This window comes from Dreissena polymorpha, chromosome 2 (genome assembly GCF_020536995.1).
Source record: "Dreissena polymorpha isolate Duluth1 chromosome 2, UMN_Dpol_1.0, whole genome shotgun sequence".
Taxonomy (NCBI): domain Eukaryota; kingdom Metazoa; phylum Mollusca; class Bivalvia; order Myida; family Dreissenidae; genus Dreissena; species Dreissena polymorpha.
The window spans coordinates 19,120,928-19,223,326 of record NC_068356.1 but is presented as its reverse complement, the minus strand read 5'-3'; the positions used below and the strand labels follow the sequence as shown (position 1 = coordinate 19,223,326).

The following is a 102,399-nucleotide window of genomic DNA, read 5'->3' as shown; positions in this document are numbered from 1 at the left end:
AGAGCTAAGGTGTTACGGTGGCTCAAGGGACACAATTCGCTACTTTCGGTTTATGGTAAACATCGGTCCGTCTAAAATACGTATATGACTCATATCCGCGGATATGAACGAAAAGTGCGGATATGAACGAATATAGGCAATATGTATGCGTTTTTTGCAGTTTTTTTATGAAAAAATCACTGTTGAATAAAACATTCACAATTTGTGATAAATCTGTTAACATTGCCTCAAAATAGAGCAATGTAATAGACATTATCATGTTTCCAACACTAAATTCATATCCGAGACCATGACGAAGGCTACACACCACCAACAATATTACTCCACAATTGTTTGCACTCTGGACCCAACCGGCCTACTCTTTACGGAGAATCCAAAGATGGACGAAGTGTTACGATTGATTTGTGTGTGTGTTAGTTTACACAATGTTTTGTATACATACAAATGTTATATAATATACTGAATATATAAATATGTTTGATATCTGAATGTATATACTCGTAGGAAATTAGTAATATCGTACGATTAAGACAACAAATGCGACAAAATTACTTAATCTACAAGTATACAATACCTTCATCGTTTGAAAAATAAAACAACAACAATAACAACCAAAAGCACATACATTATAAAAATATTACATGTGTGATACGGTGAAAGTAAATTTGTCAACTTGGGGATTTTCCCGATTTTTTTCCCGCTGGGTCTAACAGTATTTCTATGTAACGATGGCCTATGGGAATCAACATTGCGAATTAACGTGAGGTATACTATACAAATTAAATAACAATTAGGTATGTGAACAATTTGGGTACTATAAAAGTGGCCGAATTGATAACTTTAAACTGAATACATTAGCGCGTCTCTGTGTTGGCAGGCTTAATATTGCCAATTCTTTTTTGTTTTATTTTCGCTTTGCATTAAACGTACATATTTTAACATACTCGATTGGGTTTAGAAATATGTTATAATAATCTTTACGAATATGGATATATATATATATATATATATATATATATATATATATATATATATATATATATATATATATATATATATATATATATATATATATATATATATATATATAATTTCAATATTTAATATGTGCCGTGGGAAAACGTTAATTGGCCAATATTTTCAGCATTTCTGATTATCCAACTTGCTTATATATGCTGTTTAAAAAAAATCTTTATACATAAAGAGATATTCAATATTCTAGTCTTTTCCGCTAAGTACTAATATAGAAATCGCGGGTTCTTAGCTTTAGGATGAATGATTCTATTTTTACTGCGTTCGGATATTACCATATTTTGTGTAAACCAGAGGATTGAAGTATAAAGCGCACCTGTGAGGCCCAGTTTGTACGAGAATTGTTAACATTTATGTTACTTAACTGTTCATTTAAAATGGTATTTAATAAACATTTTCTCGTTTAACCGAGTGAATCTTTAAAAAGTATTTAAAGGGGCATTCTCACGTTTTGGTAAATTGACAACTTAAAAACTATTGTTTCAGAGTCGCAAATTTTTGTTTCAGGTATGATATTTGTGAGGACACAGTAATACTGAACATTTACCGTGCTCCAAAATATCCATGATATGCATCTATTGACGATTTGAAATCCTGGAAATAAAGTTATGTAGAAAGTTCTGTTGTTTTCGTTATATTTTGTGAAACTACGAGGAGTGCATATATAAAGTAAAAATACACCTCCCGATAACATCAGCATGGATGTCCGTGTGGTCGAATCGGAGAACTTTTACTTCAGGACGCCAGAGGTCAGTGGTTCGAATCCAGTTGAGGGTTACATTTTTTAAATTGTATTTTTTACTTGAGATTTTAGGTCCAATGTTTAAATTTATCAATATAAAGCATTTATTGACAAACTTTAATACGTGTCAAAATCTGTGAAAAGTCCCCTTTAAAGGGATCTTTTCGCGGTTTGGTAAATTGACAAAATTGAAAAAAGTTGTTTCAGATTCGCAAATTTTCGTTTAAGTTATGATATTTGTGAGGAAACACTATTACTGAACATTTACCATAGTCCAATATAGCCATTATAAGTATCTTTTGACGATTTGAAAACCTAAAAATTATAAAGCGTTGCAACGCGAAACGATTGAATAATTTGGAGAGTTCTGTTGTTGTCGTTTAAATTTACTAAACTACGAAGATTGCTTATATAAGGTATAAAATACTCTACCTGTGTATATTCGGCGGAATAGCCGAGAGGGCTTGTGCGTTTTTACTTCAGACTAATTCCAGGACTCCGGCGGTCACTGGTTCGAGCCCTGGTACCGGCTACTTTTTTTTTCCTTTTTTAAATGTTATTCTTGATTTTTTACTGGAGCTTTTAAGATCCAATGTTTACATTTATCAATATAAATCATTTAATGAAAAACTTCAAAATATGCCAAAATCTGTGAAAAGGCCCCTTTAATCTATCTGAAGTATCTTTCAATATACAATAAAAATCTTTCCAATTCGCTATACAATGCAAACGTATTTGAAGAGGATTTATCATTAAAAGCCCATTTACAAAACAGTGTGCCCTTTCTATAGTATCACATTGATCATAACCCAAAACTTCCGAACAGTAATTTATGACTGATAGTACATAAAATTCAAACAGATTGAACATTATATTTTTTTGTATTTTGTTATTCTTAATAAAATAATAGTGCATATCAGGATCGTTATCCTTTTTTTCGCACGTGTTCGTAGCTAGAGCGAATGATCCACCGCTGGTAAGCACAACCCCTAAGTCGTTGAAAAATGTAAAGACTTTTACTTCTTGGTAATTATAAAACCATTTGTCGTTTACACCTACCCTCCTACCTTACGAACCATCGTTACTTTAGTGTTTATGCCCCCGGTAGCGTGGCATATAGCAGTCGCGCTCTCCGTTCGTCAGTTCGGCATTCAGTTTCCCGGAGGATATTGACGCAACACTTTCAGATAATGAGCTGAGCCGTTTCACCACTCTTTTGAGTTATTCGCCTCTTTAAAGCGTGATTTTCGAATACCACATTTTTTTCCGAAATACGTTCTGCCGTATTTACCTTAAAAAAATGGTAGTATCGAGGTAAGACATATAAAATTTCCATTTCCGTTAACACATTAATGTTTAATAAGTATACCATCTCCGCAATGTCGCAGAAGACACCCATTTTACGTAGTACTTGTTTTTCGCGTTTCTGAAGATTCGCGTCTTCTGAAAATATCATTATTGATAATGCTTGAACTGTTAATAACGTAACATGTTCACACCTACGAAATACTGTTCTACTAAGCGTGCGTATCAGGCATTAATTTTGATTTGGAGTCATGAAACGTAGAAACCTAAACACGAGTAAATAATTTCGATTGTATGATAGCTACAAATCGGATCAGAACAAGAGAGATCTGTCGCTTTGCCGATGAATAACGATGATGCGCATATTGTTCACATTCTGTTTTAGTGCATCTATTTTACTACGATAAGTTCCCGTTTTGCCAAAGTAAATTTACAAAGGGTAATTTTACTCTTTTTTCAGATGGATTAAACGCATGTAGCGGCATTTACAAACATAATTATACTTTTACAATAAAGTTATTACAGTTGACAACACATAAGAAAAATTAAATAAATATGTATTTGCACCTATCGGTATATTGTAGTTTATCGTAAACATATCAAAGTCACCATATAATAACGCATACCGTATTCAGCAGCTGCGTCAAATATCTATTTGAGCAAATTATCAATAATTTAATCAAATTTTATTAAATTCCTATTCAATAAAATAATGCAAATTTATTATATTCCAATATATTGTGTGTGTATTTTTTATTATCGAGAAAATGACATTATTGATATATTAAAAACCTCCAGAAATAAATGATAATATAGATAGCATTTTGTACATGAACTTCGCCGAAACAAGAAAGAACAAGTCGACGAAATTTCTCATTTGCTTCATACTTTAACTGTGGATTACTGTGGATTGAGAGACAACATTTACTTTTGAAAGTTATTGTGCTAATAACGTTTATAATTTTTATATTTAACATTTGATCTGACTACGGATGTTTGTCACCAGCGACATAATCAAAGCACAATTTGTTGAGGAACAAATTGCAAAGCTACAAATGTGATTAAGTGAAAAAAGATATTTCTGATTGAGGTATTAAACCAAGCCAAGATCATAGATGTGTCAACACTACTAGGGGCACTAAAAACCACGTTTCGCCTAAAAATGGGCGTCTTCCGAATATCACACAATACGTAAGAACCGGACTTATGGTCCTTTTGGAGTGACTATGGCAGAAATTCTTGTCTGATAAGGGGCGTGATAGGGGTGTGGTTCAATCCACTAATGGTCTGCGCATATTCTACAGAGCACCCTCATCAGGCAAAAAACCAAACCAAGTTAAAAGAAAAAGGGCAGAAAAGTCGCACACACCTGTGAAACGATTAGTGCTTGGAACAAATCAGTTACAATGAACGTCCTGTCAGTTAAATCAGACTCAACAAAACATACTATATATTTCACCGACGTTGTTTTTCAATAAAAACATGCACTCGTGTACCGTTAAAATCCACGGTGTTTTATTTTAGCATTTGCATTAATAATATTACTGCTGATAGTCGTGTAATTTTTCTGAATATAGAATACAACGAAAAATATTGATGTTGTTTTAATATCTACTTAGTAAAATATTCTTGCATTTAATGGCTGGAAGTACTTTTATCTTCAGTGTGTGTTGTATGATATGTGCTGTTTTAAACATACTCGTTAGGGCATTACAGTTAAAATAACGCGTTTTTTCTCACTCACCTTCTGCAAAATGTGTAATTTTTTGAAAAACGGACAACATTCTTACGCTTATGTACGTTCAGACCATAGCTTGTTCACGTTTGTTAACAGCATACGGTCCAAGAAGTAGTAGTAGTAGTAGAGCTAGTGGTAGCAGTGATGGCGATGGTGGTAGTAGTAGTAGTAGTAGTAGTAGTAGTAGTAGTAATAGTAGTAGTAGTAGTAGTAGTAGTAATAGTAGTTGTATTAATAGTAGTAGTAGAAGTAGTAGTAGTAGTAGCAGCAGTAGTAGTAGTAGTAGTAGTAGTAGTAGTAGTAGTAGTAGTAGTAGTAGTAGTAGTAGTAGTAGTAGTAGCAGTAGTAGTAGTAGTAATAGTAGTAGTAGTAGAAGTAGTAGTAGTAGTAGTAGTAGAAGTAGTAGTAGTAGTAGTAGTAGTAGTAGTAGTAGTAGTAGTAGTAGTAGTAGTAGTAGTAGCAGCAGAAGCAGTAGCAGTAGCAACAGCAGCAGCAGTAGCAGCAGCAGTTGCAGTTACAGCAGCAGCAGAAGTAATAGAACAATTATGAACAATTATGATTATTGTTTTCAGTTTTAAGTTACATTTACCTGTCAAATTTATATCGAATACACGGCATATACCGTTTATACAAGCGCTCTTGTTTCAATTACTCCAGATAGTTAACAATTTTTTTTTTAAAGGCACTCACGTTGTACAGCACTGTGACTTAATACTGCATGCACATCTATTTTCTAAAGGGATACTATTCTGTTTATGTCTTGCCTATGCGACAATAAGGAATTGCAGTTAAAATGTGTGATGAAAATTAGCGACTCGTTTATCTAAATTAAAAAGTGTTGTTTATATTGATCAAATAATCGCTGTTTTCTTGTTAGTTTTGTGAATTTTATTAATTTTTTTTCGATAAGACGTTCGAAGATATGCATATATGCCTACCTGTTCAAATATTGTTTTGCCTAATGTCGTTCAATTTCGCTTCTTTGTTCTGCGTCATTATTTGCGTAAATGTATTTCAGTGAAATGGTAAAGCTAAATAACGAAATATTAAGCTATTGTTATATAATGTTTTATTCCGTTAATGGAATTCATTCAAACTAAAATCGTAAAACATGTAATATTCACATATCGTTCAAGGATATTCTTCACCTTAAGTTACCCTCTACAGCACACCTACATCTGTTAATTTCTTACAATTTAATATTAATAATTTGTATGCTTCATATTTTACACGTTTTTCTTATCAAAATAATTAGTTTTTTATCTTATTTAAAGTTCTGGTTTGAGCAATTCCTTGCTTTTGGAATTCATATTGATTTATAACTCTTACATGAATTATTAACATTTTATGACAATATCTCAATATGAACTTTAATGTATCGCCAATTTTCATTTTGTCTCAAAGTCCTTGGACGAAAACACTCTTGTGTCTATGTTTCATGATACAAAAACACAATTTTATTAATAACTCGAATAATTGTATTAACAAAATTACTACCTGCGTTGTATGATGTATTTTGAATTTGTTATGAGAAAAATAATATAGATGTTTTTAATTTACATATTTTACCTAAATCTTAATTTATGAATAATTACACGTGAAACAAACATGTGTAGTCATTGTTTGAGAATGTACATTCAACACAATTAAAAAAATGTTTAATCAAAACTGTTTAGTAATTTTCGTATGATCAATTCTATTCCCCGTTTAGATGCTTTGATATGGAGATATTTAAGCCATATTCCTTATAAGAATTGTAATCTGCGGTAGTCAGCAAGTTCAAAGTTGCATACGTTAAGGAATACTCATGCTTTTAGTTTTATTAAAGTTAAAGCATCGATATGCTATGTCTAAAAAAAAACAAAAAAAGTATTCATTAATAATTAAAAAGAAAACACTATATTTTCTAAACGAAGATATCCCTGTTTGCTATGACGACAGTTTAAAAGTGTTTCCTTTTCACGCATTCAAATGGAAATTAAAAAAATTATTGCCTATATGTTTGTAAATTTATTTCACACATATTCCTTCACAACATAGTGCATGCTTTTCTTTCACACTTATTTTGTTTTTCAATTTATATATCACGATATGCATGTACTGTTAAATGGACAATAAAATTGTGTTTTTTTATTCTATAATACCCGTGTGTTTGTATATTTATATTTTTTAACATAGAGAAATATGTGAGTGCGTATGTCTACGAACATTGAAAACTACTTCTCCGTACTGAATCGGCATTTTCATGGAATTTTCGTTAATTACCAATGCATTGTTTAAAATAACATTTAAACATTCATTCAACAATCACGGAAATTGAAATTTCATACAGATTTATGTGAGTTAACCCGAGATTTCTCCCGCATTTTATGACCGTCTTGCGGCTCTTAATGCCCATATATCAATAATTGGCAGGTTCGCAGCGAACATAACCAGGGTAGCCTGAACAGGTTTATTTATATTGCATAAGGGCTGGCAATGTCTGTTTCACAAAAGTAATAGATTATTTTAATCGCAATGAAAGTATATTTTAGCATCGGTCGGTAAATATAAAATAAAGATAATATTTTGAGGTTTTCTGTGACCACGCTTTATTACTTTGACATTATACAATAGCAAATTATGTGGTTTTAATTCCATGGCAAATTATTGTAACGCCACGTGTAAGTAAATGGGCCAAACATAAAAGCAATGAGCAAGTATACATTGTCACGTCTAGATACTGGTATATATTTGATTGTCCAATTCATTTTGTTTGTACCATAAAAACATAACAATTATAAAGTTGGTATTTTCGATTCATTAAAAAGTTTCGTAACCTGCACCACGTACTTAGCCGATAAATAACTCTAAACAATCATGTATTTATAATTCCCAATTGATGTATAAACCAAAAAAGCTGTTTTTATCTGATATATATATATATATATATATATATATATATATATATATATATATATATATATATATATATATATATATATATATATATATATATGTGTGTGTGCGTGTATGTGTTTAAATTGCTATCTGTCGGCGGGGCTTTTGGGTGTGTGGCTGCCGACCAGCTCGTGCCTTGACGGTAAAGTATTATTGACAGGTGGTAATGGGTTCTTCTATTTGGGTACCAGCTCTCTAATCGCATCTCCAAACAATGTAGATAAATATCATAGATACTTTATTACACATCAAATCATGCTTTTAAACATCGATGCATAAATACTGAGTGCAATGATTAAAACATATAAACATATACACACATACATTACACATTATACAGGTCAACAAGTACATATAATACAGGTGCATTGATGTTTCAGGATAGATACAAAAGCATAATTAACGAATAATAGCTTATAGAATAAACTTATCAGACAAGATTTGAACAATCACATGATACAATCAAAGACAAAACATAATGAAAAGCACTAACATGAAACAATGTAGATAAATATCATAGATAATTTATTACATATCAAATCATGTCTGTATACATCAAGATGTAAAATAAATGAAAAACAACAACCCGATTATAATTCATGAGCGATAATAATTATATACAAATGCACCATACGACATATCCATCTAATATATAACAAAAATCCACGTTTATAGTCATGCGACGTGAACATTAATTTGTTACAAATGAGCTTTTATAACGGTTGTTATATTATCGTTATCTTAACGTCATTAAATTCCATTCAATACTGTTCGAGGCATTATCCAAACAAGAAGCAGGGCGATAGGATTAATATATGTATTCATTTTGGAGCAAATAGTCCAAAATATAACACAGGCCTACGTTCATTAAACAACTCTTATTTGTCAAACGCTTTAGATAATTTTATGTGTCAATATATGATTCAGGGCTATTTGTAAAATAAAAAAAATCTATAGCTTTATACAGTTTATATATAAGATAAACATTCTTTTTGGGAAAATAATAATTTATAAACAATAAAGATATATGCATAGATTTACGCTTATACATCAATTTAACAAGACTTTATTTAAAACAAAGTACATTCATTAGACATATTATGCGAAATAAAGTATGTGCTTATCGGAAGATAAATACCATAAAATATATAGAATTTATATATTAATCATACAAATACCGGCTTTACTGGTGCAATTTTGGTATTGGTGTTGTGTAGCCTAACAGCGTTGCTCTGACTTGGCGTTCATATCCGCGAATATGAATTGAGAGTTAATGAAATTAAAAATGCCAATAAAAACGCTTTTAAATTATTTCGATCGTAACATAACACAAAAGCGACGTGTATTTTTGTCGCAGAATGATTTTCATCCATTTTTTTTGGGAAAATCCATCTAATAAGCCGTTATTTGTTCATATCCGTACTTTCCATTCATATCCGCGGATATGAGTCATATACGTATTTTAGTCATACCCGGTAAACATCGAATTGTCGTTTTGTTTATTTATTGTTTGTTTGAAAAAATGTGATTTTCACTAATATAATCTCGTGATAAGGAAGCATTTATGTGAGATGAGATGCTGATTAGAACCACGATTCCTGTGTAACATGGTGCATTACTAGCTCAACTTAACTTGACTTAAGATATTGATTATGATTGAACTTGAAGAATGGAGGATGGAATTAATTAAGCTCATTTGTCTAAAGCAGCATTATAAAGTAATACCGCTAATAATGATGTAGATAAATATATATATTAACAAACGATTTACAACTTTGCAAAAATCTGGCATGATTTATTGATTATTATAATTATTGAAATGTAGCTAAATTGTAAACACACAAAATCTATCCAAGAATTCTGATATAAACTTGATGATGTCATCTGTGTGAATGACTTCATTTTTATTATTTTTATATATTTACCAGATTGTGTTTGGAAAGGTAAATCAAAATGCACATAAGTGTTTTCCCCCAATATCTCTTGATTCATGGGATACATAACCACAGTACAGTCAAGTTACCATTACCAGATCAGTAGCATAATGAAGTTGTTCTGGTGAAAAGCAATACATGTTTTGAGACTTCTTTTACACCAGTTATATTAAATATTTCCTTTGCTTACTGATTCAGCACATAGTCTTATTTTTTAAGGCAGGCAAAATGTATTTGTGATACCTTTTTTGGCCGCATAATTCATGCATTAACGGATCAGTTGTAGCCATAACGGATCACGTAACTGAAACCACTCAGGGGGGCATCTAACACGCTAAGTTACATTGCCAGTTATAAATTACATTCATTTTTTTGTTATTGTTTTCTATACATGTATTTGATCTTGTATCCACACTTTACGCATGATGTTCTTGTGTGAATTATCTGTTGAAAATCCTAAAGAGATCGAAAAGATATGGGCATCTTATAAACCATGTAAATTGTTTGAATCATATCTAATCATCGATATTGAACATGGAACATAAATAAAACATTACGATTGAGATCATTTGTTGTAAGAATCAACATGATTTGCATATTGTAATATAATATATTATCAATATGCATATTATCACGCTTGATCAGTTATTGCCCTAATTCTTTATTTCATTTAAGGTGTTGCAAGATCTTAAACACTTATCAAAACTGAAATGGACTTTTGCAGGCAGAAAGACTACTAAATGGCCTTTAAATTAATGCGTAAACTTCTTACTTTCCAAAAGAGTTAAAGCATGTGGCCACGAAAAATGTTCAACCTCAATTTCGGAACGATGTGGAAGTCAACAAATTCGTAAATACATGTCAGCAAAACATAGCGAAATGTTTGACAAAGAGTAGCTCTGATTATGACTCAATCGATGCGTTTTAAAGAACAGGCCTTGAATATGCTGTTTGCAAAATATCATCTAAAAATGTCAACTATTTATCGCTATATGCTGTCTTGAACATCAAAGTCATCCGCTATGGGTAATGATCCGGTAATGGTATCTTGACTGTATGAGGTTCAGAATAATTTTCATGTAAAGTTTACAGTAAAGGGACTTGGGCACAGATTTTTGTGTTTTTGAAAATGTCATTAAATGTTTGTTCTAACAAATCTATTATTTTTTTAATTGTCTGAACTAATCATGAAAGGACAAAAAAGTTGAATGAAAAGTATTGCCCTCTCCTGGTTTCGTATATGGGACCTCTTGAAGTAAAAGCTAATGCTCCATCACAGTGCCAGACAGTATATTTGAGAACCATTGATGCTTTTTTTATAAATCAATATATTGTCCAAATATTTGATTGCAGATTTGAATTCATGCAACAGTGCAATTATCAAAGTTAATTATGGAGGAAAGTGACAATCCTAGGAAAAAGAACATTAAACTAGAAAAATTAAAAAGGTAATTTGTTCATGCATGTATAAATTGAATGCATATTTTGTTGTTTATATACATTATTTGTATGCCCCCCTTCGAAGAAGAGGGGGTATATGCCCCCCTTCGAAGAAGAGGGGGTATATTGCTTTGCTCATGTCGGTCTGTCGGTCGGTCCGTCCACCAGGTGGTTGTCAGACGACAACTCAAGAACGCTTAGGCCTAGGATCATGAAACTTCATAGGTACATTGATCATGACTCATAGATGACCCCTATTGATTTTGAGGTCACTAGGTCAAAGGTCAAGGTCACTATGACCCGAAATAGTAAAATGGTTTCCGGATGATTATTCAAGAACGCTTATGCCTAGGATCATGAAACTTCATAGGTAGATTGATCATGACTAGCAGATGACCCCTATTGATTTTCAGGTCACTAGGTCAAAGGTCAAGGTCATGGTGACCCAAAATAGTAAAATGGTTTCCGGATGATAATTCAAGAACCCTTATGCCTAGGATCATGAAACTTGATAGGTAGATTGATCATGACTAGCAGATGACCCCTATTGATTTTAAGGTCACTAGGTCAAAGTTCAAGGTCATGGTGACCCGAAATAGTAAAATGGTTTCCGGATGATAACTTAAGAACGCTTATGCCTAGGATCATGAAACTTGATAGGTACATTGATCATGACTGGCAGATGACCCCTATTGATTTTCAGGTCACTAGGTCAAAGGTCAAGGTCACAGTGACCCGAAATAGTAAAATGGTTTCCTGATGATAACTCAGGAAAGCTTATGGCTAGGATCATGAAACTTCATAGGTACATTGATCATGACTGGCAGATTACCCCTATTGATTTTCAGGTGACTAGGTCAAATGTCAAGGTCACAGTGACAAAAAACATATTTACAAAATGGCTGTCACTACAACTTAGAGCCCATATGGGGGGCATGCATGTTTTACAAACAGCCCTTGTTTGTTTTTGTGTTAATGAAGTTAAAAGTTTGTATTTATTGTTGGTTTACCAGGTATGTAAAAATAATACTGTGTACAATAATTATTATAATACTCTTTGAAAACATAAATTAATACACATGATGTAAGTGAGGTCTTATTTGAAAGAAATCATGAATTTATTTTCAATATTCAAAGGCAATTTAAGGTAGCACAGATTCTTCTGTAAACAGTTTGTGCTTGTAGATCACAATTTAATATTGTTATAACGTACTTAAGTAAGGCCAGGTGTATTTTTATGTGAACATTGTGCTAATTTCATGTCTTCTTATGTTGAAAGGTATGTTAAAGTGGGTGTCCTTGATTTCTTTGGACTCGGACAAGAAGACAGCCTAGAAGCACCGAAATGGCAGAACCGTCGAAAGAGATTCTACAAAGGACAAGTGAAAGATGATGGATTGCCAAGTGCCTCAGACTTTGCAGATGCCGCCTACTTTGTGCCGAGGGTGCCAGTGCAACGTGTCCGGGCCTACACAGGTGTGGAGGCTGGGGAGGATGAGCCGGATACCTCCGTGCAACCAGCTGCAGACACGGAGCCCATTATGGGCTTCCCCCGATGCCGCACCAGGAAAGACAGTGTCCTGCAGATGACTTTCAAGGCTATGAATAAATTTGTGGTAAATTTAATGTTTGATTGTATTATGAAAAATTGATTGGATTACATCATAATTCTTTGTATTTTAATCCTGTTTACAAGTATTTGGCATACTTTTTGTATTCGCAGATCATTTGTCCTATAAGACTTGAAATTCCAAAATTTTAAGCTTTTAATTTTTGTCACAATATATATAAACTGATCACTTGATGGTACAAATGGGTATACAATAATGATGATAAAATTAAAGTATTTTTTATTTTTATATATCTATTAGAGTGGTGGGAAGAAATACAGGTCACGTCAAAGGGTATTGGGCCGTGACACCACTGTTGAACACCAAGCATCCATCAAACCAAGTGATGCTGTGGACAGTGCACACATCCAAGTTGCAGGGCCGTCAATTGAAAAAATTGAAAGTCGAGAATTAGAAATGTCCAGGGTAGTGTATTGTTTTCAGAGGACAACATTGGTTGTGTATTTTCTTTTAATGTGAGTAAATGGAAACATCGTATACATACAGATGGTGTGTCCCAGTGTGAAGTGTTGCATCTTGCATGACCAAGCATAAAAGCTTTTTATAATCTGTAGTGACTGTATTTCAGTTGGTGATACATGTTTTTTAATTATTTAATTAATTTACAAAAGTTGGATCAGTAAAACAAATGGTATTTACAGTATCCAAAATTAATTTCTTGTCGGGCTAGTGGTAGATAGGAGCATGTCAATTCTTCTAAAACTGTTTGTTTAATTCAGCCTTGCATTTGACATATTTCTCAAATGTGTTTTCATTTCAAGATGGAGACCGGCCAGTACAGAGTACAGAAGATCCCCTATGTGAGTGGTCAGGCCCGTAGCTATCTGCCACAGGCTCTGCTGAAGGAGATTCCACCAGATCAGGCGCAGTCCAAGAAGGTAAAATTAATTTATTATTTATAAATAAAAAGCATATTTTATGGTAAAGGATCTTTTTTCATTATATATATGTAGATATTAAGTCATCTGCCCCTATTATAAATTACTGTACAAGTACTAAATGTCAATGGTATATGTAAAAGTTTATGTTTTTCAAACACCATGGACAGAATATGAATGTTTTCTAGAGACATGTTGAAAAAGCAGTAATATCCTAGCTTTCTGATGAATTGCAAATAAAATACCACTGAAAGCTTAATTACCTTGCATACATGTATAATTTATCTTAAATTAGTGACATGTAATAAAACTCCTTATATGTAATTATGTTAATATTTTTGTATGTAATTAACTGTGTATTGTAGTAGACCCATAATTGAAAATCTGGCTTATGTTTTATACTATTTTACCATGCGACACAAAGCTTGTTAGCTATAGACAAAGAGGGAAATCAAATAATTTACGTTGCTACAATTATGGGCAGAGCTTAATTTTTTTTAATCGTTCTGAATAATTCTGGAACATTGTACAGTTAAATGCTTTAACTATCATTGTATTTAACAAACATAATAATTATACTTTGTGTACAACGTATTGGAGTAAAAACATAAAATATTATATATTATACAATGCATTATTACATTTACACAAATGTAAGTGTCATGGAACAATTATTTGTTAGTATTTGTTAGCAATCAGGGCTCCCCCAGCACACATTTTTCGTTCTTGATTACTATGAAGAGAGAGTTCTAGCCAAATTGACTTTTCTTCACTAATTTTTTTCACTTGTAGCCATTGGTTAACCCTTCTCCACTCAGAAGCAAAGTGAAAATGGCTATGTGCAAACAGCATAAAACCAAAACAGCGCCTGCGAGTAACTCGCAGTCTGTTCAGGTTGTATGCTGTTTGCTGCTCATCAGTATCTAAAGGTTGGAAAATAAGCCTTTACAATTTGAATCTAGTAAGAACACTTGAATTATCCCTGCTGAAAAAATTTGGAGGGGAAATAGTAATAGTCTCTTTCCATCTATCTGTCCGTCCATCTGTTTGTCCGAAACTTTGTCCAGAGCATAACTCCAAATCTTTTCAATGGATTTACTTTAAACTAAGAATATAAACAGATGGCAACTAGGAGAAGTGCAGTGATGAAGAACCATAACTCTATCTACCTTAATTTTTGAATTATCTCCCTATATATTATTTCAAACTAAATTTTTGTCTGGAGCATAACTCTAAATCTACTGAAGGGATTTACTTTAAACCTAAAATATAAACAGATGGCAAGTAGGAGAAGTGCAGTGACTAAGAACCATAACTCTATCTACCTTAATTCTTGAATTTTCTCCCTTTATTTAATTTCAAAGTAAATTTTTGTCCGGAGCATAACTCTAAATCTGCTGAAGGGATTTACTTGAAACTTGAAATATAAACAGATGGCAAGTAGGAGAAGTGCAGTGACTAAGAACCATAACTCTTTCTACCTTAGTTTTTAAATTATCTCCCTTTATTTAATTTCAAAGTAAATTTTTGTCCGGAGCATAACTACTGAAGGGATTATTGAAACTAGAAATATAAACAGATGGCAACTAGGAGAAGTGCAGTGAGCATTAACCATAACACTTTCGGCCGTAGTTTTTATGCCCCCGGTTGGGTCACATATAGCATTTGAACTGTCTGTCCATCTGTCCGAAAACTTTAACATGACCATTACTTTTGCAATATTGAAGATAGCAACTTGATATTTGGCAGGCATGTGTATCTAACGGAGCTGCACATTTTTAATGGTGAAAGGTCAAGGTCATCCTTCAAGGTCATAGGTAAAAAAAAAACAAATCCAAGGGAAGTAACAAGCTTTAAAGGAAGATAATTTATATTTATCATTTGGCAGGTACAGATCAATTTTACAAGGTAATATTTTTTTAAAGGGATATAATAGAAAAAATAATAATAAATCAAAGCCACGCAGTAGGGGGCATTGTGTTTCTGACTAACACATCTCTTGTTTTTTGCTAGGAAGTGCCCAGGACTGTTTAAATTGAATCCAGACCTAGGAAAAAAATATCAAGGACATTTTTTTGCCAGAAATGAACATACTTTACACATTTTTAATGTCCTTATATGGATTTGATTCTTGTTTGTTTTGTGTGAAAATGCATATTAATATTTGTTTGCTTTCTTTTCTGAATATGCGAAGTGTAAACAATTGTGTGTTTTTCTGGAGTTTATACCAAAGGTCTGTGGTAGCTAATCAAGTGATGTGAAATGTTAGGATGGGATTTGATGCAAAATGCTATCTAACTGTTTTTGTAGTAAAAAACATTCATTTGGTCCATATGAATAGGGAACATGCCAGAAATGTTCAGGTCCAAATCGGGACATTTCCCTTAAAATGTTGGAACATTTGACCAAAAAGCGGGACACCTTACACGATTTATCATGAAAACCTTTACTGCAGTCAGTAATCAGTATATTACTTGTAAAACCTCATTATTTATGGCAAATATTGACAATAAATGTGTTTAAGAATTTCATGAACACAGACGTTCTCCATTTTCCGGAAGTAAACACACCTGTGCACTATGCGGATGAATCCATAACGTGAAATCTGTGGCATGCCTATATTAAAGTTCATGTTTGGACAGAGCCCTTCTCGAAAAAGTGCACTAATTGGCATTTAATGCGCATTAAATGCACATTAAATGCGCATTTAATGCGCATGTTATTGGCACCGTATTTTTTGCTTAACAAGTGCATTTTAATCAGTTAAAAAAAACACTTTTTACTAGTGTGTTTATACATTTAAGTGTATTTTTTTTCCACGAAATAATACACTTAAGTGCGTTTATTATGATAATAAGTGCGCTTAAGTTTATTTTTAAGTGCATTTATACACTTGAGTGTATTTTAAGACATACAAATAATACACTTCATGGTCAAAGTAAATTTTTTAAAGCGCATTAATACACTTGAGTGCATTTCCAGTCATTCAAATAATACACATTACAGAATTAAAAGCAAATTATTTAAGCGCATTAATACACTTGAGTGCATTTCCAGTCATACAAATAATACACTTCATTGAGTATTCAAAGTGAATTTTTGTAAGCGCATTAATACACTTGAGTGCATTTCCACTGATACAAATAATACACCTTACAAAATTGAAAGTGAATTTTTTTAAGCGCATTAATACACTTGAGTGCATTCCCGGTCATACAAATAATACACTTTACAATATTAAAAGTAAATTTTTAAGCGCATTTATACACTTGAGTGCATTTTCAGTCATACAAATGATTCACTTTTTGAAGTGTTGGAAGTGAATTTTTTAAGCGCATTATACGCTCAAGTGTACTTTTCATCACTTCAAATTAATATGCTTAAAAATTAACCAAATTAAAAAAGTCCCAGCATTTTGAAGTCAGCATTCATTCTTTAAATGAAAGGTTAGTGTAAACACATACATAAAAAACAAAAAGTACAATTCAATAGATAAATACACACTTTTATTAGAATGTTAAACCTTAAAAAACAAAAACAAATGTTACATATCTACATAAAAGAGAGGATTCAAACGGGCTATTGCCTATCTGGAATTAACAATTGAAAATATCAAGCTAATACCAGTGATTTTTCTCCCCTCTGATTATCGGTAACTGATTAACAGCCAAATACAGGTGGTTTCCGCTTCAAAAATATTAAAGATTTCCCCTCCTTAAGCTGAAATGTTTTCCCTATCATTTACTAGATTTTTATGTATTACATTAATTCCAAATCCCTTTTTAATATGGATAAAAGCATCACATTCAATTCAATCATATTCTGGATCCTAATATATGATAAATGAACAGTATTCATGAAATTTATATAAATCTATACCTTATTTTTAAGATCTTCCTTTTTTTGTTCATTATTGCGCTAAAACATGCCCTTCTGAGAGCCAGTACGTACAGGTTGTTTTAAATTTCCAAAGAAAATCACTGCATACATTCTGACAATATTTAGCAGCTTAGCCCCTGTCACTATATTTGTTGTTATACACTGTTCCTTACAAAGAATGCATTCATAAACAACCCTTTATAGAGCACTTCACCAGCTGATCAGGTCTGAATACTACTGTCATGGTCTGCGAGGCGCTTCTCGTGCATGATCTCATTTGAGATCAGGTCCTGAAAGATATTTTATAAGTGTTAAATATTGCTGTTATGGTAATCTTGTTCAACAGTTGCTATAAATATCATAAATTTAAATCAAAACATGTTTGTTGGCTTGTTGTTTTTGTTTGTTTATTTTTGCAATTTTAATCTCGTGATCACATGTGACTTAACGCTTTTCATAAATAATTTAAAGAAATTACGTTTGATAGAAAATACTGTTAATAAATGTACTAATATATGTGGTCTCCTTTGGCTGTGTGGACTGGTCAGAAGTGTGACGTCTTTGAATTGCAATAATCTTTATTATATAGTTTTACCTCTCAACAAATCCATCTTTTCTTGGTCAAGGACAAGCTACAGGGCACGGTTTCCCACTCCTGTTCCCCTCAAGTTGGCCTGGTATACATGTCCATACATCAGGTAGTCCCCTTTTTGCTCCCTTTTTTGGCAGGCGATGATGCACATTCTGTCCAATGGATCTTCCGATCAATGTAAATTTCACCTTGGGGTTTAACCTTCAAATATAAAATATTAAAGTTCTGATTAAATATGGGGAAAGAAATCTGTTCATTAATGACAAGAAATAGGTATAAATAAATTTTAAGATGACAATAACCATAAAATACAGCCATAATAATTCAAATGGTGTTTTTTTCCTTAAAATTGCATTACATTTACTCATCCAGTTACATTTCCCAGTGACAATACATAAATATGATAATGATCATAATTAATTTAATTAAAAAGAGATGCAGAAATGAAAATACAAACCTGTTACAGCTGTTCTTCAGCATTCACTTTAACCACCCACTTTGAATCTTCTTTGCAACAAACTTATTGTTGATTTACACATTGTAGTAAACACACATTGTTTTTGCATCACACAATAGTTCATGTGCTGAAAGAATTTCAAGACATTTGACACTAGAATTAATGTTGCTGAATTATACCTATAATTTAGCTCAATTTAAGTTGCTGAAACCAAATTGTTTACAAAAATAACTTCCTGTGCTCCAAATAACTTGCTGTGCTCCAACCAATCAAAAGTGGTTTGTTTTCAAATAGATGGTCCCAGAACCAATCAAAATTCTATAAACACCCCTTTGTTTTGGCTAGATGGAGCACTGATAGGGATTAGTGTTTATGATGCTAATTGATCTCTAATCTGATCCTGATCTTATCTGATATTTATTGAATAATACACAGCACACTTAGCATATTATATTTAATTGTGAATATTTCAATATAACATACTGAATGGTGTTAGGAAATAAATATAATATTATAAATATTATTTAAATTGTCTTTTAAAATGTATGTTAATAGTCAATGTGGTAGACATTAATTGAATTGGGGTTAAATATCAGTGTAAGAAAGTTCGAATACTTGTTTTTTATGTTGTGAAGATATAATTGATTCTGGCAAGCCCACATATTTTTTTTGACACTTTCAATATTTTTAATTATTTACCCACAGCCTGATTTAGTTGTACTTTTCCCTTTAAAAGCTGTTCTACTGATTCACATATTTTATGAGCAGACAAATTGTAATAATAATACCATAAACATTATGTGAAGATAAAAAAGAATTCAGTACAATTCTCCTATTAAACACTATATCTCTGTCCTTCAACTTCAGTTATTTGCTATAGTGTTGCTCTTTTTTATGAAGATGCACTAAAACTACACTTGTACAGAAAGAATATTTTTTTTGCAAATCAGAAGATACACTAATATGCACAAAAAATGCACTTCATTGAAAAAATGCACTTATTGCATAAAAAGATGCACTTTGTCTACAGAAGATACACTTAAAGTACAGTAAAATACACTTAAAGATAATGAAAATACAGAAAAAATGCACTTTAGTGCACTTAATTATGAAAAAAATGCAGAAAAAATACACTTTTCGGTAAAAATGCAGAAAAAATACACTTTTTAAAGCGTATTTTGTTAAAAAGTGTATTTTATTTTAAGAAGGGAGGCATGCGTAATCATTCAACGCGATGTGCTCGCATCGAGCACTGTTTTTATTCAACCAATCATTAACTCTAAATTTAGATTGGTGCAATATGTACACGTTATTTTCTGAAAATCAGTCAAAAACGAAAGTAAATTTATATGAAACATTAATGTGTAGTGGTTTGCGCTCTATTTTTTGATATACAAAACTGGTGTTTTGACAGGTTTTCAATCCTCAGGCTGTACAATACACAGAATACGGCGTAATAGTATCTCTGGACTTGATTTTGGCCATGATATACAAAAGCAGTCTGCTTTTAATTCACTACAATGAATCTCTTGCTAGCAATTTGCGACCCCTATCATAATAACACCATGGTGTGAATACCCGATGAAATCAATAATTTGCTGATAGATTGCTGATTAGGTGTCAAAAACAACACTGGATCATTCAACTAGTAGATATGGTTTGTTAATAGGGGGCAATTAAGGGATAAGCGATGGTAATTTAAGCCAGATGGAGCTTGAATAGCAAATTTTATTGTGACCTTATAGAACCAATGTCTTTTTTACGACTGTCGGGACAAATTGTGTCACATCGGTTTAAAGGGGCCTTTTCACAGATTTTGGCATTTTTTAACTTATTCATTAAATGCTTTATATTGATAATTGTAAACATTGGATCGTAAAAGCTCCAGTAAAAAATCAAGAATAAAATTAAAAAAAGGAAGAGAACATTGCCCGGAGCAGGTTTCGAACCAGTGACCCCTGGAGTCCTGCCAGAGTCCTGAAGTAAAAACGCTTTAGCCTACTGAGCTATTCCGCCGAGTACACATAGTTGAGGTATTTTATACCTTATATAAGAAATCTTCGTAGTTTCACAAAATTTAACGACAAAAACAGAACTCTCCAAATTATTCAATCGTTTCGCGTTGCAACGCTTTATAATTTTTAGGTTTTAAAATCGTCAAAAGATGCATATAATGGCTATATTAGACCATGGTAAATGTTCAATATTACTGTTTCCTCACAAATATCATAACTAAAACGAAAATTTGCGAATCTGAAACAACTTTTTTCAATTTTGTCAATTTACCAAAGCGTGAAAAGTTCCCTTTAACATCGGGACACCGGGATAAACACCCCAAAAGCAGGACTGTCCCGCCAAGATCGGGACGTTTGCAATGTATGGCATAGGGATTAATTTATAAAAAAACACAGTTACCTGGAAAAAATCATTGAAAAAGAATGATTTCATTATTAATACAATGAAATTAAAGAAAAGAAGACAGCTTGTATTACCCTTTCCCACTCAGAAGCAAAGGAAAAATGGCTATGTGCAAACAGCATAAAACCAGAACAGCCTGTGAGTAACTCGCAGTCTGTCCAGATTTTATGCTGTTTGCTGCTCATAAGTATCTAAGGGTGGAAATGAAGCCTTTAAACTTTAATTTAGTAAGAAAGGTCTTTAATTAAATTTTACTTTCTTTGGCACTACAAATGTGTCAAAATGCATTTCTAAGTGGTAAAGGGATAATTCAGTGTTAAAAAATACATCCAATCGGATTTCCTTTTAGAAACTTTCTGAATGACAGTCTAGATGTCAAGACATGAAGAAACATCAAGAGACAGTCTAAAAATATAAATCCTGAATAAGAAACTCTCGTTATGTTTGACATTGTGTTTGTGATATAAGATTATGCATTGCATATGAAATGGTAATTAAAGGGGCACTTATACTAAAGCATCAGATTGTTACTCGTTGCCATTTTACCAGATGTATTATCATTAGAAATTTAAAATCTTCATGTTTTCCCTTGTACACAGTGAATAAATTTCAGATCAAATCAGAATTATTTGATGACTATTTATGCACTGTTTATGCATTTGAGTTGTCTTCAAATGAATACCAAACATGTGAGATCAAGAAAGAATTGTACAAATACGATTTTGAATGTAATGTTTTGTAATTTGATGTCAAATTAAAGATATATGGAAGATGTGTTCTTTGTTTACATTGCTAAATTTATGCTTGTGTCAACAAGTAAAAATGTGTTTGTTTTCTAGCAATGTTTACTTGTAAGGGATGTAACTCTGTTCTTCATGATCTCCAGATAATTTCAATTTTATAAATCTAATATCAAGGGAACAATGAAAATATTATTGCCCAGATCGCAGTTTGTGCAAGTATTTGAATTTGTTTGTGTCTTTCAACATGCCATGTTTCATGATTCTCAAAATCTTGTTGATTCATTATTTTCTGCCAGTTTTGGGCATATACAGTGGAAACCCTCTAAACCGGATCCTCTATATACCGGAATCCTCTCTAAACTGGACAAATTGTCCGGTCCCAATTTTTTCCCTATAAAGCCATGCGTAAAATATCTCCTCAAGACTGGAATCCCTTCATTTCCGAAATCGGTCATTCTTTGGATCAAAATTGGGTCATTCCTTACGTAATTGTACCTCTCTAAACCGATGAGGACCTGTTTATTCTACCTCAGTCCTAAAGTCAAAAACGTGTGAATAGCGGATTAAAGACGCATGAAATTAATAAAGTGGTTGAAAATTTTGCAAACTAAAAATCGCAAAACAATTAAACGAGACTTGGCCTGTGATGTACATATAGGTCAATAGGAGTGATAATACTGATTATAATTACTGATAACAAAATAGGGTTCTTTAGTGTGTTTTGTTTTCGATGTAGAAAGCAATGCTAAATTTTAATAAGCTTACTGCTATTTAATTTTGAATTGTTTATTACAATTGCTAATTAAGTGTCATAAGAAATGGTGATTTGCAGAGTTCTTGAAGCAGTTTCATTTGGATTTTCGACTTAAGATAACAAAGACTAAAAATGTCCAAACCTCCTAAACAAAGGCGCATGGAAATGTCTCTAGAAGACAAAATCAAACAGATCAAAGAGTCAGAGATGTTGCCTAAACCTACACTCAAGATGCTGCACTATTAATGCATGGTATATATACATAAACTATTAAAATTTGCTGAAAGTATGTGTTTTTCCACATTAGGCTATGTAATTGACCTTCTGAAAGTAAAATAGTCAACTTCCCCTCTAAACTGGAATCCTCTCAAAACGGGAATTTCCTCTCGGTCCCAGGGGTGTCCGGTTTAGAGGGTTCCACTGTAAGTTGAATGCTTTTACAATCCTCAGAGCTTTGAAAGATATCTTTCTTTACCCATTCAAGTGTCTGGAACCATAATGGATAATTACTTGGTTTGCCAGTTACAATAGGTAGGTGCAAACATGTTGAAATACTTTTGAATTTACTGGATAAAAGATGAACATAATAAACAAGTGATTGTCTGCCTGATTGGCCATCAAAATGGCCTGTATTGTAAAATGGTTTATTTTGTCATTACAATTTTCTGTGGCTTTCTTCTTGTAGAAAATTTTGGTGAAAATGTCACGACTAAGAATGCCTTTCAGGTTTGGGTGTGAATTATTGGTCCTTCTCTTTAAGGGTGTCCTACAGTATTGATAAAACGAGAAAAAAGAGCTTTGCTTTATTTTATAAAAATGTGTTGATGTGTTTAAGTATACAAAGCTTCAAATAAGTTTTTCTAAAACAGAGTGAACTAATTGAAAGCTAGCCTTCATCAAACAACACACACTACATATTCTCTTTCTAACATGTAAAGGAATTTTTGGCTGCACAGCAAAAAAAGTATAACTTTACATGCCGAAAATGTAATTGGATGAAAGCATGTAATGGCATTAAAAAATGTTTCATAAAACAATTGAATTTTCAACTTGAGAATCTTTCAGCTTTTTTTAGGGGAATTAATGATAATTGTATAGATAACTATGTTTACAGTTATTCTGTCACAAGTGTTAGGTATGCTGTTTCAGTTTTTGATGAGCATCATACAAATTGAAGAAATTAATATTCATTGTCTTTAAAATTGAATTATGATGTTAATACATTTTTTTAATTATTGATTTTAAACTTCTACATTTTGTTTGGACTAAAATACACTTGGATTTGCTTATTGTGGACACTTTCCAAATGACAAGGTCTTGGATTGACCATTTGTTTGAACATAAACGAAATCAAGACTTAGTTATTTGTTAGAAATTTGTTGTAGAAAAGAGTAAAACATACTATTTTGTTTGCAGATCCAATACAGAAGGCTTTATTTGAAAAAAAAATCAATGTTGTGGATTGCATAGACAAAGTTTTAAAACAAACTACTACTATAACTGTTTGTATTAAATTACACTTACACAATTCATGTATTATACATATTGATATAGTTGAAATACATCACCAAAAAGTGGAAGTGATGCATGTGTAGTTCTTAATATGTTTGAAAGTATTCTAATAATAACATGGTACAATTCGCATTATTAGGTAACTCTTCAAAATAATTGCCGCACTGATACATTTCTGTTTAATTTCTGGAAAATAATTTTGTGTAAGGGAGATTAAATGTTTTGGTTTTAGTTAGTTCCCTTTTAAACAACCAAACAACCAAATATTTGATGTGCTTGAAACAAAAATCATTACAATATTTAACATTTTTATGCCCCCCTTCGAAGAAGAGGGGGTATATTGTTTTGCACATGTCGGTCCGTCGGTCCGTCCACCAGATGGTTTCCTGATGATTACTCAAGAACGCCTAGGATCATGTAACTTCATAGGTACATTGATCATGACTGGCAGATGACCCCTATTGATTTTCAGGTCAATGGTCAAAGGTCAAGGTCACAGTGACTTGAAATAGTAAAATTGTTTCCGGATAATAACTCAAGAATGCTTAGGCCTAGGATCATGAAACTTCATAGGTAGAATCGTGACTCGCAGATGACCCCTATTGATTTTCAGACCACTAGGTCAAAGGTCAAGGTCACAGTGACTCGAAATAGTAAAATGGTTTACGGATGATAACTCAAGAATGCTTAGGCCTAGGATCATGAAACTTCATAGGTACATTGATCATGACTTGCAGATGACCCCTATTGATTTTCAGGTCAATAGGTCAAAGGTCAAGGTCACAGTGACAAAAAACGTATTCACGCAATGGCTGCCACTACATCTGACAGCCCATATTCTTCATTCATATTATAAACATCTGACAATATGAGAATGGCTGTTCTGTTATGAAGGTCGTTGAAGATAACCTTATCACTTACATGCCAGTACTTTTCTACGATCTTTTACGACTAAGAAAAAAGATCAATTGACATCTATGCTACCTGTCAATTAAATTCTTATCTAAATCTCGACCAACCAATCAGACATCAATAAATAAGAAGCGCCTGTTGCGAACAACCTGTCAACCATTTTCCCAGACAATTTGAGTGTCAATTTTCTAGTTTTTCAACGAGTTTTGGTTCATTTTCTTCCAAAAATGGTACGTAAATGAAATGTGATTAAAGGCTGTCAATTGGATTCGCTTGACTCATGACAGGTCGTGATGCAGAAAGATAAGTGGAGGCATTGAATTTATAACATTTGTCAATAGAGAATGGAACTTTTGAATGTGCAGAATTACCGAAACCCACTTTATAGAACGTTAAAATATTTAAAAAATGACCCAACTTATTGTTTGTGGAGTACTTTTGATTATAAAGATTGAAAAATGTCATGCCAACAATATTTACATGTAAAATGAATTACATGTATATCACGTTTATGTATAAAAAAGTGGGTTTGGTACCGGCTCTGCGTAACTTAACAAATCATCATGATAAATGGTTGGTACCTGATAATGGGAGTTTCATTATATAGTCTGACTGAATCCTTGTTATAAATGTTAATTTATGTCAGAAAATGAACAAACTGATTTGTTTTGCACTTTCAATAATATGATTGAATAATGTACTGTTAGTAATTATTAACATCACATTTTTTGGAATAACATCTGGGATTTCATTACCCACTCGGTGTCCGAAAGCATGTATAACTTAAAACAAGGCTATTTCGTGTCAAATACATGTGGAAACAATTTTGTGTTAATATTTTTGTAAATAAATCATTACATACCATTGTAGAAGTGTTATTTATTACTAATACACCATAAGATGTAGTAACATGATGGATTTTGCATGCAAGCCTTTGAAGGGATCTTTTCACGGATTGGTAAATTGACAAAATTGAAAAAAGTTGTTTCATATTCGCAAATTTTCGGTTTAGTTATGATATTTGTGAGAAAAAAATATTACTGAACATTTGCCATGATCTAGTATAGCCATTTTATGCATCTTTTGACGATTTAAAAACTTAAAAATTATAAAGCATGGCAACGCGAAACAATTGAATAATTTGGAGAGTTCTGTTGTCGTTTAAATTTACGAATCTATGAAGATTGCTTATATAACGTATAAAATACGCATCTTATGTATGCTTGGCAGGATAGCTCAGTTGGCTAATGTGTTTTTGCTTCAGGATTCCGGGGGTCACTGGTTTGAGCCCTGCTGCGGGCTACTTTTTTTCCTTTTTTAATTTTGATTTTTGATTTTTTACAGGAGCTTTTAAAATTTAATGTTTACATTTAATGACAAACTTCAAAACATGCAAAAATCTGTGAAAAAGCCCCTTTAACTTACCAAAATGCAGGTCATAGATTGTTAATGGTATTTAAAACTTTAAGTTTTTGCATTTGAATAATTAATTAATCAGACAAAACCCTTTACCCAATGTAATAGAGGATGAAAATGACGCTATAACTATAGGCATAGAGGCCACATTGGTGTTAGCTTGTCTAGGTTTTCTAACTGTAAGGCCATGAGATTTAGTGGGCGGAGCGATCATCTTCCAGGCAAGATGATTTAACAAAGGAATTTTTCGGCGCAGCTGTCTTTCCCAGCTTTTCACCTTAGCTGACCTTTGCAAGCGACTAATTAATTTGAATATAAAGTTTCCCACCAATAGGCCTGAAACTTTTCACAGTAGAAAACGTGCAATCTACAAATAGTTTTCACATTTACATTAATATGTTATTCAATCGACTTTCTATTTATGTTTGCTTTTTGGATGTAGATGGAGTATCAAATAATTTTCAAGTAACGACTTCTTAAATTGTCGCTTTGTGAGAGGTTGGAGGAAGCCGGACTGCAACCCCAAACAGAGAAACACCATTTATTTATAAAGAAGGAATGCAGTCATAATACAATTCAATATGCATACTTTAAAAATCAATTATACATAATTATAGTTTAATTTAACTCTAGAAAAACAAGGAATTGAATACAAAATGTACATGGAAACACTTTCTTTTAGAATAAGCAATAATTTACAAGTATTCATTCTTAATTCCAAACCTGGCTTAAATTCAGAATAAATTATTATATTACCATAAGACAGTAAAGTAATTGAAACTTTAAGTAAAACATATTAAATCAAACATAATGTAGTTAAATATGTTTCTTACCTGCAACGCCAAATAGAGAAACACCTTTTATTTATAAAGAAGGAAAGCAGTACAGAATCTGCATTGCCTTTTTTTTTCTCACCTGATTGCTGAGGTGAGCTTTTGTGACCGGTCTTTGTCCGTCGTATGTCCGTCCGTCCGTAAACATTTGCTCGTAAACACTCTAGAGGCCACATTTCTTGTGCCATCTTCATGAAACTTGGTCAGAAGCTTTGTTCCAATGAAATCTCGGCCAAGTTCGAAACTGGATTGTGCCTGGTCAAAAACTAGGTCACTAGGTCAAAAAAAGAAAAACCTTGTAAACACTGTAGAAGTCACATTTCATTCCCAATCTTCGTGTTACTTTGTCAAAATGTTTGTCTTAATGATATCTTGGTTGAGTTCAAAAGTGGTTCCGATCTGGTGAAAAACATGGCTGCCAGTGGGCGGGGCAGTTGCAATTCCTTATTTGGCTATAGAGAAACCTTGTAAACACTCTAGAAGTCACTATTTTTGCCCAATCATCATGAAAGTTGGTCAAAAGATTGGTTCAATTGATGTCTCGGACGAGTTCAAGAATGGTCGAGATCGGTAAAAAAACATGGCCGCCAGTGGGCGGGGCATTTTTCTCTATATGTATATAGTGGCAGTTTTCCCTATTTGGCTATAGAGAAACCTTGTAAACACTCTAGAAGTAACAATTTTTGCCCAATCATCATGAAATCTGGTCAAAACATTGGTTTTATTGATATCTCGGAAGAGTTTGAAAATGGTCAGGATCGGTGAAAAAACATGGCCGCCAGTGGGCGGGGCATTTTTCTCTAAATGAATATAGTGAAAACATGTGAACACAGTACAAGTCACATTTTTGGCCCAATTTTCATGAAATTTGCTCAGATTATTTGTTTGCTTGATAAGAGAGTTGAGTTCAAAAATGGTTCTGGTCAGTTGAATAACATGGCTGCTGGGAGGGGGGCAGTTTTCTCATTATGCCCCCCCCCCCACCCACCCTTTCGAAGAGGAGGGGGCATATTGTTTTGCTAATGTGGGTCCGTCCGTCCACCAGATGGTTTCCAGATGATGACTCAAAAGTGCTTATGCCAAGGATCATGAAACTTCATAGGTACATTGATCATGACTCGCAGATGACCCCTATTGCTTTTCAGGTCACTAGGTCAAAGGTCAAGGTTACAATGACCCGAAATAGTAAAATGGTTTCCGGATGATAACTCAAGAACGCTAATGCCTAGGATCATGAAACTTCATAGATACATTGATCATGACTCGCAGATGACCCCTATTGATTTTCAGGTCACTAGGTCAAAGGTCAAGGTCACAGTGACCCAATACCGTAAAATGGTTTCCGAATGATAACTCTAGAACGCTGATGCCTAGGATCATGAAACTTCATAGATACATTGATCATGACTCGCAGATAACCCCTATTGATTTTCAGGTCACTAGGTCAAAGGTCAAGGTCACAATGACCCGAAATAGTAAAATGGTTTCCAGATGATAACTCAAGAACGCTTATGCCTAGGATCATGAAACTCCATAGGTACATTTATCATGACTCGCAGAGGACCCCTATTGATTTTCAGGTTACAAGGTCAAAGGTCAAGGTCACGGTGACCCGAAATAGTAGAATGGTTTCTGGATGATTACTCAAGAACGCTTATAGCTAGGATCATGAAACTTCAAAGATACATTGATCATGACTCGCAGATGACCCCTATTGATTTTGAGGTCAAAGGTCAAGGTCACAGTGACTCAAAGCAGTAAAATGGTTTCCGTATGATAACTCAAGAACGCTTATGCCTAGGATCATGAAACTTCATAGATACATTGATCATGACTCGCAGATAACCCCTATTGATTTTCAGGTCACTAGGTCAAAGGTCAAGGTCACGATGACCCGAAATAGATAAATGGTTTCCAGATGATAATTCAAGAACGCTTAGGCCTAGGATCATGAAACTTCAAAGGTACATTGATCATGACTCGCAGATGACCCCTATTGATTTTCAGGTTAAAGGTCAAGGTCATGGTGACCCGAAATAGTATAATGGTTTCCAGATAATAACTCAAGAACGCTTATGCCTAGGATCAAGAAACTTCATAGGTACATTTATCATGACTCGAAGATGACCCCTATTGATTATCAGATCACTAGGTCAAAGGTCAAGGTCACGGTGACCTTAAATAGTAAAATGGTTTCTGGATGATAACTCAAGAACGCTTATGCCTAGGATCATGAAACTTCAAAGGTACAATGATCATGACTTGCTGATGACCCCTCTTGATTTTCAGGTCACTAGGTCAAAGGTCAAGGTCACGGTGACCTTAAATAGTAAAATGGTTTCTGGATGATAACACAAGAACGCTTATGCCTAGGATCATGAAACTTCATAGGTACAATGATCATGACTTGCAGATGACCCCTATTGATTTTCAGGTCACTAGGTCAAAGGTCAAGGTCATGGTGACTTGAAATAGTAAAATGGTTTCTGGATGATAACTCAAGAACGCTTATGCCTAGGATCATTAAACTTCATAGGTATATTGATCATGACACGCAGATGACCCATATTGATTATCAGGTCACTAGGTCAAAGGTCAAGGTCACAGTGCCAAAAAATGTATTCACACAATGGCTGTCAAGGTCACGGTGACTCAGCTTAGAAAAATGGTTTCCGGATGATAACTCAAGAATGCTTACGCCTAGGATCATGAAACTTCATAGGTACATTGATCATGACTCGCAGATGAAATAATGATGAAACTTGACCAGGATGTTTGTCTGGACAATATCTAGGTCAAGTTTGACATTTGGTAAAGATTGAATGAACCGACTCCTCTCAGGTGAGCGAACTAGGGCCATCTTGGCCCTCTTGTATACTACATGTAGTTTGGTGTTACCTAGGAATTGTTGCATAATTGGTGTTATTAGGTGGTTATAGAAAACCATTGTTGTCAAATCAAATCAACAATAACCAACACTATTATAAAGGAATCTTGATTAAGAAGTGATACATATTGCATCATTAAGTTGTTTGTTTATTAGCATGGAATGTTGTACCAATATAATGACAAAAGCTAAAGAAGACAAACTTGTTAAAAACAACCAATAATCTGATATCAAATAAGATGCATTATAAAAGTTTTATTAGTTCATATAAATCTTTATTGTCCCCTACCGGTTTCACCGGATTGGACTTATAGTTTGTGCTCTGTGTGTCCGTGAGTCTGTAAGTCTGTCAAACTTTTCTGGATCCTGTGATAACTTTAAAAGTTCTTCATATTTTTTCATGAAACTTGAAACATGGATAGATGGCAATATGGATATAATGCACGTCATTTCATTTTGTTCTATGTCAAAAACTATGGTTGCTGTGGCAACAAATATATATATAAAAAAAAGAAAATCTGACAATTGTTGAGCCGGTAGGGGACATATAGTGCTTGGCAATAGTCTTGTTAAAATGTATTTGTACATGGATCCAACATCAAGCTGTGAAATTGTAATTTTATTCAATTAGCTTTATATGAATTATTAGGAATAAAGGGACAAATCCCTGTGAAAACATGTCCTGGTGACACTGTTAATTAAAAGGTAATTATTCGTTGCTGTGAAAACAGGTTTATGTTGATGGACATATCAACAACCAATTTTTATTTAATTTAATGGTGTATAGCAATATGTAGATTGTAGGCAACAAGATACAAGAAGAAAATAAGGTACCAACAATTTGCAGTGCCCATGGGTCATACATAAGAATCAAGATTTATTAATAATCTAATATAAAAACAGTATAAAAAAATTAAGTTTCAAGCACATAAGCAATTGTATAATGAAATTATAAGAGCTAATTTTACATTGTTTGGGTATTTAATACTGTTACAGAATTGCTAATCCCAGACAATAAAATATGGATACTTTGTAAATTAAAGACCATTGTATTAAAATTTGACAGTTGCATTAAGAATGGTAATTCACTACAGGTACTTCCTCTGGTTAAAACTGTCACCTCAGGCCAGTTGAAAACTGACCTAGATTTTATAATTGTCATTTATATCTCAACAATATATTTTATAATGGTACATAAATTTAGACCTGTAAATCTCTACTGCCAAAATTCCCTATGGCAATGATTGAATTAATTGTTACAAATATGTTCATTGGACTTCTCATATCAGATGGTCATGTTGACACCTGAGCCTCAGGGTACCTGTGAGATAACTTAGTATGTAATGACCTGTGAAATCATTTGGTAGCCATATAGCAATATCTGTTCGTATACATTGTGACATCTGCTGTCCTTGTTCCTCTTTAGGTAAGACATTTTATTTAACTATTATTTTCTGTTAAGTTAAAATAACATTTTACTATAGTTTAAAGTGATCAATGATTATTTCCTATTTGACAATTTTATGGAATTGTAGGAATTTAGACTTTTGGAATGTAATTTGTGCGAATTATCTCATATTTTTATTTGTAAGTTAACTAAAAAAATAAACAATTGAAAATATTTCATTATTTCTGATCATTGATGTAACTTTTTTGATGAAAACTTACATATGTTATTAATAGTTAATTTTTAGATTAATTCCTTTTATGATAAATAAATTGTGCAATAATTTTACAATTTGCCTACATATACAGCACAAAATTGCTCTATCCTGTAGGTGTAAAGAGAACAAAAATGGGCCATTGACTGAAATCTTTACATTCCAAGGGATTCAACCTATGAAAAATATGAATCTGTCCAGCAAATAAACCTACAGTGGGAGAGTGTTACTTTATGACAGGTTTCCATTGGACAGGCTAAGACAAATATTTTCCTACCAGTAGTTCAGGAAATGGTTCTGTCTTCTAAATATGTTGGCTATGAATCCTGCTGAGCAGTGTCCATTCATTGAAAGACATGCCAAAGTGCCTGGAAATATCAATGCTGACTATTCAAATGTGGAGACAATTCCACCCCATCGACTGAGTCCTTCTGATGTTTCAAAGGAAGCTGATGATCGACTTTTGTTAGGACGATCGTATGCCCTGCCCTCTGAGAATGATGATGTTCATGATGCAATCCAAGAAAGTGATAACATGGCAGTTAGAAATGTTCAGCCTGATGTTTCAAAGGAAGCTGATGACCGACTTTTGTTAGGACGATGGTATGCCCTGCCCTCTGAGAATGATGATGTTCATGATGCAATCCAAGAAAGTGATGACATGGCAGTTAGAAATGTTCAGCCTGATGTTTCAAAGGAAGCAAATGACCGACTTTTGTTAGGACGATGGTATGCCCTGCCCTCTGAGAATGATGATGTTCATGATGCAATCCAAGGAAGTGATGACATGGCAGTTAGAAATGTTCAGCGCAAAATTGTTTCAGACGAAACTGGTCCGATGTTTGACAATGGAAGTGTTAATAAACAATCTGAAAGCTCTATTTTCATTGGAAACTCATCAGTTCTTTCTACACCAACATTTAATGCTGCTGGTATTATAAATGATAAAGGACAATTTTTGGATTCTCATAATGCTGTCTTTTCGAATCCCAAGGTAATGGATGTTAAATCAGTTCTCTCCACTTTAGACACAGACACATTGCATGGCAGGGGGCTTCATGGGGATATTTATATCCCGAATCTGCGCTTTGTGTCATCTGTTGTATCCCCTACAGTTCCTTTAGTTGACAGACCGACTTCCAGTTCTGGCCAGGATGAAACAATTCATCTGCCAAGCCTTTCACCTCAAAGTTCACAGCCCCAATACTACCAGCAACAACAGTCGCAACTGGTAACCACAACAAAGAGCCAGCAAGGTGTGTTTGATGAAATACAGGATGTTGGTGATCAAATCCTGGAGGAACACAGGTTGAGGGCTTTAAACAAGTTGCAACTTAGCAAAATTGGTTCTCAAGATTTTGAAAACAAGCAGATTATGCCAAGTTTACTACATTCTGCAAGTTATTTGACTCGAGTCCTTCATTCTGCTTTCGAAAATGAGGCTAATGCTGTGAGCACTTCACCCGTTCAGGTTTTACCTACTTATGTAAATCTTTCAATTATGAGCAGTTTAGTAACAGCTGCCAGTTCTGAATCTACTGATGATATGGATAAAAGGGATTGTAGAGATAAATCAATTAAAATTGATTTTCCTACAAATCAGTCCATTGGGTTGTTAAGTGATGTAACATACAGTATGGACAAAGAAAAACATTTAAATCTCATAGCCATTAACACAAAGCTCAACAGTATTTCAAATGTTAAACATGATAAAAGTGACATTTTACAAACTTTTATGGAAAAGCAATTAACAAATGCCATATTTCAGAAGAAGAACATAGACAGCACAGATGAAAAGGAGTACAATGGTGAGGTGTTGAATTATACTAGTAATAACAGTAATCACACGAAGACACACATGAGGATAAATGCAGGAGAGAGACTGTACGAATGTGGGGTGTGCAGTTATGAATGTAACCGGAATTATAACTTTAAGACACACATGAGGATACATACAGGAGAGAAACCGTACAATGGTGAGGTGTGTGGTTATGCATGTAATCGGAGTAATACCTTGAAGAGTCACCTGAATAGACACATTAGGATACATACTGGAGAGAGAGAATACAAGTGTGGAGAATGTGGTTATGTGTATAACCATAGCAGTGCCTTGAAGAGACACTTGAGGATACATATAGGAGAGAGCAGTGCCTTGAAGGGACACATGGGGATACATACAGGAGAGAGAGAGTACAAGTGTGAGGTGTGTGGTTATGCATGTAATCGGATTTATAACTTGAAGACACACATGAGGATACATACAGGAGAGAGAAAGTACACGTGTGAGGTGTGTGGCAAGGCATTTAACCACAGTAATAACTTGAAGAGACACATGAAGATACATACAGGAGAGGGACTGTACAAGTGTGAGGTGTGTGGTAATACATTCAACCAGAGTTGTAACTTGAAGACACACATGAGAATACATACAGGAGAGAGAGAGTACAAGTGTGAGGTGTGTGGTAAGGCATTCAACCAGAGTGGTCACTTGAAGACACACATGGCTATGCATACAGGAGAGAGAGAATACAAGTGTGAGGTGTGTGGCAAGGCATTTAACCACAGTAGAAACTTTTTTTTTTTTATTATTCAATATAATACATACAATGTATACATGTATATTATCATACAACATAATGGTTGTACAAAGCAATTAAGTTTAGACATGTTATACAAGATATGCTAATATATATTTTTTTAAAAGAGAAAAAAAAGAACAACAGAAGAATAGTTATGAAAAATGATGAGTTGTATAAAGTCGGAAGAAAGCATACTGGACTTGTGTGTTTTGTTGTATATTCACAATGATCTTATAAGATGGAAAAAAATTATATACAAAAATATTTTAGAAATATAAACTAACATTAGAGTGACATGTATATAAGTGGACAAACATTATAAGAATTTAATCCGATTCCATTTTTGTTCAAAGATTTGAAATGTGTCATTACTGAGGGCTATTTCTTTCTCAATCTGGATTTTTAGTTTAAGACTATTGACAAAACAATTAAAATTTGGAACTTGTTTTTTGTACTTCATGTTAAAGATAAAATATTTCATCAATATAAGAATAAAATTCACAATATTATTACAGTCTATTGATTTCAATGAGTAAATTCCGAAACTTACATTTAAGAATGATAGTTTAACGTTTAGTTGCTGTTGTTCAAGAAAAGATACTAATTGATTCCAAATAGGCTGGATGTGTTTGCACTCCCAAAAAAGATGTTCTATAGTTTCGATGTTTTCACCGCAGAAGTCACACAGATTTGAGTTAGATAATTTACATTTAAAGAGATATTTATTTGTAGCTATTATTCTATGGATGTATTTATATTGAAAATTTCTCAGTGTGCTTTCAATAGTTGCTTTATATGGCATGGTAAATATATGTTTCCAATTAGGTTCATGTTCTCCGAAAAGGGCTTGCCATTTATTTTGGGGTTTGGAGTTTTCTGTAGGTTTTTTAATTTGCAGTGTGTAAAATATTTTATTCGGTTTATTTTTTCTTCCAAGTATGTTTTCTACGAATGTTGTTTGAGTACATGGTGTATTATTTGTATTGATTTCAGATTTAATATGCATGGGTATGCTTTTGATTAGTGTGTAGTACTTCAGAAAATTATTTGAAGGTATTCCGTATATGTAGCATATATCATCAAAAGAGTAGAAATCCTTGATTCTGTAGTCATATAATTGGTCGACATATTTAATGCTTCGTTCAAACCAATCTTTATAGAAAAACGTCTTATTGTTTGAAGTTATGTCTTTATTGTTCCATAAAATAGTTTTACTGCTGGTTTTGGTTTCTAGGTTATAAGTGACATCACTCCATGCTGATAGAACATCAGACAGAAATATGTTTTTGTTTGCACTTTCATGTAAGATAGTATTGCTGATGTTACATTCAAAGAGTAAGGAGTCACCATATTGTTTTAGGATTTTCTGGTAGAATAATTTCCAATTACTCGTATTGGTATTATCTAGGTATCTTTTAACCCAGCTGCATTTGATTGCATTCAAGAATGAGTCAATGTTCGTTAATTGAATACCTCCATTTTCTACAGATTGAATTAACTGAGTTCGTTTTATTTTATCAGGCTTACCGTCCCATATGAAATTAAATATTGCTGATTTTATATCGTTAATAACATCATTTGGTGGATTTGGGAGAACTGTTAATACATAAATTAGTTTAGGAAGTGCAAATGTTTTCAATACTGTGTTTTTTCCGATTAGTGTAAGTTTACGGTGATGCCATGATTTTAAGCAGTTTTTGAAATTCTGTAATTTAGGTAGTATGTTTTTAAGAACTGTATCCTTTTCATTATTTGTGAAAGTAATTCCTAACGTTGTGGCTTCATCGGATGTCCAATTAAATTTCATTTCTTTTTTATATACGACATTACTTTGTTTTAATTTACCTACTCGTAGCACAGTACATTTACTTTTGTTTAGTTTAAGACCCGATGTCATTCCGTAGATGGTTAGTGACTCTATTAGGTTATGGAAAGAATCGTAATTGTCGTTTAAGAAATAAGTTGCATCGTCAGCAAATAGGGACTGTTTGATATCTTCATCAGGATCAAGTGATATGCCTTTTATGTGTTTATTTGATTGGATGTGATGTGATAGATACTCGATGCAAATAATGAATAGCGATGATGAGAGTGGACATCCTTGTCGAACCCCTCGTTCGATGTTAAAACTATTTGAAAAGAAGCCATTGTTAATGATTATACTGTTAATATCGGTATAGAATAGTTTAACCCATTGAATGAGACTTTCACCAAAGTTCATATTTTCTAAGCAAGAGAACATAAATGAATGATCGAGTGAATCGAATGCCTTTTCAAAATCTGCAAAGAATATAAGACCAGGATTGTTTGAATTGTTAAAATAGTTTATGCATTCTTGGATAAGGCGAACGTTTTCACCAATGTAACGTCCTTTTATGAAACCAGATTGAGATTTTGAAATGATTGATGGTAATATTTTTTTTATTCTGTTTGCTATACTTTTAGTTGCAATTTTATAATCATTATTTAGTAAACTAATCGGGCGCCAGTTTGATAAGGATTCTAAGTTTTTTCCAGGTTTTGGAATGAGTGATATAATACCTTGTTTTTGTAGCGTAGTTAAGTTTTCGTTGTTAAATGAATAGTTAAGTGAATTAATTAGATGTGTTTTTATATCATTCCAGAATATTTTATAAAATTCGATTGTGATGCCATCAGATCCTGGGCTTTTGTTATTTTGCATATCTTTTAGGGCTAATCCACATTCATATTCATTAAGTAATCCGTCGCACAGTTGTTTTTCCTCTTGGTTTAAAGCGTGATGTGTATTTTTAAAAAGGGTGTTATTTTCAACATTTTTTCGTTTATAGAGTGTTTCGAAAAATAAACGTTGTTCTTCTAGTATTTGAGTCATGTTTGTTATATCTTTGCCATTGACTACTATTTTGTGTACAGTTTTTTGTTCACTTCTACGTTTTTCAATGTTTGCGAAGTATTTTGTATTTTTTTCATTGTGTTCAACATGCTGTGCACGCGCTCTTAGTATTATTCCATTGAGATGTGTATGATAAATTCCGTCTAATATTTGTTTTTTTAATGTTATTTCATTTTCAATGTCGGTGGTATCCTTTGTTTGATGCAATTGTTTTTCAAGTGTTTCAATGGTTTTGATGGTTTCAGTTTCAAGTTTGTGTGTTTCTTTACGTTTAAATGATGTGTATCTAATTGTTGTGTTACGTATATTTCCTTTAATTACTTCCCATAAGGTGTTTGGGTTTGCATCTTTATTATTTTGAACTGTATTTAATATTTCCTGTTTTATTTGTGTTTGATATTGTGTATCCAATAAGATGCTGTTGTTAATTTTAAAGTATCCTGGGCCTCTTTCAGGTTGTATATTGTGCAGTTTAAGTTCAACTATAGAGTGGTCAGTCATAAATCCTGGTTTTATGTTACATGTGTCAATAATGTTGCAAAGAGATTCAGATATTAAAAAATAGTCTAATCTACAAAATATTGTTGGTTTTGTGTTTGAGTGCCACAGTAGAAACTTGAAGAGACACATGAGGATACATACAGGAGAGAGAGACTACACGTGTGAGGTGTGTGGCAAGGCATTTAACCACAGTAATAACTTGAAGAGACACATGAAGATACATACAGGAGAGGGACTGTACAAGTGTGAGGTGTGTGGTAATACATACAACCAGAGTTGTAACTTGAAGACACACATGAGAATACATACAGGAGAGAGAGAGTACAAGTGTGAGGTGTGTGGTAAGGCATTCAACCAGAGTGGTCACTTGAAGACACACATGGCTATACATACAGGAGAGAGAATACAAGTGTGAGGTGTGTGGCAAGGCATTTAACCACAGCAGTCACTTGAAGAGACACATGAGGATACATACAGGAGAGAGAGTAGGAGTGTGATGTGTGTGGTAATACATTCAACCAGAGTGGTACCTTGAAGAGACACATGAGGATACATACAGGAGAGAGAGTAGGAGTGTGATGTGTGTGGTAATACATTCAACCAGAGTGGTACCTTGAAGAGACACATGAGGAAACATACAGGAGAGAGAGTATGAGTGTGATGTGTGTGGTAAGGCATTCAACCAGAGTGTTACCTTGAAGAAACACATGAGGATACATACAGTAGAGAGACTGTACAAGTGTGAGGTTTGTGGCAAGGCATTCAACCAGAGTGGTATCTTGAAGACACACATGGGCATACATACAGGAGAGAGAAAGTACAAGTGTGAGGTGTGCGGTTATAAATGTAACCAGAGTTATACCTTGAAGACACACATGAGAGTACATACAAAAGAAGTATGAGGTGTGTGGTTATGCATATAATCAGATGGGAGCCTTGAAGAGACATATGAGAATTCATGCAGACAAGAGACAGTAAATCATTGAGGTGCATGCTTATGCGTGTTACATGAGTAACACCCTGAAAGACACATGAGGATACACACAGAAGGGAGATGGTACACTTGTTGATTGTGTGGTTATGTATTTCACCAGAGTGGTACCTTGAAGACAAACATGAGGATACATACAGGAGAGAGAGAGTACAAATATGAGGTGTGTGGTTACGCATGTAACCGGATTTATACCTTAAGACACACTTCAGGATACATACAGGAGAAAAAGAGTACAAGTGTGAGGTGTGTGGTTATGCATGTAACCGGATTTATACCTTGAAGACACACTTCAGAATACATACAGGAGAGTACAAGTGTGTTTCCTGAATTACCTCAAGGGACTCCAGTGTAAATTGCCTCAAAATTGTGCTGAAGCCCAGTTTCGAGTGATGTTGATGTACATTCACTGAGTGAATTAATTTTCTTAGTGCAGATGCTAGTACAATTTCAAGTTAGGAGTCCACTGTTTTAAATACTGAGTTTTGAAATGATTAGATGATGACGTAAGAAAAAAAATCTTGATTTTGTGCAAAACTGCTTACAATAGTTGTTTACCAGACAATTGGAACTGCCTTTGTTATTAAGCAGTAATATAGAGTGAATTTTAAGTGCATTTGCTTGATTTTTTTTTTGATAGGAAGCGCCCAGGACTGTTTAAATTGAATCCATCCTAGGAAAAAAAATATCAAGGACTTTTTTGCAAGAAATGAACAAACTTTTCACTTTTTAATGTCCTTGCTTAATATGGATTTGATTCTTGTTTGTTTTGTGTGAAAATGCATATTAATATGTGGTTGCTTTCTTTTCTGAATATGCGAAGTGAAAACAAATTGTGTTTTTCTGGAGTTTATCCTAAAGGTCTGTGGTAGCTGATCAAGTGATGTGAAATGTTAGGATGGGGTTTGATGCAAAATACTATCTAGTGAACTGTTTTTGTAGCAGAAAACATTAATTTGGTCCATATGCATAGGTATTAATTTTAAAAAACACACACAGTAACCTGAAAAAATCTTTGAAAAAGAATGATTTCATTATTAATACAGTGAGATTTAAAAAAAGAAGACAGATATATAATTCAGTATTAAGAAATAAATTCCAATCAGAATTCTTTTTAGAAACGTTCTGTATGAAAGTCTAGATGTTGAGACATCAAGAAACATCAAGAGACCATCTAAATATGTAAGTCCTTAATAAGAAACTCAAGTAATGATTGGCAATGTGTTTGTGTCATAAGATTATGCATGTCATATGACATGGAGATTAGAGGGGCACTCATATTAAAGCATCAGGTTCAAAAGGTATGGTTCAGGTTGTTATTACTTGTTGTAATTGTATCAGAGGTATTACATGTATCATTAGAAATATAAAATCTTCATGTTTTCCCTTGTACACAGTGCATAAATTTCAGATCAAATCAGAATTCTTTGATAACTATTTATGCACTGTTTATGCATTTGAGTTGTCTTTAAATGCATACTGAACATGTGAGGTCTAGAAAGAATTGTACAAATACGATTATGAATGTAATGTTTTGTAATTTGATGTCAAATTAAAGTCATTTAGGAGTTGTTTTCTTAGTTTACATGTCCGAATAATGAATACAAACTTAATTACATGATATATTCCTTATTAATGCACAATTTTACATCGCTCTATTTATGCTTTTGTTCAGAGTCAACAAGTAAAAATGTGTTTGTTTTCTAACAATTTTTTCTTGAAGGGATGTAACTCTGTTCTTCATGATCTCCAGATAATTTCAATTTTATAAATCTAATAACAAGGTAATTAGAAAATGTTATTGCCCAGATCACAGTTTGTGAAAGTACGGGGTATTTAAATTTGTTTGTGTTTTTCAACATGACATGTTTCATCCAAATGATTCACAAAATCTTGTTGACTCATTAATTTCTGCCAGTTTTGGGCATATAAGTTGAATGCTTTCACAATCCTCAGAGCTATGAAAGATATCTTTCTTAACACATTCAAGTGTCTGGAACCATAATGGATAATTACTTGCTTTGCCAGTTACACAAGGAAACTACAAAAATGTGGAAATACATCTTTTCACAGATTTTGGCATTTTTTGAACTTTGTCATTAAATGCTTTATATTGATAAATTAAAAAATTCAATCTAAAAAGCTCCAGTAAAAAACAAGAATCAAATATAAGAAAGAAAAAAAAGTTACCATCAACTGGGCTCGAACCACTGACTGACCCCTGGAGTAAAATGTCAATCACGTAGACCACTCGGCCATGTGCGCTCATACAATGAACGATGAATTTTATACTATATATAAGCAATTTTCGTAGTATCAGAAAATATAACAACAACAACAAAACTTTCCAAATTGTTCAATCGTTTCGTGTTGCAACGCTTTATTATTTTCAGGTTTTTAAATCGTCAAAAGATGCATATAAGGGATATTTTAGAGCATGGTAAATGTTCAGTTTAACTGTTTCCTCACAAATAGCATAACTACAACGAAAAATTGCGAATCTGAAACAATTTTTTTCAATATTGTCAATTTACCAAAACGTGAAAAACCTTGGTTTACGCTAGAGAACCTAGGTACTCATGAGAAACTAGATTTTTCATGAGAACCTAGGTTCTCATTCTGAGAACTTAAGTTCTCTTTTGATATCCAAGGTTTTTTACAAGAACCTAGGTTCTCGACAGCTTTTCGCGTCGTTCTCTCTGATAACCTAGGTTTTCATGAGAACCCAAGATTTCATTTGGGAACCAAAGTTCTCATGAGAACCTAGGTTTTCATTATGAGAACCTAGGTTCTCATTCTAAGAACATAGATTCTCGTGAGAAACCTAGTTTCTTGGGATTATGCGTCGAACCGCTTGCCATTTAACCTCCAGTTGCTTAGTACACGCTGGCTGCATATGTGTAGAATGATAAGAAATAGACTTGAAACAGTGAATGTTACTCCACAAGAACATTTTTTGAACGATGTTCAGACAATGCTAAGTCTGAACACGTTAATAAAAAATTAAACTGTTTATGAAATACATCTTTAATTGTAAATATTTTTTTGAGACTAAAATTTAAACAAATTTAGATCAATATTTACATAATTCATTGTTACAGCATTAAATGAGTTTCAAATATTCAGTTCCCTTGTTTGGGTACAGTTTTCTATTTTAAGTATGTCTGTGATATAGTAAGCAATCATTATGGTATAAATAGAAATTTAATCTCTATTGATAATGGGTAATAATGTCTTATTCAATCGTAAGATATCGACCCACATTGCAAGAAAAACTTATGCACTAAAGACTTTGCAAATATATTTCAATAACTTGAGATATCTGCAAAATCAAGTTCTAAACGGCGTGTTTTCATTCTGTCCAGCCCGTGTGTAATCATATGTGAACCCCATTGATCCTGCGCCCTGAATAATATGTGTCCCGTATTCCAAACGAGCAAGTTTACGCCGTCTGACGCGTAATTCTGGAAACCTAGGTTCTCATGAGAACCAATGGTTCCTAAAAGAAAACCACGGATTTAGTATTGAAGACGCGTAATTCTGAAAACCTAGGTTCTCATGGTTCTCAAATGAAAACCACGGATATGGCAAGAAGTTTGACGCATAATCCCAAGAAACTAGGATTTTCATGAGAACCTAGGTTCTCATTCTGGGAAACTAGGTTCTCATTTGAAAACTTAGGTTCTTGACGCCATATGCAATCTTCAAGCGAAAACCTAGGTTCTCATTCTGAGAAACTAGGTTCTCATGAGAAACCTAGTTTCTTGGGATTATGCGGCAAACCGCTTGCCATACCCCTTTAAGGGTGTCCTTCAGTATTGATAAAAATGAGAAAAAAGAGCTTTGCTCAATGTTATTATAATATGTTGATGTGTTTAAGCATCAAATTAGTTTTTCTGAAACAGAGTGAACTAATTGGAAGCTTGCATCTGTCAAACAACACACTACATATTCTGTTGCTAGCATGTAAAGGAATTTTTGGCTGCACAGCAAAAAAAGTGCCGAAAATGAAAGTGGATGAAAGCATGTAATGACATTAAAAAAATTCATAAAGCAATTGATTTTTCAACTTTTTTAAGGGGAATAAATAATAAATACATAGATAACTATGTTTACAGTCATGTGGTCACCCATGTTAGGTTTGCTGTTTCAGTTTTTGATGAAAATAATTCAAATTAAAGAAATTAATAGTTGATTGTCCTCAAAATTGAATTTCTGTGCTAATACTTTTTATGCCTCCGAATAAAATGATTGGGGGTATATTGTTTTTGGCCTGTCTGTCTGTCATTCTGTCTCCAAACTTTAACCTTGGTTAAACTGTTGCAATAATGAATACCTTTTGCAATATTGAAGAAAGCAACTTGATATTTGGCATGCATGTGTATCTCATGGAGCTGCACATTTTCAGTGGTGAAAGGTCAAGGTCATCCTTCAAGAACAAAGGTCAAATATATGACTTCAAAGTGGCGTCCAAACTTTAACCTTGGTCATAACTTTTGCAATATTGAAGAGAGCAACTTCATAATTTGCTTGCATGTGTATCTCACGGAGCTGCACATTTTGAGTGGTGAAAAGTCAAGGTCAAGGTCATCCTTCAAGGTCAAAGGTCAAATATCATTGTATTTTTCATCATTGTATTTTCTTTCCAAAAAATTTTGAATATTGAAGATAGCAACTTGATATTTGGCATGCATATGTATCTCATGGAGCGGCACATTATTACTGTAGTGGTGAAAGGTCAAGGTCACCCTTCAAGGTCAAAGTTCAAATGTATGGCTTCAAAGCGGAGCAAAAGGGGGCATTGCGTTTCTGACAAACACATCTCTTGTTAATTACCTCTCTTTCTTTCATGTCCATATATTTAATTCTTTTTTAGCATGATTCCAACACTAATTAATTAATTGATCCTTGAAATATAAATAAATGTCACAGGTGCCATGTTTTACAAATATTATTGTACTCTCTATAACAAATGTTTTAATTAAAGAAAACACATTTCGGCGGGGATTTGGCACTTCTGTGACAAGCTCTTGTTTTTGTATTGTTTTTTTATGCCCCCGGATTGAATGATTGGGGGCATATTGTTTTTGGCCTGTCTGTCTGTCTGTCTTTCGGTCTGTCATTCCGTCCCAAAACTTTAACTTGGTTAACGTTTTGCAATAACTTTTGCAATATTGAAGATAGCAACTTGATATTTGGCATGCATGTGTATCTCATGAAGCTATACATTTTGAGTGGTGAAAGGTCAAGGTCAACCTTCAAGGTTAAAAGTAAAAAAATGCAATCCAAGGGAAATAATAAGCTTCAAAAGGGAGATAATTTCTTAACCTGCCAAATGATATATTGAAATTTTATTTCAAAGCGGCGCAATAGGGGGCATTGTGTTTCTGACAAATACAGCTCCTGTTTACTTATATTTTATACATTTATAATTTTAAATTATATTTAATTTAATTTCATAGTAAATATTTTAGCTTTTCAATTTTTAATATCTCCCTTTATCTAATTTTACAATAATATTTTAATTTAAACAATGAAGTATTCACTGTAAAATGAATGGATGAGTTTAAGGAAAAATACAGTAATCAAGAACAGTAATTATTTATAGTCTTCTTTTTTAATTACCTCCCTTTTTTCATTTCCATATATCTTATTCTCTACAGCTTAACTCCAACGCTATATAACTAATTGATCCTTGAAATATAAATAGATGACACAGGTGCTATGTTTTAAAAATATTATTCTACTCTCTAAAACAAATGTCATACAAGCAAACACATTTCGGCAGGGATTTGGCACTACTGTGATGAGCTCTTGTTAAATATAATTTTCTAAGGGACTACAAAGGCGTAAAAATACGTATCTAAGTGGTAAAGGGTTAATGTTACAACTGTCAGAGTAGGCCCTGCAAGCAGATTATGGTTTCATAGCATCAAGTGTATTCATAGGTAAATGTACTTTGAAGAGAGATGGGCGGACTATTAAAGTGGTTATCATATATTAAATTAAAAATACATACTAACAAAACAAGATAGTGTTAGAAACGATATAATATTTTTTCTTTGTTTTTAGCTCACCTGATTGCTCAGGTGAGCTTTTCTGACCGGTCTTTGTCCGTCGTCCGTCCGTCCGTTAACATTTGTTCGTAAACACTCTAGAGGCCACATTTCTTGTCCCATCTACATGAAACTTGGTCAGAAGCTTTGCCCCAATAAAATCTTGGCAGAGTTCGAAACTGGGTTGTGCGGGGTCAAAAACTAGGTCACTAGGTCAAAAAAAAAGAAAAACCTTGTAAACACTGTAGAAGTCACATTTTGTGTTCAATCTTCATGTCACTTTGTCAAAATGTTTGTCTTAATGATATCTTGATTGAGTTTAAAAGTGGTTCCGGTCTGTTAAAAAAACATGGCCGCCAGTGGGCGGGGCAGTTTTCCTTATTTGGCTATAGAGAAACCTTGTAAACACACTAGAAGTCACAATTTTTGCCCAATCATCATGAAAGGTGGTCAAAACATTGATTTAATTGATATCTCGGACGAGTTCGAAAATGGTACAGATTGGTGAAAAAACATGGCCGCCAGTGGGCAGGGCATTTTTCTCTATATGTATATATTGGCAGTTTTCCCTATTTGGCTATAGAGAAACCTCGTAAACATTCTAGAAGTCACAATTTTTGTCCAATCATCATAAAAGTTGGTCAAAACATTGGTTTTATTTATATCTCGGACGAGTTCGAAAATGGTCCAGATCGGGGGAAAAACATGGCCGCCAGTGGGCGGGGCATTTTTCTTTATACAGTCCACTCTCGTTATCTCGAAGTCGGCGGGAACAACAAAAAATATCGAGATAACGAGAGTTCAAGATATCCGATTAGGCGTTTTCAAAGAAAAAATGAGACGAAAATTTACCTTGTTTTTAACATTTAATACCTGCTAAGTTATCTAACTAAAGCCGTCACCGTGTGACATAATACTCTCTTCCTGATATATACGCGTTTTACGAGGCACGAATAATTTTTCTATTTAAATGCTTAAAATGACGTTTTAAGTATAACAGAATTGCATGAACACATGCAGTTATACTTTTTCTAAACTGTCGAGTAAACGACGCTGTATATACGCAAAAATATAACTCAATGCATTTTGGAATGTTGTTTGTAAAAACAATTAGTCTTTCGGCCATTCGGCAGGCTGTGTATTAATTGCAGTTAATTGATGTTCAAGTGACACTTAAAGTGACAGGCCTTAATCAAGATTTAACTGCTAACGACATTACACACGTGTGATCATTGATGCAATTAACGGATCGATTTCCTACCGCACAGTATCGGGAGCAGCCGGGCGAAGCGGGACGGTGAAGTATCAAAGAAAAAGTTATCACCTTTTGCCGACACTGGGAAAGTTATTTGCACTTCGAGATAAACCACAGTAAATACATGTTAAATCGGGAATCGGGGCAAAAATTTTTATCGACATATCGAATTATTCGACATAACGAAAATCGAGATAAGCGATGTTTATTTATATAGATAAAGAAGGAAAAAAAATGGGACATTGAGCTTACTTCGACATATCGAGAATATCGAGATATCCAGTGTCGAGATAACGAGAGTAGACTGTATGTATATAGTGGCAGTTTTCCCTATTTGGCTATAGAGAAACCTTGTAAACACTCTAGAAGTCACAATTTTTGCCCATCATGAAAGTTGGTCAAAATATTGGTTTTATTGATATCTTGGACGAGTTTGACAATGGTTTGGATCGGTGAAAAAACATGGCCGCCATTGGGCGGGGCATTTTTCTCTATATGTATATCGTGAAAACGTTAACACTCTAGAAGTCACATTTTTGGCCCAATTTTCATGAAATTTGCTCAGAACATTTGTTTCTTTGATACAAGAGTTGAGTTCAAAAATGGTTTCAGTCAAACCTTGTGATTGAACACTACGGAAGTCACATTTTTATGCCCGCCCTTCGAAGAAGAGGGGGATATATTGTTTTTCTCATGTCAGTCCGTATGTCTGTGCACCAGATGGTTTAATGATAAGTCAAGAACGCTAAGGCCTAGGATCATGAAACTTCATAGGTACATTGATCATGACTCGCAGATGACCCCTACTGATTTTGAGGTCACTAGGTCAAAGGTCAAGGTCACGGTGACCCGAAATAGTAAAATGGTTTCCAGATGATAACTCAAGAACGCTTGCGCCTAGGATCATGAAACTTGATAGGTACATTGATCATGACTCGCAGATGACCCCTATTGATTTTGAGGTCACTAGCTCAAAGGTCAAGGTCACGTGACCCGAAATAGTAAAATGGTTTCTGGATGATACCTCAAGAACACTTATGCCTAGGATCATGAAATTTCATAGGTACATTGATCGTGACTCACAGATGACCCTATTGATTTTCAGGTCACTAGATCAAAGGTCAAGGTCACTGTGACCCGAAACAGTAAAATTGTTTCCGGATGAAAGCTCAAGAACTCTTATGCCTAAGATCATGAAAGTTCATAGGTACATTGATCATGACTTGCAGATGACCCCTATTGATTTTCAGGTCACTAGGTCAAAGGTCAAGGTGACCCAAAATATTAAAATGGTTTCCGGATGATAACTCAAGAATGTGCATGCTTAGGATCATGAAACTTCATAGGTACATTGATCATGACTTGCAGATGACCCCTATTGATTTTCAGGTCACTAGGTCAAAGGTCAAGGTGACGGTGACTCAACTTAGAAAAATGGTTTCCGGATGATAACTCAAGAACGCTTATTCCTAGGATCATGAAACTTCACAAGTTCATTGAGGTGACCCAAAATAGTAAAATTGTTTTACTCAAGAACGCTTATGCCTAGGATGATGAAACTTCATAGGTACATTGATCATGACTCGCAGATGACCCCTATTGATTTTCAGGTCAAAGGTCAAGGTCACGGTGTTTCAACTCAGAAAAATGGTTTCCAGATGATAACTCAAGAAGGCCTGTGCCTAAGATCATGAAACTTCATAGGTACATTGATCATGACTTGCAGATGACCCGTATTGACTTTCAGGTCACTGGGTCAAGGTCACGGTTACTTGACACAGTAAAATGGTTTTTTGATGATCACTCAAGAAAGCTTACGCCTAGGATCATGAAACAATATAATGGTCAAGTTGATAGAATTTTCTCATTAAATCAATCAGAAATGGAATTTATCATGTAGATGTTTTGAACATCTTATAACTTTGTTATCCATCTGACATGTGTGCATTATAATTATTGCATCTTTTTGTAAGATGTTTGTGGTTTAAAGTTTTTTTTGTTTTGGTAATAAAACACAAAGCACTTAATTGACAATTTCCAGACAGACTAACAGTGGGCTTACCTTGAAACGATGCAAGATGGAATGTAATTTATTTGTTTGTTTTGTAATTTAAAATCTTAACATGTCAACTATGAAAACACTATACAATTAGTATTTTGTTATCAGACTAGGACATTACAGTTCATATGTGCTCTAAAATCTAAAAAGTACACAAGAACAAACACACACCACTCAATTTGATATTAACCCATTGATGCCTAACATTGATTATTAGAGAGAGGAAGGAATGAGTCATGCTGAAGGATACACACATTGATTGTTTATGAAGTTAATGCATGGGATCAGGAATAACATTTTGCTGTAATTTGTTGGTGTGTGAGCTCTGGTCAACAGGCTATGTTTAAAGAGGACATTAACAATGGATATATGCTACTGCTGATAAAGGGTTCTAAAATATACAGCTACATGTACCAAATTTAGGTTTGGAATATAAATTGCTAACTGTTGGCTACATTGATCATGACTCACCAATGACCCATATTGATCTTCTCATCACCAGGTCAAAGGTGACAGTCACAGTGATTCAAAATACAAAAATTGGTTTTCAAATGATAACTCAAAAACACTTCACCTAGGATAAAGACTTCATAGGTACATTGATCATGATTATAAAAATACCCCTTTTGAATTTCAAATCACTACATCATAGATCAACATCACAGTGGCTCAAAACAATAAAATTGTTTCTTGATATTTACTGGCAATACTTATGCCTAGATTCATGATCTTCATAGTTACATTGATCATGACTGGCAGATGACCAACATAATGTTCAAGTCACTAGGTTAAACGTCTTAATAATAATGATGACAGATGACAACTCAAGAAACCAAGGTCAAAAGTCAAAGTCACAATGACTAATATATTCATGTTCACACAATGGCTGCCATTACAACTGACAGCCCATATGCAGGCTGGCATGTTTTACAAACAGCTCAATACATTTGGTAAAAATTCAATGAACACTCTTCTCAGGTGAGCGAACTAGGGCCATCTTGGCCCTCTTGTTTTAAATTAACCGAAACAATGAGTATATTTGAATGTGCTGCACACTTAAAAATTATACTAGTACATGTATTAGAAATGTATAAATATTTTATTTTTAATGGAAACACATTTTTTTGTTGTATGTGAAATGCAGGATATACTGGCGGATAATTTCTATGACATAACACCACCATCATCACCCAGGAGACATGTTGCCAGGAGGGTTGTTAGGGAAGGTGCAGGCTTGGATGAGGCAGACAATGTGTGAGTGTCTGTCCAAACAGCGGTGTTCAAACATTGCATTCCATAAAAAAATGGAACGCTTGGGTCAAGAAAAGAGCTTTTTTGTCAGCTTACCTGTTTATATTAAGGCTCAATATTTGAAACTGTTGTATCTACTTGATGTTGCTAATCAAGCTTTTTCATAAACGATAGTTTCACAATTAACCCTCAATATTTGTTTTACAAACAACTGTTAATCACGTTAAAACAAAGTGTGACGTAATTACGTATTGTTCGTGGGTACACACTGTATACAAAGTTCATTTCGCCTTTAATCGCGATTTATTTCTGTTAAATATTTTCTAATACAGCGCTTGCTAATGTTCGTGAAATACAATTTTACAGCGTGGCGGTCAATATGGCTGCCAGGACAAAAAAACATGACAAATCTAACCGCAGAATTTTCTTTCTACATAAAACATCTCGTTTTATACTGAAATACACATAAATATAAAATAAAACTCTTCTTTATACCATATTTGATTGGTCAAAGCGTTTCACTGACTACTTGTTGATTTCTAATTGGTTTGGTCATAGAATTTCCTTGCTATATGTATTTTAAGATGTATCATTAATTACAACAGTTATTAGCTCGGCATTTTCGGAGGTATTGTCATAGCCAGCTTGTCGCGTTGTGTCGTCCGCCGTCTGCGTCGTGCTAAAACCTTAACATTGGCTTTAAAATCAAAGTGCTTCCACCTACAACTTTACACCTTGATGAGTTCTACACGCCACACCCATTTTGGGGTCAGTAGGTCAAAGGTCACTGTGACCTCTAAAAAAAAAAAAATCTGACAAGCTTTCATTTATTTAAAACTGCACCCATTGCCGAGCGTGGCACCCGTTATGCAGTGCTCTTGTTTAATTTATAAGTATGGATGTAAATTAACTTTAAATATTTTCTTACATTATTAAATCATCTTTTTAATTTCTGACATGCAAACATGATTTTGTCATATTATTAAAACATCTCTTGATAATTTCTGACATACAGTTATGATAATTAAATTTACTTATAAAATCCTATCATATTATTAATATTATTTGTAATTAAATTTCTATCATATTGTTATGTTGTATAACATAATATTAATGTTATAAGAATAAACAATATGCATATGCTGTTACGTTACAAAAGTGTAAATCTATCATAAACATTTTATCTAGTCTCTACATCCCAGATGTTGAAAGCTAAATTGATTGTACCGATTCATTCTGTCATACAATATGTTATGCATACAACTATAAAACTTAACTTTCACACATTTAATAAAAATGCATGTACCAACAGTGACATAAGAGGTATCGAAGACGAAGCAGATGCTTTTGAAATTCCTGACTTTCTTATGATGAGAGAAATCAGGGCAGACATAAAAAGTTCCTTCATTGAAAAAAGAAGACCGGGAATGAGTGTGATAGGTCGTCTGTGTTTGAGAAAGTACAAGGACCAGAGAGGGTCCAAGGCACCTGTGATGCAGGACAAAGTCGTGGATGAATTGTATGATCACAGGTGAGTTAAAACCTTGACAGAGATTGTTCTAATATCTAACCATAAGGTTTGTATGTTTGATGGATTGCTTAATTTGGTTCCTTATCTCTGTTTGTATTTTACTATAAATATTTTCTAACTGCATATAAAACTGGTTAATACAATTTGGGTCTGTATCTTTTCATTGCAATACAAAGAATATATTTGTTTAAGATATTTGCAAAAAGAAATAGCAGTATAGCCATATTTTGTGTTAAAAATGCATGGGTATTTTTTCAGTACATTTATTCTGTTTTTACTCAGGTAGTGGACATGTCAAGTAGTGTTGCTAGCCTAGTTGTTCTTACTGGTTTCAGGCCATTCTTTACCTGCTGGATGACATTTGTGCAGGTGGTTATTTTCATCGTGTCAGTGTCTGTTTATGGGTTTGCACCTGTAGGAATTAATGACAAAGCTGAATCAATGGCGGTGAGTCATGTTAATTTAAAAATAAGCTCCTGTTTCATAGCATTTAATTATTTGTACATATAAAAATACTAATTCACTTCTTAAGTGAAATAAAAATAATTTCTCTCAAGTTTATTTGATCAAATCCTGTGGTACAAAATTTATATTTACCATGCATAGGCATTTGAATTATGGTACATGTCTTGAACCCCATGCTTGTTTACCAGTCCTAGTTATATCTGTATGTTGTGATTTTCTGTAAGTCAGTTTTGAAATGCTATTAATATGCAATTTACTGTTCAATCTTGACCTTAACTGCATTTATTGTTAGCATTTAATTTCAATTTTTCGTTTATTTGGCAATTTATCGAATCAGTATATGCAACTTATGTACAGTTTTTTTACAAGTCTATCAAAAAAAAGACTTTATTTTGCTTGCAATAAAGTCAATGAAGGCTCCTTAATTGCTGGCAATTCTGTAAAAGCCATTTGACCTTAAAGTAATGTGTGTGTTGAATGCTATGCTGTAAAAGCCTCTTGACCATGTACTATAGGTGTTGAATGCTATACTGTAAAAGCCTCTTGACCATTTAATGTAGGTGTTGTATGCTATACTGTAAAAGCCTCTTGACCATATCATGTAGGTGTTGAATGCTATACTGTGAAAGCCTATTGACCATGTACTATAGGTGTGGAATGCTACACTGTGAAAGCCTCTTGACCATGTACTGTAAGTGTTGAAATTATGCTATACTGCCAAAGCCTCTTGACCATGTACTGTAAGTGTTGAATGCTATACTGCCAAAGCCTCTTGACCATGTACTGTAAGTGTTGAATGCTATACTGCCAAAGCCTCTTGACCATGTACTGTATGTGTTGAATGCTATACTGTAAAAGCCTTGACCATGTTCTGTTCGTGTTTAATGCTATACTGTAAAAGCCTCTTGAACATGTTCTGTAAGTGTTGAATGCTATACTGCAAAAGCCTCTTGACCATGTACTGTAGGTGTTGAATGCTATACTGTAAAATCCTTGACCATGTACTGTACTTGTTTTAATTCTATACTGTAAAAGCCTCTTGAACATGTACTGAAAGTGTTGAATGCTATACTGCAAAAGCCTCTTGACCATGTACTGTAGGTGTTGAATACTGAAATGTAAAAGCCTCTTGACCATGTACTGTATGTGTTGAATGCTATGCTGCCAAAGCCTCTTGACCATGTACTGTAGGTGTTGAATACTACACTGTAAAAGTCTCTTGACCATGTACTTTAGGTGTTGAATGCTTTACTGTAAAATCCACTTGACCATGTATTGTAGGTGTTGAATGCTATACTGAATGCTCTACTGTTAAATCCGCTTGACCATGTCTTGTAGGTGTTGAAGCCTAACCTTGCAATTGAGAATTCCAGACAGCTGGAGCCCAGGAATTTGTGGATAGGTCCTAGACAGGTGAGTATCTTGTGGTGAAAGTTTTAAACAAATTGCAACGTATGATGTGAATTGAAAAAGAATATGACATAAATTCTCAACTTCCACTTACATTCCTGCAAATTAATGCAAAGACAAATTTATCTCGACTTTTAACCTAATAATGTGTTTTGAGTTATTGTGTTAGTTCACGGTAAAATCCATTACTCCAACATGCAATTTAGTAGAATATGTCTTCTTTCTGTATTTGAAAATTTCAGGTCAATTTTTGCATGCAGCAACTTCATATTTATATCTATTTATTACAGATTTTGAAAAAACAACAACTTCTGTGTTCAAGGTCTAAATAAACAGTCACTGACAAGGAGCTATAACTTTGACAATGCCTTTTACCCAGGATTATGACTCCTGTTGTACTTATTATAGTCAGAATAAATGTGCTTGTTAGTTGAAATAGTTCTGTCAATCTTACAGTAGTTATTTGATTGAAACTTCACACATGTCTTTGACACTGTCATGGGAGCTGTTCAACCAAGGCCTGTGAATCTGATCTGAAATTCAGCAGAATTATACTCCTTATTTTTCATTTGATATTAAGACAATCACTGTTGCTAAAACTGTGTAGGTTAAGTGTTTATCTAATGAGGGATGGATTTGAGACAGTGAAGTCAAGGTCACTGTTACCAGTAATTGAGAAGAGTTTCCACTTAATAACTTTAGTATGGATGGAGATATTATGCTGTTGTTTAATTTGTGATAGTGTAAATGCCGACCTGGGGTATAATCACATTAGGGCCAGTTTTGTCAAATTCATTGTTACTAAAAAAACAAAATTGCTCAGTTACTTGAAATGTGTTTATAGGTTGCATATTTACAGAAATTGCTTGCACAGTTAATTAAATTACACATAATTAATTGGTAGATATTTTAAAAATCTAGTTATCTTTTTAGGTATGGGCATCATTAGATCTATTGTTATAGTTTATAAATATTCAGCTTTAACTTACATATACTATACAACTTGTACAGATATTGCATGTTAAATGGGTCTTTGTGGTCATTACATCAGGTGACCATCAAAGTCGTGGGACAGCTGTTGTTGCTAGTATCTATCAATAATCTCTCATTTAGATTCACATGAATTTTAACCAAAATAACAGACACACAATAAATGTAATTGATATAATATTACAGTGTAAGCATGCATGTACGACAACAGTTGTCATTACGGTGTATAAATTTGTGTATGCATAAATAATACATAATTCTTTCTCATACTTTGTTAATGAAACATATTAATGTCTGATATAAAGCTAAGGGCACAGAGAATACTGTCACAGTATTAAATTTTTTACTTCAGCAATTCTATGTCGCCATATGATTGTCACAAGCCTTGTTTAAACCAGGCAGCCTTGGTTCATCTGGGTGCAAAGTACTCACCGTGCATGCGTAAGGACGAAGGCATCCTCAAAGGTATCCTCTTAGACCGAGCTGTGGAGAAGGACTCGGCTTGCTGTGTCCGTGATGACGGCTCTGGTTGCTTTCAGGCCTTGGAGGGACAGTGTCCGGTAGTATAAGCGCTTCTGTGATCTTGACACGCCTGTATCTGAGCCTCGTTCTGGGAACACTGGGCTTAACGCATGTGCATAAAGTGTTGTCCCATATTAGCCAGTGCAGTCTGCATAGGCTTTCGGGACAATACTTTCAGCCCAAACTCCATTTTCTTATATTTTTGGGAATGTGGAGTTCTTTTTTTTAGCTCACCTGAGCGATAGCTCTGGGTGAGCTATTGTGATCACTCAGCGTCCGGCCGGCCGTCCGTCTGTAAACAATTTGTAAACATCTTCTTCTACTAAACCATTGAGCCAATTTCAACTAAATTTCATGTGGAGCATCCCTAGGTCATGGGACAAAAATTTGATCACATAACCAAGATGGCCGCCATGACCATATATGGTAAAAAACTTAAAAAATCTTCTTGTCAGAAACCGCTCATCAGATTTTCCAAAAATTTCACAGGGATGACCTTTAAAGGCTCCCCTGAAAAAGTTGTTCAAAGAAATTTTATTCGTCAAAAAACATGGCCGCAGGAGCTCGTTGAACTTTGCATGTTTATTCGTTTTTGCCTATTTTGTGAAAACTTTCAAAAATCTTCCACATTTTTGTCCGATCCTTTCCAAATTTGCACAGTGTCTTTATATCAATGAGGACACAAACCCTACAAAAATGAGCATTATTGGTCCATGAAGTACAGAATTACCTCCCCTTGAATTGAGAAAATGGTGTTTAATGCAATAAAGTCCAAATTTTTCATCCAATTCTTTCCAAACTTGTAAGGATTTAGCATGGTTCAAACAAGGGAAACAACTACGGTTTATGCATGTTCTTTTTATTACAGATTTGCCTCCCTTTAATTCATTCAAAATCTCATTTTACAGCAGAGATTCCAAATCTGACCTGTAAATGAGCCCCATATTTACTGCAGTGCTAGGTTACCTTTTCCCATTTGATCATTCTTAAGTATTGGTCTTGTAATGATGCTACTGCTTCTGCAACTGCTACTGCTACTACTACTACCTACGACTACTACTACTACTACTACTACTACGGCGACGACTACTACTACTACTACTACTACTACTACTACTACTACTACTACTACTACTACTACTACTACTACTACTACTACTACTACCTACTACTACTACTACTACTACTACTACTACTACTACTACTACTACTACTACTACTACTACTACTTCTACTACTACTACTACTACTTCTACTACTAGTACTACTACTACTAGTACCACCACCACCACCACCACCACCTCCACCACCACCACCACCACCACCACCACCACCATTCACAGTGACAAAAAACGTTTTCACACAATGGCTGCTACTACAACTTATAGCCCATATAGGGGGGGCATGCATGTTTACAAACAGCCCTTGTTTCTATGGGATTTTAACCACAACTGTTCATGTTTATCTCCGACACATATTTTTAGGTCACCTGTCATGAAGTGACACGGTGAGCTTATGTGATTGTGTGATGTCCGTTGTGCGTGCCTGCGTGTGTCCGTGCGTCCGTCCGTCAACAATTGTTTGTGTAGACAGTAGAGGTAACAGTTTACATCCAATCTTGATGAAATTTGGTCAAAATGTTTATCTTGATGAAATCCGGTTTTGGGATTGTATTTGGGTCATCTGGGGTCAAAAACAAGGTCACTAGGTCAAATAATAGAACAACCTTCTGTAGACAATAGAGGTCACAGTTTTCATCCAATCTTTATGAAATTTGGTCAGAATGTTTATCTTGATGAAATCTGGGTTGGGATTTTATTTGGGTCATCTGGGGTCAAAAACTAGGTCACTAGGTCAAATAATAGAAAAACCTTGTGTAGACAATAGAGGTTACAGTTTTCATCCAATAATTATGAACTGTGGTCAGAATGTTTATCTTGATGAAATCTGGATTGGGATTGAATTTGGTCATCTAGAGTCAGGAACTAGGTCACTAGGTCAAATCATAGAAAAACATTGTGTAGACAATAGAGGTCATAGTTTCATCTGATCTTAATGAGTCAGGTGAGCGATTCAGGGCCATCATGGCCCTCTTGTTTCAAATGTTATTTGGCATTTTTGTAACTTATTTAGCAGTCATTTATCGAAGATTAAATTTTCTAACCACATTTGCTTATCAGCATTTACACGGAAATTTGAGTTCTTATGAGTAGAAATGAAATCCCAAGGACCCTCAGTCTTACAAAGAGTAATTTCTTCAGTTAGTATTTAAATGATCAATGTGTTAGACCAATGTATGTTATCATGGAAATTAAGTTTAACTGGTGTAATTATGACATTACAATAGGTTTTAACATTTTTTAGAAAAAACTTAGCACATGGAACAAGTGGAGTGCAGCAGATAAAAGGGATGGCAAGTGGAGTTACGGCTCTGTGTGTGGACAAGACCCCAGGTCAGAAAAATGTCTGTGTTAGAGATAAGAATTTGAGGTTTTATATCTTTGAGTTCTGAACAAAGAGCATGTCCTTTTATTTTATTATTTTTGTACATGTGTAATTATTATTAAAACACAACAATAGTCTTCATTCCAAAATGGGTCAAATTAAATATTCGGCAAGTGAAGCTCCGGACAATTAAATATTCAGCAAGTGAAGCTCCTGACAATTAAATATTCAGCAAGTGAAGCTCCTGACAATTAAATATTCAGCAAGTGAAGCTCCTGACAATTAAATATATATCAAGTGAAGCTCCTAACTAAATATTCAGCAAGTGAAGCTCCTGACAATTGAATATTCAGCAAGTGAAGCTCCTGACAATTAAATATTCAGCAAGTGAAGCTCCTGACAATTAAATATTCAGCAAGTGAAGCTCCTGACAATTAAATATTCAGCAAGTGAAGCTCCTGACAATCCTCGACTTTTATGCAGTCTGATCAAGAGCTAAGCTGTTGGCCATAACATATTGCAAAGTTTCATAGACTGATATAGTTGCTCCTGACCAGAATGCACGGATGCGCAGGCTGGGCTGGAGCTACTCTGGGGCATATGACTTTAGGCCCATTTTTACATTATGTGGATCATCATGATGTCTATATTGGTTGTTGCAGATACTGTACAGACCCTGCATCAGTTGATCCGTTTGTGTGGGACAATGATATATCCAAATGGCCAGTAAGTCGTGCATGTGCTATTAATTCAACTGGGAAATCAGAGGTCAAACTCTTCTACAATGAATTGCAAGGCCCCTAGGTTTCCTTTATTTGTTGAATATTATATATATATATATATATGTAGTTGTTTTCTTAGGTTTTCTTAAAGACCTTCCCACCCCTGAAAGAGATAAATCCCTATTAGGTTTCAGGTCTCAAGTGAGCATTTAAGGGCCTTCAGGGGCCTTTATCATAATTAATCCTGTGTAAGTATTTAACTATATATATATATTTAATCAGTACATAAATGTAGTGCTAAGTAAGTTTTTAATGAGGATAGTTGTGTTTTTCGTATAGTGATTTTATGTAAAGTATTTTTTCAAACATAAAATATCTGTCTTTTTGTGTAGCGTTCAGTACGCTGTTCATATAAGCTGTAGAAATTAAATTGTGAAATAATAATAATAAATGTTTTAATAAATTCAGTTATGCAAGAAAAAGTTGGAGGCTCAGAAAGATGACATCCACATGATGTGCAATATAACAGGTCGCCCGTGTTGCCATGGTATCCAGGGGGAGTGCATGATCACCACAAGGGAGCACTGTGACTTTGTGAGGGGATACTTCCACGATGATGCCTTCCTATGCTCTCAGGTAGGTTTTACATATGTAGTTTTCTTTTAAAGTTATGTTTAGTTTTATACAGTCAGAAGCTTGATCGCATGATTTATAATTTACAATATGGCAACATATAAATAATTTTTTTGAAGTGCAAACAACAAAATCTACAACAATTTGCATTTTCATGTAAGCACTGCATTCTGATTAGATAATCAACTCACATGTCATGGTTTTGTATACCCCCAAGAATCCGTGATGTTTGCATATTAAGCTTTTCATGACCATATTACCTTTTCACAAACAAGTGGCAAAAAGATGAAATGAATTCTCAATAACTTCCACTTACATTCCTTCAAATGACATTGACATGAATTTGTGGATTACTTAATAAAATACAGCAATGTTTGCCTTTAATGATATACAATTGGACAACATTGAAACCAACACTAAAAAGAATTGATATGCAGGTCAATAGAACTCCTTTGTGACTACTAGTATTTGAATTTGGTAATTACAGCTTTTATCCTCTTTGTGTTGGATTTTGATACAATTGAGGATATTTTAAGCATAAAGTCATGGTCTTTTGAAAATCATGCATAGTTTTTCTGACAATCCATTCCCTGATGAAATTCAGAAGTTATTATATTAAATTTAAAAAACAATACAGACCTGTTGCTTGTACAAAGATATTTATGTCTAATTTAATATTTGGAGGAGTAATATAATTATATAAAGCTAACTAAAAGTATATGTTTCATTTCTCAATCAGTATAACAGGTTGTCATGGTTATACCTATGACTGTCTAGGTCCAATGTATGAAGGATGTTTGTGGAATGATCCCATTTGGCAACGATGAGAAGCCTGATCAGTTCTACAGGCTCTGGACTTCACTCTTCCTACATGGAGGGTTAGTGAGAATGTACAAGTTTGTGACGTTTGCAAGCCTTCTAAGCATTTATTAAAGAATTGCACCTTAAATGTTTTAGTTTACAGACAACTTTATTGTCAAATACATGTTTTGCTTTTGATGAGTTTTTGTTGAGTTACTGATTCTCAGTAACAGATACCTGTGTCATATCCAGGTTTTTACATAGCTTCTTAGTAGAAATCTTAACTTAAATGCAACTTCATGTAAAATTTTCTTTTTTAAATCCAATCTCTTTTGCTGACAAAAGAGCCTATGGATTCTGGTTAATAGTAATATTTGTTATGCCCCCGGTAGGGTGGCATATAGCAGTTGAACTGTCCGTCAGTCTGTCCGTCCGTCCGTCTGAAAACTTTAACATTGGCCATAACTTTAAAGGGACTGTCAACCACAAATGAAGAAAAAAGAAAAGTTCTAAAATACCGTATTTTTTTCAATTATTAGTTTACATTGATTAAAATATCACGACTGGTATATTACATTACATGAACAAAAGTAGATTGATCATTTTATATATTAGATATATACAATTCACTACACATGCACAATTTGCATTCCGGGTTTTACCACGTGACGATGATGATCAATCTACTGGCGTTATTTAAAGTGAACTGGTAGACATACCCAGTAAAATTTATTACCAAATATACTGAAAATATGAAAACTAAACAACTTTTTTCAAGTAATGTAATATACCATTCGTGATATTTTAATCAATGTAAACTAATAATTGTAAAAAAATACAGAATTTTACATTTCTTCATCGTTGTGGTTGACAGTCCCTTGAACGATATTGAAAATAGCAACTTTATATTTGGCATGCATGTGTATCTCATGGAGCTGCACGTTTTGAGTGGTGAAAGGTCAAGGTTATCCTTCAAGGTCAAAAGTAAAAAAATACAATCCAAGGGCAGTAATAAGCTTTAAAAGGTAAAACCTGCCAAATGATATATTGAAATTTTATTTCAAAGCGGCGCAAAAAGGGGCATTGTGTTTCTGACAAACACATCTCTTGTTTCAATATCTATTGATTTTAAGCCTTTTTTGTCAATTTAAGTATTGACTTTAAGGTGCTTTGAGAATATGGTCCCAATCAATCTCCCTTTTGATACATTAGTTAGTCTCTGGAGAAAACTGTGGTTAATGCATGTGTTTAAAGTATCGTCCCAGATTAGCCAATTCAGTTTATTTCAGGTTTTTCCATCTGGTGATCACAGTGATTTTCCAGATCATCGTATGTCGTGACCTGGAAAAGTTGATAGGCACTAAGAGGATGATATTTGTGTACATGTTTGCTGGCATCTCTGGCAATCTGGCCAGCTGCATCTTTGTGCCATACCATGTGGAGGTAACCTTAGTGTAGCCCTCCAGTATTAACCTTACAGTGACCTTAATACATGAATATATGAGTCACATCAAGTGAAAATAGGTCTAATGCGTTATATGGCCAGTGTAGCTCCAGCCCAGTGCATGATTTACCGTAATTACTCTATGTTTTCGGACACTTAAAAATTATTATTTTTTTTTTCGTATCCGAAAACTTAGATACAAAAATTATTCACAAAATACAGGTGTCCGAAAACTTAGAGTCGACATTGAATTGAAGTGTCTGAAAATAGCTTCAAGTGAATCAACAACTACCGGTAATAGCATGCGCTTGTAAAATACCATGCCATATAGTATAAATTACAGTTATATATGTTTGCACTGCATTTTAAATAATTTTAAATGCTTAATTTATTTGACAGAAAGTTACTACAAGGTTGTACTTTGACCAACGAGTTCAAAGATGTGCATGTGATGTACCGATACTCGCTAGTATGAACCTGTAATTAACGCAATAAAAAAAGGAAAACTATGAATTCTTTGTTTGTTCATTACCGATAGTTGTTGTCTAACACCTTCCATTGTTCGTAAAACTTGCAATAGGGTGCATCACACTTTGAAGCGTTTAGTATTTGTCACAATAATTTTACGGAGAAGGGGTAGAACCATTGCGGTAGATAATTGAACTGTTCATTGGCACTACCCCTGGCAATTGTCATAACGCTTATGGTATCGGGCGAAACCATTGTTTAATACCGGTTTACAAGGTTATTTACCTAATAACGCAAATGTAATGGTCCGTTGCCCTCAGGCATGCACCTGCCATGTTTTATGATGTTAATCTGGTTGTAAAACCCCATGATCGAAGTGTAATTAGATATCGAAAACAGGACCGAAATTTGGTAAAATAGCGCTGTAAAATATACTGTCCGAAAACTTGGAGACATTAATTATGGACGAAAACTCGTGAGTCCAAAAATTAAGAGTCACGAAAAATAATTATTTTTGCTAAAGAAAGGGTTGTCCGAAAACCTAGAGTGTCCGAAAACATAGAGTAATTACGGTACACAGTCTACCCGTGATCTTCCCAGACATAGACACAGCAAGACATTGTGGTCTTCAAAGTGGACATGATAGGTCCCGACCAGCCTGTGGGAATGTGCGAGCTGGTCTTGATCTATGTTGGCCGCATAAGACCAATAATTGTTGCATGACACGGCTCATATTTAAACATTATTTCATTGAATATATTCGTTGCTATAATGAAATTGAGTTACATCCATTAAAGCATAAAGAAATAAATGTACTGTTATTGCATAATTGAAATACTCAATCAAATGTGTTAGCAAAACCTTGTTCAAATTATTTAAATAGGAAGTGTTTAAAGCTCATAATTTATGCTTATAGAGTTTACAAGTAGCACATTCCAAACTATGGATTCACATGGCCCTCCTTTAAACAACATTATATAACGTTTAACAAGTTATATGACAATCACTGAAAATTTGCATTTGACTATGCTGATCATTTCCATGCAGTTGAACATAAAATATATAGAGATAACATATATTTGACGGAATTTTTCGTTGGTGTTAGCTAAATTAAAAAAAAATGCATGATATTTATGCCCTCCTTCGAAGAAAAGGGGGTATATTGTTTTGCACATGTTGGTCCATCGGTCTCCGTCTGTCGGTCCGTCCGTCCACCAGATGGTTTCTGGATGATAACTCAACAACGCTTACGCCTAGGATCATGAAACTTCATAGGTACATTGATCATGACTGGCAAATGACCCTTATTGATTTTTAGGTCACTAGGTCAAAGGTAAAGGTCACAGTGACTCGAAATAGTAAAATGGTTTTAGGATGATAACTCAAGAATGCTTAGGCCTAGGATCATGAAACTTCATAGGTACATTGATCATGACTGGCAGGTGACCCCTATTGATTTTCAGGTCACTAGGTCAAAGGTCAAGGTCACAGTGACTTGAAATAGTAAAATGGTTTCCGAATGATACATGTAACTCAAGAATGCTTATGCCTAGGATCATGAAACTTCATAGGTACATTGATCATGACTGGCAGATGACTACTATTGATTTTCAGGTCACTAGGTCAAAGGTCAAGGTCACAGTGACTCGAAACAGTAAAATGGTTTCTGGATGATAACTCAAGAATGCTTATGCCTAGGATCATGAAACTTCATAGGTACATTGATCATGACTGGCAGATGACCCCTATTGATTTTCAGGTCACTAGGTCAAAGGTCAAGGTCACAGTGACAAAAAAACGTATTCACACAATGGCTGCCACAACAACTGACAGTCCATATGGGGGGCATGCATGTTTTACAAACAGCCCTTGTGTTTAATCTGCAATTTTTGAACAACAACTAAAACCATGTGATATTCAAAAAGTAAAATAAGTTGTTAACCAAACTTAAAAAAATAGATTAAAACTTTTGATTTTATTCCTGACATGAAGGTCAATATTTGCAGGTGGGCCCCACTGGTTCCCAGTTTGGTGTGCTGGCCTGTGAGCTGGTGGAGGTTATTCAGTCGTGGCCCCATCTAGAGCGACCCGGCAGAGAACTCGTCAAGATTCTCATACCTATAGTCCTCCTCTTCATCGTTGGTCTCCTGCCATGGATTGACAACTGGTCCCATTTGTTTGGCTTTCTCTTTGGGTTCCTTTCTGCCTATGCTATCATTCCGTATGCAACTTTTGGAAAGCCAGTTAAAGAAGATCTGAAAAGGAAAATCATTGGAATCATTTTATCCCTTGGAAGCGCCACATTGTTGTTTGTTTTCCTTGTAATCCTGTTTTATGTTCTGCCATTTTATGATTGCCCCGGCTGCCAGTATTTCAACTGCATTCCGATAACGCCTGACTTCTGTAAGAACATGGAGGTGAACCTGGGTCGCTCTGCAACCTACGGCATAGCTGTCTCCTACTAGAATAGAACTTTATGTCCCTTGTGCTACAATCTGTCTTCTTTACTTGTCCATTTCTTATTCAGAAATACTACATTCTCAATATGCATGCAATTTTCTTTGCTATTTACAATGTTTTTTGTTGTTAGCTTAATCAGTTCTTAAGTATATGTGAAATGTTGTATACCTGTGTTAATTTTTGTTATTGAAGCTGCTCATTTATTGTTTACGTGCTTCATATTTTTTTAATATTAAGATGTTTTGTTTTTTACCAATATATAACTCAGGTTGCAAGTGCTATTGTAAAGAGGCTTTCAACAGGTACTTACATGTTTACATGTACACTAGTTACAAAATCAGGGAAACTAGTTAACGAAGTTGTACATAATTATGATCAATATATTTTTAATTGTTTTCATACATTCAGTTCACCCTTATTTTCTTCACATATCTTTTTTATGTTTGCAATTCTTTTGCTTTTGCTTTTTTAGTTAATTATTTTGAACAAATATTTTTTACATTATTTCAATTTTATCATATGGTGCTTGCATACATTTTAGCTCACCCCTGCACAATGTGCTCATGGTGAGTTTTGTGACCGCTTTTTGTCCGCTGTGCATCGTCGGTTGTGTGTTGTCAACATTTACCCCTATAACACTATACAGGCCAAATTTATAGTCCAGTCTTCGTGACACTTGGTCACATCAGAACATATATGCCAATGACATCTTAGACGATTTTGAAAATGGTTTCAGTTGTTTTAAAAACATTGCTTCTAGGGGGCGTGGCATTTTTCCTTATATGGCTATATTAAAACCTTGCTAACACTTTAGAAGTCACATTTATTGTACAGTCTTCATTAAACATAGTCAGAACATAAGTTCTAATGATATCTTGTATGAGTTTGAAAATTGTTCGAACATTGATTCCCTCAGGATATACTGTCCAGATCTAGCCTCAACACGCTTGTTTAACGTTAAAGGTGATTCAAAGTCACTCTGGCCTTGACCTAATTTTGACTAAAATTGTCCAACAGTACAAGGTTAACCTTAAATTACATCACGACATTGTATAAAATCTATACCACTTTCTAAAAAGCCTTGATACTTGATATTTGAGAACTTTTAACAAACCCACATCACCTGAATTCATTTTTACCTTAAAACTGACCTTACTTTTGACATTTACGTAAGACTTATTCATATTAATTTGAATTGAAGAGACTTCCACAGGGGCATTAGTGTTTATTGAAGGCAGCATCTTGTTTGTACCGTTTTGAGCTCACCAATATTGTTTCCAAACTTTGATACATAACACATGTTTTTCTTATGACGGATCTAAATCCACCAAAATCATTAACACTTTTACCTTGAGCTTATCTAGACTTGAAAAATTGGTGCATGTGTGTTGATTTAACGCAGCATCTGGTTTTGTACATGTGATTTGTTCATGTTTAAGTGTACATTATCTAAACCATGTTTGACTATTTGCAAATATGTTATATTAAATATATTTATTTTTTTTTAACTCTGATCTCTAAATCTCTTACCATGAAAAGTGCAAGATGCACTGAATGCATAAATGTTTATGTGGTCATACTCGTACTGACTATGTGTTCATAAGGAGCTTACATGTATCAGTACCATATTTATATTTTAATAGCTGTAGCTTGTAATACTATTTGAGCATTGTTTGTAAAAGAGCTTATCTCGTCATATCAAAATGGCTTCTATTTTACTAATATTTTGTTGTGTTTTTATTATAATTTAAATCATTACTTGAACCCTGTGATTTTTATGACATATTTATTTTATAAATCTGGCACATGTTGTAGACAGTGCATTTTGAACAATGATATTTGAATGAACAAAAAAAATTGTTAAACAGCTAAGATTTTTTGTGAATGATACTTGAATGAACTCATGTACTTATATAGTTGAAATTCCTCTGTTTGTGTTGCACGAATAATAGAATTAAAACATTTTATTTCAAGTTAAATTTACACATCTTTTTTTTTTAGATAGCATGTCTTATTTGCAGATTGATTTTGTGTTATAAAAATAACAAACTAAATAGTGCCTCTATAAAGTTGTATTCAACTTTAAAACACATAAGTTTCAGAGATATAGAGATAAATGACGGATTTAGTATAGTCTTATTATAATTATGTCTGTTTACCATTATTCATTTGTGATAGATATTTTTATAATTTACAATATTCGTAATAACAGTGGTTACAGTTTGAAGTGTCATGCATCCACATTTATAAGCATAATAAGTGTATATGATATGGTATATAAGATTTTTGTATACATATAATTTATTCATTTATTGCTATTTCCAATGTACTTATTCTGTATATACGAGTATGCATGTAACTTTATGTACTGGCTATTTGTTATTTGAAGGTTGTGGTGCATTCTCATAGCTATACACATATTTGCACAATTTATCCTATACTGCATATATTTTGTTATCTACGTACTGTTTCATAATGTATCCATGTTTTTGGTTTGATAGTTGTGCAAATGATGAAACAAAACCTTTATTTGATCTTTCTATATTGATAGTTTCTTGAGGATAATTTCAATGTGCAATTCAGTTCTATTTGTTATAATTGAAAAGGTTCTTTTGTGTCCTCCAAATTGCTAAAATTTGAAATTTGGAAACAAGTATTCATGGTCACTATTAAAAATGTCTAATAATTGTACTTGTTGATGTTAAAAACTCGTTTTATTTAGCCTTTTCTTGGAATTCAGTGTAATTGTATATATGGTCCACTCTGTCTTTCAGCAATCATTATGCCATCACCTCTTTCCAATAAACATGCTTATTACAATCACTAGTCTATGTACAATGTACTTTAACCCATTTAAGTCTAGTGGGCTCTCCCATGCTTCTAAATTGGATCAATTTATTTCTGAAATTAGGGATGTCAAGTATATTTATTTCTATATCTAGAATATTTCTTACAGAAATTCCTTTAATCAAACAGCGCAGACCCTGATGAGATGCCGCATCATGCAGTGTCTCATCTGGGTCTACGCTCTTTGCCAATGCCTTTTTTCTAGACGTTAGGCATGAATGGATTAAACTATTAGCATTCAGTTTGCAATCTGTTTGTTATATAACATAAACTCAAATCAGCAGGGGTCTTTCTTGGGTAAGTGCTTTAAACTAACAAGGTCACATATATTTTGGATAGAACACTTATAGATTGCTTATATGATAAAGGGTTTTAAGTATGTTCAAGGCTTTGGTTAAATGAAAGATATCAGATGGGTTATTATAGGAATGCCCTTTATCCATTTGTTGTTCATCAATCTCTCTGGAACTTCTTATTCAGCTCTGTCTCATATACCTTTTGATGGACTTTCATGAAACTCCTTGGGTGTATAGATCTCTCTTGGAGTGTCTTTTATGCACCGTTATATTGGTTTATTGTTATACCTCGACAAACGAAGTTTAGGGGGGTATATAGGAATGAACTTGTCTGTCGGTCGGTAGGTCGGTCAGTCCGTATTAAGTGTCCGCTCTCTAATTCAAGTAGTTTTCATCCGATCTTCCCCAATCTTGGTCAGAAGTTGTATCTAGATGATGTCTAGGCCAAGTTCGAACATGGGCCTTGCTGGGTCAAAAACTAGGTCACGGGGTCACTTAGTGCATTTTAAAATTTCAGCATGGTGTCAGCTCTCTAATTCAAGTAGTTTTCATCCGGTCTTCACCAAACTTGGTCAGAAGTTGTATCTACATGATGTCTAGGCCAAGTTCGAAAATGGGCCTTGCCGGGTCAAAAACTAGGTCATGGGGTCACTTAGTGCGTTTTAAACATTCAGCATGTTGTCCGCTCTTTAATTCAAGTAGTTTTCATCCAATCTTCACCAAACTTGGTCAGAAGTTGTATCTACATGGTGTCTAGGCCAAGTTCGAACATGGGCCTTGTCGAGTCAAAAACTAGGTCACGGGGTCACTTGGTGCGTTTTAAACATTCAGCATGTTGTCCGCTCTCTAATTCAAGTGGTTTTCATCCGATCTTCACCAAACTTGGTCAGAAGTTTTATCTAGCTGATCTGAAGGCCAAGTTCGAACATGGGCCTTGCCGGGTCAAAAACTAGGTCACGGGGTCACTTAGTGCGTTTTTTAACATTCAGCATGGTGTCCTCTCTCTTATTCAAGTAGTTTTCATCCGATCTTCACTAAACTTGGTCAGAAGTTTTATCTAGATGATCTGAAGGCCAAGTTCGAACATGGGCCATGCCAGATCAAAAACTAGGTCACAGGGTCACTTAGTACGTTTTACACATTGAGCATGGTGTCTGCTCTCAGTTTCAAGTAGTTTAAATCCGATCTTCACCACACTTGGTCAGAAGTTGTAACTAGATGATATGTAGGTCAAGTTCGAACATGGGCCATGCCAGGTCAAAAACTAGGTCACGGGGTCACTTAATGTGTTTTTAACCCCACCATGTCCGCTCTCTAATTCAAGTAGTTTTTATCCAATCTTCACCAAAATTGGTCAGAAGTTTTATCTTGATAATGTCTAGGGCAAGTTTGAATATGGGTCATGCCGGGTCAAAACAAGGTCACGTGGTCACTTAGTGCGTTTTAAACATCACAATGTTGTCCGCTCTCTAATGCAAGTAGTTTTCATCCAATCTTCACCAAACTTGGTCAGAAGTTGAATCTAGATGATGTCTAGGTCAAGTTTGAATATGGGTCATGCCGGGTCAAAAACTAGGTCACAGGGTATCTTGGTGCGTTTTAAACCTCACCATGTTGTCTGCTCTTTAATTCAAGTAGTTTTCATCCAATCCTCACCAAACTTGGTCACAAGTTTTATCTAAATGATCTCTAGGACAAGTTTGAACATGGGCCATTCCGGGCCTAAAACTAGGTCACGGGTCACTCAGTGCTTTTTTTAACATTCAGCATGGTGTTCTCTCTCTAATTCAAGTAGTTTACATCTGATCTTCACCAAACTTGGTCAGAAGTTTTATGGAGATAATCTTAAGGCCAAGTTAGAACATGGGCCTTTCTGGGTTAAAAACTAGGTCAAAGGGTCACTTAATGCGTTTTAAAAATTGAGCATGGTGTCCGCTTTTTTTTGTAAAGACGACATGCAAAATATTATGTGTCAATGCGGCATGTGGGGGTTTTCGCCACGTCTGTGACAAAGCTCTAGTTTCTACTTGTTTGAAGTTTGCTTGCCTGTTTTGTTGACTTGGGTAGTATGTTTTCATCTCGCTTTGTGGTAATCGGCAATACAGGTAGGTGACATGTATGGCCGTGTCCGGAAGTTTGCGTGCTTTTATTTCAGCTCTTATAATTCATAGTTCAAGTGTCGTGAACAAGAATCCTCGAATGTTCTGTGAATATTTTTACTGAAACACTCATTTAATGTTATGTGTGCAGTAAATAGATGTTTTCATGTAAACGCATGGACCAGGTTGCTAAAAACTAGTAACAGTGATTTAATGTACACGGTCGTGCGCTAATGGGTCTGATGACATGTGACCAGCTAGCTCCAGACTTCACACCCTCTGGAGCTACACTTTCCACTAATGAGGCCATTTGTTAAAGCTTTCTTGGCAGTGAAATGATTTTGTCCTTAGGTTACACCCGGCAGTTTGCTCAAGCATTCATTTGTTTAAAAGACTGAAAGTGTTTTATATATTTGCCTTTGACCACATTATGTTAAGCCACTTATTTTGCAATTGTTGTACTCAATAAAATACACGAATATATTTTTCGTGGTGATGACTTCAATTTATATATATCAATATAACGTTAATTATCTTCTATTGTATCAATTGTATGGCATGTCAGCATTCTGTAGACTGGTTTATCATACATGTGTATAACACATATATGTCCGCACATGTATTAACCCTTTCAGTGCTGGAACCAAATTTGGAAGGCCTTTGCAAACAGTTTGGATCCAGATGAGACGCCACAGAACGTGGTGTCTCATCAGGATCCAAACTGTTTGCTATTCTGATAGTATTCTTTTAAACAAAAATGAAGAAAATGGTAATTTTAGAAATTCAGCAGACTACATTTAAGCAGATGACAAATTTCCCAGCATGCAAAGGGTTAAAGGTATGGTTTCTGCACGTATGGCACGCAGTCGCATTTCTATCATTGAAATGCTGTATCGTGTTTAAAAAGCTCCTCTCTCGAATCGCCGGTATCAAGTCGTTTTTATCGTGGTTATTGCAACAATTACTGTCCAGATACCAGCATTATTCTTGCTGGGTAATGGATTAATAACTGCAGCGCCTTGACAACGAAAGTTTCAGCAGTTATATTGCATTATATTAGGCTTATCAAATTATACGGTACAGTTCAATAATAATAATGATGATGACACATTGCTTTAAGGCTGTAACATCTTACTATTGTCGTTACTACTAGTCCTTGATTTCGCGAGGGCATAGTCGTGTTTCTTAACCCTTTGCATGCTGGGAAATTTGTCGTCTGCTGAATTTCTTAAATTAGCATTTTTTTGATTTTTTTTTCAAAAAATATCAGAATAGCAAACAGTTTAGATCTTGATGAGAGGCCACGTTCTGTGACGTCTCATCTGGATCCAACCTGTTTGCAAAGGCCTTCAAAATTCGATTCCAGCACTCAACGAGTTAAATGTTTTGAATAACATCAGGCCAGTGTTCTCTAGAAATAGTTCACATTTTGCGGTAAGTAATCTGCACTCTGCCGTTTTATTGTTACAGAGACAGGTAAACACATTGAGGTTGAGCTTTCAGCCTGTTGTCTTGCAGTTTCGAAAAGATGGCAACACAAATACCTCTCTAAAGATCTATACTTCATTAAATATGTCTGGGCTCGGCGTTGCTCATACAGCTACTACTGGAAGTTCTACGCAGGTGTTGTCGTGGAATAATAATTACCTCGATGCCATTAAGAACGATTTCATTACACATTGACTCAACTTATTGACATTGTAAAAATAAATGCGTCGAATCGAAGTTATTTGGTGGGACGATCAGTGCCGTATTTTTTCTTACATATGCATGAACTCGGCAAGCTGTGATCCTAACGGAAACTTTCACAAGTTTAGAAGATTCGTAGTAATGGTCATCGACAAGGATATGCTTCCCGGAATATAATCAAAGTATATTATTAATTATACACAGTTATGAACAAACACACTTAACAAAAACCTTGTTTGTGATCTCTATCAGTCGTTGGGCCATGGATTTGAAAATCCCAACACAACTTTAAATACATTATATTCGTCCATTATGATTACATATCGTCGATCTTTGAGAGACTTGTGTGCGCAAACACGTAAACCAATTTACAAATAACTGTGCCGAATAAAAACACGCAGAAGAAAATTAACCTGCTAAACAAGATACTAGTGATAATCAACATCAGCGTTATATAAAAAAAACTTACGCAGTAAAATCAACAGAACGATTAATAAATATTTTAAGTTCCCCTTTTCGAGATAGGTCAAGTATGTAAACATTGCGAAAGTTTCATGTTGTTTGTTGTATGTGCTCGCACGTAAAGCAGGCACATGTGTTATTAGACTTCTATGATTCAAAGGAAACAAAAATGAAGATGTTATTAAAATGGAAACACATAGTAATCATGAAGACGTATCCGATGGAAACCACCCCGTTTACCACTTCAATGTAGTTAATTGGAAACACAATATAACACAATAGGTGTATTTAACGGCAATACAATAAAGCTTGAAAATCCCTTCCTACCAAAACATAACTGCAAAAAAAGAATAATGAAACTACGCAAATATTACCAGGAGATCTCTCGCTGACTGTAAATCCAAATAATACAAACGGAAATATCTTTGTTTATATGTCAGTTTTCTTTGCGATATGTGCGATTCATTAAAATGAAAATTGGGCCGATTGTCAATGGATTGAATTATTTTCCACTTATGTACTCCTATAGTTACCGGTAACAAAACCCATATGGGGTTATGGATATATGGATATTTTGCACGCTGCGTATAGACATTGTTTATAAGACCTTTCACATTTTTTAAAGTTCATTCATGTTTAATTAGCAATATTTGTCTAATAACAAAATCCGACTGTTCATGCATATATAATTCATAGCATTGTATTGGTATTTTGGAATGTTAAATATAACCATTGACAAGTCAGCAATTTATTCAAACGTATCACTGGCTGGTAGATTTCCTTTTTCTCGATTTTGTCCTAAGGCTGGCACTGTTGCCATCAGATAAAAAGAAATCAACACACATTCCACGTACAGTAGAAAATAAGACTGTCTCAAATGTGGTTGTCATTGGATATAATATAACGTTTTCTCAGTTTCGTGAACGATAAAAATATGTGCGGCCAGACTGTAAACAGATTCTTTTGTAACAAAAACACAAACGCCATCATAGCGTATTTATAATAATCACTGTATGAGACAGCTATTTACTAATATTTCAATTTAGTTCATATCATGTACTGGACATATATATATTATATTCTGTACATAATACTACTGCTAATAATTATAATAATAATAATCATCATCATCATCGTAATAATAATAATAATAATTATTATTATAATAACGATTATACTATTATATATTATTGTCTCACTTTGTGAATTGAGCATTCGTCATCTTGTGTTTCTACCTAAAACGAATTTTTCTCAGCTACATTGGATTGGTATGATACTAATTTAAACGATATACACTGTAATGACAATGCGCATAGAATGTGATAGACAGATTACATATTGATCGCTCGTTTTGCTGATGTGCGTATATATGCCACGTACTCGTTTTGGGACAATAGACTAAATAAAAACATTTATATTCATGGATGAAAACATTTAGGCCAGAATAATGTTGCAATTAGCTCAAAGTAAACATTCATAGAGGTTTTCAATGTTATTAAATCAAGCCAGTGGAACGATAAATATGTAGATGTCATGTTTGTGTTCTAAAGGACACTATAAGAAATCGATGATTATCGTTTGTTAACTTTAGTCCTCCATCGCATGTTTATCTTTGTCTTCATAGTTTGTAAAACATTGTTTCTCAACCTTGGTATTGTTAACACTCATAAATAAGAGATGTGGAGAATGAAAATTGACAATTCCATTTATATCCTTGTTCCCCTCAGAAATTATCATAATCTTTAAAATGGTGCGTACTCATCTCATCTGTCAATGCTGGATGGATTTCGGTCAAACTTTGAAATACCTTAATATAAAAATGACTGTAAAGGAAAGAATTTTGTTTGGAAATTGTTTTGGCAGAATTGTTAACCAAAGTCTGTAGTTTTTTGATATTATTTATAAATTTTTAAGGGACCTTTTCACAGATTCTGGCAGATATTGAAGATATTGGAGTTTGTCAATAAATGATTTATATTGATAAATGTTAACATTGGATCCAGTAAAAAAAAGAATACAAACAAAGAAAGAAAAAAAGTAACCATCAACTGGGCTCGACCCACTGACCCCTGGAGAAAAACGCTTAGACCACTCGGCCATCAGTGCTCACACAATGAGTGATACAGTTTATCCTTTATATAAGCAATCCTCGTAGTGTCACAAAATATAACGACACAAACGCGGTTTGCAGTTAATATTTTTGGTTTATGCAACCATGTTTGTCAAGCAACATACATATAAAATCCATGACTGGTATAAACAAAAGTCAGCATTTAATTATTGACTGACAAAACAGACGAATCACAGATTGCGCTGTACTTTATCCACCAATTGTAATTTCGTCATATTATAAAACATAACTTTATATAAAAAAAAATGAACAAAACAAAGTACAAAGAAACAGTGGGGACAGTGGTAAGATGCTGGGCTAGGGATCGAAAGGTCCCTGGTTCGAATCCCGCCCAGGCACTGGATTTTTCTGAGCAAAAAAATAATCCCACGCTTGCTCACTCCACCCAGGTGTATAAATGGGTACCTGTGAGGGAAATAAGCCAATGTGCCGTGGCTGCCTGGAGCGCCGTATGTTAACGGACGACTTAAATCCCAGTGATCGGGGGGTTGATTGTGAAGTCGGCTGAAGATGTATATCGAAGCAGACTATAAACCGCACCTTTAACCTTTAACTTCAAATAAACATATTTACTCTAATAAACGCAAATATGGATTATAATAAATCAAAACAGATTTTTTTTCCAACTACAAAAACAGGCTAGATTGCACTTTATCTTTACCGGTACGCAGTTGTTTACCACTATCGACAAAGGACTAAGGAAATATATAGATATTTCCTTTGTCCTTTGTCGAAAGTGGTGAACAACTGCGTACCGGTAAAGGTAAAGTGCAATCTAGCCTGTTTTTGTAGTGTTTAGTGTGGCCACTACGGCATGTAAACAATAGATTCTTTTAATTGTACAGACATGTGATTAATGCTATACTGCTTCGTAAACTAAGGAGAAACGTTTCGATGTAATATTTAGAGGATGTTTTGGATCATGACAGTTTTTAATTTATTGTAATTTACATGTAATTTACAATATATTCATATTTCAGTTCAAATGATATGCATCCAATGTTTTAGTCTGGTAACCAGACTACCAATGTTTACGGTGATTTTTGTATTATTAGCCAATGAACAATTCGGGTTTATTCATTTCGGACCTATCTTGAATGAAGGTCATCTAAGGTCAAAAGTGACGTAAAACAGCTATGCCGTAAAAGAGCAAATTGTCACACATAGAGCGCGCTTGAATGTCTTCGGTCTCCGAATTTTTACTCTGCAGATGTTTCATGCAATTGAGTAGATATAAGTGCTTAGCACGGACTTCATCAGACACTTCACTGTCAAACGATCTGCTTTGTTCAATTTCAGTTATTATGTTTTCGGTATTCGTAAGCTTTGTTTCAAGTGCTTCTTTAGATTCCACTTGAGTAATTTAACTGGAGATGGTTTTAGAGTCAATTTGAATTGTATCAAGTTTATTTAATTTCATTTGAATGTTTCGTTGCCCTTTTTGCATTTATAGATTATGTAGTTGCACAAAAAAGACATCCACTGTGCACTTAGACAAACTAGATGATCATGATCAACGTTACAATCAGATCAACGTTACATGGACAAAGATATGCAGATAAATCAAGAAAACCATTAATAATTCCCTTTTTGTTTAAGCTCTAAATAAAGCTTGATACTCGAAAATATATGTTAGGATCTCGTCTTTTTAAAATGGATGGCGCTGTACTCTCGAGCAAAGCAAGCATGTGTTTTATTAGAATACTATGTTGACTTTTATTTAAGGAATATAAACACACACACACACACACACATTTACACACTTACACACTTACACACTTACACACTTACACACACACACACACACACACACACACACACACACACACACACACACACACACACACACACACACACACACACACACACACACACACACACACACACACACACACACACACACACACACACACACACACACACACACACACACACACACACACACACACACACATACTTGTAAAACCTTCCAACCGGGGAAATGTGTTCTAAACCTACCAACCGGGGACCACCATTTCCACATACTCTAGAAAGCTGAAAGTGATAAAGAACAGACAAGTTTCGAACCTAAAATACGATTTTGACATAAAAATTATGATAAATAGGGTAGTAAATCAAAGAAAATTTTACATGCAAACCGGGGAATTATGTGCGTACCAAATGAGGAACTGCGATGTGTGCCAACTGGGGAACGGTGTATACCAACAGGGGTACTCAGTGCGTACCAATTGTGGAACTTCAATGTGTACCAACAGGGGAATGGTGTATACTAACAGGGGAACTTAGTGCGTTCCAACTTTGGCACTTCAATGTGTTCCAACTGGGGAACGGTGTATATACGTTCATGGATAATATTAAAGTTAGTACAAAAAAATGAAAAGAATATGTATGAAACAATATTTAAATTAAATATGTTTATCATATGACCTTATATAAGTTATACAAAAATGCCTTATTTGATTGACTCAAATATTATTCACATCAAAATAAGCATAAGAGACATAACGCAAATCAAACAATACATTTATGACTTCATTAGCTATAAGCCGACTACAAGCATGCAAGTGCTGCATTATACCATAACAAACATGGTGCAATTAATCAACAAATGAATACAATTCGTTCTTAAAACTAAAAAATAATGTTATTTTTTTCCGGCCACGCTATTTGTCAAACAGAATGAAGGAGAGGGGGAGGCGGCTTATTTGTTTAATTCCTTTTTTCCATCAGAAAAAAACATTCACGATTTCCACGTACTATGAAGTTTTTATCCTAAAAGTAGAACTGCCCATACGCATGTAGATTGAGTAGTGTAAATTTACTTTGTCCTTACTCTGACATTATACAATAACTCATGCATTTAATCCCCTGAAACAGGTAAACACCAGAAAATTCATTCACACGCATGGCAACTTCCACTTCACTTAAATTGTCTTAAATACATTTATTGCATTTTCAAAAATAATAAAATATGTAACTTTAAACAATCATGAACGTTTCACAACGAATGTGGCGAGGCCTGAGAAACTAAATAGTTTAGTAAACGAGCAAAACGACTTGATAACAATGCATTTTGATGCGCCAGTGACTTAGTCTACGGTAGTAGGTTAATCTTAATGATGATCAGTATTTATCGTTATAATATATGTATTCCAATTCTACATCTGTGATACCATTACACATGTGCTATATTAAAAAAATACAGTATGTATGCACTTGTTTGAGTAGAGAATGCCAAAAACGGGTTAACGTTAATAATGAACTTACATATAATTCTACCTGTCGAAATAACAGATTATATTTTTAGGAAAATAGTCACTGGCAATCGCTTTGTTTTCCCTTGCAAACCAAACACCTTTTTTTCAAGAGTTGGATTAACGTATTTTGTTCAAACTACCTTTATGTAAACCAACGTATGTACCTAATTTTTGCATAAAATATAATAGAAAGAGTGTATTTTAAGCACTGAAAAGTTATGCCGATGTGTCATCCATATATCATTTGTTGAAAACAATATAAAAGTTATAATTAATGTTGTTATACACGTATAATCACCGCTGACTTTGACAGCATTATCATTATATAAAAACACTAATAATTAAATATGAACCAAAGCAAACACTTATCAAACACGTAGTTTAATATTATTTTAAATCACTTACATTATAGTATATATACTTACTGGGAGTGCACATGTGGATCAATTGTTAGACCCTTGTTGGTGCCAACTTAAAAATAATATGTACCAACAGGAAAATTATAACAGTGTGACTCAATTCTGAATATACAGAACCAAATCGAACAAGATCAATTTCGCATACATGTCAAAACAATTACATTCCAGATGGCGGATAACATGGTTAACATAATGATTAATCACTAAAACAACCGACATTATAGCATCATATAGAAAGTGTATAAACATGATGAATTATTAGCTTTGTGCATATATTTACATATCACATATAAATATATGTTTCACATATGTTTTGTTCTTGGTAATCTACAGCTTGTTCAAGTGTGTGTATATGAAGAGTATTCGAAAAAACAAGTAAATAGCTTGTGTTAGAATGCATAAAAGAGGTCAGTCGCAAACGCGATACATTGTTTTAACAATATCTTAGTCTGGGAAATGGGTATGTTAATTGATCTTTAACCATAAATGAGACAAAACATAACTAAATCTGGCATCTTAGTAATTTTCATCGCCGTTGAATTATAAACTTCAATTCAAAACATGAGAAAAAAAAGAATGCATAACTCCTCGCGAATTTTTGTAGATCAAGCAATTTTGATATGAAAAACATATAAACATACCATTATATACACAAAGCAAATATGTGAATTGATAGTTAATGTGAATATCTACACGCAAAACAAATGCACAAAAATCTGTGTAGGAAATTATTGTAATATTTAACAACCATTTAATCAATTCTAGTGCAATACTTACGCAATAATTTACATTTTGGTAAATTTTTACTTTAAAATAACTATTAAGTACTCAACTGCAAGTCAGACACCTGTCATTCAAAACAAATTTTGTAAAATCGACAAAATATTCATTTGTATTTATCACATTGTAGCAGTAGTTTAGCAGTAGTTTTTTATGTTATTTACATTTATCTTATTAAATCTTAAAGTTTTTGTTTGTTATGCTTGAACAAAATGTTTGTTTCCATTTATCCGACTGAATTTTTTTGTGCCTTCTCTGAACGTTTAGCCTTCTAGATTGATTTGTTATCATGTTTGCTATATTCATTCATATTCACCAAGTTTAGGGTAAAAAATAACTTGTATAGTGAGTAACTCGTAGAAACTCGTAATAGAAAGTACAAAGAAACACTCTTTGGCCGAACTATATACCAATCCTAATTTGTTCGGCGATATGATTATGAACAAATATCGTTTTTGACTGAACCGTATTAATAAAACATTCAAATACAATAAGCACACATATATCGTTTTCGAAAAGAGTATATAGAACAAGAAAACACACAAAACACATGTGGCAACTTTCGCCTTTAACGTATTCTCCTAAACGTGCATTATATGTGTAATATTTTTTTGAGTTAAAAGTCCCCGTCGCTTTTTTGTTTCAATTAAATTTCTGCAAACGTCTTTGACATTTTTCCAACTTCTGTTGTGAAGGTCTTTCTCACTTTCAATACACGCAAGTATTTCTTTTTCCCTGGTAATTTACCCATTATCAAAAAAACGATCAAAGTGTCTGTGAACAGCTCCTTTTTCGTTTTCACTCCATTGCTTTTTGGCTGCTTGTTTTGTTCTCCTGGTATTTGAAGTACCCTTTTCTGTACATGGATAATAAAACACCATATGACGTCGCTAACTGCCATGTGTAAGATATTCATATTAAATATATATACTTAAGTACAATTTTTCATAGCAAAATTACGACAAAAGCGTCCAGGTACTTACGGCACCTGATAATGACATCGATGTCACACGATAAATTTGGAAACATTATTTTCCCTAATGAATCAAACAATTACATGAAAGCAAATCATGTTCTAAGAAACATAAGAAACTTGGAGATACATAACTTGAATGCATTCACATGTGTTTGCATACCTTTGTCTGTTATTTTTGGTTGACTGGGGCTGGGAAGAAGAGTTTCGAGGTCTTCAGTATTTTCATTTTCTGATGATTCAGAAGAGTATTGTTCATCTGTCGTGTAAATCACAAGATCAAAAATTATATATAGTTAATAATATAACAATAATGGAAACAACCGAAGCACACCAAATAAATATGCAGTTAGTGCATTGAAATTGAAAAATTAGAAGTAGCCAATGTAAACCTTACTGAGCACAAAATGAGTGTAGACTTTACATTCCACCTTACCTGGCCGTCTCCGATTAAAAAGAATTACCTTGCATAACACAAGTATATTTCAGAAAAATGTTTGTAATTCTTTTTATCACTTCAGGTTATCAAGTTCGGTAATGAGTCCATTATTTACATTATACAAGTTTACTGTATGAATTTAACACTGAAAATGCGACATACCTTCAATACATTCGTCGTCAACATCAATATCGTCTAGCGAATTGACAGAATTTATGGTAATTTGTCCACTTTCCATCATCATGAGCAGCTTGCTGACTTTGGCAACCTGCATGGTTCCATCTGGTAATCTGTAGAATTCTCTATGTACCCGAATGTCGTGACCAAGAAATTTAGCTAGAATGTCTAAATCATTTTCAGACGAGTTAAAAAGCTGAGTCATTGTGGCAATATGTTTCCTTAACTTTGTAGAACGAAGCCTTTCCGGATGTTCAGCTCCACAGTCAATTGCAATCGAACGTAATACATCTGTCCCACGAATATGCGATGATGCAGATTTTGTTGCGAAAAGATATTTACTTTTGAAACAGTTTGTTAGAGAATTTCTGCTGCGTATCAGGAGGTCGATATTTTCTTTCACCTGTCTTGGAAACAGTACTGCAGATATTCGACCTCGTTTTGCAATAATCTCTGTACGGTAAAAATAACGGCACAGGTCTTTTTCCAGTTTTGTTAAACATCCATCTTATTCTCCATCGTCATTTGTCAATTTGTGGCAGCGTATAAGTCTTATTCTGAAAATTAAAATTAATGATATTACACTTCTTGGATAAGCGATAATTAACGTTTTTGTGATTATGATGAAGTCGATGTTTATAAACTACAGTGGTTAATACACATGCGCACCAGTTTCATTGACAGGTGTAAATTCTAAATTCTTTGTGTATATGAAGATTTTGAAAGACAAGTACTTCAAAGTCACTACAACTGGTAAACAATATTTTATTCTTTTAAAATTCGCATAACGTGTGCTATAACATGTTAATATAATGATCATCGACGTACGTGTTATGTTAAAGCCAAATACCAATTAGCATCACCCGGAATTAATATTGGCACAATATAATTTAAGGCAAAATTACGCCCATTTCACTGCAGACTAAACCAAACCAGAAAATACGCCTAAGTAGCTTCGACATAGTGCAATATTACAAACCGTCTCATCGACTTCTTCCGTGTGTACGGATGTTGTTTGTCCTGGTTCCTGGCTGTCCGTATATCTAGTAGTCATTGTGTTACCTATTCAAAACAACAATAAAAAATGGTATAAGACATAATCTAGTCAGAGTTAAAAAGTTCGTTATTCATGAAACCATTTAGTACAACACATTGACATTAATTCCTTGTACACAAATTACATTAATTTCATGATATACATAATATGTATTAATGCATGTGAAGTAATAACAAAATCATTGTGAAACATACCCATTTTTTGCTCCGTGCATTTCTGAAAATTCAAATAACAAATACACATTATCAGACAGACCACATTAACGTAGAGCTTGACGACGTTCAATGATTGATCATTTTAATTCACGGCAAAAAGATATTTTAATATCTGTATTTAAAATGAATAACTCATGAATGAACATAATTGTTATCATAAAACTGATTGGCTATATTTATAAAAATAATAATTCAAAAGACATTTAAAGCTAATTTAAAATGTGATATTTGATAAATATCAGTGATAAATCCATCACAGATGACATCTTTACAATAGAATGTACCTTTCTCCATGGAAGTGTTGGTACTCCATAATCATATCGGAGTTCCTCGCCAATTGCAATGTCTCTGTCGGCGAAAGTGCATAGATGGGGAGTTTGGTTGACTTCAACTATTTTCATTACACAATTTTGTTTTGCGTCTCCATTTTCGGCATCATTTATCATTCGACCCTCATGAAATATATCGTTGGTAGCGTCAATGCTGAATAAGACATTTAAATAAACACTTCTGATGCTTTATACTAAAATAACGCGCATGCCATATTTAATTATTATGGTGATAAGACTAAAGATAATTCTTCTTCTAATGGCGTGATTTAATCGTTTGATGTGCAAAGTGAAGATAATTTGTAGTTACCAGCAAGATTTGTATCTGTATATAAAAAAGTACATGAAGCTGCCTTGACCCTCCTTTTCATACTCCTTTTCTAATTGCCGTGCATGTTTTACTCGTGTTATCAGATCCCCTTTGTATTTGAGAAGAAAGTCTCCTTTTTTAAAAGGCTTTAGTGGCAAAGACTCCTTCGCCTGAAATATTTATATGTGTAGACATTTTATATTAATAATCATTTTGGTCATATAATTGAAGGCTAGATAAAGGCGCCAATAGTCTTTTATTCATAAATAATCAATAAATCTTTATGCTGCTTCCATACTTCTGCCCAGTATTAAGTAACCCAATAGTCCATGTTTGTTTTCTTTTTTTAATGGAAAGGGGCTACGATGTTCTTTTATAATTTCTAAACGACCTTAAACATAACCATATACAAAAATATTTGTACCTGTGACATCATTGACGGTTTTTACTTCAAAACCTGGTGGATCAACGTAATTCTGGCAGTACGTTCTTGCGAGATCAAGGGGACTTGGACCCTTTTGGCTACTAAATGTTAAAATGGAAATGTCGATGAGAAAAACAACAAAAGCTGTCAGAAGACAGCGCGCTAGACTATTCAAGTGCTTGACAGTGTAAAGTAAGCCATCATGGGGAAATTGTTCATATTCAATAAGGTCAAGGTACTATAGTCATATTCTAACTGGAAGAGGACCATAATTGAAACATATTGATCGCTTATGTTTTAAAGAAGTGGTACATTATAGACGATTCTGAGATCAGGTATGTTTTCCACAATCTATTGAACATTTGTAAAGACATAAAACAAACTAATAAGATTGTATTTCAAGTTTGATAGCAATAGCTTGGGTGGGATGGTTGGACGGTCTTAAAAAAAAATGTTTTTTTTAACATGTTTAAAAAATGAGGAAAAACAAAAAAACAATTTGGGGGGGGATTTCTAGGGTGGGGCGTGTGGGATAGTTTGGGTGAAGTCCATTGTGGTATATCAGGTAAGTGTTGTTTTGTCAAAGTATGAATCAAATCTGATCCTAAATAAAGAAGTTATGGCAATTTAATCAAAATTTATTAATTTGACCCTCAGATTTAAGGTCAAAGGTCAAGGTTAAATTCAACTTGCCAGGTTCAGTACCCTCATGATAGTAAGAAAGTATTTGAAGTTTGAAAGCAATAGCCTTGATTCTTTAGAAGTAAAGTCGATGTAAACACAAAATTTAACAAAATATTCAAAGTTACTAAGTGGAAAAAGGGCCATAATTCTTACAAAATGCTTGTTACAGTTGTCTTCTCTTGTCTATAGATTGGGGTCATGTTGGTCAAGAAGTATGCAAAATATGAAAGCAATATGTCAAGGGACAATTAAAATATTTGAGGTGATACGCAAACTTTAACAAAGATTTATTAATAATATGCATATTCGAAGTGGAAAATGAGGCCATAATTCTTACAAAATGCTTGATACAGTTGTCTGCTCTTGTTTATAGATTGGGGTCATGTTGGTAAAGAAGTATGCAAAATATGAAAGCAATATGTCAAGGGACAAAGAGAATATTTTAGGTGATATCCAAACTTTAACATAGAATAACCAATACTATGCATATTCTAAGTGCAAAAAGGGGCCATAATTCTTACAAAATGATTGTTGTCTGCTCTTGTTTATAGATTGGGATCATGTTGGTAAAGAAGTATGCAAAATATGAAAGCAATATGTCAAGGGACATAGAAAATATTTGAGGTGGTACGTAAACTTTAACAAAGATGTATCAATAATATGCATATTTTAAGTGGAAAAAAGGGGCCATAATTCTTACAAAATGCTTGTTACCGTTGTCTGCTCTTGTTTATAGATTGGGGTCATGTTGGTAAAGAAGTATGCAAAATATAAAAGCAATATGTCAAGTGACATAGAAAATATTTGAGGTGGTACGTAAACTTTAACAAAGATTTTTCAATAATATGCAAATTTTAAGTGGAAAAAAGAGGCCATAATTCTTACAAAATGCTTGTTACAGTTGTCTGCTCTTGTTTATAGATTGGGGTCATGTTGGTAAAGAAGTATGCAAAATATAAAAGCAATATGTCAAGGGACATAGAAAATATTTGAGGTGGTACGTAAACTTTAACACAGATTTATCAATAATATGCATATTTTAAGTGGAAAAAATGGACCATAATTCTTACAAGATGCTTGTTACAATTGTCTGCTCTTGTTAATAGATTGGAATCATGTTGGTAAAGAAGTATGCAAAATATAAAAGCAATATGTCAAGGGACATAGACAATATTTGAGGTGGTACGCAAACTTTAACATTCCAACGCTCACGCTCACGCTTACGCTCACGCTAACGCCGACGCCGGGGTGAGTAGGATAGCTCCACTATATAAATATATAAAGTCGAGCAAAAAACTGCCTAGAGCTCTACTTTGTTTAACGTATATTTATAAAATATATTCGTGAAATATGTACCGTAAACAAGCTTTGTAATCAAATGATATTTATATAAATCGATCTTTAGAATTCGTCTTCCAGTATTACTTTAACGTTTACATAAAAGCGCTTTTTAATAGTAATTACAAATTGTAAACATAATTAAAAAAACTTACCTTAGTTTAATGCGTTTGTTCGCTCGAAACTCCATTTTTCCAACTTACTTTCACTAAATGATATAAATACCGAGTGTATGATTTTTAAACAGCGCAACCGGGGAACTGTTATAAGCCTGGATACACACTCGATTGTAATATGGTCAAGATTTGTGTATATTTTGTGCATGCCACAAACCCGCTAATCGGGGAAGGCGTTGGATTTCTAATTCAAATTGACAGTTTGGTATTTCATACACGTAGATTAGAGATTTTCGCCTAAAACCAACCGGGGAATTCCCCGGTTGGTAGGTGTTCCCCGGTTTGTTGGTGTGTATTCATACGATTTTCCCCGGTTGGTAGGTATTACAAACTCACACACACACACACACACACACACACACACACACACACACACACACACACACACACACACACACACACACACACACACACACACACACACACACACACACACACACACACACACATATATATATATATATATATATATGTATATATATCGGGAAAACACATTTGAATGGAAACACCAAGGAATAGTAACTAAGTGTAGTTGACGGCAAACAAGTTGTAACACATAGAATGTGTTTAATGGAAACCAAATATATCATCGAATTGCATTTTACCAAAAACAAACTATAAAATAAGGATAATTAAGCTCCACAAGCAGTATCAAAAGCCAAATTAACAACTTACTGTTTGGCGATGCAAAAATACGAATTGACATCGATAACAAAAATGCAATCAACAAAGTCAAGCAATGTGTTGTGGTCTCATTAGCGGACACGGCGGCTTCTGACCATACCGCTTGGTAGCGCAGGCTTGACTCGAGTTACATTTATATGACATAAAACCGATTTTTGCACGAATTTTCGCGTATAATTCTGTTTGGATTAGTTGGCTATGACTCTGCAAAAAAGAATGGTGCCAATTTACGATGAATACAATTATTTTGCCCATGATTCCCGGTTGCAAAAACCATATTAGGCCCATTTATCTTGCTTGCTGGGTATAGCCATCTTTTGTAAGACATTTTGTACATAAATTCACTCATTAGTCAACATTCGTCCACTAACATAATCCGAATGTACATATTTATAATATTTATACAATTAATAACTTTGTGACATCGCATTGGTATTTGGGCTGTTCAATCAAACACATGACACTAAAACACTTAATTAAACCGTGCCTTGAGAAACTCGCTGGTAGATATGTTGCTCGATGTTGCCCTAAGGTTGTCACTGTCGCGGTCAAATACAAATATGCGACAAAAATAACACTGTCTCACAAAATGTTATAATCATTTACTGAATATATCGTCGTTTTCAGTTTCTCTAACGATATAAATATTGACAATCTATAACTGTTGCGACCGGACTGTTAAAAGAATAATATATGATACAAAAACCAAAGTGTATTTTGAATATAACCTATGTGAGTCAGCTATTTAATAGCATTGCCATGTATGTGTTATCATCGGGAAAACACATGCATATAAAAAATATAATTCATATTTGAGTTACTGCGTGCACTGATCATTTGTCGCCTACTGTTTTTATCTACAATCCAATCATATGTTCTCATGTGCTTTGTTTGATTTGATAATATTCATAACGACATATGTTGCAAAAAAATTGTTCACCTGTTTATGTCAAATACTCGTATCGGATAAAAGAAGCAAAAAACAAATTGGTGTTTATGGAACAATTTGATCGAGAATAGTGTTGCAATCCGCCCAATGTAACTATTCATATATACCTCCATTGTTATGAAATCAATCTAGTGAATCAATATATATATGTAGTTCCAAAAATGTTTTTAAAAGCCATTTCAGTGGAGAATTGACACGAACTAACTTTATTATTTTATCATAGTTCTATATTGGGAATGCCTGTTGTACTTATTTATATAAATTGTATGTAAGTTTGCTTTATTTAATCGGCGGTAAAACATTGTGTACATCGAACGTAATACTCTTAATTGTAATGAACTAAGGCAAATATTTAAACTTTCCTCTGCTATTTTCCGAAAAGTTGTTCTTAGTTGCATTCTGTAGAAACACATATAATCTGATACCAGAACAAATAAATCATAAGCATGATGAATACTCTTTGTTGCAATGACATCTACGAATTCATTAAAGAACGATTTCTCCAAAATAAAACAGGCAGCAATTAATTACACGACTTCGGTGTCTTTCTGTTGGCGCTAACGTGTCAGATTATGGAAAGGTTTATTCTCATGGGAAAATGTATTCCATTTTGGTTTGATTTGCCTTAAGAGAAATTAAAAGCTTATTATTGCCAATAGTTATTACCGAATAGCGTAAGTTGAGGTGAACATTGCACATAACGGGGGTAAAATGACTTGATCAGTAATGAAACCATGGGAGGAAAGTGACAAGAAACCACAATGCTTATTATTTGCCTATCTCATTTCTGCAATTAACATATGATACGCAGAAGGTATGGCAAATCAGTTCTATGTCGGATTCTTATCATCTAATAACACAAGTTTCTTTTACATCAGTGCAACATTATTTCTGCTCGTTGGCATTATGACAGTAAGTAAGAATGTTTAATAAAATGTACGACTCAGAGCATTTCGTCCTTGAAAACAACGCGATGTAACATAATGGACAATATATATTAAGTTCAATATGATCGGTATATGAATATTTATTGGGCGATATTTATTTATCCTATTATAATCAACGGTTAACAGTTCGGAGGTTTAAATAAAAAAAGTTGACAAATAACGCATCAGTATATTGTTTCGATTGATTTGTTCTTACTTAACCAGCACACGGATTTAGCAATTACAAGTCGATATATATATATATATATATATATATATATATATATATATATATATATATATATATATATATATATATATATATATATATATATATATATATATATTGTTTTTATCGATAACGTTTTAAGTTGCCCACATGTTGCGAGCCGGTTAGTTCAGTTGGTAGAGCACCAGACTACTTATCCGAGGATCGTGGTTTCGATCCCCTGCCACAAAACACGTGTGGAGACTTGTCGTGGAATCCTTCTCACATCCATTCTCACCCTTCATATGAATCACTTAGGGCTGTTGAAAGTTACTGGTAGAAGTATGTGCAATGAGTATTGTTTAACCAGCTATCACAAGAAGTGCAAATTGGTTAACATACCGCTCTGGTATGACTTAAATACTTTGAATACGGCAAATACCAACACGAATAAACATTGTGGAATATAAGTAAACTGCGTTTCAATAAAGGTTATGTTCAGACGGCGGCAGTGCAGGGAACTACTGTGCCTTCAAGCTTAACTGTTATCCACAGATCAGGTGCACTTACGGACGGATGCCCTGATGTTTGCACGAGCAATGTATGCCCACGCGCTTTTGCAAACGCGACTAAGGTGTGGAATCTCATGAACGTACGAGGGTCAATACTATTTGTTACGACACAAGCGAGCACAATCTGGAAATTGGCGTGGACACGAAACGGCGTTCTCTACGCGAAACCATAATTTGATAGGAGGCCAGTAATACGATATTCAACAGGAAGACCTGTGTGATTACAAGCGCCTAACACTTGGTTTTGGTCATAAGTAAATGTTACAGTCTGTCATTATGGCTCAATACTTATCCAATAATTAGCAAGTACACCAATTTATACTTATTTATAAATAATTGTCTAATTATGAGTATGATAGTCAAGATGCTTACAATCTTTAAAAGCATATGGAGAAATCATTAAAAAAATAACGAAAAGACAAGAAACACGACGGACGACATTTGTGATTTAAATTATATATATTTTGCATGGTGTTGGAACACTAAAATCAGCAATTAACTGCCTCACTTTACAGTGGTCCCACTTGATACCGGCTACAACTTGAACGTATTTACGTACACATGTATAATGCTCATTTAAGTATTGTGCAGCAAGATATTGGGTCGCAGAGTTAAAACGTACATAAGACGACAATATAAACAAAAACATCATCAGTTTGACCACATTTGAATCTCTATTGCCATGCTCATAAAACTGTATTTAGAGGTAGCCTTCATGATTGTTTACTTTGTAAAGTGTGTCAAGATAAAGACAAATGAGCAGGTGAGCTTGTGGCCTAAGCCTTACGAAATAAAATGTGCACACATAATTGGATAACACTTTGCAAGCGCGTAGTATCATTACTAATCAAGTTACACAAAAAATAGACAAGTTGTAGAAACCAGTCTTCAAAATACATCAATATTGTAAAACGATTAAAACAGCCAAGATCGTATCGTGATTATCGACAGTATCTAAGTTGTTTCATGAATATGACTAGAACAAATGATTCCTCCTCCTTGCCGCTTCAATGCACCCAAAATGCTTATTCATGGTTAAAACGAAAATGAATGTGAATGTACAACGCGATGAAACTTAATGGGCAATATATATTGAGTTCAATATGATTGGCACATGAATATATATTGGGCGATATTTATGTATCTGCTGATAATCAACGGTTAACATTCCGGATGTAAATGTGAAAACGTTGACAAATAACGCATTAGTATATTGTTTCGATTGATTTGTTCTTACCTAACCAGCCAAGATTGTATCATGATTATTGGTCAGTATCTAAGTTGTTTCATGAATATGACTAGAACAAATGAAGTAACAAAATGATAAAAAGGATACTCATTAGGATTTCAAAATAAAACATGATCAAATATGAAGAACATGTTTAAAGTATTATTATTGTACAATCTTATTCAATTAATATTTAGGTTAAGATTTCACACATGCGAATAAATAAAAAAAACTATGAAAAGCTTTCGTGTTGAAAATGCTTTTCAGAACGTATATACTATAAATAAATAAAAAAATTGGTAGTTCCATTTTTTAAATAACAAACATTTTTTCCCAGCAGTTGCATGTAATATACATATGTACACACCACAGTTTGCATACTTATCGGAACAATGGCTGTAAAAGAAACCGTTATCATTCACACAATTTTTCAATTAAAAAAGGTTACACATATCAATAAGAAAACAATAGGCCGCAGACGCACATATATGACCGGGAAAACTGTTCTGAGCAACTTACCTAATGTTTCTGTTACCTTTAAATCCCTGGTGCATGCTTAGAGCAAATTTGGTTGAGGACGATGTATCATGCAAAATAAGTTTTTTAAGTGAGCTATGTATACATGTAATGGAAACAAGTTACCACCAGGGTGAAGAAAAATTGTACGCAATTGCCACGCTTTGAACAACTTGTTAGAGGACCACTATAAGTACCAAACTTCTTTACTTTCCGGATTCAGAGGAAAGGCTTCTTAAATTAACATATAACAAGTTACACCAATCGAGAGGACAGTTTTTAAAAGGCGTGATTTGTACAAACATGGTGGAATACTATATAACTTGTTACAAGCCAAGCCTTTGGGCCTTGCAAATAAAGAGAGGCTTTTTTAGTTTTCACTGTATACATAGAAAGGAAACAAGTACAATTCAGAACAGGGCCAATTTTGAAATCAGGGGAATGATTAAACAAACTTGATAATGGCTCACTGTATGATGTAACATTACAAAATTTCAACACTTTTCTTTGTGGCATCAGGGCACATTTTAAAAGTAGGTATCCTTAATCCTCATTAATCCTCATTAAGCAATAAGTGCTCCGGTGAGCTAACAACAAACCTACGATTGTATTTCACACATATATATATATATATATATATATATATATATATATATATATATATATATATATATATATATATATATATATATATATATATATATATATATATATATATATATATATATATATATATATATATATATATATATATTGTTTCAATCAATATAGGGTCTATATTTTTTTTATTAAATCTAAATATAGGATGCTTAACTTGCCGATTATGGCTGTTATAGCCGACGGCCGTGTCTGACCTGTACAAGTCCATTTGTATTTTAAACAAATGGTTAAAGTCATGCCGGCATTTTGCATAATTATGTGAGACGGATATATTATTTTTTATACGTTTCCAAAGGTCTTGTATTTATCCATATTTTAAAACTGTCTGGATGTTTAAATGAAATGATGTGAACAGTTTTATAAATTTTGCGCGTGGGGCATACAAATCAACACTTTTTTTTTTAATATTTCAAGTTAAATACAGCATGATGTGGTCATATTGCTTTATTAGCGCAACACTCGTATCAATTATGGAAGCAGAAACGAAAGCTTTCAGATATATCCATAAAACCATTTATGATTCAAATTGTGGATCGGTTAGAATGCATAATGGTGAACGCAGCAATCTAATATGATATCTTTAAGAGGTTGTGATTGGTAAATTATTCTTCATTTTATGGAAGTCATAAAGTATCATTCCGGTTGTTATGTCAGCGCAGCACCAACCACTTATAGCAGACATCGTTCACAATGAAAAATATTTATATAATGGAAGCATTTATAACGCGAGGAATGAAGTATGGGTGTTACTTTTCGAATGGCAAGAACATCCATTACAAAATAATTTCAAAGAATGGGAATATAATTCTATTTATAATAAATTCATGAATTATTAAACAGAATACATTATACAGTCTCCACGAAATGAAAATATCCGTAATATGCATTTGCATAATCGCCAAGTTCTGTGAATTGTTGGTGTTGAGCCAATCCTTTTAAACACAAAACTTAACACATATTCACATTTGATTCGCAGAAATGCAACTTTAAGGTGATTATGGATCAGGCCACCAATAATTCGCGAGTACATTTTACTTGGTTGAAAAAATCGCAAAAATTATATATGATCCATGTGTCAACAAAACAATTTATATAACTAACATTGAATTTGGACCGGATACTTTAACAGTTTCCATTCACATAGAATACAAAAATGCGTAATAAATCAAGGTTCAATACTACCATTTTCCACTTTGGTGAACACACTCTATAAAAAAAGAATAAACAAATCCAAGTGGTTTCCAGACCTAGCAGGCTAGACAGTCGAAGAACCTTACTTGTTCATTATTATTATGTTTTCTTCGCATTGTTTGCGCAAACACTGTATTATGTTGAACCGATGGCGACGACAACGCGTTCTTATGACGAAACCATGCGGGTACCACAGGAAGTCCGTTTATTTCTATTCCTTAATATGCTGATTGCCCACTTAACACATACACAACGATCACACCACTATGTGTAAAAATAAGAGTTTATGCTAGGCATGGTTATGTACATATGGACAGGTTTTAAGCCGCACAATTTAGGGCAAACTAATTCTTAAGAATTAATCTAGACTCATTTTAAAGATGTTTCATAATAAGTCTATAAAAGGGCAAAATTTACTAAACAATACGTATACATGCAACAGTTAAATGCAGTTATCATACCGAGAAGCAATATGGCGAAGGGTGCTGTAACTTTCAATTAAACGACGTATTCAGTTTGATCTAAAGCATATGTCCAAGAAAAAATAAACACACAATTAGTTCCAAGCAAATAATGCAAATGGGACCCATATGGGCAACCACATGGGTCCTAACCATACATCCAAGATATAAATCATATCGAAATTGCAAACGGGATTAACATGGGTCACATCTGTGCTGTCCAAGATGAATTAAAACATGGTCCTATGCGGTTTCCAAATAGGCAGACCATGTTACCAATATTGAACAAGCATTGCGCATTTAAAATCTATTCAATCTAGATTAGATATCTTATATTGCATTCTTATATTAACTTGCATATTGATGGAAGCTCATTTTTGCCTGACCTAGTAAATTGACCTGTTTAATTCTTATGAACATGGTAAAGAGTTCATTTACCAAACAAAGATTACAAGATTTTACCATAAATTATTATTTTATATTTTTCTTATCTGTACTTTAGAGTTAAGTTTTTATTATGGCATTAATCTAAGAGTCAATAAAATATCTAAATACACATGTTCCTTATACAAGCTTATTGGTTGCATCTGAATTCAAATGTCCAACATTCAATACACTGTTCATGCAGAAGAGAAAAGATCTACAGTAGTTTACGATTTAAAACAACCCTTACAAAACTGATCACGATAATGTTGGTCAATAATAATTGCTGTCATTCAGCCAAATTTAAATGTTTGCATACACTTAGTTGATAATATGAGTCCATCGTATGAAAGTGTCTCCAACGCGCAATTACAAAACCATGGTTTGTCGTTGAGCTTTGCTTTAACCTGTTCAATCAAAAAGCATTGCATTGCCCGTTCCAAAGCGATGACGCAGTTGTAAATGTTTTTCGTGTATTGTACTGTGCGGTCTTTGTATTGTCCTGTATTGTTTTGTTTTCTTTTGTCACATATCCTTAAACAAAGAAAATAAGCACCTTGATGACGGGTTCTCCCCTGGTGATAGCTCTGATGTTTTATTATTCCTCACTCTGGGATGCAACATTATGTAATTTCTCTTAGAAATGACGTAACGTGTAAAATATACGAGCAGCATTTCGATCTCCTTATTCAGAAGTATCGTCCCAGATTACCCTGTACAGTCCACACATGCTCATCGTCAACGACACAGTCCGCCATTTTTCGATTCAAAGACACTTCCTATAAAAGAATAATTCCATATAATCGAACAGTGTTTTCCCGGATTAGTTTGTGCGGGTTTGCAAATGCTGATTGAGGACAATACTTATATATTAAGCCAGGTGTTCCCGTTAAATTACTGCATTCATATCATGTAGACGTTCATCGTGGCAGTAAATTTATCATATTTACATAAAAAATATCTGGCCAAGAGCAAATATTCTACGATACAGACACATGTATGCAACATACATTTGTTACTAGATAAAATCAGCTTGCTGGTGACGAACGCCAATTATGTATTTTATGCACTTATTTAATAATACAGACGATTATGATCGATAATAAAACTTGTTCCCCTGGATATATCATACTGCTGGCGTACGATCAACTAATTGGTTTGCGTAGAGAACGTCCTTTCGCGTCCACGCACACAGTTTTGCCAATTTCCAGGTTGTACTGACACGTGTCGTAACCAAGGTTATAGTTCCTCGTGCATACGTGCGCGATACCGCACTCAGAGTCACGTGTGCATGGTCGCATGGGCATGCACAGCTCTTGCAAACATTCGCCATCAGGACATCCGTACGTGCACCTTTTTTTTGGATAGCAGATTAGCTTGAAGGCACAGTATTCCTCGGGGCAGCATCCTTCTGAACAGTACGTGTACTGAAACACAAGATATGGGACACACTTAGCATACGAGATATTCAACTAAATAATTATTTACATGTTATTTTTTCAATCTTTTCATTCTATGGTTCCGGTACCAATCAGCATTTAAGAGGAAGCCGAACTTTAGAAACAAATAATTAGAGTAAAACAAACAAATAATTTATCGTCCCAGATAAGCGTTGGCAGTCCGCAAAAGCTAATCAGAAGAAAAAGTCCATGAAAGATGTAACGCATTTGCGGACTACACATGCTAATCTGCAACAATTCTTAACCACTTGCGTAAAGCCAGTTTGCCCATAAGCGCTGTTCAATTAATTTAAATAACAAGATTAAGACGAAGCTATAATAGACCATCATTGGATATACACAATTTTATTTGGATATGTATGCAGTCGCGCTAACACATTTGTATTAGTTTATATCGTCTCGTTTCAATATATTCTAAGAAAATCAAATTCATTTCACACCATTCGCCATACTTCTGCGTATTCATACAGGTAGATATGGTGTAAATAGAGATGAAAGAAATGAACGATATTGTACATATTGTGAAATGCATGATTTGGAAGACGAATGTCATTTTATACTTATATGTCCTAGATATAATGATATTAGACAACAATATATCAAACGATACTATAATGTTAATCCAAGTGTTATTAAGTTCATTGAATTGTTAAATACTAAGTATAAGAATGTTCTGAAAAACCTAGCTCTTTATATTAAATTAGCACTGTCTCATAGAACTGCTATTACTTATAATTAAAAATCAGTTCATCCTCTTATAGTTATGTAATTGTTTAATTGAACGTGCTTCTTTTTTTCCACTGTGACTTTATAGTATATTTGAAATATATGTATTTATGTAATGATTATGTACTTATTGTACATGTCGTAAATAAACCTATGTTCTATTCTGTTCTGTACTTCTGGCAGGCGAAAGCCTCCTCTAAGGTAATGCCACAAAATCAATTTCATTTTCTCTGGTGAATTAATACATCCATAACTGTCAACATGTGACAAGTTAAAACAAACGGATTTGGATGGACACGGACGTTGTGTAATTAATTGTTTCCTTTGTCATGTTGCGAAACACATTTTATCAAGATGTAGAATCAGACTTTCTTGTAGCTGTTGACATAATTGTCTTATGTTTTGTCATAAACGTACATACATATTCGTGTTTCTCAGAATTATTGGAATAATTAAAAAGGACATTATAGTTTGAAATAGTTATTAGTTCGTGTTTTTTATTAGAAACTTTAAAAACGGGTTCTCCTAATACGTACAATAACACTTATTTCTTAAAGCAACAATGGCATTAATACAACTTTCTAAACACATCACAGATTCCCCCTTTCTTTGTATTCTATCTATCTGTATTTACGTATTTTTTCAATAGTATAAAATAGGGTTGCAAGAGATTTACCATTTAATCTACCGAAACGAGTAATAACCCGATAACATTTTTTGGAAAAGTTTATTCTGATTGTTTTAAATAAGGTTGCTTTTTTCATGGAATAAATCGTACGATTGTACTTTTTGCGCGCGACATACATCCAACTTAAGATAGCGTCTAGTTAGAACAATATGCAGCACCAACGAAAGTAATAAATACAGTGTTAACAAACAAGGTTATAAAGCAATAAATCAGTAACTTTTTATTTCAAATTATTAAAATAGATGTTATAATACATTTTTTAAATTACGCAAGTGATCTTAAATATTTTTCTTTTCTATTTAGAATACATGTAGAATACATAGAATAAAGTATACTATATGTTATTTCAAGGTTATTCAATTAACCGGTTAATAACAGGTTACAGTGAAAGGTCAACCGGTTTATCAAGAAAAAATAAAGTACCAACGTGTGTTGTGTTAGAAAGGCTTTTTGTTGAATATTTATATTGTAAATATGTTTCGATAATTTTAAAAGACAATGTAAATGGTACATGTCCAAATAAATACGCAATTAACCTGTTACCTATAAACATCAACTACACTTTCTCATTGTATCATAAAAACTGATACAACTTTGCGATGTCCACAAATGCATGATTTTAATTAAATCATTGAAGAGGCATTTTCACAGATTTTGGCAGGTATTGAAGTTTGTCATTAAATCCTTTATATTGATAAATGTAAGCATTGAATCTTTAAAGATCCAGTAAAAAAAACAAGAATAAATTTCAAGAAAAAAAAATTAACCCTCAACTGGGCTCGAACCACAGACCACTGGAGTAAAAATTAGTCGCTTACACCCTCGGCCATCCATGCTGATACAATGAGTGGTGTATTTTATACTTTATATAAGCAATCCTCGGAGTATTACAAAATATAACGACAATAACAGAACTCTCCAGATTATTCAATCGTTTCGCTTTGCAACGTTTTATAATTTTCAGGTTTTTAAATCGTCAAAAGATGCATATAATGGATATTTAAGAGCATGGTAAATGTTCAGTAATACTTTTTCCTCACAAATATCATAACTACAACGAAAATTTGCGAATCTGAAAGTTTTTTTTTATTTTGTAAATTTACCAAAACGTGAAAAGGTCTTTAACAAATAGTCACAAATAGCATTGTTACGGCAATAGCTGTTGATGGCATGAATAGCAATATTAATTTAAGTTAATGACGTCCTTTCAAAAGGTAACATTAATCACAACTAAGTATTTTGTAAACGCATACCCTTCTTCCGTTGACGATGAAAACTAGTAATCCGAACATGAACACAATCCATGAACATGCACGTTTCATGGTAGCTATTGAGACGAGAGACTCAGTTCCATTAAACCATCCTAGGCCCGTCCAAACTGGGCGGTAGTCCTGTGCTTCCACCAGGACTTAATGACAGTATCTCTGTTGCATCAGAGGAATGCAAGATTACCTTTGATCGATTGTGAGTCCAATATAAGAGAGGTTGCCGTTGCCTCTCACTGATAGAGGGTGCAGTGCGATATTGAAGACGTAATATGACGATAGAATTATGCTATAAGCGCAAATGATTTGTGATTTATAACTTTATATTTTTCATAATAACTGTATACATCTGTTCCTCATTTTCACATGTATTTATTATTTATTAAGTAGCATATTGTTATTATTTAAAGTAAAAAATAAAATATTAAATTCATATAAATTAGGTGCTATCGGTATATTATAAATATAAATCGTATACATTTCTAAACCGAATTTTGAATTATGACCATGTTTCCGTTTCATATGAAGCAGTGACATCGCAAACCAATGGCCAAAGTACTCTGGCGAAAATACCAGGCGGTAGAAAAATACCTGCAAAATTAGATACTTGTGATAATGAGCATTCACGTAACATCAAACAAAGATACGCAAATAAATCCAGACAACATATAAAAAAATTCTGTTTGTGGTAAAGGTCTTACTTCAGTTTGTTACTTGCAAATAAGATATTTTCCTTTTAAATAAGGAGGGCGCTAAGATCAGTCAGCAATTAATGAATTATGAAGGTTTGTTTTGTTAGCTGTATGCACTTTTACGTAAACCACGCTTGGGTGTTATTCGAATGATATGTATTAATGGAAACAATAATGGAGATGTATTTACAATTTACACATTTTACACGATGAAATATTTAATTGAAAGAACAAGATATAGCACTTAAATGTAGTTCACGGGAAACAGATGATTACACACATGATGTATTTAATAAAAACAAACAGAGAACGGAAATTAATTTTACAATATTTATATATATATATATTATACGAATATTGAAACTCCACACTCAGTATCAGGAGATAAATTGACATCTAACTGATTGGCAATGCATGGACTCAGAGGCGTAGTGACATTATTCTGCGCCCGGGGACAATGTTTAAATTGTGCGCCCCTTTTCATTGTGTAACATAGTGCAGTATTCGGTCTCATTGAAAAATAAGAGCACATAAGTCGATACGCAACATGACATAATACCACTATCACCAAACAAGGCAAATGATGACGATGAACGTAGCACGACGGACAAAAGGCGATCACAAAAGCTCACCATGAGCACGTTGTGCTCAGGTGAGCTAAAAAGACAGACAAGGAAGACCAATTGGAGACAATATAATATTACTTCTACAACAACAACAAAATGATGTTGCCGGTTAGTCTTTATAAACAGCCACCGAATGCGCCCATTCCAAAAATTCTTCATACTAAATTAATTTGTCTAGCCTTCATGCCCGCAAACTAGTAAATGATAGCATCAAAGTCTATTTTTTCAACCGTTTCCTTCTCTATACTGAGAAGTGCGAGATCACAGAGACGATCTTGTCCCATTGATGCCCTTAGGTATGAGAATGAGCTTCAGCTTGCTGAAGAAACGCTCGCAACTGGCTATTTACACCGCAATTGTTAGAAGATTTTACAGAGCAAAACGTAAATTGGGAAATACATCATCACCATACGACACAATGAAAGAAATAAGTTCCAAAGGTGTTGATGGTAAGGAATCACCTCTTGTAGTGAGTACTATTTTACAGTCCTGAATCTCGTTAAACAGATCTTCGCATTGAATATCAGTGTCATAAAAATTGGCTAAATCGAAGCAATTTGGGCGAAGAGTTTTCAAATCCTCGCTTTTTACAAGATTATGAACATCCAATAAAAATCCAAACTTTGAGTTCAAGTCTTTGAGGTGAATGAATCTTGTTGCTGACTTCATCTGTCAAACTTTCATTATGGCCTCGTAATGCCATATTTTGAGAGGCAAGGAACTTAATACAACTAAGCACACATTTTGAAATATCGCGCCACCGTTGTTTTTCTGTTTGAATCTGATCTTCAGTTTTTGACTCAATGCCTTTTCCATTCATGAGCCTTCGCTCTGCCTCTTTCCAAGTAGTAAAGGACTGAAGGTGACTTGGGCTGTCTTCATGTGCCACAAATTTTTCATTTTTTTTTTCCACTTTTTAAATCCATCAGCAAATGTAAAGGAAGGTCGAGAATTGGAAGTCGCCGAATTAAATAACAAACAACAAAAGCAGTATGCAGCTTCCTAAACACGAAAATCCCCCTTCGCTACGCCTCTGCATGGACTTCGATACACAAATGTCCGCTGTAAAGTAAAGAATGGTTTACTGGTCCCATTAGCGGACAGGTTGGTTCCTTTCCATATCTCACGCATGCGCAGACTGGACAGGATCCACGCTGGCCGATAATGGCACATGATCCATTTTTGCATGACGCATATAGCTGTGTTTGTAACAGTTGCTAATGCAGAAGAATGGTAATGGTGAAAATTAAGATAAATTGAAATTTTTTGGCCAAAATGACACATATCGTTCCCAATAAAACACATAAGGAGCTTATCTTGATTGTTGGGTACAGCCCTCGCTTGTAAGCCATTTCGTGCATTCATACCATATGTATATATACATAATACTTATAATTTCACTGTATCTTCTAGATCCAACGTATTTCCGCTGTGTCTCGAACATAGTGTTAGGGTAGTTATGAATCCTGATCGGATCCTGCCCAAATACAACTATGGTTTCATGTTTGTAAATAAATGTTCATGTAACTGTCCCTTCTGTGTATGTAAACTGTTCCAACATTGGAAGATGTGTTGCGGTGAAAGTGTGGGTAATATAACTGTGAATGAACCATCTTTTTTGGATGGGGATTTCACAGTATGTCTGCTTCATTTTGCATCATAGCTAATTTATGATATCGTCACGGCATAGTGGTATCTTTGGATGTTAAATATAACCCGCGACACTTCAGCCCATGATTAAAACGTGTCTTGAGACATTCGCTGACAGATCACGTTTCTCGATTATGTCCTTAGGCTGTCACTCTCGCGACAAATAAAAGGAAAAGAACCAAACATTTATCTTGGACGAAACTAAAACTGTCCCAAAAAGAAGTCATTTTTCGGCGTAAGCTGTATTAAGCCAGCTTTTCACCCTGACTTGACCTTTGTAAGTGTCCAATAATGCTCAAATAAAATTTCCCGCGGCTAGGTACGAATGAATACACTTCATTTATTCCATTGACTGATTTGAGTATAACACCAGAACATTGGAAACATATCCGCGTCTTTGTAACACTGTTTTTCTGCATGAAACAATTTTATCTCTAATGAAAAGGCTCAATAGATAGAACAGTTTTACAATCAATTTTCGGCATAAATACAGTTTGTGCGTTCACCTTTTATTTTCAGAGAATTACCAGCGCAAAAGCGTTTATACTAAAGGCTATGTTGTCATATTTAGTACTTACTTGCATTGCATTTCAACCCGCGAGGTTTCGGGTCAAGTCGCGGCCATTTGTGAAAGTCAGAGTTTATATACAGTTCATCACCGGAGTTCGCAGAAGGGGTTGCGATCATTGTGTTACACCGGTCTTACTGACAATAACGTAGTGACTGTAATGCATTGCATTCCAATCCGCAAGGTATCAAGGTCAGTTTGCGGTCAGTTGCAGAAATCTTTATATAAACGCCGTCTCGTAAACTTTGTGCACTTGAAGTCTGTTTTGATCAGAGAGATACTAAATAAAGATATTCGGCGATATTATTGTGGTATGTCAATCATCGATTTTTAATATGGTTTCAACCATGATAAGGACCAATTTTGATAAAATTAACTAGAAATATTTATCCATTTAGACCAGTTTATTAAGCAAGAGCACAATAATTCACTATACTATAATTATGCAATTAAATAAGATTCGAGTATTGCCGGCTGACATATATGCACTCGTTTATTTTCATGTTTCTTGTGTTTTTCTATTATGTAAATATAGATATCTGAGTAATAATATCACATAAAGCAAAATAAGCCACGAAATCTGGCGCAACACCCCGTAATTGATTTGCTTATGATGTAGCTAAGAACTGCGCAGAAAAAAGGCATCCGCTTCTTTTTATCTCATAGAGATAACTTTTGATCGTTCATAAACATCGACCACAATGAACGCCGTATATCTTTTTTAAAGATATTTCTTGTTTAATATAACGTCGTTTTCAGTTTGTGTAAATATTAAAATGAACATCAAAAACAGTTGTTATCGCACTATAAACAGATTGTTAGGTAACGAAAACAAAAACATCAATATGGTGTATTTTGAGGCTTATATTAGACATTTGTGCGATAAAAATGTTGCAATTGACCTTTCGACAGCGAGGTTGAAGCCACGCCCCCCCCCCCCCCCCGATTTCAAGGGAGGTCACTCCGCCGAAGTCCGTCATAAAACTGGCTACGCGAATCGGTAATCGTGATTTCGTTCCAAATAATATGAAATTTTCTATTGCTATCATGTTTTATTTAAAATGTGTTAAATGTTATGTATCAAATGGGTGTTTAGCTCCCCTCAAAGATAATAGTACCAGAAAGGCCGTTTACCAAAAAGGCTTCCCAAAAAGGCCGCATAAGTGAACCAAAAACGCCTCATGGGTATACCAGAAAGGCCATACAATATTTTTTATTATCATTGAATAGTTTTGCTGAATATAATTATCATATCTATTAAATAGTCATAACTTTTTATTAGTCTACTTAAAAGTCGTTAATTTTATAATCGAAGTCGGCCAATTATCGCCAATTATCACATACAGTATGAATTGTTCGTTTGTCACAATACTTTTCATTGAGTAATAGATTTTTCAGTTTTTTAATTAAAAGCCGTTAATTTTGCAACCAGAACAGAACAGAACAATACTTTATTACTCCCAGGTATACATAGATACAACATGGGGAACATATAATATACACAGTACAAAATACATAGTTTGTTTCCGGTTAAGTGTGGGACATTTTGGTATAGGGGGAAGTCATATTTATATAAGCAGTTTGAATCACTTAACAGTTTTAACAGTTACATTGATTGTTTGTAAGTTTTAAATTAAGTTCGCAAAATGGAAGAGATAAAAATTAACATTGGTTTTCAAGATTAGCATTTGTGCTTAAACAATAATTTAGTAATAATAATAGTAATTAAATAATAATAATAATAATTATAATAATAATAATAATTATTATTATTATTATTATTATTATTATTATTATTATTATTATGATAAAAAATAATAATAATAATGAAATTGATAATAATACGCATAAGAATCATGCATGCACAGAATAACCATATACATCGTCATCATTAACATGAAACGATATCATAATCAAAATATTCATATTCACTATCTCGTGCATTTTAAGCAGTGTCATAGTCATTGGTTATATACATCAACATAATGTTAGAAATAATTTGACAATAGATAATGTAAGTATACATACATAAATGCTATTCATTGTTCATCAGAGAAGAAACATCACACAATTATTAACGTGATAAATAGCAGTGTTTTTATTTACTGGTGTATGGTACGTCTACTTAGATTATAATTGTAAGTGTTTATAGAGTCGATGCGGATCATTCCGTATGATAGCCTCATTAGCGGACTAGAGTAAAACACAGGTGACGTCACTGCACTACTGCAGTATTTAACATACGGGTCTTTGCGACCTAGTTTGAGCCCGTGTACAATTAAAAGTTATGGATCGACTCGTGTGGATATTATCGGTTTAGACAGACGCGTGTTTTTAACAGATGTCGGTGCAAAATTAATTGGATATCACCTGCGAATTGAGGTAAGCCATTTAGCAGTTGGAGAGTAAGTAATATATCAAGCATTTATAGTTATAGGCGTTAGATAAACTTGCATCGTGAATAATTAAAGTAAGTGAGTTCGGAGGCATTGGCGTTTTGTTGTTGTTGTTTTTCGAAGATATAAAACTCAATGCAATAGTCTAATGCCTGATAAATTTCTTCATTATAATTCTGCTGAATTTCGAAAGCTCTTTCATTTCTACTATTTATGACGGCGTCATGATTTCGTTAAATGTTGCATGCCTTTCTATTTGGTTTCCTAAATATCGATGCCGTTCGTTATCAAAATTAGGGCATGTCATTAAATAGTGTTTTTCAGTAGCTATTTCGTGTGTGTTACATAGGTTGCAAAGGCGATCATGGAATGGGATGCTTTCATAGCGGCCAGTTTCTACAGGGAGGAGGTGGTTGGCAGTGCGGAATTTAAAGATACTTTGGGACTCATCGGGATGAATTTTAATCAGGTAAGGCTCAAACTCACGGTTACTTTTAAAACTGCTGTAGATGCGCCCTTTGTTGCTTATTTGAAGTTCAGCGTTCCATGATTGCTTAAATTGATCGATTAGTGTTTGTTTTATTTGTATGTGGATGTTGTTTTGTGTAATTTGTGTTTGGTTTTGCCAGATGTCTGGTCTTCCAACAGATGTAAGGATTTCTTTAATTTTATTTAACCATTTGAAATTTAAATTTGGTTGTGACAACATATGTTGGTAAGTTAGTAAAGATATTTTGTTTCTTTGCCTGTAATGAGTCTATTCCAAAAGGAGATCATTTTTGTTTTAATATTAATGCTTAAAGGGTAGCGTCCTAGTTCACCATATAGAAAGTTGATTGGTGTTGACCGACGGGCTTTTGTGATTTTTCTCATGAAATCTTTGTGAACCTGTTCTAATATTTCTAAATTTTCATATCCAAATATTTCTGAGCCATAAGTAAGAATGGGTAGAATAGTATGATCAAAGAGTTTAAAAGCTAAGTCGATAGGTAAATTTGCATTGTTAACACGAGTCCAAAGAAGGTGCATGGCTTTTGAGGCTTGTTCTTTTACATGTTTGCGAGCGTTTAAGAAAGATCCATTACTAGAGAATGTGACGCCAAGATAGTGATAAGTTTTAAAGTTAAAGTTCCTTGTTTGTCTAGCGCCGAAGATAATAACTTTTGTTTGTGTAATATTAATATTTAGGTACCAGTTTTTGCAATAATTATGAAACGTATTAAGGCAGTTTTGCAGGTCAGAGGCA

The 102,399-nt window shown here is 34.0% G+C and overlaps 1 protein-coding gene and 3 long non-coding RNA genes across 7 annotated transcripts in view; 2 read left to right on the top strand and 2 right to left on the bottom strand.

The window, feature by feature from the left end:
* The first annotated feature begins 9,232 nt into the window (after positions 1-9,232).
* LOC127866118 (inactive rhomboid protein 1-like) lies at positions 9,233-68,887 on the top strand. Of its 4 annotated transcripts, XR_008042857.1 has the most exons (17): positions 9,233-9,367; positions 11,045-11,139; positions 12,411-12,747; positions 13,003-13,167; positions 13,524-13,640; positions 49,165-49,274; positions 50,584-50,802; positions 51,138-51,249; positions 52,606-52,680; positions 54,066-54,227; positions 56,554-56,642; positions 57,297-57,360; positions 57,825-57,992; positions 58,767-58,867; positions 60,080-60,233; positions 62,709-66,944; positions 67,102-68,887. XR_008042857.1 is itself a non-coding variant. In XM_052406520.1 (16 exons), exons 2-16 carry the CDS (start codon positions 11,084-11,086, stop codon positions 63,165-63,167), a joined length of 2,388 nt encoding a protein of 795 aa, XP_052262480.1. In that variant the 5' UTR covers positions 9,233-9,367; positions 11,045-11,083; the 3' UTR covers positions 63,168-68,887. The 4 variants fall into 4 exon arrangements, 3 of the variants coding, with proteins under 3 accessions (XP_052262480.1, XP_052262481.1, XP_052262483.1); XM_052406520.1 differs by having other exon boundaries at positions 62,709-68,887; XM_052406521.1 differs by having other exon boundaries at positions 9,233-9,475; positions 62,709-68,887.
* On the bottom strand, positions 16,427-18,744 carry LOC127866119 (uncharacterized). The gene is made up of 3 exons (XR_008042858.1): positions 18,569-18,744; positions 18,115-18,312; positions 16,427-17,809 (listed from the first exon to the last, which is right to left on the bottom strand). It is a non-coding gene; the product is annotated as an uncharacterized LOC127866119 (long non-coding RNA).
* A 21,499-nt stretch (positions 68,888-90,386) lies between the features above and the next one.
* Positions 90,387-101,019, bottom strand: LOC127870245 (uncharacterized). The gene is made up of 2 exons (XR_008044719.1): positions 100,786-101,019; positions 90,387-92,509 (listed from the first exon to the last, which is right to left on the bottom strand). It is a non-coding gene; the product is annotated as an uncharacterized LOC127870245 (long non-coding RNA).
* Positions 101,020-101,036: 17 nt separating this feature from the next.
* The window catches only part of LOC127870244 (uncharacterized), a 1,441-nt gene continuing 78 nt past the window's right edge, over positions 101,037-102,399 (top strand). Inside the window, exons 1-3 of the long non-coding RNA XR_008044718.1 lie at positions 101,037-101,139; positions 101,503-101,622; positions 102,390-102,399. The exon at positions 102,390-102,399 is cut by the window's right edge and continues 78 nt beyond it. This is a non-coding gene — a long non-coding RNA (uncharacterized LOC127870244). The remainder of the gene's footprint in view (positions 101,140-101,502; positions 101,623-102,389) is intronic.

What these genes read in the sequence shown, in the direction of transcription:
- LOC127866118 (XM_052406520.1), top strand. Translation starts at nt 11,084, where the DNA reads ATGGAGGAAAGTGACAATCCTAGGAAAAAGAACATTAAACTAGAAAAA. An exon ending in GAGAATTAGAAATGTCCAGG is followed by an intron (nt 13,168 to 13,523) that starts GTAGTGTATTGT and finishes TTTCATTTCAAG; the next exon opens with ATGGAGACCGGCCAGTACAG. An exon ending in ACAAAGCTGAATCAATGGCG is followed by an intron (nt 51,250 to 52,605) that starts GTGAGTCATGTT and finishes CATGTCTTGTAG; the next exon opens with GTGTTGAAGCCTAACCTTGC.